Raw genomic sequence first — 144,179 nt, 5'->3', positions numbered from 1 at the left:
ACACCAGATACAGTTGACGTTTGTCGTAGGTCTGAACATCTGGGAGTTGGTCACAGCTACACAAGAGAGTGAGGGGACTTGATTCTGAGTTGTAAGGTCACAGCAGCTCTCTGGAGCTGACCTTGGAGAGAGAGGGTGTGGCCTAATTGGGGGGACAGAGGGAGCGGAAGCTAGAAGCTCTGTGATCTAACAGTCTGTACGACCTCAGAGCTGCCTGTCCTAGCGTGTTGCCCTCCTTTAAAGCAGGAACTACCACGAATAAGAATTTAAAAGAGTAGGCCCCGGGTGGAGCTCCGGGTGTCTAATTAACGAGAAAGAGGAGGATTTATATGAGGGAGAATTGTTGAAACCAAGGTTGGACAAAGCATAGGGACAAATAACCAAACGAATGGAAACACATGAACTATGAACAGTTGGGGCCCCCAACTGGATCAGGCCCTCTGAATGGGTGAGACAGTTGATTGGCTTGATCTGTTTGGGAGGCATCCAGGCAGTGGGACCAGGTTCTGTGCTCATTGCATGAGAAAGCTGTTTGAAACCTGGGCCTTATGCAGGGTCGCTTGGCTCGGCCTGGGAGGAGGGGACTGGACCTGCCTGGACTGAGTCTACCAGGTTGATCTCAGTCCTGGGGGAGGCTTTGCCCTGGAGGAGATGGGAATGGGAGGTGTGCTGGGGGGAAGGGGAGGGAGGCAGGAGGGGGGAGAACAAGGGAATCCGTGGCTGATATGTAGAACTGAATTGTACTGTAAAATAAAATAAAATTAAAAAAAAAAAACACTACAGGAAAAAAAAAGAATTTAAAAGAGGGATTTCTTCTCTGGAGACTTCTACTTCATATCCTTACTCCTCTCCCTGGCCCTTGGCCAGGGAATAGGTCAATTTTCTCCAGACCTTCTGCTTCCAGCTTCCAGGGAGGATGACCTGTGTTCAATGTCTCTCCTTCTATTACCAATTTCCTGATTTGTAGAGGCTTCCCCCAACTGAAACATCTGCTCCTGGAGACAGGAAGTACACAAAACGTAACCAGCTCCTGAGGATGCTCCTGAAACAAGGTTCACAAGTATGTCCTCAGAGGAGACTCTGGTGGAGTCCCTGCAAGCTGTGGAGACAGCTGCAGGGATGCAGGGATTCTGAGTCACCACCAGGCTGGGGTGGACTTCTCAGTGGTGCTGAGCATGCTTTAAGTTACTCATGCTTCTGTAACCCCAGTAACCTCACTGGTTCACTTAGCTACACTCTTGGGGAATTATTTCCTTAATCTGTTGTTGGTACTCTGTCTTCGGGAAAATATACTTTTGTTTCTCCAGAGAAAGTCACACAGTGTTGTTCCAAACTGTTCATCCCTCAGCCTTCGAAGGTCAATTCAAGAACAATTGAGTATATCAAACTGTGTTGTGGAATATTTGTTTACAGTGTAAAGATGTGTCTCTGTTTAAGGCGCCTACTGAATGGTTTAATAAAGAGCTAAGTGGCCAATTACTAAGCTGGAGAAATAGGCAGGAATTCTAGGCAGAGAGAGGAAACTTGTGACGAATCTAGGCATGGGAGAGACACCAGGCAGATGTGGAACTATTTGGACACACAGAATGGAAGAGAGATAAAAGTCACATGATAGAATGTAGATTAATAAAAACATGGGGCCGGGTGGTGGTGGCGCACACCTTTAATCTAAGCACTTGGGAGGCAGAGGCAGATGGAGCTCTGTGAGTTTGAGGCCAGCCTGGTCTACAAAGCAAGTTCCAGGACAGCCAGGACAGCTACACAGAGAAACCCTATCTCAAAAAAAACAAAAATAAATACATAAATAAAAATATGTGTTAAATTAAGTTATAAGAGTTAGTTGAAAATAAGCCTGAGCTAAAGGCTGAGCTTTCATAATCAATACTAAGTCTGTGTCATTTAGAAGTCTGAACTGAGGGTGTCCAGACACTGTTGGCTTCTGCAGGCTGGATCTGCCTCTGAGACAGATGAGGAGCAAGAATCTCTGCAGTGAAAAGCAAGGATGTTACTCTGTTTATTTCTGCCCCAGTGCATTCCTGGGGCATTTTAAGGGCTTTCTGCTTGGTTATTCAGTTTTCTGGGAATATATATATTTTAAGACAGTGTCTCACTTATGTAGCTCTGACTGTCCTGGAACTCATTATGTAGACCAGGCTGGCCTTCAGCCCCTATAGATCCCCTCCTGCCTCTGCTTCCTAAGTGCTGGGATTAAAGGTATGCTCCACTATGCCTGGCTTTCCTGGGAATGTTTTAGCAAACACAAAAGGAGTAAATTGAAAGCAAATGACATTGTGCTGGACACAGAGACCGTGGTCACTGGGAACAGGTGGTTTTGTGGTCTGTGTCAGTGAAAGAAGGCACTGGACTCTCATGAACTGAGAATCTGCCCCCAGCGTGGGGCTTTTTAAAGATGTCCTTAGTTAGCTTCACAAAAAGGGTCTGATAATTTATAGGTTAACATTTTCTTCTAATGTGGATAGCATTTTCCTCATTTAGAGTTAATTAGGTTAAGCATGCATGGGGAGCGAGGGAGAAAGGCTGTTAGCAATGTTCTAAGTGATTAGTCATTTAGATCAAGTAAAGAAGCTCTAAAAGATGGAGCACTGGCTCCCTGCTCGAGTCTACCATCAAAGACCCGGTGCTTATTAAAGCACCAAGGAGAAGATGCAGAATGTGCCAGCTTCAGGCCGGATGGGAGCTGTGTGCCGTGCGGCACCAATGGCGCCAAGACACACGACTGCTCGAGGAGATGGCTCAGCGTGTAAGAATGCCTGCCACATAAGCATCAAGCCCTGGGTTTGAATCCCCAGTGCTTGTGTGAAAACCGGGCCACGGCCATATGTGTCTGTAAGCCTAGCACCGTGGAAGGAGAAGACAAAAGAATTTCTGGCTGTCAGCCTACCTCCAAGTCCAGTGGGAGACCCTGTCTCGAGGGGATACAGCAAAGAGTGATAGCGGAGGACACCCAGTGTCTGCCTCTGATCATGGGTGTGCATTGGGATGTGCCCCATCTCACACACACACACACACACACACACACACACACACACACACACCACTACCACATACAAATGGCTGAAGGCTGAATAAACTGGATTTCTAGTATCTTGGGAACCAGTGTTGGGCTTCAGTCACAGAGTCATACCAAATTGCTGAGGCAAAGGGATAAAATGGTTAAGTGCCAAGTTTTTTTCTGCATTAAGGCTCAGTTTGCTTGTGTGTTAAGTAAGAATAGTAATGGCACCTACACCTTGGTCTTGTCTATACTAAATGTCTTAGTCAATTTTCCATTGCTGTGATAAGACATGATAACCAAGGCAGCTTAAAGAAGAAAGAATTTACTTGGGGTAAACTTACAGTTTCAGAGGGTTGGTTCATGGCAACAGGCAGGCATGGAACTGGAGTTGTAGCTAAGAACTTACATCTTATCCATGAGTAGGAGGCAGGGGTGGGGAGAGGGAAAAGTTGGGGGCCAGGGGAGACAAAAGCTAACTGCTACCTGGGAATGGCATGAAACCTCAAAGTCTGCTCCCAGAGATACAGCTCCTCCAACAAGGTCACACCTCCTCATCCTTCCCAAACAGTTCCACCAACTAGGGCCAAGTATTCAAACATCCGAACCTATGGAGGCCATTCTCATTCAAAATACTACAGTTTGCATTTTATGTTGTAACTAATGGGCACTGATAGGGGTTATTGGTTTTTTTTTTTTTAATTAAGATATTTATTTACTCTCTCTGTGTGTGTGTGTGTGTGTGTGTGTGTGTGTGTGTGTGTTCCTGTGTGTACATGCATGCTTGTGTGGGTACAAGTTCGTTTTTGTTGTAAGCTCATGCATGAGGTGGACAACTTAGCTGTTGTGTTTCAGTTACCACCCACCTTGTCTTTTTGAGATGGGCTCTCTCTTCCAGCATGGAGTTCAATAAGCAGGTGAGACTAGCTAGCCAATGAGGCCCAGGGATTTGCCTTCCTTTACCTCGACAGCACTGGGTTTACAAACTAACGCGTGGCACTACACCCGGCTGTTTCATTTTGTTTTGTTTTTTTCCTTACGTAGGCTCTGATGATAGAACCCAGGTCCTCACACTTGCAAGACAAACATTTTACCAACTAAGCCATCTTGCCCGCCCCATAAATTCTTATGTGTGTTATTTTCTCTGAAACCAATCTAGTTGGAATGGTTTCAATTATTGCTTTCTTTGCAATCATTTTTGTAGTGCTGGGAATTGAATGTGGGGCCTTGCATGTCCTCAGGAAGCACTCTACTACTAAGCTACATCCTCAGCCTCTCCAATCATTTTTAGCCAACAAAATATAAGCAACAGTTTAAAGAAGATGCTGTGTTTCCATTGAGGTATACTGGCGTTAGGCTGAAGGACCTTCCTCCTCTATACACAGGCAGGCAGTTGCAGTATCAAAGGAAACGGGGATGCCTAGGTAAGTGCTGCTTTTATCCTTCCTGTTTGTGTAGCCTGAGGCATGTTCTCAGACTCTCTAGATCTCTGTTTCACTCTCCAGAAAACAGTGACTGTCTTCATAAAGGAAGTAAAATAACTTAAAAGATAAAACGGTGTGTTAAGTCTGGCAAAAGTTTCAGTCAGCAAATTGTTTACTTTGCCAGCTTGAGGATCAGAGTTCAATCCCCAAAATGCATGTTAAAAAAAAAAAAAGCCAGGCATAGCAGAGGCTGCTTCCCATCCTACCACTGAAGAAGCCGAAACAGGCAGATCCCTGTGACTGACTGGACTGCCAGCCTGGCTCACTCTATAAGTTCCAGGCCAGGAAGAGATGGTCTCAAACAAAACAACATCAATCAAACCCCAAAACTAAGGTGGACAGCACCTGAGTAATGACAGCCAAGATTGTCCTCTGGCCTCCAGATGCATGGACACACATGTGTTAGCATGCTCTCACCTGCACACACACACACACACACACACACACACACACACACACACGAGAGAGAGAGAGAGAGAGAGAGAGAGAGAGAGAGAAGAGAGACAGAGAGACAGAGACAGAGACAGAGAGACAGAGACAGAGAGAGACAGAGAGAGAGACAGAGAGACAGAAAGACAGAGCTATAGGTCCCAATCAGTGGACAGGGAATTCATTTTCAAGACAAACAATTCACTAGTGTAAAGTGGCCTCTCATGCGATTGATAATGATCGAGGCATGTAATAACCAGTGTGTCCACTGAGAGATGAATGGATAGAGAAGGTGTGGTATACATACATGATGGGCTATCTTTCAGGCAATGAAAGAATGAAATCCTGTCTTTTACAGTAACATAGATAAGAATGAAAGACACTATGGTAAGCAGAACAAGCCAGAGGCACAGGAACTTCATGCCCACCTGTAGGAAAGTCTGTATCAGGGAGGAATGGAGAAAGTGGTTGACAAAGCCTGGGAGGTGGTGCCTGGGTGAGGGTAGATAACCTGGGAAATTGGTTCTAGATCAGTTCCAGGGTTCTAGAGTACAATAAGGTATCTTAGTCTCCTATAATTTTTTTCTCCCTTCCTCTCTTCCTTTCTTTCTCCTTTTCTTTTCTTTTTCAAGGTGTTATGTATCTCAGGCTAGCCCTGAGCTTGCTATGTAGCTGAGGATAACCTTGAACTCCTGATCTATCTACCTCTACCTCTACAACTTGGAATTACATGTGTCAGTAAGTACACTGTGTGTGTGTGTGTGTGTGTGTGTGTGTGTGTGTGTGTGTGTGTGGTATTGGAAACTGAACCATACCTTCTGGCCCTTCATTAATTTCTGATTATTTACAAATGATTACAACAGTCGGAAGGTTGCAAACATAGAAATATTGCTTGAGGAAACAGAAATCCTGCTTACCTGGTTTGCTCATTATAGACTATAAACCTGTAGAAAAATATAGCACTCTAGCCCATAATTGTGTATAAGAGTTATGTGTGAATCTAACAAATATGTAAAAGCCTTTTGTGCTTATTTGTTTGTTTGTTCAAGCATCTATGTGGTGGTGTGTGTGCCATGGCATTCAAAGACAACTTTTGGAAACTGGTTTTTTTTTTTTTCATTCTACTTTGTGTATCTTGGAGATTGAACTCAGGTCAACAGGCTTGCAGGAAGAGCCATTTACCCATTGAGCCATCTTGCCAGCCCATAAAACTTATTTTTTTGAAAGGACTGAGACTATCTGTGGCTGGCTTCTTGGCTCTTCATCCTGTGTCAGCTTCCTGGTGACAAAAACGAGTCTCATTTGGGGAAGAGAATTGACCTCGGATCTGGAAGCTTGGCAGACTGAATGCAAGTCCCACGCTCCTCTTCGCTAGCTGGGAAGCCAGAGCAAGTTCCTTAGCTTTTGCTTCCTCAGCCCGTTCCCCTTTACAGTGGCTGACCCAGCCCACTTCCAAAGCTGGCTAGAGGGCACGAGAAGGGTCACCCTGGCACAGAGGTGGTGTGGAACAGTGTCCTCACAGAAAAATGAAGACCTTTCAAGGCACCCCCTTCACTCCATAAATTGTCCAATGGGCTCCTGGGAATGCTCCACAGAAATTTACCTTCATCTCTCTCTCTCTCTCTCAACTACACCTCCCACCCCCCTACCCCCCAACCCTCCCACCTCCCCATATCCCCACCACCACCTCCACCTTGACCACCTTTAGCTTTAGCTCAACTTTCTCCATTTCCCTGGGGGCTAAGCCTTGCACAATACCAAGGCACTCCAAGAGGAGAGGCCCAGGTATACCAGTGCCCAGCCCTGGCTGGTGGGGACAATGCCTTCTTGATCCTTAGTCCTACCCTGCCCTTCCAGGCAGCTGACCTGATAAGGAACAGGTGACACTTTAATTGTTTTTCCTGCCCATTGTTTTAATTCAATTCTAACTGAAAGTCAGAAGGGAAATGCCTTTGATGGGCTTTTGCTGTTGCTATTCTTTTTTGTTGTTGTTTGTTTTCTAGCTCAATATCCTCATGGAGTTTACCCCAAGATTTTCTCTCTTGGTGATAGCTTACTCTGGCCAGGGTAGTCGGGGTATGTTTATTCGTAACACCTCAGACAACCCCCCTCTGTACTCTTCTGCAAGCAGGCATGCTCCTGCATTGCTGCTGGCTGAGAAGTACTCAACTGTGAATGCCTCACTATCTGTCACTTTGCTCATTAGGCGAGTGAGAAAATGTATCTACAGTCCTGTCTCGTGGTCCTCATTAGCTCAAAGGCACATTTTCACTCTCTGTATTTGTTTTAAAGATGAATGCATACGAGATGGTATTCGGTCAGAATTCCTCAGTATCATTTGAAGAAGCAAAAGCCTGGATAATCTTATTATCTTCCCAATAATTGTGTTGTTCAGACGGTCGAGGAAGGGTAATTGCCCCGACTATATTTCCAGTCAGGGTAGGTGTGGAGTTAGTGATAGCAAAGACTCAAGTCCTCAGCATAGAGAGCAGACGGTGGTACTTTCAGAAAGATTGTAAACAGGGCCAGCGAAATGGCTGACCAAGTTACCATAGGAGCTTGACTACCTGGGTTCAATCCCCAGGAGCCAAATAAAGGGGAAGAGAGTGCTGACTCTCAGAAGTTGTCCTCTGACCTTCTTTCACACATGTGCCTGTATGCGCACACTGCCACCACCAAAACAGTAATAATGAAGAAAATAAAATAATGAAAGAGAGATGTAATAAATACATACCCCAGTAAACAAACGAATTTTACCCCAAGACCCATGTTTTATTTGCATCCAACATGCTCTCCCCTGTCAGTAGAAAATACAATAATATTAATCCATTTTCACCTTTGCAACAAAAGCAACTCTAATTCCACCTGGAGATTTAGCAAAAGGTTAGGCTACCTTAGGTGGAGAAAGGGATGAGCAATTGGGTGGATTCGTGGGAGTGTATTAAGTTGTGCTTTTTGTAGAGTGGTCTTTATAGGTATTCTATTTATTTATCAAGATGCTAAAACAGAGCTGAAATGACCCAGTATCATCTGAGAATCTGACACGCCCGTTTGCCTTTCTGATGGAAATGTGTCAGCTCGTTTCCTGTTGGCTGCGCTTGACTTGGGGTGTTTAGGATCCATTTTTGTTCCGTCACAATGATATGGTTCCAGCTTTATTAGCATCTGCGTGGAGTCCCAGCCATGGATACTCTGTGGCTGATGATTTGAGTAAAGAGCATCCATCCCATGGGACTAAAAGAAGACAAATACTATATGCTCTACCTAAGCATCAAGCAACTAACACAAGCTGGAAAAATGGTTCAGCGTTAAGAATACAACGTTGTTCTTCCGGAGGATCTGAGTTCAGAGCCACACTGATGGCTCACACCTCCAGCTCTAGAGTATCTGACGCCCTCTTCTGGCCTCTGTGGGCACTGCAGTCATGTTCGCATACCCATATTAGACAATCATGCACACACTAAATATGAATAAAAATAAATCTTTAAAAGAAAAAAAAAAAACTCCTCACACACACACGCAGCCTCTTAGGTTCAGCATTAACCCCCTGCATGCGTTCACACATGTAGCTTCCCACACCAGAACAAACAGACAACTAGAATGGGGGATATGCCCAGTGTGTCACTGTGTTCTCAGATCTGAGTCTGGAAACGTAAGAAGTGTGAAGAAAGAGCCTTCTCTTTTATTTTTAAAAGCTTGATTCTTTGGGTAACAATGCCAGCTGAAATGCTCAGGTTTTCATCTCCCTCAACCATTTTCTTCATTCAGAGAAATGAGAATGCGCATAGCCCATTCAAGGGAACTATAATGCATTATTATAATGGGGCCTGGCCCGAGTAGCTAATCACTTTTTATTAACACTTTTTGGCCCAGGGAGTTGGGATTTCTCCAAGCTGACTGTCAGGGTAGGAATCCTGGGAGTCCCTATAAGTAATTAGCATTACAAGATCTTGACTCCTGGGGTGATTCAAATTAATACAAAATAAAAGTGCAAATTTCCAAATAGACTTGAAAGCCAGATCTATTATTAAATGTGTGTTATTAAAATATTTTACAGCTAGTATGAAGGGAGTCCGAAGCAGAAGTTTTCCTTAAATATCTGCACGACTCATCTTGGATTCTTTAAAATTAAATGACAGAAGCCTACAGTGAAGGATCAAAAGAATTTTCTGTACAATTGAGTTACGCCTTGGCAGCGAAGTTCTCCTCAAACCAAATCCCTACAAAGCAATATTAGTTTCATGGTCACAGTCGCCTTTGGACTTTTCCTGATACACTTGGCAGCTCTCTTCAGAGCACCAAAGAACCGCTGGCAACATCAATCACTCATTTCATAAGCAGGAGCTAAGCGACGACAGGAGGGCGCTTGGCACAATACCACCCCTCCACCGCGGAACCCCTCCCAGGCAGGAAGAAAAAGACACAGATACTCACCCACGGTATGGCATAGAGACATTAGAGGGTATCCGTCTTCGGATAAGGTCCCACTAATGTGTAAATAACCTGTTTTCTCTAACCATGTCTTTAGCAGGCTAAGTGGCTAATTGTTATTGATCAGCTCTGCCCACTGTTCCAATATCAGTCATTATTGAAAATAATCTCAGCACCCTTCATTAAGCATGCATCTGTTTCCATGGGAATGCGTTTGAAACACAGAGAGCGACTTGAGCGTTATTGGTTTCACTGTAGTGCCGGCACCGAGGGCCGTGGTTGCCTAATCTGTCATATTTAATCAACTTTCATCTCTTAACACTGACTGCAGTTATCAATGAGGTAAGGATTAATATTCTGGGCGAAGCAGATGATAAATCATTTGTATATAATTAGTGTACAGCAAGGTTACAGCTGACATGAATTTTTATCTTAATTATGAGAGAAATTTGTTCCATTAATTTAATTTAGTTTGCATGAGTGGCTAGACACCTAACAAAGTTAATCTTACACCTGTCAGTACAACATTAAGGAGAAAGCCTCGAACGGAGGCTCTCTCCTCTCACATCCTCCTGCGGATAAGGATAATGTCGTTGGTCCTGGTGTGGAAACAGATGATCATAGATGGAAGACGTCGAGTGGGCTCTTCTTAAAGATGTCACAGGGGATTTACGGAGGAATAGTAAAGCAACCGGAGTCATGCTGCTCCGCGTGCTTTGGATGCTATCGTCCTTTTGCAAAATTGCCTTGCTCCTGCCTTGTAAATCAGGTGTGTGTGTGTGTGTGTGTGTGTGTGTGTGTGTGTGTGTGCGTGTGTGCTGTGGATGTGTCTGATATGTATATATACCCATCGAATGTGTCTGAAATGTGTATATACCCACTGCAGAGTTCTAGGACAAATGCAGCTTTGTCTCATGACAAGCTATCACGTTTATATCAAATGCAATGAATTAAGAAATATATGTTTGGGGCCTGCAAGGGAGCTCACTAGGTAAAAGCTTCATGCCTCAGTTTGATTCCCGGAACACACATGATGGGAGAAGAGATCCAACTCCTTTATCCCCTGACTTCCACTTGTGTACTGTCACATACACACACACACACACACACACACACACACACACACACACACACACACATTAATTAGCTAATTAATTTAAAAATGTAATTTTTAAAAGGAAGTAAGTGTTTGTCTAGGTTGTCCAAATGCTTCTTGTTTATGGTATAATTGAATAGCATTTCGTGACTACTTGATCTACCGCACAAACACCTCTGCTGGCATCTTAAAGGCACCAGACCCAAGCTGCCCCCATTCAAACCCTGTACCACCTACCAGATGAATGGCTGCATCTGATCAATCATGGTTTATTGACAGATTAGGGGAGGCTCTTTATGAAATGAAGATTTTTAAATAGAGAAGAAGACTCAGTGGTTTAATTAAGCCAGCTTCCTTTTAAAATCTACCTTTGGGATAGTATTGTGTCCTGATGTCAAGCCTTGCATAAGGAGCCATCTTTAAAGAAAGAAGAGCAAAGAGCTCAGTGAGTAGCAAAGGCGCAGCATGAACCCCCAAATAAACAGGATGTTCTGCAGAGGGCTAAGCCCACAGAAGTTGAAATAGAATTGAAACTAGCCTCACCAGGGCTATTTTTACCCATGTGTGTGTTTATAATACACTGTCCAGCTTGAAAAGGCACAGACTTCTGCATTTAGGAAACCCCAAACAAGCTCTCCACTACACTACTAATTACACAGTAAGTCAGATTAATGCATTGTGATACTAGTCCACAATTATCACTTGGAGCTAGGGTCAAGAAGTGTAGAGTTGGTTATTCACAAGAAATGACTGATTTAAAAACAAAGGGCGCTAATGGAATCCAATAGCGCTTTTCATTCATTCTGCTTGGCATCTCTATTACCTGAGATGATTCACAGTCCATTATGGGAGCGTCCATGCTAATAGAACGTCTATCTTCTGTAATACAGACACATCACAGCGCTAACTGGGAATGTGTCACAATGAATTTCATCTAGATTTCACTTCATCTCTTCATGGACTGTAAAATTTGCTCTTGCACAATGCCTAAATTTACTGTGGGTAATTGAGAGAGATCTATAGAAGCAGCCGCCCTCGGTTTAAAAAAAAAAAAAGCGGTTTTCCAAAGATCTATTGTAAATTGTGTAGCTTTGCCTCAGCTGGGGAAAGATTACAAGGAGCCCAGTCTTGCCTTTACTAATGAGATGTTTTGCCGAGTTCAAAAGAGAGATCGGGGATGGGGGGGCATGCTTAAGGAGATTCTACCACGTGGAGAAGGAAGAACAGGCAGGAGCCCATCCTTCATTTCAGGGGCAAGCTTTTGCAAAAGGAACAAAAATAAGTTTGGACACAGGCTTCATTACCTTCCACAGGGAGTATAAATCAGGGCCACGATAGACATAATATTTTCCAAATCTGCCTGCATTTCCTTGGCAGAAAACGAATACCTCATGCATGACCCAGGCTTCCAGTGGCAGGCGTCCCTCCTCACACAGCTGAGGTGGACCCGGCTCTCCTTTGCCAAGCCTTCTGCTTCACAGGTTGTTAATCTTAACTAAAATATTTGGTATTAAGCTATCTGCATGAATTGTTGATAAAGAATTAAGATAACATTCGAGCTATTAAATATACTATGTGCTCATATTCTTTTCCGTGGATATTCAGGTTACTGCCCATAAACTACGCTCACTAGCCTTTTCTTTCTTTTATCCTCCCTTCAATCCATTTCCCTTTATTTTATTTTATTTTTTTTAGTTATTCCCATCAAAAGCTAAACAGAATGTCTGGGTGCCGTTAACAATCATATAAGACTTAATATTTGTTAGCCAATTAGAATGGTGATATATTCTATAGCTTTTTCTTCCCAAGCCAGGGACTGAATAATAGCATTATGCTTCACTGGCGGTGAAGTGAGCTGAGCCTTTACATTAGGGGAAAATCAGAATGGGATGACTGTGCTTCATTACTGAAATAGGTAGCTGATGAACTGAGAAAGACAAAGGGCATTGTTCAATGAAATGTCATTATTAGAGGTGCTCATGTTTAACAAATGTACTGTAAGTTAATTCAGTCGTGTTTTCTGTAAAGTTCGCCACAGAACATCCATGGCTTGTTTTTACCATCCCAGCATACCTAACACTTCTTTAAAAATAGCTTTATGGAAACAATGTCAACTCCCAATCACTGGTGTGTGTACTAGGAATTGGGGGATGACTATACCAAGCTCAGAACTACTTTCTATGCTCAGCATTAGTATTATTATGTATGTGTGTGTGATTGTATGTTGTATGGGTTTGCTTGTGTGTGCCATATATGTTTGTGAAGGTGGTTTTCTCCTGCCACCTTTTCCCATTGACTCATTTGGCTGACTTCAGTATTGTTTTTTACAGATTCATTTTATTTGTGTGTGTGTGTGTGTGTGTGTGTGTTCACCACCGCACTGTATGAAGGTCAGAGGACAGCTTTTTGGAATCGGTTTTCTCTTTCCACCTTGTTTTGAGGCAGGGTCTCTCTGGTCCCTGCTGCTGTGTTGCGTATCTGTGATTCTCCTGTCTCTGCCACCCAAGGAATGCTAAGACTACAGATGTTGGCCACCCATGAGTTCCGAGGATCAGACCCAGGTCATCAGGCTTGAAGTCTAGTGAGAATGAGCCATCTCCAAAGCCCCAAGCCCAATATGTATGCCAGTGTCTGTGAAAACCCTAGCCGGATGCAATTTGGTTTATGTTCCCAGATTTACATGCACTTTGCTAGGCCATTGGTAATGTAGGGGAGGGGAAGGGAGGGGAGGGGAGGGGAGAGGAGAATAAACACAATCGTTTTGCAGAAGACTTGTGAAAAACATTTCAGGATTAAGGAGTGGTGGTGGTATGGAGCGGGGGTGAAACCTTGTTGGTATCTGTGCAAAACTGTTTGCTTGACTCTAGAGGTGATAAAAATAATTTATGAGGCTCTGCATTTTTAGCAAGAGGAAATGACCTCAGCTTTTGGCAACGCGCTGCAGTTAGTGAAGCCACTCTCTACGACTTTTATGGATTTCCTTGAGCTCCATATTCTGTGACCTGGATTTCAGATTTATCGGCAGATACATAAGCCACATTAAGCAATATAAAATGCAATGGATGCATCAAATATCTCAGCAGGGACCCACTGACAGTGGGCGAGAGGCTGCCTCTTGGAAGAAGTCACTGAATTGGATAGCTGTTTATGCATTGGTCTAAGCAGGCTCTGCATTTTGTTTTAAATAAAGATATTTGTTCAAAACAAAAGAGGCTCCAGCTGTACTCATAATCTATTGGGTGGCAGGAAGGGAGAGGATAGCCAACTTTAAAAATCTAATCAAAACCTCAAGATTTGAGTGTGAGCATGTTTTGGCTTCCAGTATTGAGGAGGCAGGCTTCTCAGTAGGAGACAGAAGAGCCCTGCATATTGTGTTTGCTTCTAAAGCAAGACAATAGAGCAGCATTTTGATGAGGATGATGTGGTCTGCCTGGTTTGTGGTGACTCTTGACTGCTTTGGTCAGTACCGGGGAGGAGACGAGTGCCCTTCTCTAAGCACTAGACACAGATGAAATAAGTTTTGGAACCCCACACTCCGTGCCTAGTATCACAAAATACAAGGCCTAGCAGGGATGGGAGTGTGATAAGATAGCTCAGTGGTTAAAGAGTCTGCTTTGCAAGCAAAGGGCCTGAGTTTGATTCTCAGAACCCTCATTTAAAAAAGGCTGGGCACGGTGGTCATAACATGCTTATAATCTCAGTGCTGGGGAGGCAGACATGGGTGAACTGTGCAAGCTTAACCTAATGTCTAGTTCCAGGCCGACAAGAGACCCTGTCCCCTAAAACAAGATGGATGGTGCCTAAGAAATGATACTCGAGGCTGGCCTCTGGCTTCCATGTACATATACATGCTCATGCATGAAACACACATGCATGCCTTGCAAGCACATAAAAAGAAAGGACCTACTATGGAAAACTGAGCAGGAGGGTGCTCTGGTGGCCATCTAGCTTGGCCAGCTGGGTCACTGTAGGCAGCCTGTACTGCCAGTGGATTTGTGGCATCTTTTCCAGCAGAGAAGTCCCTGAGTTCTTGAAACTGTGGGACCAAATACCTTCTATTAGAGAAATAAATGACAGAGTGGGATGCAGGAGATGCCTTGGACAACTTGGGGGACCCTAACCCAGGGTTAACCCCAAACAGAAAAGAATGGACTTGTGGTTTCGGGGGGAACTTAAAACTTGCCCTTTTGTGGCTGTTAATGGTTCCTTTGTAAAGGCTGTCCCCAGAGACCCCTATTAACACATGTTCCCCAAGAAACCATCTGGGTCCGTGCCATCCCTCTTCTATCCCTCCATTCTCTGCAAGCTGAATGTTGTTTGAATCACTTGACATGAACCCTAGGAACAGTTAGGGACGATTCAGGCTCAGACTCTAGAATCAGATGTCCTCACTCTAAGTCCTGATTCTGCCACTATTATCTGTGTGACCTTGGGCAAGTCTCTGACCTCCCCGAGCTTCAGTTTCCCTGTTCAATAATTCAAGGATGACAGTGATTCCATTCATCTACTAGACAATCATTATAACGAAATAAAAGTCAACTTGTGGAGCATTTCATGCAAACTGCTTCACAGGGTGAAATCTTCCATCCATATACTTTAGGAAGGATTAGTACCATTTGGGTTCATGTATAATGGTATCACCTCAGTTGCAAGAGCATAATTCACTGAAGGCAGAGTCACAGGAGTGAATGTCCTGTGTGTTCCCTGCAGTGTTTAACACATTAACTTTTTTTTTTTTTTCAAAACAAGCATTAAGCTAGAAAGATAACTCAGTAAAATGCTTGCCTTGCAAGCACGAGGTCCTGACTTCAAGCCTCAGAACCTACTTTTTTAAAAGCTGGCTTGTAGGCATTGGGGTATTAGTTCATTGGGTGGGTAAAGTACTTGCCACGTAAGCATGGGGACCTGAATTCCGATCCCCAGTAACTGTGTGTGTGTGGGAGAGGGGTGGGGAAGGCCGGTACAGCAGCATTCCTTTAATCCCAGGGCTGAGAGACAGGGATGGGGATCCTAGGAGCTTCCTGGCCAGCCAGTCTAGCCCAGGGAATTCTGGGTTCAGTGAAAGGCTGTGTATCAAAAGATAAGGTAGAGACTGAGAAAGCACCAGATGTTGACCTCTGGCCTCCACAGGCGCTCAGACTAGCGCACATATCTGCACACAGTAGGAGCGACAGTGCAGCACTAGTATGATCATTTCACCACTGAAGTGCTGGCCTGGAGAGCAGCGGGACCTACTTAGATCCCAGGAATCCGTGCAAAACAAAACAGGCAAAACCCACCCACCAACCAAACAAACATGGTGGTGTGCACGCGTAATCCCGCCAGTGGGTAGGCAAAGATGGGCAGATCCCTGGGGCTCTCTGGCCAGCCAGCCAAGCCAACTTGGAGAGCTCCAGAGCAATGAGAGACCCTGCCTCAAAATAACGAGGTGAACGGTGTCTAAAGAACAACAAATGAGGCTGTCCTCTGCCTTCTGCATGCACACACACACACACACACACACACACACACATACACACACACACACACAACACAGGTCATATTTATTGAGACTGTACCATCCAGGATAGAGACAAGAAGTGCTAAATAATGGAGGTGATAGATATGCACAGTAACTAACAGATGAGGTCTCGTTGCTTGGGAATGATAGCCATGCTTTAGACTCCTCTATCTCAGCAGGAAGCCAGATGAGGGAATTCATACTGGCAAGGGCGGGACAAGGTCTGAGAAGAAAAATGGGATTGGGAGAGGCAGCCAATATCAGCTCTAAAATCCCAGTTGGAAGTGTCACTGTAGACTGCGGCTTGGCCTGGGACCAGGGGAAAAACATGTGGTCTGAGCCCAATGGGCTGGGGACCACAGGGTCAGGAAGGACATGGGTTTATGAATGTCTTTGTCAGATCGAAAGGTTCTGATCTCTCCAAGCAACCATTTCTAGGTCTGTGTGCTCTTCCAGAGGCGGATCACCTTGGACTGTAGTTATGCACATCGTTTCCCGAGATGCCAGATAGAAGGCTTGGGAATGATAAAGCAGGAGGCTAAGAAAGCTCATTCGCCTAGGGTAGAGGAGTCCAGATCTCTGCCAGCTAATTTAACAAGAGACCCGAGGCAAGAACCACCTCTAATAATTCAAAACTAAAATTAGACATTCATTTGGAAAAAAAAAAATCAGGTAACCGAAACAAAAAAGGAGGGGAACTTTGTTTATTTAAATTATGAGGCTAATTGCCTCAACTCTCCAATTCCCCTCAGTGGGGTAGACTTGGCTTGAGTCTATCAGTATCCATGGTGACTCATCTAATAAGTAAACTACATTAGCCCTGCTACTAGCGGAGAGAAAGGGAGGGGTCTTGAAATGTATCTGTGTGGCTTCCTTCCAGAGCAAGACATTTCATTATGTCCCGAGGACATGAGGCAGTTCAAAGAGGATTGAAATATGGAATGAGGAGGAGGAGGAGGAGTTTGGGATTATATACTTGCTTTTTAGTTTTATTTTTATATATGAGAATCAGACGCTTGAGATGGGAACTCGAGGGAGCGGCTTTATTCTTCTGGGCTAGGGTTTTGTTTTGATTTGTTCAATGGTTGATATCTTTCCAAAAAGTTCCCCCACAAAAGCGGGCTTTCGTGTTTCCTCTTATATACATAATTTCAAGTCCATGTGGCAGGCTGTCTTTTAAGACAATACCCACACGTGATTCCATGGCTAGAAGGAAATGGCAGGACGAATCTGTGCTAGTACCCAAACAATGTAAATCGGTAATAAAAATCACCCCCAAACAGGCGCTGTGGGGTTCCTGTAACGACAGAAAACTCACTTGCTCTGCATCCATTTACTTTTAAAAATCGCTTCACGATGAGGAGCATGTCAACTGTTCTAATTATTGCAGCAAATAATGAATCATTTCCTTAACAATCACTTATTAATTAGCCATCATAACACTGTTGTGAGTTAGGTGGAAAGACAAGGATTCAATATTCGGTTATTAACACCTAATTAAAATATTCATTGTTTCCCATATGTTGTTTATAGCTTGGCTTCCACACACTTGACAGGATTCACTAACAGGGAACAGCGTCTTCCATTTGCTTAGCTACGTCGCCATCTGTCGTTCGGAAGGAGAATATGTCTTTTTGTTCCCTCTCCCATGCACAACAATAACCTCTTGCTTTAGGGAGAGTTTTAAGCTTGACCAACAGTGTTCTCCTTCTGAAAATGTTTTTCTTCATTTTTTTTCTTGTGTTGTCACTGACTAAATAAGATATTCTGGTAATTTCTGAAGTTCTTCTTAATTTTATTTACTTATTCATTTGCACGCACGCACGCACGCACGCACGCAGTGCACAAACACACAGAGACAGACAGACAGACAGACAGACAGACACACACACGCCTTGCAGAAGTCAGTTCTCTCCTGCCACTGTAAGAGTCTCAGGAGAGTCCCAGTGAGGGCCCAGCATTAATGGTGGAGCTGAGACCAGGGGCCTCGAACCCGAGCAGTGATTCTTTGCGATGAACGCCTGCATGTGAAGATGTGTGGATAAAGGGGTTTACTGTGTGACTCACTGTGTCACACTGCAGCTTCCACGACGAGATTTCCCCTATCTCCCCTTTTTTTCTCTCAAATTTTATTTTGTTTTATTCTGGGTGGGATTGGGAGGCATGATGTGAAAGATACAAAGAATAAATAAAAAGAAAGCTTTTTTTTTTTTTTTTTAAAGAGTTCCAGGAATCAAATTCCAGTTACCAAGGTTGGCAGCAAGTGCCTTTTCCCCGAGCCTTCTTGACCAGCCCATACTCGGCTAATGTCAATGGCAACTTGTAACTAGGAAATGAAGTGGACCCAGCACTGAAATGATGCTGGAATACAACAGTCCATCCATGACTGAGAATTTGCTCTTCGGTCACTGTCCTTCCCTGGAGATGCTCCAGTTGTGTGTGTAAAACCGTGTAGTGTTTGCACATAACCTGCATATATCCTTCTGGATACCTCAAGTCATCTTGTGAACTGGGGATGTGCCTCCGTTTGTAGGGTGATTTCCCAGCATGCACAAAGCCCTGGATTTTGTCATCAGCACCACATAGGCCAGCTGTGATGATCTGGGATCCCAGTACTTGGGAGACAGAGGCATGAAAAGCAGGAGTTCAAGCTCATTCTCAGCTGCATAGGGAGTTCTAACCCAGCCTGAGTTACATGAGAAAATGTCTCAAAAAATCAACAATGATAACAAAAAAAACAAAAAACAAAACAAACAAACAAAAAAACTGACTGGGAGCTGGAAAAATGGCAGTTAATAGTGTTTGCTGAAAACCTAATCCTCATGCCTAGAACCCGCATTTTTTTTAAAGCCAGCCAACAAGGCACATGCTTATAATTCCAGTGGTGGAGAAACAGAGACAGATGGATTCCTGGTCCACCAGCACAGCCTGCTTAGGGAGTTCCACGCCAGTGAGAGGCTGTTTTAGAAAACAAGGTTGGTGACACCCCCTAAAGTTGTACTCTGACCTCTACATACATGCACAAATGTTCATCAGCACACATGTGCACACAAATACATAAACACACCTTCAGAAGCAGGAAAAGTATGGGTGAATTAGCCCATATGTGAGGTCATAACTGAGGGGAATTTGAGGTTGGAGGGTCCAAGTCATTTGTAGATTTACACTGTCCTCACTCACATACCTAGAAGTTAATATCAGAGGGCCAAGTACCACGCATGGTAGAGACACAACCGCAATGCTCCTCTAACAAACTGAGAAGCAAGACATCAGTAAAATAAGTCACTGATGGAGGGTGGGTTACACAATGCAAAATAAAAATGTGGGGCCTTTGCTTTAAAAACAGACCTAAGGTTAAAGCTCCAACAAACAAATAAACAAATGAACAAACAAACAAACAAAACTTTCAGGGCAGGATAGATGGTTCAGTGGGTAAAGAGCTCGCTGAAGAAGCAGATGGACCGAGGCTCCGGTACTCAGAACTCACATGAAGCCAGGCGTGGTCACAGAGCCATCTGTAAGTCCAGCACTCCTGTGTTGACATTGGAGACAGAGGTGGGAGATTCCCTGTAAGCTTGTGGGCCAGATAGACTGATGAATACAGTAAGGAGGTGAGGAGATGAAGAGAACAGGCTGATGGATACGGTAAGGAGGTGAGGGGATCAGACTGATGGATACGGGAAGGAGGTGAGGGGAACAGACTGATGGATACAGTAAGGAGATGAGAGGAATAGACTGACATGCAGTAAAGAGATGAGGCACCTTTCCCCTCTGGGATGATGAGACAAAGATAGTAAAGCCTCACCTACTTAGACATCTGGTAGACAGATACTGTCTGAGAACCAGGTAAATGTGGAAGGAAGCAGACCATGAGATGCATAGGAAAGCACACCCTGAGAGAAGTAGTTGGGGGCATCTGGTGATGTCTTCAGTTCAAACAAATAAGATACTGAATCTCCCTTTGTTTTTTTTTCTCCTTTGACTGTGTGCATGTGTGTTTGCAAGTGTATGCAGGTGCACGTGAGTGTGCATGCTTGTGGAGACCAGGGGACAACCTTAGGTATTGCTCCCCAGGAGCTATCTACCCTGTCTTTCTTTGAGACAGGGCCTCTCACTGGTCTGGAATTTACTAAGTGGACTGGCTAGGCAGGTTGGCCAGTAAGCCAACTTGCTTTCCTCTCTCTAGCAACAGGACCATAATAAGCATGAGCTACAGCACCCCATTATTTTACATGGGATCTAGGGATAGAACTTGGGTCTTTATGCTTGCAAGGAAAGGACCTCACTGACCGAGCCATCTTCCCGGCCCCACTTTTATTTCTTAAACAAACTTAAACCTGTTTTCTGGTCTTTGAGACAACAATTGATTGACAGAGAAGTGGATTTGGGAAGCATCTCATTAACATGTCCCCTGAAGGCCTGATGAATGTACAGAGAGGTCCAAAGAGAAAACTCTAGGGAATTTCAATTAAGGGCAGAGTAAAGAAAGCAGAGCAGTTTCAGGGAGTGGTGAGGGAGGTCTATTGCAGATAGTATTTACCAAGAGGGAGGAGGAGCAGGCCAAAGACACCTGACAAAAGTCTGCTGACCTAAAAAATAGGAGGCTGGTGTAGCTTGAAGCCAGGACTTTGTTGAACGTAGGAAACCAAGGCATGGTCAGTGGATTGCAGAATACACACACACACACACACACACACACACACACACACACACACAATACCCACAGGCATGCATGCATACATGCATGCACACACATATGCAAGTCTTTATTTATTTAAAGTCTTTATTTAAAATGTTGTGCTGAATGTACATATTGACCCCTACTTCCTCCTGAAACACAATTGAAACATGAAGAAAAGAACTTTTGAAAATTTAGCATAACGCCATCTATGAAAGGATAAGGACCAGGGTTTGGATCCCCAGCAGCCACATGAATTCTGGGTGGCTATGGTGGCTTGCCTATACCCCCAGCATGTGGGAGGCAAAGACAGGGGATCCCTGGAGCAAGATGGCTAGCTTATTCTAGCTAAATCTGTCAGTTGTGGGTTAAAGTAGAGATCCTGCCTCAATATATAAGGTAGAGAACCACTGAAAGTCAACCTCTGGCCTCTGTATATAGGTGCACATATGTGCTCCCACATACACACATGTGCCCACACACACCACACACAAAAATATTTTAACATGCAGGGACAATGAGAAGGAGAGAGGGGCATCATGGGTAAAAATAAGAGAGAGGAGCATCACGGGTAAACATATGGAAAAATTCCACGTGTGTGGAGGCAGGCACACAAAGGAGAAGAGGCAGGCACCACAGAGCCAATTGGAGCCATAGTGAGAGGTATTTGTCTCGTGGAATCCTTACACCCTCAGGGCCAAGGCATGGGTAGCTAGAGAAGAAGGTTCAAGGTAGAAAATAAGGAGATGGTTTGCAAGACTCTGCTGCAACAACTGGGTTCCCTCTAAATCGCCTGTCCTTAGAAGGGGTCACTGACCTCCTATTCTGGCAAGAATCCCGGGAATCCTGGGAATCATTCTCTAGAGACAGTAGGCAGACAGGACCAGGCAGGCACCTTACTGAAAAGCTAGCCATCGGGCTCATGGGTTACCGGTGCTCCAAAAGGAAGGACTAGTGGAGCAGGGTCCTAGGGCAGCTAGCTGTGCACGGCTTTCTACCAGGGGACCAGGGTTCAGCTCCACACGACCCAAGCAAGACGTGGAAAGAGCTTTTCTGCCGAAGGGATGTCCCTGTGTCAGCTTGAGTGGCAAGAGCTTTACTGAATGTGGACTCCAGTGCAAACTCTTTCCCTGTGTGCATCCGGCTCAAGTACGAAGAGGAATCTACATGTTCTTTAGGAAGCAGGAAAGAAAAATGGCCTCGTTCTGCTCTCTTTGGGTTTAGGAAGCTAGGCCCTTCTGAAGCTCTCTACTCACTGTTGCTAATGGCTCTCTCTCCCTTGTGGTGGAGGGCGGGCCTGGAAAGTCCCCATCCCCCATTACCCCATCGGGTCACCAGTACCCTGCTATCCTCCTTTCCTCTCCTCCTACCTTCTTCTGTGTTTATCCCTTTCCCTAAGAGTCACTTCTGCCCCGTTCCCCTAGTCAGATCACTTGTACCCTGCTATTCCCCTTCCTGTTGCCCCACAAGCCCCTGTCCTGACCATGGTCCCATTTTACTTCCCTGGCTTCTGAAGTTACTCCAGGCTATGGACGCACATCGGAAGATTTGGAGCAAGGAGCCTCTGAGGAGAGAGAATGTATGTTTGTCTTTCTGCCCAGCTCCCCTTTTCATTTATTTCGAAGGTAATGTCTAGCTAAGTCACTAGGGCAGGATTTGAACTCTGTCTGTAGCCCAGAAAGACCTGGAACTTGCAGTGGTCTCCTGCATAGCTGTGGTGACAACCGTGTGCAGACAGGCCGGGCGAGGGACCGTGTTTCTGAAACACGCAGCAAGATGCCTCCTTCCGCTCCAGGTTATAGCTACGGCAGTGAAGAAGAGAGCCTAACCCTCAGCGACAAACTGGCCAGAGCTCTTCCGACGGAGAGACGGAGCTCAAGGCCATGCAGAAGTGTAGGCTTGCCACCTTCCTCCATTTTTCAACCAGACATGCTGAGTTAGATTTACTCATCACATGCTGGTTACACTTGGGGTCTGAGACCACTCTCGTGTTTGTAGGCTCCCTGGAAGGACTCACAGGACTTAGAGCACATTTGCTTGAACAGTGAAACTCAACCATGACAACGTCACCTGTGGAGTTGAGGGGCTGGGTGGGGCTTAGAAAACGAAGTGCACAGAGCATAGTGGCAGGAGGAATAAGACTCTGTAAAAAGAGGAAAATAAAATAGCAAGTGTAGCTCCATTTTATTTATTCATATCCCCCGCAAATGAATTAAAATTAAGGCGATTACTACTGGACACACAATGCCAGAAACCACTCACTGGCTGTCAAGGGTGCAGTTTTGAAAAACACCTTAGCTTGCTAAGATTGTTCACCTTGCAAAATGACTTCTGCACCCAGACAAATGTGGGGGTGTCACAAATTATCATCTCTCACTCCGAGGATCATCTGGTCGCCACGCCTTTTGGCTCCTCCTTCCTGAGAAGCCTTGCAACCGAGAACTCTGACTCTTGACTCCTCGCCTCTCGTGAGGCTGCTTCCACTGACTCTTCCTTGCAGTGGTCTGAACAGAAATAAAAAAACCCAGAAACCTTTAAAACCTGCTTTTTAACCCCTTGCAGAAACGACCCTCAGATCTCTCCCTTTGGCTGTGGCAATGGCTTCGTCAGACTGGTCATTCCAGCACGGGAAGGCAGAGAGAGGCAGGAGCTCTCCAGAGTTCACTGTGCAGTCAGCCTTGCCTATTTGGCAAGTTCTAGGCCAATGAAAGATCCCGTCTCAAAAACAAGCAAACAAAAACCCAAACCAAAGCAAGGCTACTGCCTAAAGAGCAGCACCCGAGACTGTCCTCTGGCCTCCACATGCATGTACACACGCGTGACCATGTGCACCTGTAGAGAAACTGCTGTCAAGGTAACTAGGCTACCTATCGCCACTGACATGCAAAATGTGTTTCATATGTGAAGTCCAAAAATCATGTTATTTGATGTCGTTTGTTGTGAACACATTGAGAAAAATAGACGGCAGTGAACTCTGCTGTGTCGGGAGTATTTTTGGTATTCCACCCAAGCTTTGCGTTTTCTTTGCAATTTTCAACATGCACAGCCTTGCACCCTTTTTCAGAGGCTCTGGTATTACCCAGAAGCAATTACGAAGGGGAAAAAAAACTGAAATTACCTTTCGTCATCCTATCTATTCAGGGTCTTGGAAAAGCAGACTGACAACGACTGGCAATGATTTGCAATCCACTTTCAGTTAATTTCAGCCTAAATTGAGCTCGAAGACTGCTGACAAATAAACTATATTATTCATCTGAAAACACTCTGCTCAAGGCTCCAGATCTCCAGTCTATTTCATTAGTGATTGCCATCAAACTGAGTTGGAAATTGATGTATGCAATAGTTTTCCCTCCATAATAATTAATTAGGAAAATAATACTTTGGTGGAGCTTTGAAAAGGAGCTGTTTCTATGGCCCTTTGATAAAATGGAAAACTTTAAAAATAATTATGAGCCTGTTTTCCTAGGGGAATAGCTATGCATTGCTTTGCATTTTCCTAGTTTTGAAAGACACCAGACTTAACTGTGACTAAGGATAGCTCCTTGAATCTCAATTCTCTTCATCTAACAGTGTTTCCACCCTTTGCTCTGTGTGTGTGTATGAGTGTACATGAATGTGATATATGTATATAGAGTGTGTGCACATCTGTGCACATTCCCATGTGGAAGTCAGAAGAAGGTATCAGGTGTCCTCCCCTACCACTCTGCCTTGAGGCAGGGTCTCTTACTGAACCTGGGGCCAGACCAGCATCCAGCAAACCCCATCAGTCCTCATGTCTCCAGCCCTCACAACACTGGGGTAACAGATGTGCATGGCCATGCTCAACCTCTTTTTTTTTATTATTATTATTGTTGTTCTGTCTCTGAACTGCTTGAATAGAGAATCATTTTTTACATTATATTTTAATTAACTCTTTGAGAATTGCACTCATTAAATTTTGATCATATTCACCTCCCACTTCCTTCTCCCCTACCAACTCCTCTAACACTCCCCCAACTTCATGTTCTCTTGTTATTAAATAATACACCAAGTCCAGTTTGTGCTAGTCATACACACATGGGTGTGGAGCATGCCTAACTCCCCAGGGCCTACACTTTTAAAATGAAACCTGGCTCTCCCTTTCCTAGTAGGCATCAGCTGTCAATAGCTTCTCAGCTAGGTGTGGAAGTTCACAAGCCTCTTCCCCCTCCATGAATGCCTGACTTTTTATGAGGGTGTTAGAGAATTCAGACTTTGCTCCTCACACTTGTGTAGCAAGTGCTCATACCCACTGAGCCATCTCCAGCCCCTCATCTAACAATGTTTGAGTAGTACTACATGCTCGGGCACTGTGTGCCCCATCTATGAGGGTTACAGAATGGGGACATTCTTCATATACCTGGGCAGGAAGGTGGGTGTCCTATTAACTGTCTTAATAAATGCAACAACTGATGTAACTGATACATGTTTTTTGTAGTCATAGTAGCTTTGGGGACTCATTCTTGCTCAAATTACTCAGAAATGCCTCACAGGTAAAGGTGGTATGAGAACTGGTCCAAAGACCATGGGTTCAACATCAGTTGGCTGAGATGAAGGTCTATGGGCAAGATAGAATGTGGGAATTCTAGGCAGAGGAAAGAATATAAATTATTATTAGCTAATAATAATATTATTATTATTAGCTGGGGACAGTCTAAGTGAATTTGAGAAGTTGCAAGAAGTCTGTAGTGGCTGGATGGGGGACAGGCACTCCAGTTGTGGAGGTGGTGTTAATATTTCGTGGTTGCTGAGAGAGGGAAGAGCAAGCCTTTTCTTCAGTGGAGTATCTTCTGGTAAAATGTCCATGATTCAGTAAATAACCTCACATGCAAACACATCCAAGCAATCCTGATTAAACTCAGTGTGTTATATTTTTAAAAATGAAAGTAGAAGGATGTATGGGGAAGAAAGTTCTAGAGAGAGTGGGAAGGGGAATAAGAGATGAGAATGGGGTGTGATTCTGTTCAAAATATATTATATGAATGCATGAAATTGTCAAATGTGGTGATGCAATTTTACGAAAATATCTTTTCCATTTCAAAGACACCGAACTTTTGCTGGCTTTCACAACTGAATTAATAATGCACCTTGAATTCACTTAAAACTTACCTGCTATTCTACTGTGGAATCAGTCTGTTTAAAACTTGCCTTTAAAAGAATAATGTAACACCAACTTTACTGGCCTTGGATTTCCCAGATAGTCAGCTGTCTTAACTAGGATTTTTTGTTGCTGTGAAGAGACACCACAACCACAGCAACTCTTAAAAATAAAAACATTTAATGGAGGTGGCTCACTTAGAGTTTCAGAGGTTCAGTCCATTATCATCAGGATGGAGAGCATGGCGGCGTGCAGGCAGATGTGATGCTGGAGCTGAGAGTCCTACATCTTGACTCAGAGGCAACAGGAAGTCAACTGACTGTCACACTAAAGGAAGTGTGAGCAAAAGAGACCTCAAAGCCCGCCCCCACAGTGACACACTTCCTCCAACAAGGCCACACCTCCTAATAGTGCCACTCCCTTTGGGGGCCATTTTCTTTCAAGCCACCACATCAGCTTTAGAGCATCAGCTAACGCACAGTTTTAATGGTAAGTTATTTACTCATTCGTGCATCTGACTCAGAGTGATGTATGTGTGTATGTTGTGGCAGTCGTTTGCTGAAAACAGCCAACAGGCTGGAAACAACCTTATACAACAAATATCTGCCACGTATGTTGGGAGCAACAAACAGATACCGTTTGTTTACAGTACTGTGTGTTTGAGGTCAGTTGGAGTCAGAAACCTAATCCCCTCTGAAACTCTGTTTAAAGATTTCTGTAAAGTTTCTTCCATGACATGCTTTCTGTGCTGTTCAATAAGTACGGAGCAAAGCCCTTTGTTAGAGACAGAGAAACAGACAGCATCTACACAGGACAGACAGACACATAGAACAGAATACAGACAGGCCAATAGCCACGAACTACAGATGAATGGAAGACATGGAGAAGAAGGAAAAGTGGAGATTTCAAATTTGGACTCATTCTTGGTCAAATTGATGCAAGAAGAAACCCGTGACTCCATTCCTCAATGCGACACCGACACACTTTGGTGTCTCTGAGGTCATCTGTAATGCATTTAACTGATGCATCCAAAGAATAAAACAAAGAAATTGAAACCTATGGTGAGTTTCGGAGGTTAGGAGAGAAAGGCGTGCTTGTACTAGACCGGAAAACTTGAAGCCTACAGACAACTAAAAATAAATGGGCTGCAAGCCAAGGAGGTGTGTTGTTCAGATGATAAATCTCGAAGCAGGGTATTGTGAGGAGAGGTAACTATGGAGCAGTATTGTAAACATCCTGGTGAAAAGCAATAAAAAAAAAAAAAAGGTTGTAGGAGATGAAAACAGGGATGTAAGAAGGAACAGAACCCGAGATGGCTGTGTTCAGCCCTCAAGAGAAGTCAGCGTGTGATAACAACAGGAAGCTGGAAGGATATCATGAGTGTTAAAGTCATGGAGGTTATGAGCAAGAACAGTGAAATAAACACAATGGATCAAGTTCAAATGTCCTGAAAGAAGGTCGAGGTATCCGAGAAGGTGATCATCTGTTTATCACCTTGGAGGAAACAATTTGTTTCATCTTTGGGTTGGGGATGTAGCTCAATTGGTAGAGTACTTGTTTATTAAGCACGAAGTCCTGGGTTCCATCCCAGTAGCAGATAAACAGAGTGATGGTATACACCTATTATGGTGTTTTGAATGACAGTACCCCCCATGAGTTCACATAGTTGGTCTTCAGTTGGTATTCGGGAGGGATTAGGAGGTGTGGCCTTGTTGGAGGAGGTGTGTCATTGGGGGCAGGCTTCGAGGTTTCAAAAGACTCAGGTCATTCCCAGTTCTTCTCTCTCTCTCTCTCTCTCTCTCTCTCTCTCTCTCTCTCTCTCTCTCTCTCTCTCTCTCTCTGTGTGTGTGTGTGTGTGTGTGTGTGATGTATGTGCAAATATATGTGCAGGGGCATACACTTGTGTTGAGGCCGAGGAGGACATCAGATATCCTGTGCTATCACGCTCTGTCTGATTCCCTTGAGATCATGTCTTTCATTGAACATGGAGCTAGATTGGCAGCCAGCAAGGCCCAGTGATCCTCCTGCCTCCACCCCTCACAGTGTAGGGCTGAGGGCTGTTATAGGAAGGCTATTGGCCACACCAGCTTTTTACATAGGTACTTGGTAGTTGAAATCAGGTTTTCGTGCTTGCACAAGAAGTACTCCTACTCACCAGGCCATCTCTTCAGCTCCCCCGACATGTGTAGACATGTTGTTCTGTAGTTTCATGTTCATGCATTACTTTTGAGAGATCACTCTCTCCTGATTACCATCATTGTTTTGTTGTGTGACCATCTACTTCTCTCTGCAAAAATGTGAGCATCTTTTTGTCTTCACACCAGTGTGCATTGCGTGTTAAGCATGTTCTTTCACTACCCCATCACCTGACCTTTCCATGTGGTTCATCCCAGCCTCAAACTCCATGTGTAATGAAGGCTGACCTTGAATTCCCAATCCTCCTGCCTCCACTTCCTAAGTGTTGGGATTACAGGCCTGGGCCACTGCACCCAGCGTCTCAGATCTTTTGGAATATCATAACATCATGTTTTGACGTGTATTTTTTTATCCCTCCTACTTGGCATTTGAAGATTCTTTTTAAAAAGTACTCCCTTTTTTAAAAATCTCCCTACTGTCTTCTCTAAGGATGTCTGACCTCCTGGACATTTCCATGGCCTTATTTCCCAACTCTTCCATTTAATTAAAAAATATCAGATATCATTTCATTAATTTCTGAGACTCTTTTAAATTATTTAATTAGTAATATATCTATAATTGATGGCTATCTATAATTATGTAATTATAGCATAATAAATAAGCTTTTAAGTAAGGTTTTCTTTTCTTTTCTGTTTTGAGACACAGTCTCACTAGCCCTGAATTTGTGGTACTCCGGGTTCTGCCTTCCAGCCTCTGGAATGACAGGCATGTGGCACCACATGAGGCTCAAATGAAGTTTTAATAAACTTGGAATCTGGGTTGAGGTTCAGCATCTAGAAAGTCATAGCCCTACATTCCAAAAGAAGGTACTAGAAATCCATGTAGAATTTGCATACTCTGCATTCACAGCAAAATAAGACCTTCAGTTTTAGCCTATAGCCCTCCTCTAGCCCATATATTAAGAAAAATAAATCAGTTAGTTAAAAGCCTAGAGACTCAGAGTGAGTCAGGATGCTTTTTCATTTAAAAGTCTATTATACTATAATTAGCTAATTATAGACATTCTAATTATAGATATATTACCAGGTAAAGAACTTAAAAGGGGGTCAGAAATTAATAAATGATAGCTGAAATTGGATGTGCGTGTTCTTGTGTATGGACACGTGTGTGCAGGTGTGTGTATATATGGCTGTGTATGTACATGGTGTACATGTATGTGGAAGGCAGGGGTTGATGTTGAGTGCCTTCATCAATCACTTTCCACCTTACTTTTTGAGACAGGATCTCTTACTGAAGTTGGAGCTCACTGATGGGGCCAGACTGGACAGCCAGGAAGCCCTAAGGATCTCTCTGCCTCTGCCCCCTCAGTGACAAGAGTGCAGACATGCACCACATACCTGGCTTTTTACAGGGATGCTGGGCATCCATACTCAGGTCATCCAAATTCATTTGCCTAAGCACCACTTTACTGACTCAGCCATCTGCCCAGACTATGACTTTAAATTCAGTAGAAGAGATGGAAAATAGACTCACTGAAACATCCAGGAGTTACGTGTGGGACCGTGAATCTTAAAGCAGATGCTTCCTCTACTCAAGCAAGGTTAAGCTTCCCATCATCCCTCAAGACACTTAGATATCTGGCAAGGGCAGAGATCAACATCTCAGTCCCCAACCCCTGCTTTGCAGTGACTCTAGGCAGTGTGGGGACAAGGTGTTCCAGGGAGGACTAGACTTCTGTCCTTCAAAGTTAGGGCATCAATTGGAGCAGAGAGAAGAAGTCCTTCTGTGGGAAATAAAATCTGATGGCTCATTTTCAAAAGTTCCTCGAGCTGGCGTAGGTCCAAACACAGATAAGCAGAAAGGACTGCTAGAGCCTGCCAGTCTAGCTCTTCCCTCGCCCGCCCAAACTCTGCCAAGCCACACCTCCAAAAATGTACAGTAGAAAATCACTAACAGCCAAGCTTGCATACCAACCTGAAGACATGACAAGGTCATGTATTTGATAAGCTTTAAAACAAACGGAATGTAAGATGCCGAGATGAACCCATGCGTGGTTTTCGTTGAGAAAAAGACAAGCCTAAGCAGCAAAGGGAAAGAGAAGTGCTAGATGCTGTGTTAGATGGTTATGATTACTTAGCCACTGAGGATAGGCAGGAAAGGTTAGCTGCGCTCAGGCTGGGCTGTTCCCGGAGCTCCATAAGCGCACCTGCCACAGCTAGGCACAAGCCTGGTTTTGCAAGGTCTTACAATGCACTATCTCACTTTGGCTACTCTGAGTCTCCAGTGCTCTTATTATGAAGTGAGGGGCTTTGTTTCTCACACTTCCAGTCACCCCAGGGTCCCTAGGGATGGCTGTGTAGGACTAAGAAAGGACTGAAGTGGGAACAGTCTCAACTGTTATCATGGAGCTGGTCAGGAAGCCTGAGTTTTCCAAGAACTGAGTGAGGAACCTGCAGAGTAAAAAGCCTAAGGAGAACCCCACCTAAGCGTCCTGGCGTTGCAAGCAGAGCCGCTGGGAGAAAGACAGCGGCGCCATGAGTCAGCGGCATCGTGGGTTATGAGAGGGTGGGTAAGAAGCTGGAACACCTGCATCAGACTGGCGGCTGCTGGAAAACCTGCTACAAGGATGCATCAACACGCAGCTGTTAGCTTTTCTTCCAAAATCTTTACTCCACCCGATCATAACTGAAGTGGGCTGTAGGAACATCAGCTAGTGATTTAGAGAAAAATAGGATGTGGGAAGAAAAGGAATAGACCATATACCTCCACTTCCACTGGGTAGAATTCAAGGTCAATCTCCGCTAGACAAGGAGAAAGTGTGGATCGGATGCTAAAGGGTCCTCTCCTCTCCTGCCCTCTGCTCCTCTCTCCTCCCCCTCTCCTCTCTCCTCCTCTCTTCCCCTCCCCTCTCCTCTCTTTCTCTTCCCTCTCCTCCCTAACCCTCCCCTCTTCCTTCCTCCCTTCCCTTCCCCTCCCCCCCCTCCCCCTCCCCTCTTCTCCCCTCTCCTCCCCTCCCCTCCCCCTCCTCTCCTTTTCTCTCTTTTCTCATAGCTGAGGTCTGAGCCAGGTGTTTCTAGGTTCTTGACCTCTTGCACAAAGAACTGAAAATCATGGCTCATAGAGATTTACAAAAGAAGCAAGATGATTCTATCTGGATCTAAGCAATAGTACATATTAAAGAGGGATACTCTGTCAAGATTGAGAGTGGGCTACATTATTCAGGATACTCAAGGGCCCCAATTATCCAGGACTTCTTTTATGGGAATCAAGAGAAGGAAGAGTTGATTACTAAGGGTCTAAGTTTGAATTGTTCTCTATTTTTATTGATAGATATTTTATTGATAGATTGGGTCATATAATTACTTCTCTACTGCACATATCCCTTCCCACAACTTATCTGACTTTAATCATATTCTCACAAAAGTATGCATAGGCATAAGGTGGTAAATAGGGGATTATCCCTAAAAGACTAGGAGAGGACATAGTTTTTCTTACTGAGCATAAACCCAAAACCAGTTTAGGCTAGATTGGTTATTCTTCACACTCGGATATATTGGGAATAAGCTTGAATAGAAACTGTCTAAATTTGATTGTTACAGAGTCTGAGAAGACATACCATTGTTCAAAGAAGGGAGTGCATGTAGCCCAGTGAAGGTGGGGAGTTAAGGGGGTCCTGAGTTTTCTGGGTGCCTTGTTTGGAGAGGGGCGTGTGTGCACAGTGTGTGCAGGTGGCGGAGGTAGGTTGCCCAATGCAATATGACAAAAAGAGGTGTGCATAACTGAAGACAAATCGGGGCTGTATTTGTTGGGGTTCCTATTGCTATCATACAACACAATGACCACAAACGACTTGGAGAGGAAGGGTTTATTTTGGTTATAGTTCCACATCACAGTCCACTTCTAAGGGAAATCAAGGCAGGAAGTCAAGACAGGAGCTAAAGCAGAGAAACCACAGAAGAATGCTTCTTACTGGGCTTGCTCCTCATGGCGTGCTCAACCTGCTTTTTTTTATACCACCCAGGACCACCAGCCCAGGGTTGGCAGCATACCTGTGTAATGGGTCCGTCCACACCAGTCATCAGTCACGAAAATGCACCACAGTCTTGACCGCAGGTCAATCTGGTGGGGGCATTTTCTAATCTGAGGTTCCCTCTTCCAAAATGACTTAGCCTGCATCAAGTGTGTCTATCTAGCCAGCACAAGGATGCACAGCTCACCTGTATACTATGCTTACCTTCCTCCTCGCCTCCCCTTCCCTTCTGTTTCTTTCCTCTTTTTTCTCTCCTTTCCCTTCCCCCCTCCCTCCTTCCCTCCTTCCTTTCCTTCTTCTCTCTCTTTGTTCTTTTGTTTTGAGGCAGGGTCTCATGGAGCCAGGGATAACCCTGAGCTTCTGCTCCTCCTTCCTGTACTCCCTGAGGACAGCATCATGGGAGTGTACCAGGACACCTAGTGTTACTCGGTGCTGGCAGTGGCACACAGGCCCTTCTTGTTTGCTGGACCAACACTCTTCCGACTAATCTCCATCTCCAGCCTGAGAGGATCACAGCCTTAAAGGTTCCAGTCCATGCAGTAGATTAGCCCCACTGCTTCTGGGCCTGTGGTAAAGCGGCACATCACGGCAGGAGCACATGGCAGATGGTACCGTTTATCTCAAAGTCAAAACACAAAGGATACAGAGACCAGGGCCCCCTGATCCTTCAAGAAAACACCTCCAATGATCTAAAACCTTTCCATAGTCCCACTTTGTTGGGTTTGTTTGTTTGTTTGTTTGTTTTGATTTGTTTTTAAGCTGGGGGTCTCACTGTATAGCCCTGGCTGGCCTGGAACTCTTTGTTTAGACCAGGCTGGCCTTGAACTCACAGAGATCCACCTGTTTCGGTCTCCTAAGTGCTGAGGTTAAAGGCGGGTGCCACCTCATATGGGGCTAGGCACCACTTCCTAACAGTTCACACCACTCTGCAATACTACAACGCGGGGGATCAGACCTTCAACGCATGGGCCTGTGTGGGGACATTCCAGACCCAGACTACATCAGTTTCTATTTTAGACGACAAGTCCATGCACTGCCTGGTTTTTTGTTTATTTGGTTTTTGGTTTTGTTTTATTCTCAGATTGTTTGTTTTTATTGTTGGTTTTGCATCAAGCCTTCCAATCCCAAGAAAAGATCAGTCTGTCCTAATGATATTTGAGGCAGGAGATCAATACTAGGATAGTCGTAAATTTCCGGTTAAATACTGGGGGGAATTTCACTGACAGAAAACTAGTTATGTCTGTCTTCTGTTAACTTCCTAGGATTTCTCTGAGGGAACTGATGAGCCATCCGCCACCTGGTGGCCATTCTGATGTACACATTGTGCTAATGAGGCCACTCTCTGCTGCTTTTCTGTCCATCATGCACCAGAGGTGACTTCCAGGAAGACTCTAGCTCTGCAGATAAATAAGATGCACAAAGACTCTTTTCCTTCCTCAAGAAGCTAACAAATTCACGGGGTGTGTGTGGATGCTTTGTGTTTGAGAGAGATTTCTAAGTATTAAGGCTTTCTTGTTTCTTTGGGAAAAAAAAATTGAGAAAAGCAACTTAACGGGGAGAAGGTTTATTCTGGTCACAGTTTCCAGCAGAGGAAATCATGTGGCGGCCGTGTGAGGCAGCTGGTCGTGTTGTGTCTGCAGTCAGGACGCAGAGAGGGGTGATGAACGGTGCTTCTCAACCCCTTTCTCTTTCTTTCAGTCCGGGACCCCAGCCCAAGGAAAGTGCAACCTTCATTCAATTTGGGTCTTCCCTCCTGGGTTTGGTCTTCTGGAAACACCTTTATAGACACATCAGAGGTGTGTTGCCTAGGTGATCCTATGTCCTAACAGGTTGACAATTAAGATTAACCATCACAGCCTTGGAGGCCTGTGTTTATGTTTTCAATTTCCCCCTCTCAATTGGCTTATTCCCTGGGTTATGATAAAGAAAACTGAATGTTTCAATAAGAATGACCCCATAGACTTCTACTTGAATGCTTATGGAGTGGCATTAAAAGGTGTGGCCTTGTTGGAGGAATTGCGTCACCTGGGGTGGGCTTTGGGGTTTCCAATGACTAAGCCAGGCCCAGTGTCTCTCTCTTCCTGCTGCCTGAGGATCCAGAAGTAGAACTCTCAACTCCTTCTCCAGCACCATGTCTGCCTGTCATGGTATCTCTTCATGGTATAGCAATAGAAATCCCAACTAAGACAGAGACCTAATCTTTGCATCCTTTAGCTTTACATTTTATTTGTTTATTGTGTGTGTGCCTGGGAATGCCCATGGAGGTCAGAGGACAACTTGTAGAATACAGTTCTCTCCTGCCACCATGTTGGCCCTGGATGTTGACTTGGGGCTTGGTGGCATTTGCCTTTTGCCACTGAGCCAAAATGGCTCTTCGATGACTCTCTAGGCACTTCAGTAGAATCCAAACTCCCTTCCTCTGGCATCCCATGACCTTGTGGCTCCTCTTTGTCTCCTGTTCATAAGCCCTTCCCAGTCTGTCCATCCACTGTCCCATAGCCAGAAGTGCTCCCCCCACCATGTGTAACCCTCATTAACCCTCAGTTTTTTTTTATTTCCATTTATTTAGTGTGTGGGTGTGGTGTCACACATGCTATGGTGTGTGTATGTATGTGGAGTCCAGGAACAACTTGTACTAGTCAGTTCTCTTTTTCTACTATGTGTGGCCTGGAGAGGGAGCACAGGCTGTCCGGTTTGGTGGAAGGACCTTCACCTGCTGAGCCATCTCTAGCCTTCAGGTCTTAAGCATTGAGTCCTTAGAGAAACTTTCACTGACTGCTCACTTCTCCTTTCCCTTTTCCTCCCATCTTCCAACATACCACAGTGGCACTGATTGTAGTATGCAACTGTGCTGTTTCCCACAAGACTACTGTCTGTCCATTCTACAGCTCTATGGTAGTCCTTCCTGTATCCAGTGTTCATCCAGGGGAACATCTGGGAGCTTATGACATTTGAGAGGATAATTCTTTCTTATGCAGTGTATTAGGTCATTTGGTGGTAATTTATTACATTATAATGTATTTTCACTTATTTTGCATGTGAGTACGTGTGAAACATGTTCTATGCTGAGCATATGGAAGTCATAGGACAGTTTGTGAGAATCAGTTTTTTACTACCATATGAGGCCTGGGGATTTAACTCATGCCATAAGGCTTGGCAGCAAGAAGGCTCATCAGCAAATGCCTTTATTCACTGAGTAGTCTTGCTGGCCCTTGTGCCATGATAATTAAACTTTATCTAATGTCCTGATTTCAGTGCTAATGACAAACACTGGCATCCACTCACAGGCCTGGTGCTTGACTGAGCTTCTTTCTTGGGTCTTCTCAATTCTCTTCCATCTGATGTTCAATTGAAGTCCCAAGCTGAAGGAGCAATGGCTGCCTGGGCACATTCCTGTGGTTGATAGCACACTTGTACACGGTGAGGAAATGTACAGTGGTTCCTAATGCTTAGCCCAGACCTGTAAAAATCTCATCTCTGCCCACATTTTTTTCCTGTTTAAAGAAAGTCTTATGACCTGATGTCAAGGTCAGAAGCTTGAGATCTATAGCATCCGAGTGTGAAATGCTGGTAATATTGAGATGTTAGTGCTCACATCATCCTAGAATCTCTGTGTTGGAATGCTAGCTCCTCTTGAAAAAAAAAAAAAAAAACAAGTAAACATGGTCCCTGTGAGTCACCTAGGGAGGTATAAAAATCCACTCACAGGTTGTGGAGGTGGCTCAGTTGCTAAACCGCTTGCCATGGAAGCATGGGGACCAGAGTTCAGCCCTCGGCACCCATGTGTACAAGATGGGTGCCGTGGAGTGCACTTGTTATCACAGGTCTCGGGAGGTGGAGACAGGGGTATCCCTGGGCCTCGTATTATTAGGAGGCATGGCCCTTTGGCAGCAATTAGGAATCTACCCTCATAAATGACACTGAAGATGCCCCTTATCCTTGCCACCATGTAAGTGACAGTGAAAAGATACTATCTGTGAGGAATGTGCTAACTCTGTCATTGTCTAGGTCTTAGACTTCTCAGTTTCTAGAACTGTCCAAAAGCAATGGAAGAAAAAGTGTGTGTGTGTGTGTGTGTGTGTGTGTGTGTGTGTGTGTGTACCTGCAGGAGCCATAAAAGGGTATGTGATCCCCTTCAACTGGAATTGTAGGTCGTGTAACCTGTCTGACATGGGTGCTCAGAACCAAGCTCATGTACTCTACAAGCTCTCTTGACCACTGAGTCATTTCTCCAATCCCAGCAATGGATTTCACAGTTTGTAAACCGCTTAACCTTTGGCATTTTGTTACAGCAGGCCCGAGGGACTAAGTCATTGTGCACCCTGGTTAATTTTTACTGTCAACTTGACACATCTAGAGTCACCGAGGAATAGAGTCTTGATTGAGGAATTGCCTCAATCACACTGGCCCGTGTGCATGTCTTTGGGGCACTGCCTGGTTTGTTAGTTGGAGCAGGAGGGCCGAGCCCACTGTGGGCAGAACCATCCCTAAGGCAGGTAGTCTTAAGCTATGTAAGCAAACATGAGCATGAGCCCATGAGTGGACAAAGAGCAAGCCAACGAGCAGCATCCGTCCACAGGTCATGTCTCCAGTCTCCTGCCTAAGTTCCTGTCCTGACTTCCCTCAGCAATGGACTGTAAGCCAAGCAAAGTCCTTCCCTCCTCTAAGTTGCTTTTTTTCTGATAGTTTTATCACAGCAAATTAGAACCCAGCAAAAACTCCAACTCCCCCTTGAGTGCCGGCTGAGTCACTGTAGCCACTGACGGGACACTTGGTGAGCCATGAACTTTGCCAACTCACCTTCCTGAACTGTTAGGGAAATTCAATGTCCAGTGCTGGCCTGCTTCAACAGCATTAAACAGTGTTTCTTCCATGCAGGAAGGATACTTCATTTTGACTTTCTAAATGAAGCTGAAATTTTCTTATCTGTTTAGTGACAATTTCCTTGAGGAATTCTCTATTCAAGTCTCACATTCATGTTTCTATTCAATTTTCTTTCCTTGTTTGTAAGTCTTCTTGTCACAAGCAATGAACATCCCTCCACTGGCTTGTCTTTTAAGTGTTTAAATGTGTTCTTTTTTTTTGAAAGGCACACATTGTTAATATTTATAGAGCCTCCCATCTCACCCTCTTCTTTCATTCCTTAAGTACACATTTTCACTGACAGCAGGATTCTCCACAAATGAAAATACCATATTTAGCCAGTCCTTTATTAAAGGTGGGTTTTTTTTTCCAGAAGTCATAAATGCAACAGGGAGTGGGGAGATGTTTCTACCAGTAAAGCACCTGTGGAGTAAGCAAGATGACCTGAGTCCAGATCACTGTAGCCACAAAACAGTTGGGTACAGTGGTATGAGTGGTATGAGACTGTAACCCAAAAGCCACAGGTACCAAGACAGATGCATCTCTGGAGCTCATTGGGCTGCCAGCTAGTCAAGTAAATGAGCTCCATATTCAGTGAGAAACCCTTCTCAAAAGCAAAAGATGGAGAGTATCTGTGGTCATAAGAGCAGGAAAGCAGGCCATGCACCTTGCCAGGGTAGCACAGTAGGGCCAACCCTGTTAGCAGAGGTGTGGGTGAGCCAGCCCCAAAGTTGTGAGTATGGGAGAACTGTCCCCATTATTCATCTGTCTTCTGGCAGCATGGGCAGGGGAGAGTTGCCCTCTGCTGCCCTCCTTTCCCATCAACACTGGAGGCAGATGGGAGAGCTGGCCTTGAGGTCCCAAGAGCAGGAGAGCTGTCCTTGTTCCCCACCAGCTACAACACTTGGGAGAGCAGGCCCTGCACCTCACCTGAGTAACACAGTAGAGCTAACCTTCTTGGCAGAGATGTGGGTGAGCCAGCCCCAAAGTTGTAAGTGTGGGAGAGCTGTCCCACTACTCATCTGTCATGAGGCAGTGTGCGAGTGTGAGAGATGCCCCCCTTGCCCCTCACCCCTTACCACCTGCAATAGATGAGAGAAGCTGATCCTCCCCCTTACCAGATGCAACACTCATGAAATGGCCCTGCCCCTCCCCTAGGCAGCACAGCAGAGCTAGCCTGGTGGTCTGAGGTGAGGATGACCCAGCCCCAACGTTATGAGCAAAGGAGAGCTGTCCCCATTGCTCATCAGACATGTGGTAGCATGGGCAGAGGAGAGGTGCCCTCCCCACCCCCACCCCTGCCCATCAGTGCCTGAGACAGGTGGAGAGGCTGGCCCTCTGATCATAAGAGCAGGAGGGCTGTCCCTATCCCTCACCGCTGCAGTGCTCAGGAGAGTGGCCCCTGTACCTCACTTGGGCAACACAGTACAGTTGGCCCTAATGGTGTAGGTGTGGGAGAGCCGACCCTGAGGGCCTGAAAGCAGGAGAACTGGCCCCGCCCCTCACTCATTGCTGAAAGGGGTGAATTAGACTGGGCAATGCTGGAGAGCTCCCCCCTGGTGGTGAGGACAGGGGAGAACTGGTGGGCTGACCAACCCTGCAGCTGCCCAGTTCCAGAACCAGGGGTTATGACATGGCCCACCCCAACATCCACCCCATCTATGATCTGCTGGAGCATGTGAAAGGACCTGGCCTGCAGATCCAAAGCTGCAGGATCTCCACAACACAGGGCAACAACAGGATATCCAAGAAGAGTCCCAGTGAGGGGGCCAGCATCAATGTGTAGTGTGGGAGTCTGTGGGAGTACAGCTCCCACCTCTTGAAAGGTTCTTGTGAGGGACGTGAGAGGAATGAGGAAGTATTAGATAGAAAGAGACATAAGAAAGACAGAGGCACAGGGTAGCTTTAGGAGGGCTCTGAGTCAATACTCTGTTGCCTCAAGGTTAATTCCAAATGGCTTTTTGTACAATGCTAAGGGGTGAGGCAAAAGACCTCCCCCTTTCAAGGTCAAAGCACATCGTACAGCCAAGTGTAGACCCTTCCAATCACCTGGTAACCACGCCTGTGGCCAAATCATCCCATTATGCAGCTCTGCTGGGTAGAGCAAGCTCAGGTTCTCTAACCTTGAGTAATTTGGGCCCCCACAGTGTAGCAGAAACGAGAGACCTCAAACCAGACCAATGACTCTTTGCAGTGAACACTTGCAAGTAAAGATGTATGGAGAAAGGGGTTGGCTGTGTGACTCACTGTGTCACGCTGCAGCTTTTATGATTTTTAAAGTTTTCCCTTTTTCTTCCTTTTGTCTCTTAAATTTTGTTTTATGGGGGGGAGGTGCAGGAGTGGCGGGAGGACGTGAAGGGATGGAGAAATGAATGGGACCAAGATAGATGATGTAAACGACACATAGAATAAATAAATAAACAAATAAGTAAGTAAATAAATAAATAAATAAATAAGAAATTCTTTTAAAAAAAGAAAAGGAAAGAAAGAAAGCCGGGCGTTGGTGGCTTACACCTTTAATCCCAGCATTCAGGAGGCAAAACCAGGCGGATCTCTGTGAATTCGAGGCCAGCCTGGTCTACAGAGCGAGATCCAGGACAGGCACCCAAACTACACAGAGAAACCCTGTCTCAAAAAACCAAAAAGAGAGAAAATAAAAGAAAGAAAAGAAATCCTACCCTCAGGCCCCACAACTGAGGTCCCCAGTCCCAGGGACTCACACTGTAGCTCACCTTGCCTTGGGGCCACACCAAGGATCACTACACTCCAGGCCCTGCTGATGAAGACCTTGCTGGTCAGCTTTATGCAACAACAAGCAAGGAGAGAGCTCTGAGGAGGGATCTGCAGGGAACAGGGAAGGGTACATCATACACCTGAAGTGCCCCTTTTCTGAGATGCTCTTTCTGGGGCCTCCTATGACACCTTCTTGGGCTTTAAGCCTTCCCTGAAATAACATGGGAGAGCTTCATCTTGGCATTTTCCTGCACAAGTGACTCTGTCTTGGACTGTTCCCTGGCCCATTACAGTAGGGTTTTTTTTCCCTAATAGCATTTACTTCTACCAGACATTATCTTATTAATTTACATGCTTAATTTCCTTTGGTAATTATCTTGTCTAGTTTGTTGGCTATAATAACTCCAGCACCAAGAAGAACTTCCAGCACAAACTCTTGTCAAATTGGCCATTCCCTGGAATCACCTGTGAAGACTTAAAAATCCATTTGCAGGCTGGGGAAGTCACCGGCAGTTGGCTAAGTGCCAGCTGCATAAACATGAGGACCTAGTCCAGTCCCCATCAGCCACATAAAAAGTAGGTTCATTAGCATGCATTTAAACAGCTCCAGCTGTTGGCAGCTGGAGACAAGTGTGGATCCCTGGAGTTCACTGACCAGTCAGCCTAAGGGACCAGTTCCAAGCCATGAGAGACTCTGTCTCAAGAATCAAGGGGCTGGCTCCTAAGGAGTAAGACCCTAGGTTGACTCCTGGTCTCCACACATACTTACACACTTATACATACACATGCACCTATGCACACACATGCAGTTATGCACACACTTGCACCTGAACTTATACAAACTTTTGTGCAAGCACACATGCACGTAGTGGGAATTTGCTCTGCCCATGATCTTGGGCTATCTGGCTTGATAGAGGTGGTGCTTCTTATCCGCCTACGTGACCACTTAAAAGGGAGGAGAAAAGGGGTCTCGGTCTCTTGGGTGGTGAAGACCAGATCATGTGATCAGTCCCCAGCTTTCCAAGGACTCTGCAACTGGATTTACCTTATCCTGTATCAGTGAGTCAGTTTTCCCCATAGAAGTCTTAATAAATTTATACATATATATAGACCACTGAGGCTCTCATTACAAGTGACACCCCACATGACCTGAACCTGGCATCCATTTGCTCTGCCATCATAGAAAATGCCAATAAAATGTTAAGTATCATTTTCTTCAGGAGACAGAGAATGTTGAAGCATTTTCATTAGGGGAAGAGAATACAGCCAATACTCCCAAGCATGCTTATTCACTGCTGTGGAACTGGGTCCTTGTCAAATCACTTTTTTTTTTTTTTTTTTGGTTTTTCGAGACAGGGTTTCTCTGTGTAGCTTTGCTACCTTTCCTGGAACTCACTTGGTAGCCCAGGCTGGCCTCGAACTCGCAGAGAGATCCGCCTGGCTCTGCCTCCCGAGTGCTGGGATTAAAGGCGTGCGCCACCACCGCCCGGCTGTCAAATCACTTTTAATGATGTTGATAGAGTATGGTTCTGAAAATTATTGGAATCCATCAATACAACTATCCTTTGTTTAGAGAATTGCTAAAGGAACTCGTGTGTGTGTGTGTGTGTGTGTGTGTGTGTGTGTGTGTGTGTGTGTTGGGTTATTTTATTTTCAGTTCAGAGGACATAGGGTTTAAATCAGTGGTTCTCAACCTGTGGATCATGACCCTTTGGGGTTGCATATCAGATATCCTGCATATAATATATTTACATTATAATTAATAATGTAAATATCTGTAAAAAAATTACAACTAGACATAGCAATGAAATAATTTCTTGGTTGGGGGTCACCACAACATGAAGAACTGCATTAAAGAGTTCCAGCATTGGGAAGGTTGAGAACCACTTGTTGAAATCCTCCTGTCGCGTACTATAATGTCTCTACCTTTTTATTGTAGAAATGTCACATGCTGCCAACCTTAGTATCACGGGCCTATAATTCTAGCTACACAGGAGTCGGGTGCAGGAGAGTTACAAGTTCAGGGCCAGCTTGAGCTATAGAGTGAATTCAAAACTATCCTGGGCAACTTAGTGATTTTCTATCTCAGAGTAAAGAGTGAAAAGAGGGTTGCGGGAGGTAGTTCAGTGGTAGAGTGCTTGTCCAGCTTGTGCAATGCGCTAGAGTCAATCCTTAAGAGAAAAAAACAAGTCATGCTAAATATAGAATGCATATTGCACAACTGTAAGACTTTTACCATTAAGGATAGCATACAGTTAAGAACTTTCAGGAAGAAGAGACGGGAGTGACAGCCAGTGGGTAAAGTGCTTGCCTTGCAAGCATGAGAACCGAGTTTGATCCCCAGAAGCCACATTTTAAAAAAGAAGGAGGAGGAGGAGCAGCAGCAGCCTGGAGAGATGGCTGAGTGGTTAAGAGGACTTGGTGTTCTTCCAGAGGACCCATTCTGTTTCCAGAACCCATGTGAAGAGGCTCATAATTGCCTGCAGCTCCTCTTCCGGCCTATCTGTACACCCACACACATGTGGTAGATACACACACACACACACACACACACACACACACACACACACACACTGTCACAGTTTACTTTCTATTTACTGTGATAAACACAATGGCCAAAATCACTCTGAGGAGAAGAAGGTTTATTTCATCTTAGAGCTTACAGTCCACTGGGAAGGGAAATCAGGGCAGGAACTCAAAGCAGGAAACAGGAGGAACTGAAGCAAGGCCATAGAGAAGAGATTGATTTCTTATACTTTCCCAGAACTACAGGGCCAGGGTTGGCACTATTCAAAGTAGGCTGGGTCCTTCCACATCAATTATTGTTCAAGAAATGCCCCATAGACTTGCCTACAGGCCAGGCTAGTGGAAGTGTTTTTTTTTTTTCAACTAAAGTTCTCTCCTCCCAGATATTTTTACTTGTGTCAAGATGATGAAAGAAAGAAAGAAAGAAAGAAGGAAAGAACGAAAGAAAGAGGAAAAGAAAAAACTAAGCAATGCACATAAATGACAATAAATAACTAAAACAATAAACTAAATGTTAGAAAATTGGGCATGGTGACACATGCTTACAATCCCAGCACTGGGGAAGTGGAGACAGACAATCCCTGCAGTGCTCTGGTCACTCAGCCCAGCCAGATGAGTTCTAGGCCAATGAGAGACCCCGTCTCAAAAGAGCAAGGTGAAAGGTGCCCGAGGAAAGACACCTAGCTGATCTCTGGCCTCCACATATATGTACATTCACCTGAACATACATTCTCTCTCTCTCTCTCTCTCTCTCTCTCTCTCTCTCTCTCTCTCTCTCTCTCTCTCTCTCTCTCTCTCTCTCTCTCTCTCTCTCTCTCTCTCCCCCCCCATTCCCCTTGTCCAGGAGGATTGGAAGAAGTTTGGAAAAAAAATGAAAGGACGATGGAGACCTTATAAAAATCTTTGCCCAGGATAAGAGTGATCATAATCTTCAAATAGCCTACTAGGAAGTATTGGGAGGTAGCTGGTGTCAGAGGAGGTGGATAATGTTGTATTTACCTGACAGAGTCTTCGTAAATCCCCCCCCCCTTTTTTTTTTTTTTTTTTTTTTTTTTTTTTTTTTTTTTTTTTTTTGGTTTTTCGAGACAGGGTTTCTCTGTGTAGCTTTGCACCTTTTCCTGGAACTCACTTGGTAGTCCAGGCTGGCCTCGAACTCACAGAGATCCACCTGGCTCTGCCTCCCGAGTGCTGGGATTAAAGGCGTGCACCGCCACTGCCCGGCCAATCTTTCCCCCTCTTAAATATGTGCTGTTCAAAGCTTCTTGACTGCTATCATGCTTTGCTGATGGAAGAGACAGGTATAGACACAGAGAGACAGACAAACACACAGAAAGGATGGACACTGCTAACCCAGCTTTGTTGCTGCCACCTTACAGGGACAGTTAAATGACAAAGTTAGCTACTCGTGTTTATTTTTGACACTACAAAGGGTGGCTGGCGAGATGGCTGCCAGTAGTTAGCACAGCACGACCACCTGTAACTCTAGCTCCAAGCAAGGGCTTTGGTACCCTCTTCTGGCTTCCAAGAGCATGCATGTGTGCAAAGCCAGACTCAGACACATGCACATTTTATGTTCTTTTTAAGACATTGTGAAGGCATTTACAACAGGGGACTCATGTCATAGTGCCCCTGCATCCTGTTCTTGAGGCCCGTGACCTGGGCTACTTAACAAGCAGGTGTTTAAGTTCAGCTGCCCCGAGGCAGCAGTCCATATTTGACCCCAGTGGTTAAAGTCTCCTCCCAGTACAAGCCATGTCAGTGAAGGACAGTGTTAAGGTTATAAAAATAAGATCTTTTGAGAGTTAAGAACGGGCACTTTACAAATGAGTTTTAATGTGCGAGAATAAGATCTGCAACCCAGGGGGATTCTCTTCTCAACACTTTGCATGTTCAGGTTTCTCCCATTACTGGGGGACTCAAGAAGCATCCTCCCTGTTTGCTTTCACATTTTTTTCTGGAATTCACTGCTTAGGCCAGGCTGGTGGGTCAGAAAGTCCCCGGCATCCATCCGCCTGTCTTGCCTCCTCAGCAGGGGAATACAAGCACACCACCACTTCTAGCTTTAACCTCTAGATTCTGGGGATCATTCTCAGACCTTCATGCTTGCAAAGCAATCACTTTACAGACTGGGCTCTGTCTCCAGTCAGCTCATGAAGTTCTTAAGGCTCTTCCTACCTCTGTGTGCCCTGGGTCCAGAGAAGCCACTGTTCTGTTTGGATAAACCCCAAAGTACAAAGTGTGAAGTTCTCCAAGGACACATATTTACTTAATGTCAGTTCTTAAGACTTCAGGGATATGAGCTGTATTCGTCAGTGTTTTGCAGAGTAACAACTTATAGAATGAATCTCTGTCTGAATGACTTACAGGCTGCAGTCCAGCTAATCCAACAAAGTCCAAGAATCCAGTAGTTGCTCAGTCCACAAGGCTGGATGTCTCAGCTGGTCTTCAGTATGTGCTGGAGTACCAAAGCATGCTCTAATGTCGGTGAAAGAACGTGTGTGCTAGCAAGGCAAGGGCAAGCAGGCAAAGAGCAAAAGCTTCTTCTTCTACATCCTTCCAGAAGGTATGGCCCAGATTAAAGGCATGTCTTCCTGCCTCAAGACCCAGGTCAAAGGCATCCTGCCTCAAAGGTCTGGACTAGAAGTGGATTCACCTACTTCACACCAATCAAATGGTCTCCTACAGGTGGGCCCTCCATTTCTGGATTGTAGTTCATTCCAGATGTGGTCAAGCTGACAACCAAGAACAGTCATCACAGAAGCTGGAGAGATAGCTTAGTGGCTACGAGCTCTTACTGCTCTTGCAGGAGACCTAGGTTTGATTCCCAGCAGCCACAGGGTAGCTCACAACTATCGGTAACCCATGTTCCAGGGGTTCTCATACCCTTGGACTTCTGCAAATACCAGGAATGCACAAGGTGTGCAGGCAGAACAGCCATACACCTGAAATAAAATAAGTAAACCTAAAGAAATATTGAAGCATCCGAGATATAAAGAGGAAGAGAAGCAAACACAAAACCCCTTTAATCACAAGGAGCACACGCTTTTACAGTCCTCTCCCCTCACACCCCTGTAAAAACCTCTCCTACAGCAAACAAGTTCAAGACACTTCTGCCTCCATCTCTTAAAACAAGAAAATAAGCTGGGAAGCCGTTATGGAGCGGTGCTGGGCTGGTGGGAAAAGGGACAACTCTTTTACATAGCTGCCATCCTCCGGGACAGACAAGGGGTACATTACCAAAGTGATGCAGCAGCTAATATCCCGTGAGCACGGGACTCTGAATCCTGCAAAGTACTTCCTCCAGAAAGACTCAGGACCTCGGGATGGGATGGCGTGGGGGATTATTATCCCAAACAAAGTTTCCTGGAATTAAGATGCAGAGGAAGGGAGGCAACAGACCTAAATAATCTCTTTTAGGGGACTCTGTCCCAGGGTCTGTATATTGATAACATGCACAAGAGCGTTTTAAACATGGCTGGAACTGGGCCTCAGCTACATAAAGCAAGTGCATCTGGGCGGTTGCTGACTCGGGAGCCGGGAGCTTCCAAAGCAAGGCTTGGAGAGACCCGAACTAGAGCATCAGAACTTGCCAGAAAGGAAAGGAAGGGGAGGGGAGGGAGGGGAGGGGAGGGGAGGGGAGAGGAGGGGAGGGGATCTTAGAAAACCTCAAGATATGGGAAATACCTTTTAAGCTCTTTGGAGGCCAAGAAACTAGAGAAGGGTCCTTGAGAGGGGATGGGAACAGTTACAGAACACAGTAACCCTGGAAAGGAGGAATCCCGGAGGTGGAAGGATAGAAGGGGATGGGTCAATGATATGGACGTTCAAGTCAAACTAGGGATTATGAAAATGCCTTAAGGAAATCTGCGACTTTGTAAACTGACTTTTAAATAAAATAGAATTGGGCCTGGTGACCTATACCTATAATCTCATTATGTGGGGTGTGGAAGCAGGAGGATCTTAAGGTCATCCTTAGCTATACAGCAAATGCTAAGCCAGGCTGGCTAAGGCACTGTCTCAAGAAAATGAAAGAAGAAAAGAAAAAAAATTAGAATATTTTTAAGGAAAAAAATTAGAAAAGAAAAAAAAATTGAGAAAGAAAAAGTAGCCTGGGCGGACTCCTGAGCTCAGTACCGCCCCTGAGGGGAGGACCGGTTACTCAGGGCCCCGCCCCGCCCAGCGGCTCCTTCTGCCCTTGCGCAGGCGCAGTGGTACAGCGCTTCCGCCCTAGTGCGCATGCTCCGCGGGGCCACGGTTCTCCGACCGGCTGGGGTAGTGTCAGCTCCAGTGAAGGAAGTTTCCGCTTTGCACCCCACCCCGGACCACAGTTCTCTTGTAGGACCGGCTTCCCTCCGGCTCCACATCAGCGCATCCGGATCATGGGGTTACCCAAGGGGCCGGAGGGCCAGGGGCTCCCCGAGGTGAGGACCTCTGTCCCTGACACCCTGGGGTTGCTGGAGAGAGAGGGCCGAGCCCGGGGCGGCGGGCAGGGACCGGCTTGGGAGGCGGCGGGGACACTGTGTGGGTTGCTCAGACGTGTCTGCCCCGAGGCGGGCCCTGGGTACCCTGGAGGGACAGCTGACTGGTCCCCCGGCGTGCAAGGGCGCAGCGTGTTGCTGGGTGCAAACTTAAAGGTCCCTGGGTCCTCTGGGTTCAGGGGGGAAGAGCCAGATCCCTGCCCAGATGCAGCCTCCCACATCACGAGGTCCCCGGGAGTCCCTGTCTCGGGCTGTCTGGGAGTCCCTCACGTTGCGAGCCAGATTGGCTCCCCGAGGCCAAGACTGCTGCGCTCAGGAGTCTCAGCAGTCACGAGACGTTCAGTGGGACTGTCCTGTCCCCGGCTGTGCGGAGGGCGGTGACCTTGGGACACAAGTCTCCTCCTGCTGGGGTCCAGGTGGCCAGCCTCTCATTCCCTTTTGTCGACAAGGAATGCCACCTTCCCAGCTTGTAGACCCCCCGCGCCCCGGGAGGATGGAGGAAGTTTGGGAGCCGTGCGCACATCGGGGTGGTGGCAGAGTTGAGGACACCCTCTCCTGTGGTGCCCTGTGCCTGGACAGGAAGACTGAGGCTTGTACTAAAGAGGGACGACCTCTCTATGTGTGGCGTGGTTGTAGTCAAGCACTCAGTACTCCTTCGATCCTAGGGACAGGATTTCCACGCTTGCTCGGAATGAAAGCTCAACTTTCCTCTTGGGGCCACCGTTAGAGCTTGGCTACCGGATTTCCAGTTGCTTTACTCAAAGCCCAGAGCTCAATGAAGAGTCCCAGTTTCCAGAGAGAAATAGGGAACACCCCTGCTGCACCCGGGCCCCTTTCTAAGGTTGGGTTTGGCAGAAGTGTGCCTGGTTCTCTGACACTGTGCCTAGTACCCATGATATTCGCCTGCACCGATCTTGCCTCCCTGTGCCCCTCACAAATCCTTCTGTTTCAATTCATCCTACTCATTACAGAGTCACTGTGTTCTGTGCTCAGGTCAGGATATAGTAGTGGAAGGGCTGACGTGATCATCAGTTGTCACAAACCCTGCGTTAGGTAAAATTTCATGTTGTGTGTTGTTCTGATTTTACGGGGGATTGTGAAAAGTGGGATCTGCACTGTAATATTTCAAGTTTTCTTGGTCACTTGATCTCTCTCTCTCTTTCTCTCTCTTTCTCTCTCTCTCTCTCTCTCTCTCTCTCTCTCTCTCTCTCTCTCTCTCTGTGTGTGTGTGTGTGTGTTGGAATGCATATGTGAACATGTGTGTGGAGGGCAGGATACAGCCTCCCTTGTCATCCTCAAGAACACTGAAAACCTCCTTTGACACAGAGAAACAGAGTCTCATTGGCCTGGAGCTCACCAGATAGGCTAGATTGATTGGCCAGTGAGTCCCAGGGATCCTTCAGTCCCTGGGATTACAAGTGCACACCACCATGTCTGGCATGTTTATGTGGGTTCTGGGGTTTGAACTCAGATCCTCATGTGGGTGAGGCAAGCACTTTACCAACTGAGTTATTATTCTAGCACTAAGGCCTGGGCCTTCTGCTATAGAGTCCTGTCCAGGCTTCCAGTTCTACCTTAAATCCCTCAAATTAGTGGGTGTTTTTCTAAAACTAGTAAGCAAACCACTTTTATGAGTTTACTTGACTCTTCATGGACCGCAGGAGGCTGGGCCTGGCTTGTTGCTCTTTTCTAGTCTGGTCTACATAGAGAGTTCCAGACTCACCAGGGTGGCATTCATAGTAAGCCCCTGTCTCGAAAAAGAAAAAGCAAAACACAGGGAAAACAAAACAATGCCTGTATTATACAGTGTGTACATAGGTATACATTTAAGAAAAAAAAAATGGCCTTGTGTCCTAAAAACTATAGCACAAGGAAAAATTTTAAAAGATCCAAATAATGAGGGTTCATGGTAGAGTGCTTGCTTAGCATGCTTGAGCCCTGAGTTATAATCCCAGCAAAGCAAAAATTAGGTGGTGGTGCATGCCTGTATCTCAGCACTGGGTGGTGGTGCATGCCTGTATCTCAGCACTGGATGGTGGTGCATGCCTGTATCTCAGCACTGGGTGGTGGAGCATGCCTGTATCTCAGCACTGGATGGTGGTGCATGCCTGTATCTCAGCACTGGGTGGTGGAGCATGCCTGTATCTCAGCACTGGGTGGTGGTGTATGCCTGTATCTCAGCACTGGGTGGTGGAGCATGCCTGTATCTCAGCACTGGGTGGTGGAGCATGCCTGTGATCTCAGCTGTGGATGGTGGAGCATGCCTGTATCTCAGCAATGGGTGGTGGTGCATGCCTGTGATCTCAGCACTGGGTGGTGGTGCATGCCTGTATCTCAGCACTGGGTGGTGGAGCATGACTGTATCTCGCACTGGTGATGAGCATGCTGTATCTCAGCACTGGGTGGTGGAGCATGCCTGTATCTCAGCACTGGGTGGTGGTGCATGCCTGTATCTCAGCACTGGGTGGTGGTGCATGCCTGTCAGCACTGGGTGGTGGAGCATGCCTGTGATCTCAGCACTGGATGGTGGTGCATGCCTGTATCTCAGCACTGGATGGTGGTGCATGCCTGTATTTCAGAACTGGGGAGGGAAGAGAATCAGAAATTCAGTGTCATTGTCCTCAACTGTATGGCAAGTTCAAGGCCACCTCAGGTACATGAGACCCTGTCTTAAAAGATAAAACAACATTCCCATCACCTGGCTCTCACTAATCCAGTTAATTGATGCCATTCAGTTTTTAAGCCCTTTTGTGTATATATGAAAGAAAGAATGATAGCTCGACCCTTCTTCTAGCTTCTGTGAGCCATAGTTGGAGCAGGACAGTTGGGAGTTTATTTAGCCTGGTTTAAGGGCTCACAGTGCTCATTCATCTTCTTCAGTGCTCTGGTTATAGATCCATTTATTTTTACTTATGTATATGTCTGTGTGCCTTCCTGTGCAAGTGAATTTGGGAACCTATAAAGGCCAGAGGAGGGTATCAGATACCCTGGAGATGAGTTCAGGTGGTTATGAGCTGCCTGGTGTGGGCTAGAGGAACTGAACATGGGTCCTCTAGAAGAGCAGTATGTTCCCTTAACCACTGACCTATCTCTGTGGCTATCCGTGTTCTGGGTTTAGTAACCGGATGCATTAGCCAGTGTGGTGGTTGTTTATGTCTTCAAGAAACGATGGTCTTTTGTTTTCTGTGTATCGGCCCATGACCCCATCCCATTTTGTTTCAGTGCTAATGGGTAAAGTGAATTTGGAATCTAATATGCCCACTCAGTGTCTTGTGCCAAAACCTAGCTCACTGGTTCTCTTGCAGAAAATACAGTTCTACATTCTGGGGAGAGTGGACAGAGGCCTCAGCCATCCCCTTGGGTAGGCAGCCTGCGGGAGTGCTGTACACATGAGTTGAGGTGGGAGATGGTCCTTCTGGGAGGTAGTGTCCTCTTCTTGGCAGTATCTTCATGACACGTGATGGCTGACTACTTGAGGGATCCCTATTTTATTTGTGTGTGTGTGTGTGGGTGTGTGTGTGTGTGTGTATGTGGTATCTACACATGTCTGTGCACGTATGTATGGATGTCCACATGTGTGTGAGTGCATGTGTATGTGCGGATGTGTAACTACATGTAGAGGCCTGAGGCTGACATCAGGCTTCTTCCTCCATCAGTCTCTACCTTATTCATTGAGGCAAGGCCTCCCCGTTGAACCCAGAGCTCACCAGTTGGGCTAGGCTGGGTACTAATAGCTAGTTGTGGTCTTTGCAGTCCTTCTAAGTGTGGAACCACTTAGAAGGTGGGTCACCGTGCCTGCCCAGCCTTTGCCTGCCTTCTGAGGAGCTGAACTCCGGCCCTTGTGCTAATGTGGCGAGTGCTCCTTCTGCTGAGCCACCTTAGGGATTCGGCCGCCGTCACCACTCTTGGCAATGTGTCTGTGGCACTGGAAGGATCGATCTCGTTTCCATCGAGATGGCCTTTACCAGTCACACATCCCTTTTGTTCTAGGTGGAAACGAGAGAAGATGAAGAACAAAATGTCAAGTTGACTGAGATTCTGGAGCTCCTGGTCGCAGCCGGGTATTTCAGAGCAAGAATCAAAGGCTTGTCTCCCTTTGACAAGGTAAGAGAAAGCCTTGCTGACCAGGAGGCTATTCCTCAGAGGACAGCATGGTTAACCAAGGAAGTGGAGGGTGAAGTGATTGTGTTTTTACTTCCTCTGTACCCGTGACTCCATTCCTTCCAAGCCAGACTCCTCATGGATGTACTCAGACTTCCTGTTCAAAGAGAATTATAAGTCAGTAGATGCAATGGGATCCTTTTTCTGTACACAGTGTTTTAGGAAACGTAAAAATCAAAAGAACTATTTCCTCAGGCTGAGGGGATGGCTCAGTCAGTCAGTAAAATGCTTGCTGGGAAAGCGTGGGGACCTGACTTGGATCCCCAGAACCCATGTTTTTTTTTTTTTTTTTTTTTTTTTTTTTTTTTTTTTTTTTTTTAAAGCCAGGCATGGTGGCATGCTTGTAATCCCAGTCCTGGGGAAGTGGAGATAGGCAGGTCCCTGGGGCTCCCTGGCCTAGTCGGCTGAGCCAAACTGATGAGTTCTAGGACAGTGAGAGACCCTGTCTCAACTAGTGGACCTGCGGCCTCTATATGTGTCATGTATGTGTTTATGTACACATGCACACATGAACACTGCTCACACCCAAGGAACTTTCTCTTTTGACGAGCATGCAGTTTGGGTGGGAATATAAAGTATACGTAGACAATAAACCCGAGTTCATACTTATCCTGAACCACACACTTAGAAACAATGGCAGCTATTCTGTAGATGGCAGCTGCTATGTTTACAGGAGGGAGCTTCACCATGGGGTGGAATCTTAAAGATTTACTTTATTTTCAATTGAGTGCACATGTGTGTTAGTGTGTACAGGTGCCTGTGGAGGCTGGAAGAGGGCACTGGATCTTCTGGAACTGGAGTTACAGTGTGGGTGTTGGGAACCAAACTCAAGTTCTCTGCAAGAGCAGCAGGCACTGTTAACCACTGAGCCGTCTCTCTAGCCCTGGGATGGTGTTTTTTAAATTAAGAGAACTGTGAATAGTTATCATGCATAGGACATAGTACGAGGTGTTGAGGACACGGTGATAAACAATAGCCCTTCGTTCAAAGATCTCCACTGCTACAAGTGAACTGATCGGCAGGGGATACCAAGTAGATTGTGCTCCTCAAGCATCTGGGACCAATGGCAAGGCAGGCCAGGAAACCTTTGGAAATAGAGCTGCATGCTCCTGCTCCGGGGTGTTGCCCTCCTCCTGTTTGCAGCAGAACCCACAAGGGATGTTTTGTAAGAAGCATGTCCAGACCTCTTCTGTTGCATTTCTGCTTAGTCAGGTCTGCGCTGGGGACCTGGAAATGTGTATTTTATTGTACATCTCAGCTTTAAATAAGGAGCCAGAGAATGTCAGCCTTGCTGCCCATGTGGCCAGTCGGTAAAACACTTAATCCCTCTGTCTGGCACTCAGAAGCTGGGCTAAGAAATCTCCCCTTGGTGTGCAAGTGTGAGGATCTGAGTTCAGTCTCCAGAACACATGTCAAAAGCTAGCCGTGGTGATGGGCAGGTGTACTCCCAGCACCTGGGAGATGGGGGATCCCAGGACTCCCTGGCTATGTGAGCTCCAGGTTCAGTGAGACCCCGTCTCCAAAACTTCAGGCATAGAACAACAGAGGACATCTGGTGTCTCTCTGACCTCTATATGCCCATGAACAGGTGAATAGACACATACACACACACATACACACACACACACACACACACACACACAAAACCTATCACATACAAACAGGTGAACAGACATACACACACACACACAAACACACCTAACACACACAAACACACCTAACACACACACACACACAGAAATCTCTGATCACATAATGTGTGGCCCTTCCCTTGGAAGAGGATGAGGATCAGTGAGTGAAAAGACCATTTCATGATGACAGTCAGCTTCTCAGTGACACTGGCAGCACTTGGAGTGCTCAGTAACCACACAGGGCCAGCAGCTTCTGTAGCACACGGTGTAGGGATGGACATTGCCACCACGGCAGAAGCGTTTACAGAAGTGCTGGTTGGTGAATGGTGGGTCAGGAGACTCATGCCCTCTAGAGATTTATTATTTGGCGGGCTGTGGAGGTAGCTGTCAGTGAAGTGTTATATATGCATGACGACCTAAGTTCAACCCCCAGAATCCACATAAAAATCTGGGTGTGGTGGGCACCTGTCATCCCAGCACTGGAGACATGGAGACAGGGCTCCCTGGCCAGCCAGCCTAATCAAATTAGCCAGTTCCAGGCTGGTGAGAGACTCTGTCTCGATAAACAAGGTTTACAGCATCTGAGGATCGATACCAGTGTTTGGTGTCTGACCTCCACATGCACGCACACACACATGAACACATGTGCATGCACACCAGATATTTACAGTTTTGTGTCCTTACTGAGTCTGTGTGAACTGTCCTGGAATTCAGTTCCCACCCTGCACTTCTCTTCTTGAGGGGTTCGTGAGAAACAGCATTCTCCTTTCTTGCAGGTAGTAGGAGGGATGACGTGGTGTATCACCACTTGCAACTTTGATGTGGATGTGGACTTGCTCTTTCAGGAAAACTCTACGATCGGTCAAAAAATGTAAGTTCCCAGCGTTTGCCATAGAAAGATCTAATGAGAGGGAGGAGGGGCCTTATGGTGGAGGTGGCGTGTACATGTTTATATGCACACTCTTTTTCATTTCTTGTGCTATAAAGCTCTATTTAATCTGGTGTGTGTGTGTGTGTTGTGTGTGTGTGTGTGTGTAAGCAAGCGAGGGGATGAGCTCTGGTTCCTCAAGCACTATCTACCTTTTTAAAAACAGGCTCTCTCGCTGGCTTGGAACTTGCCAAGTAGGCTGGGTTGACAGGCCAGTGTGTCTGTCCCAAGGGACTGCTGTCTACCCTCTCCAGTGCTGGGATTACAGTGTATCACCATGCCTGACTTCCTTTCCCCCTGGGTTTTAGGGTTAAACTCAGGTCCTGGGGCTCTCAAGACATTCCCTTCATTTACTCTCTGAGTCATCTCCCCAGCCCAAGCTTCAGTTTTCTAACCCACTAGCATTGTGGTTTCTCCTGGTTTCTAAGTATGCAGAGTAGACATTTTAACATCTCTATTTGACCTTCCACCTCCAGCTACCACCCTAACATTACCTTCAAAATGATAAGGGCATAATGTTTATGATAATATAAATTTTTAATGTTATCATAATTAATTTTCTATGATTTATATGCATGTAGATTCTTACATGTATAATCATTTTTATAGTAATTATTAGATACAGGAATGAAATTAGAAAAAAAAAAAAAAGAAAATGCAGTCTTCTTGACCTAATAGCACTTAAAGGTTTGTGTGTATATAAGTTTGCATGTGTGCGTGTGTGCATGCTCTGTGTGTGTGTGTGTGTGTGTGTGTGTGTGTGTGTGTGTAGATCAGAAGATAACTTGAGGGAGTCAGTTTCTCCTCCCACCATTTAGGTCCCAGGGATTGAACTCAGGTTGTCAGGCCTACTGGCAAGTTTCTTAACTCACTGGCCACCTTGCCAGTGTGAATGGTACTGTTTAAAGGAGAAACCTGAAAGAGCCTCTTCGTTAATCCTGTCAATAGATATTCATCAAGTCCGTATGAATATGTCTGCGGGTCAGACATTATTCTTTGGGAACACTAAGGAGACGTGCCTCTTCAAAGGCCAAAGGTTGGCTGTGTGCTGTGGAAGTCTCAGCCTCTAGATGTGAAGCGACCAAATGGTCCTTTTGCAAGCTACAGCTTTGGGGCCCACTAGAGGGCGCAGCACCCCTCCCGCTGAAGAAGATGCTACTAAAGAACAGCACAGCACGATGGTGTGCTGATCATAAAGACCCACACTGAGCCGGGACCCAGAACCAGCAGAGCTGCTGGTCTCCATTGGCTCAGTGTAGAGTCTGGGTAGGTGATCCCCAGCACCACAGGCAATAGAGCGTGGTGGCACACGCCTGTAACCAGCACCAGCACCCAGGTGGAGGCAGGAGCATCAGCCTTGTCTGCTTAGCAAGTTTGAGGCCAGCCTGGACTGTATTAGATTTTGCCTTTAAAAAGAAAATGAAGGAAGGAAGGGAGGGAGGGAGGAAAGAAGGAAGGGAGAGGAATAACAAATGATGAGAAGAAGCAGTTTTGAGACCTTACTGTTATGCCCAGATCGAGGGGACCCGCCAAAAGACCACTATAGAGACTGAACCCCATGTGTAAAAGTCAAGAGCCTTTATTTCAAGCTCGGAGTGTGGACTCTGTCTGATGCAGCAGTGAGAGCAGAGAGCCCCGAGCCTGGGCAGGGTGGGGTTTTTATCATAGCAGAGGTTGGGGTGAGGGGATTTCCGGGGTTCAGGACCCTGATTGGCTGACATTTGTCTAGGGGTATAGGAATGTTTGGGATGTCAGGTACTTCCCCTTAGATGTTGGTCCATCCCTGGGTGGGGTCAGCTCATAGCTTCTCCTGGATCCCAGTGTTGCCTGCCAGTAAGCCTGTCACAGAAGCTGTGTCTGGTCCTCTTAAGCCTGCCATGGCACTTGTGTGGTCAAGCTGTTTTAGGGCCCCCCCCACACACACATACTTACATGCATGCAGCTGAATTACGCTTATCCTGTGCCGAGGTTTCTTCAGAGGACTGCCTAAACTTCAGAGATGTCTTTACAGCTACTCAGTGTGTCACTCTGGTTGTTTTTTTTTCTGGACAGAGCTCTTTCAGAAAAGATTGTCTCGGTTCTGCCAAGGATGAAGTGCCCCCATCAGCTGGAGCCCCACCAGATCCAGGGCATGGACTTTATTCACATATTCCCTGTTGTGCAGGTGAGGCCTTCTCTGTGGATTCCTGTCTTCGGAACTAAGAGTTTCCGGAGCACAGCTGGCAGCCCAGCCTGGACCCCGGGTGCAGTGAGTGTGGGACGCATGTGGTGTGGCACAGTTGACTGGGATTCTGGTCATCATCCTTAAAAGGCAGCTGGTGTGCCATGGACCACAGTTCCACACTGGCCTCTGCTACAGTCTCTGAATGCTCCCATCAGATGCTTTTCTATTTCTTTTCAGCTGTGTGTGTGTGTGTATGTGTGTGTGTGTGTGTGTGTGGTCAGTGCACATATGTTAGTGCATCAGTGTGGAATTACACATGTGTGGGGGCATACAAGTGTGTGTAAGTGTCCGTGTGTGTGCATGCACATGAGTGTATGCAGATGAGCCAGTGGACAGTGTTGGGCATTGATCATTAGGTATCTGCTTGCCAAGTAGACTAGACCAGCTGACTAAGGCATGTCTTTTTCTCCCACCCTGGATCCGAGTCTGTGAAAGTAGATCCTCTGTGGGAGTGCTAGGGGAGTCATGGTAGAAAGTGACTGTTTAGGAGGTTCCCTCCACTATCTCTGACAGTGGGAACTCTTGAACAGGTTCTCTGAGAGGCTCCTGGGATGCAGCCTTCTTTACCTTCTCTAGCGGAGCACACTCTCTGTGGTCCATCAAAGAGCATGTCCTCAGATGGAATAGAAACAGGCATGAAAGGTCAGGATCGGGGTCCAGTGATCCACCCACCAGGAGGTAGAGATGAACTGACATGAGCACTCCATGGTCAGTTCAGTTTTTGTTTGTTTGTTTGGTTGGTTGGTTTTTTGGATTTTTGAGACAGGGCTTCTCTGCATAACCTGGAACTCACTCTGTAGACCAGGCTGGCCTCGAACTCACAGAGATCCACCTGCCTCTGCCTCCGGAGTGCTGGGATTAAAGGCGTGCACCACCACACCTGGCTACATGGTTAGCTTTCATCTTCAATCTGACACAGCCTAGAACCACGGTGGAGGGGGTGGAGGGGACTGGAACGTGTAGATCAGCTTGGCCCGTGGGTTGTCTGCGAGGACTGTCTCGATTGCCATAACTGGTATGGGAAAACCCAGCCTGAAGCGAGCACCATCCATCCCTGGTTTGGCTCCCCGGACTCTGTGAACATAGAGAAAGCCAGCTGAACAGGAGGTGGGCGTGCATTCCTCTCTGCTCTTGACCGTGGACAGGAGAGTGACTGTCTGCAGCTCCTGACTGGACTTCCTCACAGCGACGGACTTGTCGCCTGTAACTGTGAGGTGAAGTAGATGTTTCCCCTCCTGCTTTGTTTTTGTAGGGATTTTCCAGCGCAGCAACAGAGAGGAAAGTAGGGCAGACAGCATGTGACCCGGGCCACGGTCCTCGGTGGGAGTAGAGGAGGCTCCAGTTCTTCCTGCCCTGCTTAGGATTTCAGGTGCTCACGGCAGAAACGTGTTCTTCCCAGGTTGTACATGGTGCAGGAGCGTGTCCCGTGGTATATGTAGTGTGTTGTTTTCATGAAGCCAACCTAGTTTGGGCACCTGCTTCCTAATCACGTCCTTTACTAGTGCTGGCTGCCTTCTAAACACGCAGAATTTGAGTTATTGGAATGACTCTGGGATAAAACACTTGTGCGACGCTGAAGGCCTGAATTTGATTCCCAGAACCCACATAAAGATGAAGAAGAGAAATGACTCCACAAAGTTGTTCTCCGACCTCCACATCTGAGCCATGGCATATCTGTGTGCACCCTGCATGCAAGTAATAAAAACAAACAAAAAAAAACCTATAGAATTTCCCCCATTCCTACAGGATTACCTTGTTATGGGCCATATATCTAGGTGTCCAGGCAACTCGACCTGGCCAGGTCATATGCTACGAGCTTGGTAAACCCCGCTACCCCAGATTGCTTTGAGGATGTAGGAGTGCTCTTTGAGGAGGGACTGCCTACGCTGACAAATGGTTCTCTCTTCCAGCGTGCTCTTGAATGATGGGAAGGATGAATGAAGAGCAGGAAGGAGAAGTAGAGGCTCTGTGTGTGCACTGTCCACAGGTGTGTGTGTGTGTGTGTGTGTGTGTGTGTGTGTGTGTGTGTGTGTGTGTACTGTCCACAAGTTGTGTGTGTGTGTTGTGTGTGTGTGTGTGTGTGCACTGTCCACAGGGTGTGTGTGTGGTGGTGTGTGTGTGTGTGTGTGTGTGTGTGTGTGCACTGTCCACAGGGTGTGTGTGTGTGCACTGTCCAGAGGTGTGTGTGTGTGTGTGTGTGTGTGTGTGTGTGTGTGTGTGTATTGTGCATATTTATGTTTGTGCATGTGTTGTGTGACAAAACTTTCCCCGGGGGAGATGCACACATGTGCACTCACCTCACACTCCTCGCTTTCTCCTCAGTGGCTGGTGAAGCGAGCTATAGAAACAAAGGAGGAAATGGGTGACTACATCCGTTCCTATTCTATATCCCAGTTCCAGAAGACCTACAGCCTCCCGGAGGTCAGTACCATGCACCACTTCCTCCCTCCTTCTTCCTTTCTTCCTTTCTTCCTTTCTTCCTTTCTTCCTTTCTTCCTTTCTTCCTTTCTTCCTTCTTCTTTCTTCCTTTCTTCCTTTCTTCCTTTCTTTCTTTCTTTCTCTCTCTCTCTCTCTCTCTCTCTCTCTCTCTCTCTCTCTCTCTTTCTCTCTTTCTCTCTGTCTCTCTCTCCTTCTCTCCTTCTCTCTCTTTTATCTAATTTGTATTGTGTGTGTGTGTGTTTGTGTGTTTACATGAGTGCAAGCGCCTGAGGGAGCCGAAGAAGGCGTGTTCCCTGCAGCCAGAGCTCTAGTAGGTTGTGAGCCACCTGACTTGCACGCTAGGCAGCCGACTGTGTCCTCGAGGAGCAGTGAGAGCTCGTAACCACTGAGCCACTCTCCGGCTTGCTGGGTTTTTTTCTCCTTTTTAATCTTGAATTTCATACCTGTATAAGTAGATACGATCATCTGCTTCCAGCGCCTTCCTACCCGCCCTGGGCGGTCTCTAGCACGTGCCCTCCCACACCCGTGCCTCCTCCTCCCTTACTTTCCATCTCCCACTGGTTCAGTTAGTGCTGCCTGCTGGGACGTTGGCTGGTCTTAGGCAGTAGTCACAGGTGCAGCGGTCACAGGTGCAGTGAGCTCACGGTGCAGCGGTCACAGGTGCAGCGGTCACAGGTGCAGTGAGCTCGTGGGTGCAGTGGTCACAGGTGCAGTGAGCTCATGGGTGCAGCGGTCACAGGTGCAGCGGTCGCAGGTGCAGTGGTCACAGGTGCAGTGAGCTCACAGGTGCAGTGAGCTCACAGGTGCACGTCACAGTGCAGCTCACAGGTGCAGTGGTCACAGGTGCAGCGGTCACAGGTGCAGTGGTCACAGGTGCAGTGAGCTCACAGGTGCAGTGGTCACAGTGGGGGGGGGTCACAGGTGCAGTGAGCTCGGGTGCAGTGGTCACAGTGCAGTGGTCACAGGTGCAGTGCAGAGTGCAGTGAGCTCACGGTGCAGTGGTCACAGGCAGTGGGCAGTGCAGGGTCACAGTGCAGTGGTCACAGGTGCAGTGGTCACAGGATGCCAGTGCAGTGTCACAGGTGCAGCGGTCACAGGTGCAGTGAGCTCACAGGTGCAGTGGTCACAGGTGCAGTGGTCACAGGTGCAGTGGTCACAGGTGCAGTGAGCTCACGGGTGCAGTGGTCACAGGTGCAGTGGTCACAGGTGCAGTGAGCTCAGGGGTGCAGTGGTCACAGGTGCAGTGAGCTCACAGGTGCAGCGGTCACAGGTGCAGTGGTCACAGGTGCAGTGAGCTCACGGGTGCAGTGAGCTCATGGGTGCAGTGGTCACAGGTGCAGTGGTCACAGGTGCAGTGAGCTCACGGTGCAGTGGTCACAGGTGCAGTGGTCACAGGTGCAGTGGTCACGGGTGCAGTGAGCTCATGGGTGCAGTGGTCACAGGTGTAGTGAGCTCACGGGTACAGCAGCCATGTCCTGTGTTTCACGGCTCCCCTCCCATCCTCCAGCGTACACTCTCTCTGTGTTGTCCCCGAGCCGTGCAGCAGCTAACACGCATGTCTCCTTTAGGGCTGAGCACTCAACAGGCACGTACCTTCGTCAGCCTGGCCGGTCAAAATTCTCGATATTAACCGCCCACTACAGAGGAAGCGCCTCCAGCCCGGTTGTGTGTGCTCTTCCCTCCTTGTTCCCTGCTGGTGTGAGTGTGCACTGAGAGAGCCCTGAGATGAGGTGCACGTAGGTTCTCCTGCACCCCACCCTCCACCTGGCACCTCTGGACAGCCTCGTGCTTCGTTCCAGCTGCTCCTTAGACGGCATTGAGGATAAGTCTCTACAGTTCTGTTGTTCTCTTCTCAAGTTCAGTATTTGACTCAGAACCGCTTTGACGAAGTTGCAAAAGCTTGCGTGTATTACATGCATGGTCATGTGTGTGGGTGTATGTGTGTAGAGACCACAGATTGACATGGAGTACCTCCCTCAGTCACTCTCCATCCCTCCTTTTTTCTGTTTTCTTTTCTCTCATTATTGAAAAGGTCTCCCCTGAACCTCGAGCTCACCGACTCATCTAGACTGACTGATCCTCCCAGGGCCGGGCTTACAAATATGTGCCACGTTGCCTGGCTTATTTTTACGTGGGTCCTGGGGTGTGTCCAATTCAGGGCTTTGTGCCTGTGGGACGCATGCTCTACCAATCTAGCCACCTCCTTGGCCCACGGTTCTATTTTTGTAAAAAGCTTTTTAGGAGACTACTTGTGTGGCACATTTCCTGTAGGCACAGTTTATGATGATTTCGACAGTAAGAATACTATACTCAGCACCATCAAATGCTCTGGCACATCGTTGCCTTCCATCTGCATGCTCACAAATGCTCTGTCAGGTAGGTGCAGCTGCCGTTTTGGAATTTTTTTGTTTGTTTGTTTGTTTTTTTTTTTTTTTTTTTTTTTTTTTTTGCTTTTTCAAGACAGGGTTTCTCTGTATAGCTTTGCGCCTTTCTTGGAACTCGCTTTGGAGACCAGACTGGCCTCAAACTCACGAATCGCCTGACTCTGCCTCCGATGCTGGATTAAAGGCGTGCGCCACCACGCCCGCCTGCAGCTGCCGTTTTGCAGATGGAAGAACTGAGGCTTGGAGTTTAGGTTCCTACTGGACCATTCAGTGCTTTGGAGGACTGGGCATGCAGGGGTTTGTTTGAATCACTGCTCTCCATGGCCTCTCTTTTCTCTTACTTGCTGTAAGGCCCTGTCAGTGTTATCTGCAGAGGCCCTAGCTTTTTCCCATGGGAGATATATTCCAATGTATAAGAAACTTGAGAGCTGGGGAGATAGCTCCTGAATTTAATTCCTGAATCGACATTTTAAAAGCTAGGTTGTAGTACCAGCCCTGGGGAGGTGGAGACAGGCAGGTGTCCCTAGGGTTCCCAGGCTACCCAGCTTAGCTTATTTGGCCAGCTTCAAGACAGTGAGAGACTCTCTCCAAACAAATGCAGTGTGGACAGCACCAGAGGAAGAACAGCTTTGCTTGTCTTCTCCCCTCCACATGCGTGCACACACACATATGTACCTGCGCATGCATGACACAAACGCAGATTTGTACTAATTCATGCACAGCAGTGCTGAGCAATTGTTTGCTAAGGGAGCTTTGTATGTCCAGCTGAGTTTAGTCCTCAGTAGAACGGGTTGAATTCCTGTGTTTTGTCTTGCAGGATGATGACTTCATAAAGAGAAAGGACAAGGCCATCAAGACGGTTGTCGACCTCTCTGTAAGTCCCCTTGCCCGTGTGCTTCTGTCCCAGCATGGCATGGCCTTCAGACAGCCCCTGTAGAAGTCACATGTCACCCAGGAGCTGGCAGCAAAGGGTGTGTGTTAGTATCCCTGCCTGCTTCACACACTCGGCACCAGGACACAAACACCCACCGGCATGCCCCAAGTCCTTACGTGCAGTTTTAAGGGAATTAAAAGATTAGAACGCAAAGCTCCCCTTCCTCCACCAGTGGCAGGAGTAGCAACAGCGCTTGAGAAGGGACGATGAACTGGAGACGGTGAATGGAACTCGCTGCCCCGCCCCCGTCCCGTGATGGCTTTGGGAAGACAAAGTAGCTTTGAGCTTACGCGGGAAAGTCACCATACGTGGTGCATTTTGATCACTGGAGTCTTACACATGATCCACGTCCCCGGTGGGGGTGGGGAGCCTTGTTAAGATGCTCTGAGCCTGAGCTGGGAGACGGAAGCCTCTGGCCTTGAGCTGAAGAGAATAGAGCCTCTGTGCCCAGTGCCCAGTTCTCTCCTTTAGAAGCAGCACACAGTGTACTGTGCATCTGGTTTGTGACTTCATTGTGTCGTAACACGTCTATTTGATCTCATTTGCAAGGCTTTGACGGTAGCTAAGAGGATGAGCTCAGGTGTTAGTCCTCACCTTTCACCTTGTTTAAGAAAGTACTTTTGATGTTTCTTGGCTGTGTACAGCAGGCCTGAGAGTTTCTGGTGATTTTCCTGTCTTCACTGTCTATCCCGGTGGAAGAGCTAAGATTAAAGATTTTCAAATTAAGCTGGGTGGTGGTGGCGCACGCCTTTAGTCCCAGCACTCGGGAGGCAGAGGCAGGTGGATCTCTGTGAGCTTGAGGCCAGCCTGGTCTACAAAGCAAGTTCCAGCACAGCCAGGTCTGTTGCACAGAGAAACCCTGTCTCAGAAGAAAAAAAAAAGATTCTCAAATGATGCATCTGTTCTTTTCACAGCTTCTGGGGATGTGAACTTGGGTCCTTATGTTCCCGTGACAGGTGCTTTATCCACTGATCCCTTCCCCAGCCGAGCTACTTTTTTGGTGTTTAATTAGTGCTTAATATTAGTTAATAATAAGCAACCCTGGCTGGGTAGTAGTAGTATATACCTTTAATCCCAGCACTTGGCAGGCAGAGGCAGGAGGTTCTTTTGAGGCCAGCCTGGTCTACAGAGTGAGTTCCAAGACAGCCAGAGCTATTACACAGAGAAACCCTGTCTTGAAAAACCAATTATAATAATAATAACCCCAAGTCACCCAGCTTAAATATGAAATGTGTATTTAATGCAGATGACCAGGTTGCACTGTAAAATTAGAAGTTGAGTTTGTCTGGCTTTGTGAGCTTGCTAGGGAATCTTTTCAGAAAAATAATTCTGGACTTAAGTTGGTGTCGTCCCAAAACGATGACACTGAAAACAACAACACGTCACTTGGTGGTCAGAGACGTGAAGACCTCAGGTGACCCCCACAGCCTGCTCCACTGCGTCCTCCTTGTTTTCAGTCTCCATGCCGTTGTGGAAAGTGGTAGAAAACCTTTAAAGGTTTGTTTTTGAGACAAAGTTTTGCCATGGACCCCATTGACTTCCTCGAAATTACGTTAGTCCTCCTGCCTCAACCTCCCAAGTGCCAGGATTGCAGGTGTGCACCGCCACACCCAGCTTAGTCACACAGTTTGGTGCAGACTCATGCAGCCTGGAGGTGGTACCTGTGCTGGATCCATGAGAAGAAGGCAGGGCCCACAGGAGAGCTCTGCTCATAGAAACCGACACGGGGCGAGGTGGGGTCTGTGTCTGGAGAAGCATGCACAGATGAGTACTGTCTGTCTGTCAGTCTCAGCATCTCCGTCACTTAGTATCCAGGGGCTTTGATTTATTTGTCTGTCTGTCTCAGCATCTCCGTCACTTAGTATCCAGGGGCTTTGATCTGTTTGCTGTTTCATTAATGTGAAAAATTAGAAGAAGAGTGGTTATAAGTTATAGCTGTTTGCTTTTGGGGTAGGGTTTGAGCACGTTGTGGTGTCCTGTGGGGTGGAAAGCGGTTTACTTGCAGCTTCTAGACTGAAGAGTGTCTGTTAGAGATGCTGCAGTGGCCGCTTTGTGTCAACTTGACCCAATCTAGAATCACCTAGGAGGACAGTCTCCATGAGGGACTGTCTAGAACAGGCTGGCCTATGGGGGAATTGTCTTCACTGTTCATCGATGTGGGAAGACCCAGCCCACCATGGGCATCGGCATCCTATAGATGGGTTTCTGGACCGTGGAAGAGTGGAGACTTGAGCCGAGCACCAGCAAGCAAGCGAGGTGCATCACGCATTTCTCTCTGCTCTGACAGTGGATGTGGCCAGCTGTCCTCTACCTGCCTTGATTTCCCCGCGGTGGTGGACCGTAACCTAGAGTTATGAGCTCCATAGTCCCTCCCTTCCCTAAGCTGCTTCTTGTCAGAGTTTCCTATCACTGCAGCAGGAAACTGGGAGAGCCGTGCTAGGCTGTGAGGATGAGGGAGTTAAGGTCAGCGGAGACAGCTTCCTCTTGAGCAGGGCGTCTCGTGACCTGCTGGAGTCGTCGAGTGTAGAGCGCAGGATTGGTAGTGGCGCTTTACGTCTCTGGATTCAATAAAGAAGTTGTCCCTGGCGGTTGTCAGGGCAGCGATCAGAGGTCTGACACTTCGGGGGCCGGTGCTGTGTTCCCTGCCCTGCCATTCCGGATGCGGGCTCAGGGGTGTCACGGTGACAGATGAGAGCAGCCGTAACCGTGCCTGCGAGGAAAGCTGCCGTCCGGCACACAGGAGTTCTCTGTTTTAAGGGTCACCTTAACTTTTCGATGCCATTTACATGTCCTTATCACGTGCCAAGGCAAAATGTCAGAGCCCGCCAGGAGAGATGATCAGAGTGAGGCAGGAAAAGTATCTGAAGAGTCCCCATTCAGTGTCACCCCGTCCCTGTCACTTAGTGCCTTGTTAGCTACAGACCAGTGAGGTGGCTCTGTGATGAGGACGCTTACTAAGGCTGACAGCCCGAGTTTGATTCCCATGCCCTGGATCCCTGGTGGAAGGAGAGAACCGACTCCCACAGGTGGTCCTCTGACCTCTACATACATGTGCACCGTGGCACACGTGTGCGCCCTCCCCCCCACCCCCGCTGTGCACATAAGATAAATAGTGTAATAAAAATGTAAACTCTGCATATTTTGTCTATAAACAAAACAAGGGTGGTGGGCAGTGTGTACGGAGTAGCCAGTGCTGGGCCGTCATGTGCTTAGAGCAAAACAGTGTGGCTGGGGAGATGGCTCCCTAGAGCCCACATGAGACAGCCAGGCACGGGGACATGAGCTTGACATCCAGCTGGCAGGAGATAGGACAGGAGGGTCCCCGGAGCATGCTGGCAGACAACCTCGCCGAATAAGTGAGTTTGGTAAAAGTGAGAGACCCTGTCTCATAAGGCCTCCCACTAGTGCATGTGTCTGCATGTAGCTGTATGCAGGCATGTGCACACACACTAAGTAAGCAAATGAATAAATAAAAGGTAATTTAACACAAGGTAGAAAGTGACTGAGGAGCACTCCCAGGGCTGCCCTGTAGCCTCCACAGTTATGTGTGCCCCCAAACAAACACATGTACAAAAGGAAAAAATAGCAAGTTGATTCTGTATAAACTTTTAAAAACGTTTTGGTTTCTTTATTGTGTATGTATACATGTGTGGGTACCCACATACTATGGGGTACTCTTTCTTCCGTGTGGGTTTAATCGGGGATTAATCCGCAGTCATGCGGCTCAGTGGTTAAGGACTCTTTCTTACCCACTAGCCATGTGGCTGGCCCTGTATAACTTTTAAAAAGTCAACATCGTCATATGTCAAACAGTATCGTTTGTTACTCTCGTACTTGAAGTTGACACAATCATGTTAACGGTGAATGAGACACGGCCTGTCCTGTAAAATCTGCTGGTTCCCCCTCCTTTTATGGCGAAAAAGAACTAGCTGAGACCTGTTGAAGGGAGCTGGCTTTCTCGCCATCACAGAGGCAGTTAGTGGCAGAGATGGGGGAAGATGCCTGTCGCTCTGAAGACTGATTTAGCAGTAGCTCTTTACAGTTGGCTTGTAACAGCAGCTGGCATTAGGTCTTTATTGCTCAATCAAATCGTACCTCAGCTACAGATTGTACAAGGAATCTTGTGAGAGGACCAGCTAGGGAGGCGGCCCTTGGTCCATACATGCTAGAGTGACTAGAACATGCAAGTTAGTAGAAGAGCCTTGAGATCAGAAGCCAAGGTATCTGGGGCCTCCTGCTATCCTAGGCTAACGCTGCACTAATCCTAATGTTATTGTAGGCTAATGCTCTCTTAGGCTAAAGCCATCCTAGGCCCCATGCTATCCTAGGTTAATATAATCCTAACGGTGTCCTAGGAGAATACTATCCTGGGCCCAATAACTATCCGAGGATCTTAGACAGATTATTTCATTTGTTGGGGTTTGATTTGTTTTGTTTTTTACTGAGACTGGCTCTCATGTACCCCACAACTGCCCCTGACATCACTATGTGACTGAGGATGACATTGAACTTCTTCTGATCCACTTCCTCTGCCTCAGGAGCGCTCAGTTATAGGCATGTTATACCACACCCCGTTTATGCAGTTCTGAGGATGGAACCCAGGGCCTCACGAAGGCCTGGCAAGCACTCTGTCAAGTGAGCTGCATCCCCAGCCCCTGTTCCTTTAACGGTACATTGAAAATAATGCTGTATGCTCTGCCTCTGCCTCAGTGGCGTCACAGTGCCCAAGGTAAGATGCATATGAAGCTACATCCTTCAGGTGTGCACAGAGCCAGTCACTCTGCAGATCAAGCAGTCCCCTTGGCTCTGGGTTTCCCCATGCTATTGTTTTGAAGTCTTTTTTCTTTTTTTAAGAAGAATCCAATTTCCTGTCTTGAGTCATGGGCTCTCTCAATGGTAACTGAGGAGAATAGCAGTTCATCTCAATTATGCAGCGCTATTATAACGGGAGAGCTTGGTGGAAATTAAATTACATGCAGTCACAGTGTCAGAGGTTCATTCTGGTTTCATTTCTGTGTGAGTCTGGTTTGTGTTATTTATAGCTGGCTATTTGTGTAGACGCTGGGATGAACTAGGGGATATTCGGGGCAGAACTTGATGAGAACAGCCCTCAAGCATCATGCTGGATAATTTCTGCAAAAAATCTGGGCTGGGCCGGTGAGATGGCTTGGTGGCTAAGGGGACTTTGGTGCCAAACCCGCGTTCCATCCCTAGAGAAAGAACCGACTCCCACAGGCTGACCTCTGACCTCTGCATGCACAAACGTGAGCACACATACAATGAATACATGATTTAACAACTGAGATTATGTGTGTGTCACAGATACTTGAAACTTTTCATAAAGAAAAGTAAACTAAGGCCCAGTAAGCTAGATTCTCCCCAGGGAACAGTTTTCACTAGCGTAAACCGCTACTTTAAAGGGGCTGTCGAAGTGCTGACCGTGGGGTTGGCTGGGGGCAAACATGTACGGGCGCAGTGTCCCTCGGTCGAAGTGCTGACCGTGGGGTCGGCTGGGGGCAAGCATGTACGGGCGCAGTGTCCCTCGGCCCACATACAGAGCCCTAAGTAGGTTTTCCTGAGAGATTACTGACTGCCGTCTTAGCAGTCAGGAAGGTCATACACTAGAGGTAAAATGACAAATCAGGCCACCAGAAGGAGTGGTTATTGAACATGTTCTGTTCATGTTCACACATCATGCCACACCTTTTGTTCAAGATAGATAGATGTCATATATATGTGCACATGTACATACATGTGCACATTCAACCAGAAGGTATGCCATATAAAATAGATCTATATTTATTGTATTATATGGTTATAACTAAAACAACTCTAGCCAGGCATGAACCTGTAGTCCCATCTGCTCTGGAGGCTGAAGCAAGAGAATTTCTTAAGACAAGGAGTTCGAGGCCAGCCCTTGTCATAAAAGAGGGGAAGAAAAATCTAGTAATTTTTAAAGTCAGCAAAAAGGTACAAGCATTTTAGTTTTCTTAAGCTTTTGTTATTTAAGTTTAAGAGCACTTTTATTTACAGGTGTGGCCCTCTGGAGAGTTTGTTACTGTGACAAATTCCCCAACAGAAAGTAACTTAGACAAAAAAGGGTTTATTTTGGTTTTAGAGCTTCAGAGGGATGGAGGCCATCATGGTGGGGAAGTCACATTTCATCCACACACAGGAAGCAGAGAGAGAACAGGAAGTAGGCCAAGCTCCAAGCCACCCCAGTCACATACTTCTTCCATCAAGGCTGCGCCTCCTGAAGGCCCCATAGTTTTCCCAAACAGCACAGCTGGGACCAAGGGTTCAAACCCTCAAGCCTGTGGGGACAGTTTACACTCACACCACAACAACCATCTTGCTTTTCTGGTGCTAGATTCTGAAAGAGTTGAGTTCTCCTCCGCTGTGTAGAGACCCTTTGGAAGATTGGTTGGCGTGCATGTCTGATAGTATTCTGGATTGTGGCTGGGGTTGTGGGGAGGTCGGCCATTTAACGACTGTTCGCTTGAAAAGCCGTGTTCAGAAGACCAGAGGAGACACGAGCCCTTCTGTATTTCAAAACAAGGCAGTATCATAAAGATACTGCTCTTCTAATGTCATCTAGAGATGTGGTGTGATTCTAATAAAACAGAGGAACTTAACAAGCTGGAGCTACGATAAGAATAGGCAGGAATTTGGATAACGGAACAGTGAAGGCAGGAAGCTTGATGGTAAAACAAGAGGCATTGAGGAGATGCGTCTGTGAGTCCGGTGCTGTGTGTGAGGGGCTCCGTAGAGCTGAAGTCTAGACTCCAGTGGATAGTGCTGGGATCTTTCTTCTCTATTCAAAAAATATATGGCTTCCTTCCATTTACTGTGCCAAAAATGTTTTTAAGGCTAAACATAAACTATGATATGAACGTACTTGGTGAAGATAACATAATGAGGTGCTTTGCTTCTGTGATTGCGGTTTTTATTGTTCCTTGTTTAGAAGCAAGCTACATGCTATCGTTTCCTCTCTGTTGTCTCAATAAAAGCCCCAACAAAAGGCCAGACGGAGTTGATTTGAGGCCACCCTTCCAGCTGGGAGTCCATCATCATCGGGGGTCAAGGCAGGAACTTGAAACAGCTGGGCACATCCACAGTCAGAGCAGAGAGAATGAGTGCATGCGTGCTTAGTCCTCAGCCAGCCTTCTCTGCAGCAGACAGTGCTTAGCTGGACTGAGGATTCAAAAAATATTCCTCCTGGTCGTGACCACAGGCTGAACTGATCCAGACAATTCTTTATGAGAGTCCCTTCCCAGGTTATTCTAGATTGTGTTGCATTGACAATTAAAACTAACAGTCACAGTATAAAATGTGGAATTAAGGAAACACTGTTAAGTGACCTTAGCTCTGTCCCTCAGCACCCGAGTACAAAAGCCATATGTGGCAACACATGAGTCAGTAACAGTACTCTGGAACAGGAGGCAGGAACATCAGAAGTTCAAGGCCATCCTCAGCTACATAAGAAAGAAAGAAAGTGGAGGAAGGAGAGAAAGAAAGAGAAAAACGCCAGGGCAAAGGCCAGTCTTGTCAGTGAGCTTCTGCCCTGGCTGCCTTCCTCAGCACGTGAGGCTCGTGGTTGTCGGGGTGGAGGCAGCTCCAGCATGGCCTCTCACCTGAGTGTTCCTAAACCTGTGCTCTGGTTTCTTTTCTGTTACTGTGATAAAACACCCTGACAAGGAAACTAATCAGGAGAGAAAGGGTTTGCTTGGCTTGAACTTCCGGTCATGGTCCATTACTGTGGGGCACTCAAGGCAGGAACTGAAGGCAGCCAGTGACGTCACAGTCGAGCAGAATGAATGCACACAGGTCCAGTGCTCAGCCTGCTTTCTCTTCTCTTATGCAGCCCAGGGCCCAGCCTCAGGGAGTGGTGCCCCCCACTTTCAGGCTCAGTCTTCCCACGTGGTTTAAGGCAATCAAGACAGTCCCCCACAGACATGCTCACAGGCCAGCCTGACCCAGACAGGGCGAGTCCAGGTTGTGTCAAGTTGACAATTCGATCTCTCACACCTAGACTCTGTGTCTGTGGCCCCTGATGTGAGCTAACCAGGTGCCCCCATTCTGGAGGAAAGGTCTACTCCCCCAGCTGGCTGGAGGCACCCAGCCACAGTCCAGGGGAGCCTCTCAAGCTCCAGGCCTTGCCTTTCTTGTCCCTTCAGGACACTTACAAGCCCCGTCGCAAGTACAGACGGCAGCAGGGAGCGGAAGAGCTGCTGGACGAGGAGTCCCGCGTCCACTCCACGCTTTTGGAATATGGCAGGTACGTAGTGGGTGCTGGTCAGCACCTGTTTCCTACACCAGTTCAAAGAAAAGCTCGGGCTGGAGCGGCCGCTTAGTCAAGAGTGCTTGCCTTGCAGCATGAGGAACTGAGTCCAATTCCCAGAACCACAGAAAAAGCCCGGAGTGGAGGCACACGCTTGTTACCCCAGCGCTGGGGTGGTGGAGACAGGGAGATCCTGGGGCTCCCTTGCCAGCCAGCCTAAAGTAAACCTACTGGGTGAGCTCCAAGCCGATGGGAGACCCTGCCTTGAAAACCAAGGTGGACCGTGTCCTGAGGAACAAGGTTGTTCTCTGGCTTCCATCTCCCTGTACTGACGAACAAACAAAAGAAACATTAGAGTATTTGTGTCTGCTTACTAACCCTCTCCCATCCCCAGGATGCTTTTCTTTTCCTAATAAACTATCTCTGGTTCAGACAGGAGGGAAGGACAGACGGAATGCATGCTGTTAGTTTGAGCGTTCGGGAGGCAGAGGCAGGCAGATCTCAGTGAGTTTGAGGCCAGCCTGGTCTACAGAGTGAGTTCCAGGCTAGCCAAGGCCACACAGTGAGACCCTGTATACACACACACACACACACACACACACACACACACACACACACACACACACACGCGCGCCTACCTGATTGCAGCTATGACTTCCAGGTCAGAGTTTGTGTTCTGTGCCCAGCCTATATAGCTCTCTGGAAATGTGGGTGCTGCTGCTCATGGGCTCTGACCTCCTTGGGGAATTGGTGGTTCGGAGGCCAGGGCTTGAGTGCATTTCCTGACCCTCCTTTGAAACAGAGTCCACAGAGAACCTGTGCCCATCTCACCGGGCCCTACTCTAATCTGTTGGTTTGGGGCAAAGATTGCTCTAACTAGAAAAATGGAAACCTAATAGTAAGCTTTATTACTTCTTAAAATTATTTTGTCCTTAAGAAAGGGTTTGACTTTTATAGCCTTATGTCTTTTAAAAACATGCAAGGACAGGCTCCTCTTTGAATGCTTTTCTCAACACTGGATGTTAACCTTCCCTATGTCCTACATTCTCTACCCAGGGTGACCGATCCCTTGATGTGAGTATGTATCTTGTGCTTCCTGCCTTTGTGTGAGGTGAATGTCCCTGCTCTTGTGTGTGTGACACTAACTCTTTGTCACTGCATCTCCCTGACCGTCTCACGGTGCCTTCCTCTGGGAAACAGTGGTAAACCAGAAGAAATTAGGCTGAACTATTCTAGCTTTTCAAGGAAAGACAGTTATTATTATTATTATCATTATCATTATTATTATTATTGTGTGTGTATAGGTCAGATGACCACTTACAGGAATCAGTTCTCTCCTTCCACCTTTATGTGGGCTGTAGGAATCGAACTCGGGTCTTCAGGCTTGATGACAAGCGCCTTTATCCACTGAGCCATCTCACCTGCCTCTCATGGTGTGTCATTGTGTGGCTTTGTTTATTTGCTTATTTTGAGGTGATAGTCTGAGGTCAAGTCTCTTTCTTTCCCAAGTTGAAACTAGTGTGTTTCAGAAGCCACCAAGTTCAATCTGGTCCAAGCCCAGTGTGGTGGCCTTCCTCCCAGCTCATCACTTGCTGCTGAGAATTGAATGTTTTCTCATCCAGAGATCATTCAGACCAGGGACATAATTTTGAGAGGAGGCAGGGACTGTACACAATAAAAATGCATGGCCCCTTGTTAAAAATGATTAACAAAGCCGTGTGGTGGTGGCGCACTTTAATCCCAGCACTCGGGAAGCAGAGCCAGGCGGATCTCTGTGAGTTTGAGGCCAACCTGGGCTACCAAGTGAGTCCCAGGAAAGGCACAAAGCTACACAGAGAAACCCTGTCTCGAAAAACCAAAAAAAAAAAAAAAAAAAAAAAGATTAACAAAGGCTTGGAGAGATGGCTCATTTGGTAAAGTGCTCTCTTTACCACCTTGAGGACTACAGTTCAGTCCCCAGAGCCCACAGTAAAAAGCTGCACATGGTAGCATCACTTGTGGTTTCAAGGCTAGAAAGGCAAAGGCAGAAACATCCCTTGGGGTCACTGTAGCCAGCCTAATCTAATGGGGGAGTCCAGGCCAGTGACAGAGCCTGTCTTCAAAGTGAGGTGGTCTCTCTCCCTCTGTCTCTCTGTGTTTCTGTCTCTGTCTCTGTCTCTGTCTCTCTCTCTCAAATAATAAAGGAATGTAATGAAACTCTGATGGAGCCTGTCTGTATGGAGAGTAGATGAGAGCTTCCAGGAGCTGAGCCATGGAATTGAGTCACCCAGATTTAGTTGTTGACATGAAAAAACAGCTTTTACCTCACAGGGAATAAAAGATAAGTTTTTTTTTTTTTTTTTTTTTAGAGCCAAATGTGAGTGACTATGGTTTGAATCACAGATTTAAGTTACCCCAAATTCCCTGCTCCAATATGGAAGAAGTCTCATGAAGCTTTTATAGTAATAAAACAAAGAAAGTCATAAATCAAGGCACATTATATACATACATATATACATATATATACATACACACACGCACACACACACACACACACACACACACACATATATATACATTGGTGGAAACATTAGGTAGGCACAGGGATTATAGATACTTGGAGAACTCATAGCTGTAGGCCTTGGATGTTACCTGGTGACTTAGCCTTATGGTTGGTGAAAAATTAGTTTGTTGTTTGTTTTTTTTTAAGTAGTTTATCTTTAATTCAAATATAAGTTACCAAGGCCCAGGAACATGCATTCAGGGTATCCAAAATAGCCTATTTCTACATTGAAATATTTCCCTAAAACTCTACAGAACAAAAGGCTTTTTTTTTTTTTTTTTTTTTTTTTTTTTTAAACTAACCAAAGAGATGTGTGCCATGGGGCGGGATGCTCTCTGGTGACATTCTTAGCTGTTGAGTTGGTGGAAGCTAAAGACATTCGAAAAGTTTGTATCAGATTAGAAGTGAGCAGTGGATGACTACCAGGAGGGTTAAGGCTAGCCCTCAAACATTCCAACCCTCCACAACCCTGAAGTTGTAGTCTTTCTGCCTTTTTTAACTCTGAAGTAGCTTTTTCCAGTTAACTTGGCAGTTCTGATTAGGCCGCAGAGATTGCCATGATGTCCTTTATAGGTGGTGTGCAGACCCAAAGTTCAGCCTTAGATTAAATCTGCTATGCTTTGGCACACTGCCCAGCAATGTCCTTTTTGATCTTTTCCAGTTCTGTGGGAGCCTATTGCAAAGTTAGGCAATGCTATGACATCTTTCTGCATTTTCTTTCATTTGTGTTTTTTCATTTTTTCATAACAAATGTTAGAACTTCAAACTGTAAAAGCAGCAGCATCCTCCAGGATAAGACTGCTGACTTGTGCTCAGGTCTTGGCTCTGGGGATGCACTGTGCACATGGAAGCTTTGCTGACATAATTTAGAGCAGAGAGCAGGTGAAGGGAGAGAACTGGTCAGACTGTGTAATGCTTTGTGCGGACAGTAGATGGAGCAAGAGCTGCTTGTATGAGGCTGAGCAGGGCCTTGGAGGAGGAGGAAGATGTGAGGAAGTGGTGGGGAGGCTGCCTAGGAGACCTGCATCTTGCTAAAGTGAGATGGGACAGGATGATGGAGGAGCAAGAGAGGTGAGGCCACAGACCCTGGACCAGTGAGGGGTGAGGCTGCAGACCCTAGACAGTGAGGGGGGAGACCTCAGACCCTGGACCAGTGAGGGGTGGGGCTGCAGACCCTAGACAGTGAGGGGGGAGGCCACAGACCTATACCAGTGAGAGGGGAGGCCTTAGACCCTAGACAGTGAGGGGGGAGACCTCAGGCCCTGGACCAGTGAGGGGTGGAGCTGCAGACCCTAGACAGTGAGGGATGAGCCTGCAGACACTGGACAATGAAGGGAGAAGCTGTAGACACTGGACAATGAGGGCTGTAGACACTGGACAGTGAGGGCTGCAGACACTGCACAGTGAGTGGGGAGGCCACAGACCCTGGACAGTGAGGGCTGCAGACACTGGACAGTAAAGGGGGAGGCTACAGACACTGGACAGTGAGGGATGAGGCTGCAGACCCTGGACAGCGAGAGCTGCAGACCCTGGACAGTAAGGGCTGCAGACACTGGACAGTGAGGGAGAGGCTGCAGACACTGGACAGTAAGGGCTGCAGACCCTGGACAGTGAGGGAGAGGCTGCAGACCCTGGACAGTGAGGGAGAGGCCGCAGACCCTGGACAGTGAGGGAGAGGCCACAGACACTGGACAGTGAGGGGAAAGGCCACAGACACTGGACAGTGAGGGCTGCAGACACTGGACAGTGAGGGAGAGGCTGTAGACACTGGACAGTGAGGGGAAAAACCACAGACACTGGACAGAGAGGAAGAAGCTGAAGACACTGGGCAGTGAGGGAGAAGCTGCAGACACTGGGCAGTGAGGGCAGTACACTGATCCCACAGGCCAGGCGAGTCCTGAGCAGGGGCAGAGCAAAACCTTAATGTTTTGTCTTAATGCTTGCATGCGACTTTATTTCTTTCCAAACTAAAATCTGGGAGGCTAGATGTTTGCATTGTGCCTTTTGTTTTTGGTTGAGTGTTTTTCTGTATTGTTGTATTTGCTTTAAAAAATAAAAAGCATAATTTTTGTTTGTTTTAAGCTAAAAACTAAACTAATTTAAGTTGAGATGCCTCGGTGCACCTTTTAATTTTAAGGTTTCGTGAAGTGAGGGCACATTACTGACCTTGTGTTTGGGTTGTGTTTGAAAATAAAACACGGCATGGCTGGAAGTCATCAAAGTAATACTGGAGTCTGATCCGGCTTTCGGAAATACATTGTTTACACAGATGTTTTAAGGTTTTTAGCTTACAGTGTGGTTACATTCTGAGATGCAGTTCCCGATTCAAAGAGCAATGAGTGCTCTTGGAGGATGCTCTGAACTCACTGTCTTAGTATTCCCTTTAACAGCATTCGTACAGCAGGTGAGATGACGGGCCACTTTCAGATCTGGGAGATTCTGTTTCTGGGTAAGGCATTTGAAATAGTTTCTCCCAGCACTATATAGCCCAAGTCCTCTGTGATGCTTTTCAGAGGAGAATCCAAGCAAGACCTGGGGAGATGGCTCAGTGGGTACAATGCTCGCCACAAAGCCTGAGGGCCTGCGCTCGGTCCCTGGTACCCATGTGAAAGCCAACTGCGAGGGTATGTGCCTGTAACCCCGGTGCTGGGCAGGCAGAGACAAGAGAGCCCAGGGTCTCACCAGCTAGCCATTCGAGCTAAATCGGCAAGCTCCAAGTTCATCGAGAGATCCTGCCTCAGAAAAAGATGGAAACTGGCCGAGGGAGGAGACATCCGATGTTGCTTACCAGGCCTCTGTATGCATATGTGTGTCAAAAATACACTTGTTGGAATCTATTGTGATTTTTGGATAGTAATTAAACTCTTTCTCATGACTTACAGGAGATACGGATTTAGTCGCCAGAGCAAAACAGAGAAGGTAAGAAAGACCTGGAGTAGGGGGTTGGGGGTGAGAGCAGATATGGGCTGGGTAGCAGGGGTGCTGCCCATCAAGCACCAGGTTCTGGGCTACCAGGGCCCTGGGAATGTACCAGCCGCCTCTGTCCCCCGCTTGTCCGTCTTGGTGTTTCTAGCCTACCAACAGAAGCTTATCCCAGAGCTGCAGACCAAGTCCAGCAGGTAGACGTGACCTGGCGTGAGGCAGGCCTCACCAGCCCACGCCTGCCCGGCCTGCTCTGGAGGCTGGGACTTGACCTGACGCCCTTAGGTTATCCGTTTCTCGTTCACACGGGCCCCAGATCCGTTTTCGTTCACAGGCTACCTCTCTGCAGGCTTGTCTCACCTCTGCTGAGTCTCCAGCTCTGGTGCTCAGCTGTTTCCTCATCTTCCCGTGTAGGCCGAGGACAAGAAAACAACGCTTGCCGCCGGGCTATCGGCCACAGAGAAGACGGATGCTCACGAGGAAGATGAGCTTCGAGCGGCTGAGGAGGTGCGTGCCCTGCAGCGGCCCTCTGAGATCCCAGTTTGGGTCACTGGAGGGGAGATTTAGCTCCCATTCACAGCTCTTGCTCTCAAGCCACCTCCCACCCCTCCCAGTTGCCTTTGTGAGAGGTGGTGAGGCTCACCACTGAGCCACATTAAAGCAGCAGCTCAGAGATTTCACCAGAGACCCGGGCAGGCACTTACATGGTCACAACCACTCACCACTGTCCTCTTCTTCTTTCAGCAACGAATTCAGTCCCTGATGACCAAGATGACTGCCATGGCAAACGAGGAGGTGAGGGCTGGGGGGCTGGGGGGGAGGTGTAGAGGCAACACAGAGGGGAGACGCGGCCCCACCCCACTCTGTTCTAGGGGCCTGGGGCAGGGAAACACCATCTTCAGAGCCCTCAGTCTTCAGAAGTCCTGAGAGCCCTGCTTCATTTGCAGGAAGGTTTTTATAATGTCTAGCATTGTCCAGGGCCTTCTAAGAGGGAGAGTTTAAGGAAACTGTTGGGATGATATATCCCGCAGGGGTGGCTTACTGGCCTCTAAGGAAGAACAAGGGTCAGCCCTGCTTCTCTGTAACCATGGGAACCCGTCTTCTTCTGAAACCAGCTATGTAGGAGATGAAATCCCAAGTTGCCCATGAGCCCTCTCACAGCTCAAGGCCTTCCTGAAGGATTAGCTATGTCCTTCGATGGAATCGTTTCTTTGAAGACCAGGAAAGACCTGTGGGAATAAAGAGATACTTTAGGATCTATGGTTCCTTTTCTACTGCTCATGTATGAGTTCCAGGCCTGGACATGGGGATGGAGAAGATGGAATCCTAGGGCTATGCAGGGCCTGAAGGGAAGCTAGTCCAAGTGACCAGTGCCTGAGAGGAAATTAGCAGGAGTACTCAAGGCCGGGGGCGGTTAGGAGGGATACCCAGGTCCTGAGAGGAAGTTAGCGGGAGTACCCAAGGCCCGGGGCAGTTAGGAGGGATATCCAGGGCCTGAGGGGAAGTTAGCGGGGGTACCCAAGGCCCGGGGTAGTTAGGAGGGATATCCAGGGCCTGAGGGGAAGTTAGCGGGGGTACCCAAGGCCCGGGGCAGTTAGGAGGGATACCCAAGGCCTGAGAGGAAGTTGGCAGGGGTATCCAAGACCTAAGTAAGCGCAAGCTAGCATAGCTACTGAGTGAATCAGGAGATAGAGGGGTGGCTCCAGGGGTCCCCAGGGGCCAAGGAAACCAACAGTCAGCTGTGTGATGCAGGAGATAGAGGGGTGGCTCTGACTTCTGTTCCTAAGTCTTGTAGATGAGTCACCGGTCAGAGCCAAGTCACTTTCCTGGGGCATTGCTGTGTATTTTGTAATCATATTCAGTCCTGTGTGAGCAAGTGTCCCTGAGAATATGCCTCATCTGATTTCAGAGCCGCCTCACTGCCAGCTCCGTGGGCCAGATCGTGGGTCTCTGCTCTGCTGAGATCAAGCAGATTGTGTCTGAGTATGCAGGGAAGGTAGGTTGCTGCCTGCCAGAGCCTGGGCCTCAGGTCACACCCACAGCCTTGCCCTCCTGTGTTCTAGCTCCTTCCCTGTGTAATCATGGAGTCTCATTGGAATTCACCAACCACATTTGTCAGAAGCGCCAACACCAGGCTTGACCATGCACAGCCATCTGCGTTTGCCCGTGAGCTAAATTCATTTTGTTCTGAGGCGCCCATTTTTTTCTATAAATATTAAGGGAAAAGCTCTGTCTTGAAATAGCAGCCACATCTAATATGTCGCCATCTGCAGACCAGGCAGTCATCTGTCCTTTCCTGTCACACAGGCTTGGTTGGGCAAGTGGGCTGCGGAATGGTGCTTTTGCCATTTAGGAGATAAACTCTATAACTCACCCAAGCCCAAGGCAAAAGTTTTTGCTTGACTTTATTAAAAAGTGTGTAGAATGAACAAAAGCCTCAGTCATATTTCAATGTTCCTTTTCTTCTGTTCTAAGAAGAGGCAGAGGGACCTTAAATATTTCAGAGATGCAGTGACGAACCATTTTTAAGTAGTTTTCATTATTATTTATTATTAATATGTTTGTATAGGGAGGCAGTTGGTCACAGCATACATGTCTGGGCCAGAGGACAACTTTGTGCCCTAGATTTTCTCCTTCTACCTTGATTGGGCTCCAGGCTTGAACCCAGGAGGTCTGCCTCATGCAGCAAGCACCTTTACCCATGGAGCCAACTGGCCAGCCTCGTTAAGAGTCATTTTGCACATAACTGAGTCTGGTGTGGCTGAGCCATGGCCTGTGAGATCTGATTTATAAGGCTGACTCCATTGTCTCGTTTCCTGTTGCTGTGATAAAATACCCGACAAGAGCAACTCCCAGGAGAAAAGGCTCATTTGGCTCCCAGTTGGGGGTTACAGTCCACATTGCAGGGAGGTCTAGTCGGGAGGGGTGTGAAGCAGCTGGTCACAACCACAGTCAAGAGCAGACCGCAGTCAACTACTGTGTGCATGCGTGTTCAGCTGGCTCTCCTTTTCCTCCTGCCCAGGGCCCAGCCCATGCAATGCTGCCTACTCTGCCCATTCAATTGCCCCCACCTAAAAATTCCCTCACAGTCATGCCCCCAGGCCAAGCTAATCTAGACAGTTTCTCTGAGACTCCCTTCTGAGGTGAGTCTAGACTGTGTCAGATGGGTCTGGTCTCCTCATTCTTCCCTCAGCTCTGCTCCGAGTGTCATGTGTGCTGGAGCAGCTAGTTCTGATCTTCTTGTCTCAGGTGCCTTGGGAACAGGATAGTTCCACTCTGCCCTCTGCACTTGAACCTTCTGTAGTGACTGTGAAGGTCACTGTGTGCTTAGGGAAGCGGTCTCCCTTAGTACCTGAGGGTGGATCTCCAAGCAATGGTGCTTCAGAGCAGGACAGTGACTAGATAGTGTGTCTAGGCTGGGGTGTCTTGTTTTCCCATCATCCCCGTGTTATGCTTCTGAATGTGGATTTTCTTATCCAGCTCTCAAGGACTCCAAAGGTCTTGTCTGATCAGAGTGTCATCCGAGATTGATTCAGGAAAGATTCTGTTTGCTGTAAAGGTTCAATAAACTCAAAGATTGCAGTACATAGTCGTGGAAAGAGGAATGAAAGTCACTGCCCCAGAAGTGTCCTGGTCTCTTGTCCGCCGGTCTCCTGAGGGCAGGGCTGTGAGTCTCTTACAGTCCTAGATTGCCGGGAATGGGCCTTATCAGCTTTTTAACAGGGAGGAAAACTAGATATGTTTCCACTCCGTGTGTATGTGTGTGTGTGTGTGTGCGCGCGCGCGCGCGCGCGCGCGCGCGCGCGCGTATGTAGAGGTCAAATGACAACCTTGGGTCATTACCTTCTATGTTGTTTGAAGTAAGTCTCTCTTGTTTTGCTCTGTGCTGGCTTGTACAGGCTTGCTGGTCCATTTGCTTTTAGAAAATTCTGTTTCCGCCTGTAGGGGTGCTAAACCATCTCCCAAGCATCCAAAATATTTTTTTTTTCAACTTTAAAAGAACATTTAATTCTTTCTCTTTGTACATCATATTAACTTGTGTGCTTGTGTATGCTTAGGGAAGAAGGGGTGTGTGCATGCCATGGCTTACTTGTGGAGGTCAAGGGCAACTCTCCGGACTTGGGTCTCTCCTCCCACCATGCGGGTCCTAGGATTGAACTCATGTCAGGCACGGTGACAAATGCCTTTACTCCAGGAGCATCTCTCTGGCCCAGGATGATCGGATTCTTCCAAGCTGCCCTCTTGTGTATGGCCTCCCTCTGTCTTCACACCTCCTTGTACCTGTCTGTCGGTGTCAGTGTGGACCACATTCTATTATCTAGACACCTCACTGCAGTCCTGGTGCTGGGTAAATAAGTACATAACATTATATCCAGTTTGCAGATGAAGAAAGTGTGGGTTCCAGAGGCTCAGGCCTTTCTGCATTCCTGTGCCGGTCCAGTGCATCCCTGGTTCACATGCAGGATCACCTGTGCAGGTCCAGTGCATCCCTGGTTCACATGCAGGATCACCTGTGCAGGTCCAGTGCATCCCTGGTTCACATGCAGGATCACCTGTGCAGGTCCAGTGCATCCCTGGTTCACATGCAGGATCACCTGTGCAGGTCCAGTGCATCCCTGGTTCAAATGCAGGATCACCTGTGCAGGTCCAGTGCATCCCTGGTTCAAATGCAGGATCACCTGCCTGTAGAGCAGTGGCTCTCGACTCCCAGTGCTGTGATCTTTAATGCAGTTCCTCATGTTGTGCTGACCCCAACCATAACATTGCTCTCATGGCTTCTTTATAGCTGTAACTTTGTTACTATTATGAATCATCACGTAAATGTTTTTAGAGATAGAGCTTTGCCAAAGGGGTGGCGGCCCACAGGTTGAGAGCCACTACGTTAGAACCTATCTATTTAGCCCTCTGGAAGGTCACTGGGGAGAAGTGGAACTGTGTGCCATCCATAGCTCTGCCTCCTGAGCCTGCAGTGACCATAGGCCTCCTCAAGCAAGCTTACCATTCCACCAGCTGCCTTGTGTGCTGTACTGGGGAGGGATGAGTGTGCTAGGGATGGACCACAGGAGTAAGGAGCCTGGTACAGCCTGAGGCTCACACAGCACCTCAGCAAGGCTGCCGCACACTGGGATTTATTATTATTATTATTATTATTATTATTATTATTATTATTATTATTATTTGTGTGTGAGTGTGTGTGTGTGTGTATGTGTGTATGTGGGGGTGGGGCACTTGTGCATGTTCTGTATGTAAAGCCAGAGGACAACTTTGTGGAGTTGGTCTTCTTTTTCTACCTTTAACTGGGTTATGGGGATCAAACACAGGTCAGTGGGCTTGTACGGCAAGGGTGTTTTACCACTGAGCCATCATGTTGGCCCATGGAAGTTTCTTTGAGGTATCCAGTAATTGTTCCTGTCACTACAGAACATATTATGACATTCTCATATAGCTCTTTTTAAAGTATAGCTTCTCAGTGCCAAAAAGATGGCTTATCCAATAAAGGTACTTGCCACCAAGTCTGGTAACCATGGTGGAAGGAGAAGGCCGGCTCCCACAAGTTGTCTTCTGATCTCCATGCATGTGTATACTCGCACCCACAAATTAACAACAGTTCTGAAATAAAATTGCAGCGTCCCAGCCTGGGTGCTGCCACCCTCGTCATCTCGTTGCCATGGGGACATGTGTTTTAGGTCCTCGGGAGCCTTATTTATAGAAGGCATTCTTTTCCTAATTGGTCTTGGAAGGCCCACCGCTCCTGACCTTTTGGTTCTGAGGACTGCACTCTGGCAGCTGGTCAGAACCTCACCTCTGTCTCGAGAGCACCTTTGTCTCAGCAGATAATTGGACCTGGGGCTAGTCCAAGGGTACCCACGCAAATACAAAGGAAGGAAGCCTTCCTCTGGAGGATGTGGTTGCTATAGCAGCTCAGCACAGGCCTGTAGACATGAAACACACGCACACACGCGCACACAACACACACACACACACACACACACACACACACGCACGCACATGCACACACACACACAATGTTTTTTATAGTTTCATAAAAGACATTATACTTGCATTTTTGACAATATCATACATGTATATAATGTATCTTGCTCATTTTCACCCCAACTACCCCCTCCCCCATCCCTCACTGAACCCTTCTTCCCAACAAACCCTCCTATTTTCATCTTTTGTGTTTTGCTTGTGTGTGTGTTTTGCATGTGTGTGTGTGTGTGTGTGTGTGTGTGTGTGTGTGTGTGTCCATCCGTGTGTCCGTGTCCCTCCTGCTGAGTTTGACTAAGGCTGCTTGGATAAGCACAGATGAGACTGTTGACTGTTGCATGGGCAGAACTTTCCAGTGGCCTCACAACTGAAGAAAGTGACTGTCCCTCCCCCAGCCACCATCAACTGCTGAGAGCTCCCCGGGTCTCCAGGTGAAGCCTCACGAACTCCTCTCCCACCCAGGATGGAAAGTTGGCTGGCTTGATCTTATGAGGCTCTCATGCAGATGACCACAGCCGTCTATGAGTTCATCAATGTTTTAGCCACGTCGTGTCTGTGAGACTGATTCATGGCACCCCTTACCATCCTCGGCTTTTCCATTCTTCCTGTTCCTGTCCACCTGCCTTCTGTGCCCCTCAGAGGGAGTGATGGAGATGTCCCGTTTCAGGCTGTGCACTCGACAGTCACTTATGTTCAGCACTTTGCCCAGTTCACATGACAGTGTGAACCGATGGGAAAAGAATGCCTCTTCATTTCTGTCATCCACGTGCCTGGCCAGAGTGAGTGACAGCTACTCTGCCGCCAGAGCATGCCAGAGAGAGCCGTGTGTTGCCCGGCTCCCCTCTGGGGGTCCTGGGGACTCAGCACTTGTCACGGCCCTTTGCCCGTGCTTACCACTTTCTTTCTCAAGGTCTTCGCCTCGGAGCCTGACCACAGACTGTTTTAGTCATACCATCTCTCCTCATATCTGTGTATTAAATCCTGGGCTAGTCATCTCTGTTTGACAGGCTCGGCTCATTTATTCTCCCCTCAGGCCATTCGTTGTATCCAAGTTGGGATTCTGTGGTTGGCAGTGCTTCCGTGGGCTGGGGATGGTGATTCCCACAGGAGCAGGCTGCTGTCATTAAGTTAGCCCATGGTGCCTAGCACCCAGAGGTCCTCGGGACATTTATGTACTAAGTCTGATAGGATGGAGCCAGGAGAAAAAGTTAATACTTATCTGCCTACTTGTGGCTCCTGTCTTCATGTTATTTAACTGCCCTGGATTTGCCACTTGACCACTGTTTTTAGGTTGTGTATAAAAGCTTCTCAAAGCAGTTATAAAGACAACTAGGGGCCTTTTGGAGATGGCTCAGTCGCACAAACATAAGAACCTGAGAACGCATAAAAAGATGGTCATGGTGGGCACATTTGTAATCGCAACGCTGGAGAAGAGAGACTGGAGGATTTCTGGGGCTCGTGGCCAGTCTACCCAATCAGTGAGCTCCAGGTTCCAGTGAGAGACCCTGTCTCAAAGACAAGAGTGAACAGCTCCTGAATGATACTCAAAGTTGATCTATGGCCTCCATACACGTGCATACATGTTCACGCGCGTGTACACACACACACTCACACATACACACATGCATGCACATGCACACACGCGTGCGCGCACACACACACACACACACACACACACACACGTCACACACAATGTTAAGAAGAAGCAGAATGTAGACCAGGAAGAGTGGATGGTCACATTCCATGGGAGTACCTCAGAAGTCACTTGCACACTATTGTATGTCCAGAGGACAGCAGGCAAGGCACTGAAAGACACTGACATACTGACATCCTATAGAATTGTAGGTGCTCCTGCATACATTGAACTGTCGGGGTGTGTGTGTGTGTGTGTGTGTGTGTGTGTGTGTGTGTGTGTGTGTGTGTGTGTTTCAGTGTTAACAGGCCTGGTTCTCTTGTCTGTTCCTGCTGGTTTAGGTTCACGGTGCTCTGACTTCTCAGAGTGCTTGTGAGGAGTTTTTAAATTACATTTACATGTTGGGGTGGGTGCACACATCATAGTGAACACACATGGGCATACACACTCACGTGGAGATCAGTAGGACAACTTGCAGGAGTCTGGTCTCTCCTCGCATCCTTGGGTCCCAGGGATTGATGAACTCAGGTTGCCAGGTTGGTGACAGGCGTCTTTACCCACTCAGCCATCTCTCCAGCCTGCTCGTGAGTTTGACTGGATTCACCATATTTTACTGAAAGTTGTCTGTGGAAATTCCTGGAGCCTGAGGGTTGCAGCTCTGTTCTTCCAGGGATGATCTAGTGTTGCTTCTCAGGTACTGGGGGACACCTCAGCGCTGGTCCATTTTAGGGTCCTGACTGGCAGGTGTTTTCTGTTTGGTTTTGTGTTTTGAGACGGGGTCTCATGGAGCATAGGCTGGCTTCAACTCTGTCTGAGGGTGGTTTTGAACTCCTGATCTTCCTGCCTACTTCTCCCATGTGCTGGAATTGCAGGCATGCACCACCACATGTGGCTCCTGGCTGGCAGTTATGTAGGCATGCCGGGAGCATTGTGGGTTTAGATGGCAGAACTCCGTGAAGCTGGTCCGTCTTTACAGTATTTCATTGCATACCTTTTCCTCTGATACCAATCCAAGGCTCGTGTGGGGCCTTTATTAATCAACTGTAAAATCAAAGCTAGACATTACAAGGTTTTGGAAACATACCCTCAGGGAAGTAAGCCACCTTCAGTGAGGCATGCGCCTTCTAGAATACCACATTCACTTACGTTTGGGCCGCCCAGAATTCCATAGTGTTCTTCCTCGCTCATAGCTTTGTTTCAGGGGGGGGAACTGAGCTGTGCTTTGTCATCTGTTTGCTTGATTTCAACTGGAGGCTCCCAAGATGCCGGAAACTGAAGTTCCCTAGATCACTGTGGAGGACTTAGATCCCCGTGTGAGGTGGGTGCACGGGGCCCTGCTTTCTCATCTCAGAGACTGTATTGTGATAGGAAGAGGGGACTAATGAGGGGGAGCTTCCTGAACTAGAAGGAAGTTAGAGCTGGGGACGTCACACGGTGGTAGAGCGCTTCCCTAGCCTGCACAGCACCCCGGGTTTTATCTCTAGCACTGGAAAAGAGAAAACAGGCGTGAAGGTTAATACATGGGTAACCCGCAGGGCTCATTCAATTCTGAAAGGGTATCGTTTTAGGTATAGTAATCATTTCTTATTTCTCTGGGGTATTTAACATTTTAAACTAAACTAATGCCATCAAGTGACATTTAGAGCCATCTCCCCCAAGAGCGGGTATCATTTCTATCTGTCACATTAGAAAACATGAGTTCTCCAGCAGAGTCTCTTAATCCACACTGGGGTGTTCCAGGCACGTTCTTAATCTGCAATTGTTGAACAAAGTGAGATCCGCGCATCAACCCTTGCTCCTCGGTGGACACAAGGGTGTGTTTGTCAGTGGCTGGCCTTTTTTGACAGACGTTGTATTTTGTAAATAGACTGTTAAGATGCTTGGGATTTAAACTCTTTCCCGTTGAGGGTTGGATGTAAGGCCCTGTTCTGTCTTCTCCATCTGACCAACTTTATACTCCTGTTAAAAGTGCATCTTTGCCCTCATCACCTGTTATCTGACTGTGACTGTCCATCAGCCAACGTCAGACGGGCCAGGCTGTTCCAAAGACCTGTTTCTGCCTTCAGTCTGGGTTTTCCTGGCTGTTGGGAAGATAATTTGGAAGAAATAAAAATTTTAGGTTGTTTAATGAAAAGTATGCCTGGAAAGCAGTCAGACTTCCATTGGCTAGTTAGGAACTGTCTTCACTATAACCCCAGAATAAACTGCTTTCTCCCAAAGCTTCCCAGCTGAACAAACAGCTTCCTGAAGCACATGTCTAGACTCAAAGGCTAGTGTAGTAGACCTCGCACATATGTGATTTGTCATTTTACCTACACTAGAGAAATGTATCAATATGGAGTTAATTAATATGAATTAATACTTTATAAGTGGAAATATAAGAAACTTCAAGGGCTAGAGAGATGGCTCAGTGGGTAAGGTGCTTACCATGTAAGCATAAGGACCCGAGTTCAGATCCCACCATCCATTTAAAAAGTGCGATGTGGCTGCACACATCCATAATCCCATCATGGGAAGATGGAGACTGGAAGACCTCTGGGGCTACCGGCCAACCCAGCTAGCCAAATCAGGGACCTCCAAGTTCAGTGAGAGACCCTGTCTCCAAAGATAAGGGGGAGAATGATTGAAGACTCCCCAAACCAACCCCTAGTTTTCATATACATATATGTACACACATGCATGTGATCCTCATGCACAGGTGCACATATCCACACAAACATGAACAAGAGAGAAAGAGAGAGAGAGAGAGATCTAGCACCTGCAGTTTCTTAAATCTTCATCTATAAAGTATTAATTCATATTGATTGACTTAGGATTCTGAGGACCAGCTCCATGTTGATACATTTCTCTAAGTAAAATGACAAATACATGTATGTGCAGGTCCACTACACTAGCCTTTGAATCTAGACAGGGTGCTTCAGGAAGCTGTCCAGCTGGAAAGCTGTGTGTGTGTGTGTGTGTGTGTGTGTGTGTGTGTGTGTGTGTGTGTGTTGTATTCTCTAGAGAGGCTTACAGGCTGTGGTCTGGCTAGTCCAACAATGGCAATCTTTCAATGGAAAGTCCAAGAATCCAATATTGTTCAGTCCACAGGGCTGAATATCTCAGCTGTTCTTCAACATACATCAGAATCCCCCAAAAGTAGGCTCTAATGCCAGTGAAGGAATGCCTCAGCAACAAGATAGATTAACTCGCCAGCAAGAGGGAAGATAGCAGGCAAAAGCTTTCTTCTTCTGTGTCCTTTATATAGGCTGCCACCAGAAGGTGTGGCCTCAAATGATACCATCAAGAAGAAGCGGGTGTGCCCAGCTGCTTGGGTTTTACTTAATTCCAGATGTAATCAAGTTGGGCTACATAATGTTCCAAAGATGACCTGGGTTAGAGAGTGAGACTTTGTGTTACACATGTGTGCTTGCACACACACGGACACATACACGAGAGGAGGAGGGAGAGAGGGACGGAAAGAAAGGGGTGGCTCAGCTGGTGGAATGCTTGCCTAGCATGAATAAAGCTTGTGCTTGATCTCCAGCAGTATATATACCAAGCATGGGAGTGAACTCCTGTAACCCCAGCACTTGAGAGGTGGAGGCAGGAGGTCATCCTCTGCTGCAAAGCCAGTTCTAGGGCAGCCTGGGCAAGCATAGAGCTATGCTGTATCTGAAATGTTCTCAAGCTATGCCTGTGGTACCTTGGAGGGCAGTGTCAGGTACTGGGTTGTATATTAAAATCTCATTTGGAAATGAAGTGCAAGCTACAAACAGGTCCAAATTAATACTATGGTTGAGGATGGATCAGTCAAAGTAGGTAAGTTACAGTGAGTTCATAGTGACTCTGACTTTGAAGTGATTTGCAAAGGGAGATCTTCCCTCCTGACTGCCCTTGTAGCTGAAGTTTTCTTGGTTCTGCCTGGCTCCTGCAGCCCTGTGACCCTTGGACCCAAGTAAACACACAGAGGCTTATTTATATTAATTAAAACTGCTCTGCCATTAACTCAGGCTAACTATTGACTAGCTCTTACACTTAAATTAACCCATAATTCTTATTTATGTTTAGCCATGTGGCTTGGTACCTTTTCTCAGTTCTGCCTTCACACCTTGCTTCCTCTGTGTCTGGCTGGTGACTCCTGACCCAGCCTTCCTGTTCCCAGAATTCTCCTCTCTGCTTATCCAGCCCATACTATACTTCCTGTCTGGCTACTGGCCAATCAGCATTTTATTTATCAACCAATCAGAGCAACACATTCACAGCATACAGAAAGACATCTCCAGCATGCCCCTTTTCTTCTGTCCTGAAGTAGTTTTTAGAGTTTATCCTTTCCTGGGATAAAGGTTGTACTTCAATGCATATAAAATTAATCTTAAAAAGTCAACTCAGTTTCCAGAAATCTAACAAGTCTTCATTCTTACTCTGTTACCAATAAGTTACCCTTGGACAAAAGCAGTTCAGGGGAAGGAGGTTTACTCTGGCCCACAGTTCAAGGACACGGTCTGTCGCGATGGCAGGAGAGTCGGATCGACAGAGTCGGCAGAGGGCCATGGACGCCTGAGCTCTGCTGGCTTTCCCCTTTTTATCCTCTAAGACCAAGCCCAAGTGATGGCACCTCCTACTTTAGTGTGGGTCTTATTACCATTTAACCCAGCCAGCAGTGTGCCTCACAGTGTGCCTGGAGGCTTGCCTCGTAGGTGGCTCCAGAGTTGTCAGCTTGACAGTTGACCCTGACTGTCACACAGGGGCCTGATAGTGGGCGTTTTCTGAAGTCCTGGCTTGTGATAGCTAGTGTTTAGTTTTCTGTTCCTTTTTTTAAATTGTGTGTGAGTGTGCATGCACACACGTGTACATACAGGTGCTCTTGGAGGATAGAGCCATCAGATCTTCTGCAGTAAGGTGGACGGTGGTTGTGGGCTGCCGGACACAACTGTGTGATGGAAACTGAACTCTGGTCCTCTGTGGAAACAATATCCACTCGTAACTGCCGCGCTGTCTCTCTAGCCCCAAGGGTTCTCTGTTGCCTTTCTGGCTTTTGGCCCACAGTATACAGAACGTTACTGCTGGCTCTTCACTGCGCTGGTAGCCAGCCCCCTGTTCCCCAATTCCAAAATCATCAAAAGCAGCAAAACAAATCAACAAAAACCTTCGTGGTCTGTCAACGGCAGTGTAAATAATTCAGGGAAAGCTTAGCCGGGTAAGTCGTGCTGATTCCTGTGCAGATTCTCCTCCTTTGCTGTCTCTTTTTCCCGGCGCAGCACTGTCCAGACTTCCCATGAGCACTGATGAAACATGCGGGGACAGTGAGTTGCCCCAAAGGTACCTACATTTAGGCTGGAAATACATGATTAGCTTGGGCTTTCGATGCTCAGTAAAGCTACTGGAATGATTGCTATTACATCAAGGTAAACCCTTCTGTTTCTTCTCCCCGGACTTCCCCCAAGGTTCCTTTTAAAGAAAGATTGATGAGTGAGTTTGCCTACATATATGTATCGATACCACATGTTGTATGTGCCTGGTAACCGTAGAGGCCAGAAGAGGGCATCAAATCCTCTGGAACAGGCATTATAAACAGTTGTTAGCCACCATCTAGGTCTAAGACCTGAACTAGGGTCCTGTGCAGTAGCCATAAGTGCTCTTAATGGCTGGGCCATCTCTCCAGGCTCCTCCACTCCCTACCAGGCTTATTAGGACAAAAGTTTCTATTAGTTTTCTATAACAAGTTGCTTCCTTCCTTTAAAAAAGTTACATTTATTTATCTGTGGGCCTGGCAGGAGTGGCGGAGTGGCGAGCATCCATGTAAGTCAAGGATAACTTTTGGGAGCAGGTTCTCTTCCTCCCCTGTGATGGGCCTGGGGGTTGGTGGCAAGCACCTTTACCACCCAGCCGTCTGTCTCTCCATCCCTTGCTTCGTCTTTGCGTCATTCCTTAGTAATCATCGTTACCTCTTCTAGAAATTGTCGGTCATTTACCCTGTGACCCTACCCAGAAATCTCTCCTCTACTTGCCTCCAGTTCTTACAGTCCCTGGGTCTGTTTGGCCTTCTCCATCCCCCTTCTCACTTGTCCGTTTTCAGAGGTTTACTCCATGACCTCTCTTGGCCCCTTTTTCCTTCTTGAACCCGTCTTTTTTTTTTTTAAGACAGAAGAACGGAAGTAGGAGATAGTTGAGAAAGTGGTCTGTGGAGGGGGAGAGGGGGTGGGCTGGCTGCTCATTATGCACGATCGGAGATGACTAGACTTTGCAGCTGTGTATTTATAAAACTTTAATGAAAGTGCTTCAGTTTATAGCTTATTTCATATTTTATTACATTAGTCTGTGTGTGTGTGTGTGTGTGTGTGTGTGTGTGTGTTTACACACTTACCACTGCACACATGTGGAGATCAGAGGGACAGCCTGTAGCTTTGGGAGTCTTCTGCCTAAGTTCCGGGGATCTAACTCATCAGGCGTGGTGGCAAGTGCTTTTGCCCACTAGCCGTCTTGCCGTCTCCTGTTTGTACCTCTTCGTGATTCCAGATGGTCGCATAAGAAACCACTAAGACATCCTGAATCCCCCACCAAGACCCCCACAGGCCCTGTTGCCTGGGTGATTTCAGCACAACCTTAGCTGGGCAGCCTGTGCCCATGCCGCCCCTGCTCCAAAGCAGACTGCTGACCAGGGCCTCAGTCATCATGTCAGACTTTCCCTGTGTAGATTTTGGTACTGAGTAAGACATTGTAAATGCCCTGGCTGGGTGAGCCTGGCTGCCCAGAACTGCCTTGCTTACGCTGAGGAGGGCTGGACCACCTGAAAAGAGCTGAGTTCATTACCTGCTTTGGGTCTTCCCACAGCAATCTGAGCTGTCCGCTGAAGAAAGTCCAGAAAAATTAGGAACCTCCCAGCTGCATCAGCGGAAGGTCATTTCCTTGAATAAGCAGATTCTGCAGAAGACCAAACAGCTACAAGAGGTGAGTGTTTTTATAATTGCACTCGGCTAATGAAACTTCTTGCAAGAGGGGAGAAGTTGGGAAGATGAATGACTGAAGAGCCTCGTGGTGGACTGCTTAAAGGGGGCTCTAGCGCAGGCATGCTGCAGCCTTCATCCAGGCTAGCTGCATGAGTTTTTGTAAGCAAAGTGTAGGTGGATAATGTGTGCAGGTATGTGGGGGTACTTGTGTGCAAGTGTGCATACGTGTGCCTGATGGGCATGTAGGAGCCAGAGGCTGTTGTTGGGTGCTTTTCTTACTCACTGTCCACTTAGTTTACTGAGGTAAGGTCTCTCAACCAGTTTGACTTGTCTAGGGAGCTAAGTTGCCAGGGATATCCCTTGTCTCTGCCTCCTAAGCACTGGAGTTGGAGGCAAGCTGCCACTCATCTAGATTTTCACATGGATTCTGCAGATCTAGTCTTCAGTCTTCAGGCGTGCGTGCGTGCGTGCGTGCGTGCGTGCATGTAAAATATACAGGACCAGAATGGTGTTTCTTCATAAATACATAGTGCTGTGTGTGCTAAGTGACAGCTGAGCTATAGGGGTGAATGAAGACCGGGTGAGGACCCTGTCTGCAAGGACCCTAAGGTGTAATGGAGACCTGCAGTAAGTGAAATATCCATCACACTCACTGTTTAGTTACCAGTGTGATGAGGGCTTCAATGGGGAAGTCTGGGGAGCTGGCTGAGTCTGGAAAGATGAATGGGCAGTGACTGAATGGGGGCATAGAGATGCCTAGAGGTGTTGAGGAGCCAGGTGGAGACTTACAGAGCAACATAAGCAAAGATGAAGGGAGGAAGAGTTGGCCAGCTCCTTCCTGTCTGATGGTTGAGGCGTCTTGAGTGAGGTGTGCAGTGGGCAGGCTGATGACAGAGCACTTTCCTGGTCCATGTTAGGTCTGTGGCAGCCACAGAGGGTCGCAGCAAGGCAGTGACATGCTGCTGCCTGTCATTGTGTATGATGTGGGATGTGGGCAGGAAGGATCAGAGAGCCCCAGACTTTAGGAGGCAGGTATGGTAGGTCCTGGTGACGGCAGGGAGTGGGAGAAATAAACCATTGTTTCCCATTTATTTCTGAAGGCAAGGCACATATGTCATGGAAGTCAGTAGACAATTTGCTGGGGTTACTTCTTCCATTCTACCAAATGGGTCCTGGGGATGAAACATGGGTTAACTCCCTAGCACCAGAATAAGTAAATATAGAACTGTTTAAAAACAAATAAAAATGAAAGTCCTGCAGTTTAATCAGTTTCAGCCTTTCTGGGCTTCTTCCTCCTCATTGTGAAAGAGGGAACCCATCGATGTCTGGACCGAGAAAAGGAGTCCATTCAAGCAAATGTCCTCTTTCTCACTCACAGCTGCAAGGGAATCATACCAGCCTCCAAGCCAAGTACAGTGACATGAAGAAGACACTGGCGGAGGTAAGCGGGTCTGCCCCTCCTTTCCTGTGACCTCGGGGCGCACAGTCACCTCTCCCAGGTCACATGGGTGAAGCAGCGCCATGAAACCTCCCTTCTCTGAGGACAGAGCCTTCCCTCCACGCCGGCTGACGAGAGCCCCATTCCCCCAGCAGCACTGGTCAGACATGACCGCGCTGGGCCCTCTCAGGACGCAGACCTAAGCTTCCTGTCTTCGAAGCCTGCCCTTCCAGGGTCGACTAATGTGATGAAATAGACTGCTTTCTCCATGAAGTGAAGCCGGCGTGGAAGGTGGCGGACAGGTGGAGACAGCCGTGGAGCCACCCCAGGAAAGCCAGGACGCTAACTGGCTGCGGCATCAGTGGCACAGGCCACCAGCTCTAATCTGTCCGTATCGCAATCCGTCCAGTCACAATTCTGATTCCCTGGCTGGAAGCCCAGTGCCTTTTCCATGAGCACTGTCTTTCCAGGTCCCTATGGGAACTCTCTGGATCCAAAGTATCTATTGCTCTATAGCTGTTTCTTTAGTCTGGCTGCATTTAGAAGCTGACACACCATTTTTTTTTTCCTGTCTTCGGGTGTTTGAGGACTCTTGGTTATATGCTCATCTGGTTTAAGGTTTCCTCTCACCATCTCTCAATACTGTGTGCGCGCTACAGCTCCTTGACTTGTTACTGTGGCAAAAGCCCTGACAAGAAGCAGCTTAAAGAGGGAGGGCTCTAGCGTGGCTCACAGTTGAAGGATGCCATCCTTCACGGTGGAGGAGGCAGCTGGAACTTGAAGCAGATGCTCACAGCACGCCCAGTCCAGAAGCAGAGCCATGAACACTGGTGCTCATCTCATGGCCTCCTCTCTCTGCAGCGTAGGACACCAGTCCCGGGGATGGATGGTGTCTCCCACTTGTAGGGTGGGCCTCCCCAGTCAGTGAACCTAGTGAAGAGAAATCACAGGCTGGCCCAGAGGCTGGCCTAACCGGGCTGGTCCCTCAGACACGCCCAGAGCTCGTCTCACGGGTGATTCTAGGTCCTGTCGAGTTGACAGTATTAACTGCCGCGGCAGCTGGCTTCCACTGTTCCTCTGGGAGGGCGCTGCCTTCTGTGTGGTAAATCAGCCGATGGCAGCAGATGCCCAGAGCTGAGGAACTTCCCGGTCTCTTTGCTGTGGCCAGCCATCTGGAGCCCTCAGGTGCTTTCCTGTGTGACAGAGTCGGGCTCCATTGCTCTGTCGGCCTCGCTCTTCTGATACAGGCCTCAGCCCTACAAGCCAATCTCCCCACCTACGCTGGCTAGTTCTCCATAGCTGTCTGCCATCTGTTCCCATCTGCCAGCCCTCGGTCTTGTCCCATGAGTTAGCCTACTTTCCTGGTCCGGCGTCATAGCCTGGGTTAGTTCAAGACTGGAGGTGAGAAGGTTTCATGTGACACCTGGCTGTACTGCCACTTTCGACTAGGAACTTTGGAAACTTGTTTTTTTTTTTTTTTTTTTTTTTTTTTTAATGGGGTACATATTCACATGGTTCAAAAATTTACAAAACCAAAAAGTAAACTCCTGTAACCCACCATCTGTCCGCCCATTCCAGGGTGGTGAGTACAGCCAGGACCTTTTCAGTCTTTTAAGGACTGTGCTATGATTCCATAGCAATTATATCCTATATACTGGTACATATTTCCTCTAAGAAATGTCTATATGTATTTATTTAGTGTGTGTATGGGGCTGGGCCGTTAAGCACACCACAGTGCCTGTGTGGGGGTCGGAGGGCAACTTGTGGAAGTTGGTTCTCTTCCACCATGCGGATTCCAGGGACTGAACTCAGATTATCAGGCGTGGAGGCAAGTGCCATAGTGAGCCATCTCATGAGCCCACATGTACATATTTCTTTCTATGCTTTGGGAGTTTGCCGTGTTCGTGATTTTAGACCTTATTTTCTAGATCATTGTAAAAGATGTACTTAAAACAAACAGTAGATGGGGTGGGGAGAGGACTCGGTGGGTGACGTGCTTGCGGCATGAGCGTGAGACCCCGTGTTCAGAACCTGATCATCCACGTAAGAGCCTGGCGTAGTGGTGGTACTTGTAACCCCAGCACTGGGACACCAAGACAGGGGGATCCCTGTGGCTCACTGGCCAAGTAGGCCAGCAACACCTTGACTTTCAATTTCAGTGACAAATCAGGTCTCAAAAAATAAAGTTGGAGAAGCAAAAATTGAGGGAGACTTCTGGACTCCACCTGCACTTCACACACTAGCAAGTGCACACTCACATAACAGACGGGAAAGGATATCGCTGTGCATTAAAATCTGCAGGTTCTTAAAGATGCTTTCATTTGCTACATCCAAAGAAGGTAGAACCATTGGCCTTAGTTAGGGTTTCTATTGCCGCAACGAAATACCATAACCAAAATGCAAGTTGGGGAGGAAAGGGTTTATTTGGTTTACACTTCCATATTCTTGTTCATCACTAAAGGAAGTCAGGACAGGCATTCAAACAGGGTAGGATCCTGGAGGCAGGAGCTGATCCATAGGCCATGGAGGGGTGCTGCTTACTGCCTTGCTTCCCATGGCTTGCTCAGCCTGCTTTCTTGTAGAACCCAGAACCAGCAGCAGCCCAGGGAGGCCCCACCCACCATGGGCTGGGCCCTTCCCCATTGATCACTGAGAACATGCCTTACAGCTGGATCTCATGCAGGCATTTTCTAAATTGAGGCCTCTCAGATGACTCTAGTATGTGTCAAGTTGACACAAAGCCAGAAATAACACCGTTCAAGAGGCTGGGAAGATTTAGCCCTGCTGTGACAGTGGTATTCTGATAGTTCCTCTCTTGCTTTCCCTCCCTCCCTGTCTCTCTTTCTCTCTGTCACTTTTTACCGCCGCCCTCTTTCCTACCCCAAGGCATTGCTCTCAGCATTGCCTGGGCTTCCCCGCCTCTTTCTGCGGCACTCTGAAGTCATCGTCCGCGTTTCCACGGCCAGTGCACCATTGAGCAGGTTCTGACCTCCCTGCCGCCTCTCCCCCTCCATCCCATCTGTCTGGCACACCTCTTTTCTCAGTGTACAACCAAAGCCAATGGGCTTGGTCATCTATCCCAAATGAGGCAGCAATTGGGGGGGGGGCACACCTTTCTGTTTGCCTTTCAGTCTCTGTAGCCAGTGACGCCTCTGCTCTGTCTTGCAGCTGAAGAATCATGGTGAGAAACTAGACAAAGAACAGGCAGCCCTGGAGAAATTAGAAGCCAAGGCTGACCCGAGGTAAGGGGTTTCGGCATGTGCTATTATCCCTTTGAGGAAACTGGCCACAGTGTCTGCGGCTTGATTTGTCTGATCAAGGGACAGACCAGCCGGAGGTGATAGGCTGGGGCTCCATTTCCATTCAGATATTGTCACATGAGCATCTGGAAGGGACCAGCAGTCCCCCTGATGCTCACTGAGATTCTTGGACCGCACTGGGTCACCCACCTTCCTGTCAGCTCTTCCTGTGACCCGAGCCGTGATGTGCTGGTTTGAAAAACCATGAACCAGGGCTGCGGGCATAGAGGGTAAAGTGCTTGCTTTTTAAGCATGAGAACCTAAGTCTGATGTCCTAGGTCCAACCTGAAAAGGCTGGGCATGGTGTAATCCACATGCTTGTAATCCTAGAGCCAGGGAGGCGGAGACACGGCCCCTGGCACTTGCTAGCCAGCCAGGCTGAACTGCTTGGCAGGTCTCGGGCCAGTGAGAGCTTGTCTCAAAACACAGGGAGGAACAAGCTGCTGAGATAGCTGTGTGGGGTCAAGTGCCGACTATGAAGCCAGATGACCCGAGTTCAGTTCCGGGAACCCAGGCAGGAGGAGGAGAGAACTGACTCCCACAGGCTGTCTGTCCTCTGACCTCCACGTGCTGCACAAGTACACTCACTCACACATACTAAGTGAATAAATAAATGTAATGAAACCCTGTTTTAACTGAGAGAAAATAGGGGCCAGCACCTGACGAACAACGTTTGAGACTGCCCTCTAGCCTCCACATGGGTGTGAACACAAATGCACGCACGCGCACGCACACACACACACACACACACACACACACACACACACACACAGTTACTGATATTGTTTACCCTGAGCGCCACTGAGTAAATGATAAATGAATACCACTGAAGCTCATGATGTTTCCAAAGTTGACCTTCACATTCTAGAATCCTGTCCTGGGTGGTTTTTTTGTCTCCTCGTGGACTTGAAGGTCCAAATGCATAATCAGGAATGGAAATGACAACAGTTTGTGGCACTCTCATTACACCCGTGGGGAAAACAAAGGGGATTAAGCAGGAGCTCCTTGTATTCTGGGTGTGGCTTTACCCTTGGTTTGTAAAATGAAATGGTAATGGCCTGCCCTGGGCCGTTGGTCTTTCCTCCTCAGCATTCTGCAGAGCCTGAGAGCACTGGTAGCCATGAATGAAAACCTGAAAAGCCAGGAGCAGGAGTTTAAAGCACACTGCCGGGTAAGTGCTGTGGCGTTGTTGGACAGGCAGGAGCTCGCTGGGGTCCTGGTCACCCCCACCCACTCCCACCCCCACCCCCCACCCCGTGCTGCTGGGCCTGCTAGCCCGTGCAGTGCGGTGTAAGAAGCTGGCTCAGGCTGAGTAAGTGCCTTCTGCTCCCGCAAGCCTGGGAGAGCTCTTTCCCAGGAAGGGACGAGCTTGCCGGTGGGCGCAGAGCACCTGGTTCCCTGGAGGCTTTTGTCCCGGCACAAACCAGTGAAAGTAAAGATGAAACGTCTCCATTGAATAGTTAAACCGGGCAGGCAAGGTGGCTCAGCGGATGACGGACGGTGCTTGCCACCAAGCCCGACAGCCTGAGCTCAGTCCCTGGGGCGCGCGTGGTGGAAAGAAACAGAAAATGACTCCGTAGGTTGTCCCTGACCGCTACACGTATGCCGTGGTGCACATAGGAGCATGAGCGCACACATGCAAATACACACCGGACGCGTGCGTGTGCCCGCACACATGCACAGATGGAAAAACAAACCACGTGGGAAGACGTTAACGGTTACCTCCGGTTGGTAGCTTACCTGAGCTCTGTAAAGGTTCATTCAACTTCCTTTTCCAGGAGGAGATGGCTCGGCTGCAGCAGGAAATTGAGACCCTGAAAGCTGAGAGAACACCGGGCGAGAAGGTAAAGGCTTCAGTTAGTCCCGATGCCATCAGCTGCTTTCCGGCTGGTATGTGGACAGATTGCATCGGCTCAGGCCGTGACTCTTCCTAGGGAGATGTGAAGAAGCTTCCATTCGCTCCAGACAGGAAGGGCACTGACGGGCAAAAGGAAGCCTTCTAAGTCCAGTTTGGTGAACCCAAAGTACGATTATTAGGGTTGGTTACAGGGTTTGGGTGTCACAGGGGCTCCACAAGGGGAGTCCCTGGCAACTTGAGGCCAGCAGCACCTCAGAGAGACCCGCAGCTTACCTTTCACATCTTGAGGAGGGGAAGGCTCTCATGAGCCTCTCTGTCCTACATGACGGGCTGTTAAAAGGCCTGATGGTGTGAGGGTCTTCTGCTGCCCATCCCAGCTACTGTGTTTAAAGATGGCAGCAGCTACACCCAGCCTGGACTACACAGCCACACTCTTGGCACCAACCATTAATCATGTTCCACTTTCTTGAGCCGGGCCTGTAATGCGCACTTCCCAGGGTTGGTGAGGTGGCTCGCTGGGTGAGAACACTTCCCAACATGCACACGGTGACTCGCAGCCTTCTGTATTCCAGTTCTAGGGGATCTGACGATCGCTTCCAGCCCCCGTGGTACTGGGTGGTGCACGGGCATACAGTGCAGGCGAAACACTCATGAACATAAAATAAAAATAATTATTTCCTTAAACAAAAAGGCCAAACATGGCTGCAAGAGCCTATAACCCCATCACTGGTAGGTAAAGGCAGGAGGATTGCTGGGGCTTTCTGAGCACCAGCCTACGTCTGCGTTCAGGGAATAAGGCAGAGACATAGAGCAGAACACTGGGCACCGTCCTCCAGCCTCTGCACATGAGTGTACCTTGACACACACCGCACTGTGCACACAAGTGTACCTTGACACACCCTGCACTCTGCACACGAGTGTACCTTAACATACACCGCACTCTGCACACGAGTGCACCTTGACATACACCGCACTGTGCACACAAGTGTACCTTGACACACCCCGCACTCTGCACACAAGTGTACCTTAACATACACCGCACTCTGCACACGAGTGCACCTTGACACACACCGCACTGTGCACACAAGTGTACCTTGACACACCTCACTCCACCCACATTGTATTTCTCAACTTTCTCCTGTGCTTTTCTTGGATCGTTTTTGTTTTTGTTTTTGTTTTTGTTTTTGTTTTTTTAAAAACAGGGTTTCTCTGTGTAACAGTCCTGGCCGTCCTGGGACTCGCTCTGTAGAACAGGCTGGCCCTGAACTCAGAGATCCACCTGTCTCTGCCTCCCAAGCGCTGGGATTAAAGGCATAGACCATCATGCCTGGTGATTTTCTTGAATCTTATCCAAGTGATTCCTTCTAGATTTGGAAGAAGCAGCCACAGGCCCAAAACTCTGACCCCTCCCTCCATAGGAAATGTCTGAGCTGTTTCCCACTTAGCCTGTCTTTTTAAGTTTTTTCCACTATAACCTGAGTAGCTGGGATTACAGGCCTGAGTCACCAGACCCTGTGGATCTCTTGGATTTTGTTTTCCCTTACCACACTTCATTCAAAGCTTGCCTCCTCCCCAGATGTGGGTGGTCATGGCCGTGGAGCCCACTCACTGAGCCTGCCCTGCACTTGCAGCAGGGGGATGGGCAGGTCCCAGCTCCCAGCACTGATGTTCTCCAGGTACCCCACCACTATACCCAGCACTCTCCCGTGGACACGAAGCTGGCCGTGGGAACTGCTGCCCCTAGCCAGAGAGAGCCAGGCCTCAGAGCTGCTGGGTCATCTCAGTCTGAGATGCCTCCCTTCTGTGAGGGAGAGGAGGACTGCAGCCCAGGCTGCCCTCGGGCGGGCACTTCTCCAGCACTGAGCCTTTGAGGCATCTTCACTTCCCCTGGCCTCTGAATCAGCAGCGATCACGTGATCACGTTTGTCTCATCACTTCCTACCAAAGGCGTTCTTCTATTGAGAATGAACTGCAAGGGGGCCGGAGCCGCCTCAGAGGGGAAACTGCCTGCTGTGCAAGCGCAGAGACCTGAGCTTGGATCCCAGCCCCCATGCAGAAGCCAGGCAGTGAGGAGACGGTGACGGAGGTGGTCACAGAAGGAAGCTCACTGGCCAGGCAGTCTAGCCAGACTGGCTGAGTTCCAGGTTCAGTGAAGTGCTCACCATCAAGACTGATGAGCTCACTTTGATCCCTGGGTCCCACATAGTAGAAGGAAAGAACAGCAAGGTGTACACACACACACACACACACACACACACACACACACACACAGACACACTCGCGCTAGCACGTGAATATACACACATGTGATAGATAAATAAATGTAACTTTTTTTTTTAATAAATAAGGTGGAGAGTGGTAGAGCAAGACACCAACATTCACATACACACACTCAAAAGAGCTGTGGAGACTGTACCTGGCAAACTTGGAAGAACAGTCTAAAATCTGGGTTTCTCGCACCATCTGGCCACTCTTCAGAAAAACGAGGTCCATTTCAGCCCTATAGTTGCTCCTCTGGGCTCATGTCCGTGAAGCCTAGACACTCAGCTTCTGTCTGCGCCCCTTCCTGAGCAAAGGTGCTGACCCTGTTCTCATCCTTTCAGACTCTCTCCGATGGAGAGCCACAGGGTGCCCTGACCTCCACCATGACTCACAACGTAAGTATCGCCTCACCCTTGGGACCAGCATCGTCCCGAGAGAACCTGGCAGCCTCCTTTCCATTCTCCCTGCACAGTCTTCCCGGCCTCCTGTCCAGTCTGTACAGCCACCTCCTCTCTGCTGCCTTCTGGGGACATGGTGCCATCTTATTAGACCTTTCATTCCTTAGATGGAAGAGGCCTGTGTCAGCCCCGTGAGCTCTGAGGCCCGAGAGTGGTGCCGGGGGGACCCCTCCTCAGCTGCATGACAGCAGGCCACTGCTCTAGTTGACAAACCGTGTCAGGCCTGTCCATCTTGCAGCTCAACACAGTTATCAACTCACTTACAATATTGTACGTGAACGTTGTAAGTGACGACTTCGTGTCACGTGTATTGTAAATGAGTGCACATGACTGTATTCCAGCCCACCTCTGTCTACAGAAATAGACAGAAAGTCAGACATGACTCAAAGGTATAGGCTTTCCGAGGCATGCTCTAGTTTGCTGAACCTCGTTATGAGTTAAAACAATACTCGTCACACGTAAAGAGAGAGGAAGAGGGACCTCCAAGCAGGGCCATTAGGGTGGCTCTTCATAACACGTTAGGAGACTGGACATGGGACTCCTGTGGTATGTTAGATGTCACCTGTAGCTGAGCCCTGTCCAAGAAACTGCGCATGTGCCATGTGTGTTCATGTGCATGCATGCCCCTTCCGTAATTTTCTCTGAGACAACAGACTGTCCAGCTGCTTTCCCATGTCTAGGTTCAATGAAGAGCCACACCTACGGCATTAGCTCTGTCCCAAAAGAACTTTCTATAATGATGAAAATGTTTGCATAAGCATCTTCCCACGTGCATAGTGCATGGCTATGGAAACCGGGGGACTGATTTTTTTTTTTCTTACTTTAATTGATGCGGGTTTGAATAGACAGGTAGGGTTAGTGGTTGTCATTTTGGATACTTCAGGTCCAGGCAGAAACATAAACAGAAAAGCAGTGTTAGTTGAAAACAGGGAGACGTAGAACAAAGACTCTTAAGGTAGTGTGTTGGCTCTCTTTTGTTGTCGAGTGTTCCAGGTTCTGGGGTGGGGGGCTTCAGGAGCCCATAGGAGGCACTCAGTTAAGAACATTGATCGGAGCCGGGCGGTAGTGGCGCACGCCTTTAATCCCAGCACTCGGGAGGCAGAGGCAGGCGGATCTCTGTGAGTTCGAGGCCAGCCTGGTCTCCAAAGCGAGTTCCAGGAAAGGCGCAAAGCTACACAGAGAAACCCTGTCTCGAAAAAACCAAAAAAAAAAAAAAAAAGAACATTGATTGGACTTAGGGGCTGGTGAGTCAAGTACTTGCCTTATAAGCCTGATGACCTGAGTTCAATCCCCAGAACCCACATAAGGTGGAAGGGGAGAACCAGCCCCCCAAAGCTGCCCTCTGACCTCCACAATCCACAGTTCAGTAATAATAAATACATTTTTTTTAAGAAAGAACATTGGCTTCAGCCAGGATGCTGACAGAAGAAGAGGTTCAAGGATACAGCGTGGAAGTGTCTCGTGGGTGGGAGGTGCTAAACTTGGCCATCTGAGAGAAGGAACTCGAGGCTCAAGCTGAGAGGATATGGTTAGATGTACTCGACTTCCAAAGACTCCGTCAGGGAGTGGAAGTTCCATTCTAGATAACCGTGGCCTGTTCTCACTCTTAGGAGGACCTGGACAGACGGTACACCATGGAAAAAGAGAAGCTGTACAAGATCCGCTTACTTCAGGTGGGTGTCCACAAGGCCAGTGGTGGCCAGATGTGCCTGGCTGGAATGAATGTCCTGGGACTGGACGGGGAGGGGTCGAGGTGTAGAGCGGCTGTGCTCACCGCTTCCTTTGTCGGCAGCCATGTGTGTGTGTGACAGCATCACAGATGTCTGCTCCCTTCAGCATTGCTATTGGAGCTGAACTTCACCCTGCCTGCAGAGTAGGTGTGATTAGCCTCGGGTTCTGTATGGAAAAAAGTAGGTTCAGGGCGCTAGGGAGACGGCTAAGAAGTTAAGAGCACTTACTGTTCTTGCACAGGACCCTAGTTCTGTTCCTAGAACTCACATGAGTTGCCTTCCAACCGCCTGTAACTCCAGCTCCAGGGGATCTGACCTACTTTTCTGAACTCCACAGGTACCTACACTCATGGGCACATACCCCCACGCAAACACATACAAGTCCACATCACTAAAAAGTGAAATAAGTTTAGGGGGCGCCGAAGAGATGGCTCCGCAGTTAAGAGCACTGGCTGCACTTTCGAATGACCCAGGTTCAATTCCCAGCACCCACATGGCTGCTACAACTGTCTTTTACTCCGATGATTCCGGGGAATCCAGCACCCTCTTCTGACTTCCAAGGACACTGACTTTCATAGTATATAGGCATACATACACATACAGGCAAAACACCCACACTCATAAAATTATATATATAAATATATATATATATATATATTAAACTTTTTTAAAAAAATGCTTTAAGTAGGCTTTTTCTCCAAAGGCAAAGCCTCGCACAGATCCCCAAGGCAGGAATCAAGTTCATGTCTCCTTAGTAACTGGAGATCAGAGAGAGTGGTGTCACATCTGGAGCAGAGAGGTTGTAGAGCCAGCTGCAAACCTAGCCACAGTCGACACTGTATTCCTAAATGTATTATTATATTGCCAATGTCTGGCTCATGGGGAGTCAAAGCCACAAATGGCCCTCGGCCTTGTGTTCCGCGTTAGTTTGGGACACTTTCCTTGCCTTTAGAAGGGAAAATCCAAGCTTTGGCATGTATGGCCAGGGGGCTTCAGGGGCCTGTGAGGGGTTATTCCCATCTTCCTGGCTCTTAACTATTCTGTGAGGTATGTGGTTAAATTCAGAGGAGTCAAGTATGTCCTTGATACAAGAGCACTATTCTAATTTTTATTTTAGTGTTTTGAGAGGGAGTCTTATAGCTCAACCTGCCTCAAACTCTATGTGTAGCCACAGCTGGCCTTGAACTTCTGATAATCCTGCCTCCATCTCCCAAGTGCTGGGATTATAGATATGCACCACCATGCGTGACTACCTTTCAAATATTTAAAGACGGCTTCTCAGCCTTCAGCAAGACCAAGAGCAAATATTTAAAGATACATAAAATTAATACAATCTGGGCCCTGCTGCTGTTTGGAGACCCTGACTGGCTACTTACTCAGCCATGCATCAGGACCCAGGAACAAGAATGGGAATGGTCTGCCTTATGGGAACTGGTTATTTGATGACCAAGAGCCACCCGTATGTGCCAAAGAACAAGGCTGTTTATGTGGGCAATGCCACTTAAACCACTGCTAAAGCGAGGCTGCGGCGGAACTAGAAGAGGGCATCAGAGAAGCCAGTAGGTTGCCGGGGGCCTGGCCTGGGTAGAGGCAGCAGGATCTGGGAATGGAGCTGGCAGGGGAAAGTGACTGGAATTTAGTGATGACTGGATGAGATGGGGCTCAAGGGTGACGCTCAAGTGTCTGACCCAAAGGTGTGTGTACATGTGGAAATCATTGGGAAACGGGCATCAAAGAGGAGGGACTCAAGTGGCAGTGTGAAGAAAAGTGTTAGTAGACTCCCAGCTGGGTGGGGAGTGGGGTGTGCTGGAAGTCAGCTCAGTTTAAAAAGTACTTGCCTTACGTAGTTTAAAAAATGTGTGAAGACCAGGGATCAGACCTTTGGAAGCCATGTAAATTCAGGTGGACATAGTGGCCCACCTGAAATAACACCTCAGAGGGACACAGATTCCCCAGAGCAAGCTGGCTAGCAAGACTGGTCCTGTCTGAGCTCTGGGTGTGATCGAGACACGCTGCCTCCATGAATAAGGTGGAAGAATGACAGGGTGATTCCTGCCATTGACTCTAGGTCTTAATGTGCACATGTACGTATGTGTGGATGCTCGCTAAGGCTGTGGACATGTGGGCAAGACCCAGGACCAAACCCTAGTGAGCAGGTAAAGCAAGAACAAGAGAGAGGGGCGTGAGAAGAGCCAAGCGCTGCTCACAGAGGCTGAGCGGACAGCGTGGGTTGCCATGTCCAACTTCGATATGATAGCTTTTGCTTCATCTTACTATATTTTATTTAGTTATATTTGTTGTTTTCTGTTCTTTTCTAATGAGACACAGAAAGGGAGTAGATCTGGAGGAGAGGGGAGATGGAGAGGAACTGGGAAGAGCAGAGGAAGGAAATTATAATCAGGATATATTATATGAGAAAAATCTATTTTTTTATTTAAGAAATTTTTTATTCATTTTACATACCAACCACAGATATCCCTCTCTCATCCCTCCTCCTGCTCCCCCCAGCCTCCTTCCCCGACCCACCCCCTTTCCCCTCCTCAAAAGGGTAGGGGCTCCCATGGGGAGTCAGCAGAGCCTGGTACATTCAGTTGAGGCAGGACCAATACCACCCCCCACACCCTACCCCACCCCGCATCAAGGCTGAACAAGGCTTCCCACCATAGATAATGGGTTCCAGAAAACCAGTTCATGCACCAGGGATAGACCCTGATCCCATTGCCAGGGACCCCTCAAAAAGACCAACTACACAACTGTCTCCCATATGCAGGGGGTCTAGTCCAGTCCCATGCAGGCTCCACAGCTGCTGGTCTAAAGTCCGTGAGTTCCTCTGAGCTTGGTTCAGGGGTCTCTGAAGATTTCATGATCTTGACCACCCCTTCCCCCCACCCATGCCTCATATAATCTCTCTTCCCTCTCTTTGACTGGACTCCTGGAGCCTGGCCTGGTGCTTGGCTGTGGATCTCTCCATCTGCTTCCATCAGTTACTGGATGAAGGCTCTATGATGACAGTTAGGGTATTCACCAATCTGATCACCAGGGTAGGCCAGTTCAGGCACCCTCTCCACTATTGCTAATAGTCTAAGCTAGGGTCGTTCTTGTGGATTCCTGGGAATTTCCCTAGCACCAGGTTTCTCCCTAACCCCATAATGTCTCCTTCTATCAAGATCTCTCTTTCATTGCTCTCCCACTGTGTCCCTCCCCCAGCTCAACCATCCTGTTCCCTCAAGTTCTCATCCCCCATCCCCTGTCCTCTATCCCCCCCCCCCCCGCCATCCCCAGTTTACTCATGGAGATCTCATCTGTTTCCCCTTCCCAGGGTGATCTATGTGTCCCTCTTAGGGTCCTCCTTATTTCCTGGCTTCTCTGGAGCTGTGGGTTGTAGTCTGATTATCCTTTGCTTTACATCTAATATCCACTTATGAGTGAGTACATACCATGTTTGTTCTTCTGAGTCTGGGTTACCTCACTCAGGATGATATTTTCTAGTTCCATCCATTTGCCTGCAGATTTCATGATGTCATCGTTTTTTTACAGCTGAGTAACACTCCATTGTGTATACATGCCACATTTTCTTTATCCAAGGATGTATTTTCAATAAAAGAGAAAAAAGAAAATATATATATTTGAAGTAGTTGAGGACTGGAGGAGCTAGAAGCTCAGACTCCTCCATTCAGCATGCCCCAGAAAACTTCTGAGGTAACACTGGAGTCATGTGAGACTTCTCTCCTCTCCTAATCACTGCAGTTAGGGAACCCGGGACAGATCAAAGTAATGATCCCGCCAGAGTCCCCTTGGTGAAGCAGTGAGTCTTTATTGAGATCACTTACAGGGCTGATGGTGAGGGATGACAAGGAGCAGGGATGACTCACCAAAATCCCTCCCTCACACGAGTGACAGCAGCTGCAACCCGGAAGCCCCTGCACCATTTTCAGGCAGTGAGACGACAGGTGGGCCTCTCCTTGACACCTTTCCTGGGCATCGTGGCTGGTCCGTCTCCTCTGTCAGCGGTTATTTGATGCCTCCTTGGGGAGGAGTCTAGTGAACCTTGTAAATGTCAGCTTCCTCGGAGTGTGGAGTTTGTTTACTTCCTGAGTTTCCTGAGCCCCCTACCCCAAGAAATGTTCCAACTGGGAGGAAGTCCCACTATCACATTCGTCAAGGGGAGAGAAGGCCCAGGAGCTGTGGCTTGAAGGCAGGAGGCACTAAGCACGCCTGGCTGCCAGGGTGATAGAAAAAGGCAGGAGGCTGGTGGCGGAACGGTGGTGTCGCTCAGGAAAAGACTTCTTTAAAGCGAAGGACTTGAGCAGATTTAAATGTTGAACAGCTAGCGCAGCCACAGACACCCACACACATGCAGAGCATTCTAGAAATAAGGGCACAGTAAAAAGGTGGCATGTGTGCTGGTGTGGGATGCTCCTAGGGTAAAGGTGCTTGCCGCTTGCCACCAAGCTTGATGAAGTGTGTGCTGTGTATGGGTGCAGGGATGGGTTCATTTCCTCTGCCTAGTAAAGAGTTAGAGAGAAATGTTACTAGAAGTCTTGGGGAGTCCAACAGAGCTGTCATACAATGCTAGGGAAATCGGGGTTCTTGGTTCATTAATAAAAGAAGTAAGAACACACTCAAACAGAAGATCAAGGGCAGTTTATTAATTAGAGTTTAAAAGGCAAACCCCAGGGCAGGCAGGCTGTGAATCTCAGAGCTGCGTGGAGGGAGAATGAAGGCGAGCGTGGAGGTCAGTCACGCAGTAGGGGCGGGAGCTTTAGAAAAAGGAAAAGGCCAGCCGCATTTGTTAGCCGCTTTAAAGGGATAGTTAGGCTCTTGCCAGGGTTAGAAAGGCAAGGACAGAGAAAAGAGAATAGTTCCGTCCTTCTGCATCTGGACTCAGAGAGGCAGGCAGGCAGGCAGAGCCAGCCAAGCTTGATGGTGGGTCATAGGGACTGAATGGAAAATTAGCCTATCATAGGGGTATTCTGGCCTGGTCCCTGCCCTGTCCCACTGGACTAACTCTTAAGGGAGGAGACAAGGGCATGTCTCCACCTAGAGGTAGATTCCATCCTTTACAACCTGAGTTCAGTCCCCAGAACCCGTGGTGGAAGGAGAGAACTTCCACAAATTGTCCCCCTGAATTCCACCCATACCGTGGCACATGCACAATAAACAAACACGTAATTTTTAAAGATTTTGAAGATTCAATGGCTATACCCTGACGTTCCTGGGGAGAAGCAGCACATAGCACTGGCCTGCACCCCTCTGCCCAAAGCTGCTAGACTGGACTTAAGATTTGGTTACAAGAGTGGGCTTCCTGCCTAGAGGCTGTGTTTCCTTGGAAATTAGAGCTCCATCCCTGCTGCTGGGACAATCGGGCTAGAGGATTGGTGGAGCCGGAACAGAGGAACGAAGGCCCAGGGGAAGGGCGGTGCTCAGCCCAGGTCCTGAGATTCAGACATGAGCTATGTGGGAGCTAAGTGACTTGCTTCTGTGACATGGTCTTAAGCAACTCTCTGCTGTCTCCTGTACACCTGACCAGACAGTCTCCCTGTCCAAAGGGTTTGAGGAGTCAGTTATGGGCTTCCAGGTAGACTGAGGAATTTGAAATGCATTTTAGAGCAGCAGTCTGTCATCTGGGACTCTCCTTTCACTTCCTGTTCTCAGGTCAGTCACCCTGAGTCTTTCTGTGGTTCTGGTTAGCAACTTCTGCACTTGTCAAAAAGGTAAAGCCAATCACAATCCCACATGAGGATCCCAAGCCAGTAACCAAATGTGTGTCTTTGTGGCTGGCTCAGCATGTGGGGTGCAAACAAATACAGAAATTCTTTACTGAGTGTTCTCTCCCCCTGTCTCTTTACATTTAGGCACGAAGAAATCGAGAAATAGCCATTTTGCATCGCAAGATTGACGAAGTGCCCAGTCGAGCCGAGCTGATACAGTATCAGAAGCGATTTATTGAGCTCTACCGTCAGAGTAGGTGCATTGATCAAACACAGACTGTTGGGCCCCAGGAAGGATGAGAAGCCAGGGGCTCCATCCATTTTAGTATGGTGCAGCATTGGCCAGAGCACAGTCTGTAAATTCCACCCTGAAAAGGACCTTGCTTCATCATCAGGCCTGCTGAACAGGTCCAGGAGCTGACTTGTAGCCTGACTGTCCACTCCGTAGATGGGTTCATGATCTTGAGAGCCAGCTTGCCATGGTTAGCTACATGCAGGTTAGCTACCTGAGCCCCCTCTTCTTTCTGGTTTCTTATGAAGCATCCCCATCCCAGCATCTCCAGATGGACCTCAGTCATGGTGCATGGAGTCTCACTGGAGCATCATATTCTCTTTAGAGCTTTAGAGCATCATATTCTCCTCATTATCCAGGACCAGTCTCCCCTCAGCTGACCCAGTGACTATATTATGTTAGGCTCAAAGCCACTCCCAGGGTCTGAGGGAGATGGTTCAGGTAATAAAGTGCTTGCCTTACAAGCATGCAAGCATGAGGACCTGAGTTTGATCTCCGTCCTGAAAAGTATGTTGTTGTTTAAAAAAAAAAAAAAAGTCTGGCGAGATGGCTCAGGGGTTTAGTGCACTTGTTTTTGCAGAGGACCTAGGTTAAATTCCTAGCACACATGTGACAGCTCACAGATATCCATAACTCCAACTCCAGTTCCAGGAGATCCAGCACCCTCCATGGTCACCAGGCACACACATGTGCACATACATGCATGCAGACCATGCATCCATACACACATTTTTTTAAAAGTCAGGCGTGATGGTACACACACTGGGGAGGTGGAGACAGGTGGACGGACCCCTGAGGCTCACTGAACAGCCGGCCCGGCTTAGTTCGTGAGCTCCAGGTTCAGTGAGAGATCTTATCTCAAAAATAAGGTGAAGAGGGATTGAGGAAGATACCCAGTGTCAACCTCCGGCCTCCGCATGCCCATGTAGGCAGGTACAAACACGTATGCGCAGAGACAAAAGCTTGCGTGACGGTTAAGTGTGCACAAGGCCCTGCAGGGCACACGCTGCACGGGTTGGGAGGGATGCTCTGCCAGCTGCCGCCCTTACACTGGGATGCTGATCTCTTGGGCAGTTTCTGCGGTACACAAGGAAACCAAGCAGTTCTTCACTTTGTACAACACCCTGGACGACAGAAAAGTTTATTTGGAAAAGGAGGTATGAGCCTTTGATTATTTGTTTCTTTTCTTACTACATTTTAAAATGTATTGCAGGGTTTGGGGGCTGCGTATGTGGAGGTCAGAGGGCAGCTTGTGGCAGTCGGTTCTCTCCTTACACCACGTGGGCTCCAGGACTAGAACTCGGGTCTTTAGGGTTGGCAGCAGGCACCTTTACACTAAGCCATCGCGCTGGCCTTAGTAAGAGCCTGTATGGGAAGAAAATAACTTACATGAGCCACTGAGAGTGTAGTAGCTCCAGAAGATTCAGGTGAGCCTCGAGCCTGCGATGGAGGCGTTTAGTAGAGAGAGGCGTCCCGGGCCAAGCATCCAGGTTTGCCACTGCAAAGCAGGAGACTGCCTGGGAGTTCACTGCAATGAATCGAAGCTGGTGTTCACCTGCTCTGTAGTATCATGTGAGAAACACCTTCATGAAGGGCTGGGAAGATGGCTTAACCCATGAAGTACTTGCCTTCCAAACATGAGGTTCTGAGTTCAGCCCCCAGAACCCACATTTAAAAAAATAAAAGCAGGCATGGTCATATGCTTATAATCCCAGCCCTGGGGAAACCGGGACAGATAGATCACTGGGAATCACTGCCCTGTCCCTGTCCTAGCCTTCTTGATAAACTTCAGGCCAGTGAGAGACCCTGTCTTAAAAAGCAAGGTGGATAGCATCATGGGAAGTGGCAGATGAGGGCGTCTTCTAGCCTCCACAGGCAAGGGTACATGCAAACACAAAAACGCATGAGAAAAAAAAAAAAAAAAAACCCACACTCTTTCCTAAGTATTAGGTGTAAGAATGTCATTCCTATGTTGTGTGTTGTGAGTCCAAAGTTCAGGTATGGTTACTGCTTAGGGATGAGCCAACAGATCAGCCAGGGAGACACCAGACAGCCCTTCCCGGCAGATGAGGGGTCCAGAGGTGAGGGCAGAGACAGTTTCCATGGGAACAGGACCATGAAGGATGTGTTTTATCAGAAGCTCTCAGGACCATTTAGCAGCTGGCCATGTTGGTTGACTTGTGGGAGTGGGGTAGTGGAAGACAATGGGCAGTGTCTTCTCTTTCTCAGCTGACCCACCCCGGGCTGATAGCCTCAAAACAAAGAGGATGTTAGGGAAGACAAAAAATGGTCTGTGCTGGCAGTTTGTCCAAAGAGTCCTGCCACTAGAGTCCTCTCAGCTGGCAACCGGGTCCTTTCAAGAGCTGTCCGTCCTTCCACATTCTCAAGATCATGCGTTCTGGGGGAAAGTTGTCTTCAGGTAGATAGTGGTCGATTCCCGGAGGAAAACTCCTCAGGCAAGACACGTTGCTCTTTCTTTTCTTCTTTCACGTGTTACTTCGGCCCACTTACCAGCTCTTTATTCTTTCAGTGGCGTTATCCCAGCCCAGGCAAGCTTTCCAGCAACGACTGAGGTGGTGTGGGAACTACCGCCCTTTACTTACACGATTCTTTTTCACTCCCCCAGATTAGCCTGCTTAACTCGATTCACGAGAACTTCTCCCAGTAAGTACCGCGTGCTCTCTCCCCTGGCTGCCCTCCCGATCCTGCTGTGGTGCATGAATGGCCTGGTGCTGGGATGTGAACCTCTCACTTTCCTGCTCCACTCAGGGCAGACGGGCTTTAAGGGAAGGTTCTGCAAACTGTAATGCTGGGTAAAGAGCCTGCCTTACACAAGGACCCGAGTTCCATCCCAGAACCCCCAGATGGAAAATCGAATCTTTGTCATGACTGTAATCCCAGAGCAGAGGGGGCGGAGGCAGGCAATTCCTGGGATCCAGTTTCCAGCCGGCCTAGCCTTTTTGGTGAATTCCAGGCCAGTGAGACAGCTTGCTTCAAAAACCAAGGTAGACAGACACCGAGGATGGATGCCTGAAGGCGTATTCTGTAGGTTAGCATACATCCTCTGAACTGGGGGTGTAGCTCGGTAGAGGAATGCTTGTGTAGAGCGTGAAGACCTGGGCTCAGTTCCCAGCACTGCATAAGCTGGGACTTCTTAGGACACATCTGTAATCCTAGCGCATGGGAGGGAAGATAGAATCGAGTTCAAGGTCATTCTTGACTACAAAGTGTGTTCAAGGCCAACCTAGGCTACATGAGATTTTTGTCTCAAAAAATAAAATAAAACATGTGTAGCAAAGACATCTCTGTAAATCGTATAGCAAGACCATCAGGTCACATCAGCTCTGGAGTGTATCCACGGTGAGCTAGCCTACCTACCTTCCTGGTAGCCCAAGGTTTGCTCCCAGAATAGCATGCTTCCCTTTTCTAGCACAAGCCTCTGTGGGCCCCTGGCAGGAGACCAGAAACATTTTAAGACAAAGTTCTTCTAGAATCAGGGGTGTCTATGTCTTTTCTAATTTAAACACAGCGGGACTAAGGCATTCTTCATCAGGCCTGCACCTGAATTGGATCCTCAGCGCCCATGGCATGTCAGGGAAGGAGTCTTGAAGGGAAAAAAGGCAGCAGCCATAGTTTCCTGGGAGGTGCAGGTGTGGCCTTCTCAGGGTCCCGTTGCCCTTCTCAGACTATAGTACTGTCTCCCTGATGACCGTGACAGTTCTGCTCTGTCAGCCCACTCACTCTCTGGGAGAATCTCCTGTTCTGTGAGCACTGATGTTCTGAGCCTCCTGGTTCCCATCCCTCTGTAGGGCTGGATATGAGTGGAAGGTGTAGCAGGCACACCAGGAAATCTGCCCCCCACCTGCTGCCTCCAGCATGGTTTTAGGCTCCCCGGCTCAGATCTAGGAATACTCAGAGCATGTCCTCTAGTTCCAGATGACATCTCCCTGTCCTCAATTCTTAAAAAACAAAACAAATTAATTTCTTAAGCAGTACATGCCATAATTCATGGCAGATGGCATTTTTATTATTTTTATTCACATTTTATGTTGAGAAAGTGCATATTGGCTAAAAGTTGAAAGGAAGAAGCTGAAAAGTCCTAGGAAAGGGAGCCCCCCAAAGTTGCCTGTGTGCATACTGCTGCTGAAAGAGGTACACATACCTGTCTGTGTAGACTAAAGAAGTAGCATATTCTCACCTGCATAGTTTTCCTCGGAATCCACCTCTGTCTAGTTAAAGAAAGTTGTTCCTTCTGCAGCCCATTGCCACAGGAACATAGGGAGAATGGGAAAGAAGATTCACATTCGGTTATTAGATCAGAGGTTTGGAATACTGACTGCGTGCTATTCTTGGTGGCCCTCTGGGTCCGCTGGCCCTGCAAAGACCTAGGTGACTGTTGGGCACACTCTAGGTTCAGGGCTGACTCCTTGGTGCCCCCCACCCCTTTCTAACAGTCCCATGTGCTGGACCTACCTCTGCTGATTTCTCTTTCAGAGCCATGGCCTCCCCTGCTTCCCGGGACCAGTTTTTAAGGCAGATGGAACAAATCGTCGAAGGCATTAAACAAAACAGGATGAAGGTCAGCTAGCTCATTCTACAGCACCGCAGCCTCTGTGGTGGTGAGGAGGTCCAGGCATAGGCTTTCCATCCTGACTGCACCCTTCCACATTGCCTCCCAGCAGACATGAGACTGGGGGAGGGGGGGGGACCTCCACGCTATTAACCATAGCTTCCAGGCACTGAGCACTCCTGTGTCCAGGCACTGTGCCACTCCCCCGTAGACTGTATTAAATAAGTGATCCTGCCCCCTCCCTGCCCTGCTTTACAGAAAAAGAGCTGTCCTTCCCTAGCAATCTCCTCTTGTCCATCCACCTCCTCCCTGGTCATTTATCTCATGACATTTCACGCCTAAACTGACTCCTTCCACATAAAGGAAGCAGGGTGTGATAGCATGTGCTTATGATTCTGATGCTGGGGAGAGCGATGGAGGACCCCTGGGGCTCACGGGCCAGCCCTCCTAGCCTCCTAGCCAGTCCTAGGCCAGGCAGAGACCTGTCTCAAAAACAAGGTGAGGGATTACAGCCGAGTTTGTCCTCTGGCCTATGCACACACGCGCATGCACGTAGACACTTGCACAGATACACACACATGCATGCACACACACCATCGCTGCTACGTGCAGGCAGCACCTGCTCTGTACATGACGTCTTCCTGCCCTCACCTCCTGGCTGGCTGATGTTCTACATTTAGCTTCAGAAAACACGGCACACGGCACACGCCGCTCCTGGTTCTGCTGAGTGGTCCCTCCTCAGAGCATTCCCCCACCCCCAGTCTTCTGCATCACAGAGTCCCTCCCATGCCCTCACCATCTCTCCCCATTCCGTTTTCCTCAGCACTGATGCTGCCGAGAACTGTAACGTGCATTCGTTTGTCAGATGCTTGGTTGCTCGGTTTGGTTTGGCACGGTACCAGTTGCCAGGATGTGCTCAGTGAGAACAAAGACTTTGCTGTTCAGTGCTAACTTTAGGCCCTCTGTAGGTGTTCTATTACTATTTACCAAGTGAATAAAGGACCTGAATTTAGTCCCTAGAACCCTGAGAAAATGTCAAGTGCAGTGGTGTTAATGTATACTTGTATTCCCGGAGCTAGGGACCAGAGGACTAGAGCGTCCCTGGGGTTTGATGGAGTACTTGGCAAGTTTCAGGCCAGTGATGGTCCCTGTCTCTAAAACAAGGTGGGGACAACTAGGTGGCTCACTGGGTACAGGCATGTGATAGAAGGAGAGACAAGTTGTCCTCCAACCTCCGATTGCAACCTACCCCAGCTTTTGGCTACTTTAGAGAATCCCTTTGAAGTCAGCATCTAGTGTCTGTATAAGATCAGAATCCTGGGAACAACCTATAACATAGTCAAGGCAATTGTGGATAGCTTATCCTATGATGCAGTTATGATATGTGAAGGGGTGATGGGCTATTTTATTATAAATACGCAATTATATATATATATATAATATATATCAGGGTTACTCACCCACAACACAGCCGACATTCTGGGCCAGATAATCCTTTTCCTTATCACCATCCCGAACCTGTAGGGTAGTGAGCAGGTCCTCCTTGCTAGTGATGCCAGCAGCTCCTTCCTCACAGTTGTGACACTCACTCACTCGGAACCTCTTGCAGACACTCAGAAATACGCTCTAAAAAGTAGTCCCCAGTCGAGAATACCCCCCAAAACACACGCTGTTCACCTAACATTCCATGGCGATTGAGCTTCCGACTAGATTATAGAGCCTGCAGATGGTATCATTCAGGAAAACAGGCCAACCTGAGAAACGATGTTTAGAGGGAGGGCCTGGAAGCAGCAGCTGCGGATGCCAATCAGGGCTGCCTGTTGTAGTCGCTGTCAGAATGCCTGTTCATTCATCCGCCGAAATGTTTCCAACAGATGGAAAAGAAGAAGCAGGAGAACAAGATGAGAAGGGACCAGTTGAACGATCAGTACCTGGAGCTTCTGGAAAAGCAGCGGCTCTACTTCAAGACTGTGAAAGAGTTCAAAGAGGTGAGAGGGCTTGGGCCAGATGGGGGGGGGTAGCCAAAATCAGGTGCTCGTTTACCTCACCTCAAGACACATCCTTAAAGACCAGAACTGCGAGCTGGCAAGACCTGGGCTTTGTCAGTGAGGCACTCGGTGTGAAAGAAGGAGTACTCGGGTTCGATCCCCAGAACTCACAAGACAAGTGTGGTGCCCACTTGTAATCCCAGTGCTGAGGGAGAGCAGGCAGGAGCACCACTGGGCCACCCAGCCACCCAGCCCAGCCTTCTCCGTGAGTTCCAGGCCGGGGAGACACCCTGCCTCAGAAAAGTAAGGTAGGGCCAGCAAGACGCCTCGTGGGTAAAGGTGTCAGGCTTGGTGACTTGGCCTCAGTAGCCAGTACCCACACGGTGGAAGGAGAGAACCAACCACGCGAGTCGCCCTGTGATCTCCGTGGCCGGCACACACAGACACACAAAACAAACAAATAGAAAATATAACTTTAGAAAGAAGGTAGACAATGCCTAAAGAGCAGCAGCTGAGCCTGACCTCTGCCCTCCATAGGCACGCGTACACACACGTGTGCAAGCACACACACACACATGCACACATGAACAAAATGAAAAGCAAACGTCCCATGCCGACGATGCTGTTTATTTTTAAAGGTTATTCTGTCTCCTCTTCCGCCTTACTCTTCTCTACCTGGCCGACCCCCTGTTTTATGAGTTAACTGTGGCAGCTGAATGCCTGTCTAAGGCAAAGCAACAACTCTCATCCTTTCAAATGTCCTCCGAGCTCTGACTGTGCCTCTGGCATAAACCAGGTTGTAAACCAGGCCTGCTCTCTGCCCTCATGGAGCTTCACTGTGCTGAAGGAGACAGATGAGATGCTAAGAAACAGACGGACAGAAGCCACAGTGAACCAGAAATAATAACAGTAATAGTTGCAGACTTCACCATGCAGAGAGACAGATGCAGATCTGCAGCCAAGGTGGAGTCTACAGGCTGAGCAGGGCTCTGCTCTGGGGAGAGCAAGAGCATGTCAGGGAGCAACCAAGGTCCTGAGGCTCTGGAAGAGCCCAGCACCTGATGTGGAGTACATATGTGATGCACATGTGTGTGCCTGTGCATGCCCATGCATGTCTGTGCAGAGACCAGAGGAGGATATCGGATGTCTATAAGTCTTCTGTTGTATTCTCTTGAGACAAAGTCTCTCACTGGTCCAGAGCTAGACTGGCAGCCAGAAAGTCTCACCAATCCTCGGTCTCCATACCCACAGCACCAAGGTTGCAGGCATGCGCACAGTCATGCCCATCTTTTGTGCAGGTGATGGGGATTCAGACTCAGGTCCTCATTCTTGCTCATCATGCATGCTTCCCACTGAGCCATCTCCCCAGCCCCTCAGCTCCCTTTTGCTTAGAGACGTGAGAAAGCTTTGGGAAGGGCCTGGGATTGTTGGGGGTTTGCTAAGCGAGGGGTCTTGAGCTGTCAGGTGAACCGCTCTAGAATTTGCCAGAGGAAGAAAATACAGAAAGGTAACTGGTATCTCAGGGCACTGGACACTATTGGCAGGGGATGGGGGCAATGACGTTCCTCGGTGGCTGCACTCACAGTGTTTAGTCATGAACCTTATGCCCTCATTATTGGAGAAGAAAGCACCCTTCATAAACGCCTCTCATTGCGCCTTCTGCGCACTTATTTCTTAAGGCTGAGAGTGCCCGGCATCTTCGCTGATAGAACCTCTCACTGTTCACCTGCTGTGTGCGCACTAAGGATATCTTGCTCCCTTCTTGGGGAACAGTCTCCAAGCCTCCTTCTCTCCTCTTACCTCCCCAAGCAGACTGGATAAGTGTCTCCTTTCTGCTTCTGTCCCCTTGGAGATTTTTAGAAAGTTCTATCTGTAGGATGGTCGTACCTGGTCTCCTGTCTTCAGCCCAGAGGTTTCATCACATCTGTCTTGACACAGCTCAGTAGGTCACCAAGGAGTGTCCTGCCAGGAGACTGACTGACTGACTTGTCAGAAAATGGCTACTAAGGGGCAACAGATGTAGGTAGAGTGCTTGCCTGGCAGTCCAGAACACCGGATTTGATCTCCAGCACACCTGTCATTCTAGTGCTCAGGAGGTGGAGGCAGGGGCATCAGAGACTCAAGGTCATTTTTGGCTTTGTAGCCAGTTCAAGACCAACCTGGGCTATGTGAGTCTCTGTCTCTAAGGGGGTGGGGGGGAGTGAAGCAGGCAGTTACCAAGACTGAGTAGAAGGTTGGGGCATCTTTGGAAACCCCACGTGAGTACCAGTGACTAACAGTCATTGCTTCTCTCTGACTGCTCTTCCAGGAGGGCCGGAAGAATGAACTCTTGCTGTCCAAGATCAAAGCCAAGGCCTCCTGAACATCCATCTCCACCTCTGTATGTTGGCGATATTTTTAATGGCATGTATAGACTACAGGATCCTGAAACGGTTCTGAAAGTGATGGTGGAAAGATGCGGGAAGACTCATTTCTACTCTCCGGATGGATGTTTTCTTTCTCCTATTTGTTTCTTTTCATCTCTCCTGGCTGCAGCTGGTGGACTCAGAGTTTCAACACCATGGCTTGGATGACGCCTAGAACCCTGTGAAGAAATGTGGGCGATGCTCATTCACTCTGCCCGCCCAACTTTTTCCTCCAGTAACACTGCATTTATGAAGGTACCTAGATTTGTACGGACCCTGAGAATAAAGAGCATTTATTAGTTGAGCACCTGCTGAAAAATGAGCCCTGAGATAAATGTAGCAGAATACAGAACATTGTCCCTTCTCCTCTGGCATCTGGCAGGGGCCAGAGAGCAGATACAACCCACTTGACCCCTGAAGTTTGTCCCTAGCAATGTCTCAGAAGGCTGCTGAGGGAGCAGCCAGCCCAGTCCTGTGGCTGGCGTTGGCCGTGCACCTACCATTGTGCCTTCTGTTCTGGCTTCTCACAGTGCGTGTGGACTATGGGCGGGGCCTGCATGCGGAGCAATTAGCCCACAGGTGTAGAGACGGAAGAGGTGAGGTTCCGGTTTTCTAGTGTTCACCTGTCTGTGTTGGGAAGACTGATACAAAGTGACCCTTCATCTGGAGCCATGCTTCTCGGTGTTTCCTTTGGCATGGCTGTGGGTGTGTCCAGCCCTCAGGCTACATGTGGTCCAGGATAGCTGTCAGGGTGGCTCAGTGTCATCCCTTTAACCCTGCACACCACCCAGGTTCACTTCATGGAAATACTGCAAATGCACCTTCCATTGAGGACACTTCAGTAAGAATTGAAGCTTCCCATATCCGGCCGGGCCTTGTTTGAGGTGTATCCCATGTTCCTGCACTGCAGATGTCAGGGTCTAAGTGAAGATTAAGATGTGTATTCTGTTCGGTACTATCAGAGCAGACCTGGGGAAAGACAGCAGGCTCTGAGCATGGAGGAAAAGCAGGTTTTAGGGACGTGAGGACTCCATGGAGGAAACAGTACTTGGACTAGATCTGCAAGGAAGAGGATGTTAGCTGAGATGGGAGGAAGGGCCTTTAATACCCCCCAAAGCCTTGGTTTTAGGCCCTGGAAAATGAGCAGACCAAAGCAATTGCAGAGTACTCTCCTCAGCAATCAGGAACCTAGCAACTGGGTCATGCTCAGTTAACCCCAGTGTAAGGCTTGTGCTTCATCCTGCATAAAGTTAACCTGAACGGCAGATTGGGACCATTTGACAGAAGCATAAATATGTGAGGCAGGTGGAGCATTGGGCAGAAGCACCATTCACTGTTTGTTTCCTGATGTATGTGATTAAGAGGCATGAGTCATACAGACTTAGAGGGACGAGGTGCTGGGGCCCAGTTGGTGAGCGCTTGCCTAGGTTCCATCCCTAACATCACACAAGTCAGACATGGTAGGGCACATTTGTGATGTGCTCTCAGGACATAGAGTCAGGAGGATCAGGAAATCAAGGTCATCCTAGGCTAAACAGCAAACTGGAAACCAGCCTGGGCTACACAAGACTGTCTCCCACCCCAAAAGAAAAGCCCAGGCAGGCTTAATAGCATCATCAGTTCCTGAACCAGGGTCACTGAGCTGCAGTGAGCTGGGTAGGAACAGCAGCAGCTAAAGCATCACTCCCCTGTGCCAGCACACTTCCTAGTGAGCCCTGTGCCCACCTCTACCTGCACTGGGACCTGCATGGTCACGAGAGCATTGTGAAAAGTCTCGGCTAAAGTAAACACTTGTAAAATAATAATGAAGTTAATAAAAATAAAGTAGGATTTTGAGGAAGGAGACAGCATTTTGACCTTGTTAGAACTATCCCAATTAATAAAAATAAAGTAGGATTTTGAGGAAGGAGACAGCATTTTGACCTTGTTAGAACTATCCCAATTAATAAAAATAAAGTAGGACTTTGAGGAAGGAGACAGCATTTTGACCTTGTTATAACTATTCCAATTCAGAGGAGAGGATCACTAGTCTGTAGACATGTTCAACCACAGGGTCCCTGTAGCCAAGCATCGCTGTGAATGTGGCCCAACACAAAATTGTAAAGTAATTTAAAACATTGAGGTTCTTTTCCCTCTGTGCTTTTTTTTTTTTTTTTAACTCCATTATACTGTGTACTCTGTATAAACTTCGGAGATGACAATATCATGTTATCATATCAAAAGGTTGGTCACTCCTGGTGGAGAGAAATTGGTAGATATCTTGTCCCATTTTTTAATCCACAAGGCTTAACACAGATGATGGGAGGTTCGTGTGACTAGCTCTATAGTACCGGGTATGAAGTCCCTCCTGAGGAACAGGCCACAGATCTAAACAAAGGACAGTTGGTTACCCCATAACAGCCATGCCAGTGTTTTGCCAATGCTCACATCTTGCCTGGCTGGTTGGTATCTTAGTTGCAAGTTCATAGCTGGCTAAGACTGTTGATGACGCCCTCCTCCCCAGCTGCCTGTGGAGCAACATCTGCCACCATGAAAGCTAGCCAGCAGGGAGGAAGCTTCTAGCTCGGATCTATCTCGATTGCTCTGTGACTTTCATTCAAAGTATGTGGTACCTGAAGCAGTAGTGTCTTTCCATCTAGTTCTGCTGACCAACCATGAGCATGGCTGGCCTGTACTGTTTTGGAGCCTCCTGGGTTGGCTGGGTTGGTTGAATACTCTGAATTAGGCTTCAGAAGCCAGCACTGAGAATCCTACACGTGCTTCTGACATGCTGGTGATTCCAGCATGAAATAGGCTGAGGAGATTCCCTGAGGGCCCTGGTCATTTCAGAATCCATCTGGAGACTGGTGAAAGGGCGGGGCCTGCCCAGGCAGTGTCTTCTGTGCCCAGACATGGGATAGCATTGTGTTCTAAGCCTCCTGGCTTTTACCAGAGTTATAAGACAGTGGAGAAACATTTGTAAGTGACTTTTTTTTTCCCAGTGTGCACTTTAAGAGAAACCAGATTCAGAGCAGGGAGCTTATTGACAGGACTGGCACCCAGTGCCATGCTTTCTCGGTCTCTAGGTGAGAAGCTGCCTTCACTCCCATTTCCTTCTCCTAGAATACCTGGGGGTACTCTGGTTACCATCAGGCTCAGAGCAGCGTGCAGTCGTGATCTGGGTGAGAATAAAGTGATGGTGAGATGTCTGGGAGGCTGTGGGGACATTCTGTTGTTCTCCCATGTTCAGTATTTAGTCAGCCAGCAGCACGTGGGCAGCACATAGTACCATAGGACAGCTGCCAGCCTGTCTCCAAGGGCTGGTGTTTTCCTACTGGAGCAGAGCCCATGTCGGGCTTAAATAGTGAAGACACAGACTGGTGGTGGAACCAAACCAGCATTTGGTCACCAGGCAGGGCTCTTCCTCTCCACACTGTCCCTGGAGACCTCTCAAAACCTTGAAGAAAACATGGGACAGGCCCTCCAGCAGCCCTCTTACTACCTCACAAAGTGCCATTCCCATGGACTGTCACTTGGGCAGACTCTCAGCTTGTCTATCCTGAGTAAAGCAGACACTACCTGAAGGGGTGTCTGGGACACCCAGCCCGGCCTGCAGCCTGTACCTTCTACATTTCTCCCGCCTCCGCGGTTCTATCCTGCCTGCTCTCCAGGCCATGGAAGGTCAGTTTAAGGGGACTGGATATCCTAGCAATAACTTCTAGCAGTGACTTTGACTTGTGAAGGTTCAGGTGGTTGAATTGGAATATGCTCTGAGAAACACTGGAAGGAGATGGTTATGATGTAGTCATTGCCGGGGTTGGTCACCAAGAAAAAGAACACCTTAATGCAGAGCCGTACAAGGAAGAGTAACATGGGTGCTACTGTCTGTTCTTGCAGCTGGGCATGGCCAGAGGAAGAGCCTTAGGAGATGCGCCTTAGAGTCCGCCATGCTCTCTCTTCTAGCAGCAGGGGGCAGTAGGCCAAAGTTGTCCATAAAATGTCATGGAGAGCTGGGGAGACGGCTTAGCAGTGAAGTGCTTGCCTTGCAAGCAGGAGGACCTGAGTCAGCGTCCCCAGCATCCACATAAAAAGGCAAGCACAGCCATGTGCTCTTGTATTCCCAGCACTAGACAGGCAGAGACAGAATGATCTCTGGGCCTCACTGACCAGCCAGACTAGCTCAATTGGTAAGCTTCAGAGTCAGTGAGAAAACCTGTCTCATAAAATAAGGTGGAAAGCAATCCGAAGGCAACTGAGTTGACCTCTGGCCTTCACTTGCACAGGCATATACATGCACATGCACACACACCCCATACACATATAGGAACATGCACATACAAAAAAAAGTAATGCATGTTTCTATCTTCTTAGAATAAATATGATGTATGAGATCATGATCAGGGTTTTAGTACCTCATCTGCAGTGTGTTTGACACCATGGGGAATTTCTTCTTCTGTATCCTCATCAGCCTGTATTAGTTTCCTAGATGGACCAAGTTCACCCTCTGTGGGTATTTTCCTCATATGTCCTCTGACTAGGCTCTGTCCTCTCCCTGGCTTGGTGTAGTGGCTTCCCATGATCATCTGTGTGGTCCCTTTTACATTGGCCTCCTGATCCCCAGTCCACCCACCACATCTGTTGTCCCAATGACACACATTGATGCTTAAGGTCCCCAGTCCTTTTCAAGATCTACACCTTCCCTCTTAGGAATGTGTAAGGGCAGCAAAAACAGGAACCTTGACTACCTCGTTGTGGTTCCTCAAATGGTCAGAACACCCCACTTGGTTAAGTCAGCTCCCCAGATTGTATCTTTACATCCTGTAGTAGCAAAATATAGACTTAACCTAATCCTTGCTCAGGTTGAAACAGGCTGGCAGTTCTAGTCAGCAACATTAGAGAAGTTCTCTAAGATGTGTGTTCTTTAGTCACTAACCTTGAAGGTTGGAATGGAAAAAAGAGTTTTCCAGAAGTTTCCAACCTTTAACCAAGATCACCTTTTGGAGATGTCCAGTATTGTGGCAGAGAGGGCACATTGATGTCAGATAGGATCATGAGTATATGTTCTTCAAACGTGGCAGATGCATCTTAGCCACATGAATCCAAGAAAAGGGGAGGTGCTGTACACCTGTGGGCAGCAGCCCAGTGATGGCAGAGCTGAAAACCTGCAGCCTCCTCCTCAGAGGACAACCGAATATGTATATCACAAATCCAAGCGGACCGCCTTTTGAACCAGCAGTGCCATGTCTAGGAACTTTTCTCGTGTACAGAAACTTTTATTAAAGCAACGTTTGTAATAACAAAGAGTTAGAAACTATCATTAATTCAGAACAGGGGTGAAAAATCATGGCCCATCTCCACAACGGGGCTTTTTGCAGATAATTAAAGTAGACCTGCGATGTGTATCGCCAGGGAATGTTCACAGATCTTGGAGCCACATGGCTAAGTGGGGGAAGGAGACATGTACGAACATGCATGGAATGCTAGTGTTTGAGGGAATGTTCACAGATCTTGGAGCCACATGGCTAAGTGGGGGAAGGAGACATGTACGAACATGCATGGAATGCTAGTGTTTGGAATAGAGATAAATACATGTGTTGTAGGTGTGTGTATGCATATGTGTGTGTGTGCATATACTCACACATATGCTTGTGATGCGTCTGCTTGCCTGTGCCCAGTGTCTCTCAGAAGTGGCACAGTAGCCTGGCAACCTCGGTTGCCTCCTGGAAGAGGGTGGGAATGACTTTTCACCACTTGTCTTTTGTATTCTGGAATTTTGTACCATGTACATGCATTATCTACTCAAAAATAAATAGTTTTTGAAGTTTAATTTGGTTTCATTTAAAAAAATCATGGGATAAGATTCCACTTTCATTAATCTGCTTGCTTACTTACTCTCTTTCCTTCCTTCCTTCGTTCCTTCGTTCCTTCCTTCTTTCCTTCCTTCCTTCCTTCCTTCCTGCTTTCAGGGGTGGGGGTGGACAAATGGTGTTGAGACGGGGGTCTCAAGTATCCCAGACTGGCCTCAAACTCTGTATAGCATCAGTGAGCTTGAGCTTCCACTGGTCTCCACCTCCCAGTGCTGGGATTACAGATTTGTGTCTCCACAGACAGTTTATGCAGAACTGAGATTGAATTCAGGGCGTCTTGCATGAGTTGAACATTCTACCAACTGAGCTACACCACCCCTCCCCCATCAATATGTTTGCTTTGGGTTTGGTTCCCTCCACACACCCCCAGACAGGGTTTCTCGGTGTAGCCTGGCTGTCCTGGAACTCACTCTGTAGACCAGGCTGACCTCAAACTCAAAGATCCACCTGCTTCTGCCTCCTGAGTGCTAGGATTAAAGGTGTGCACCAACTTATCCAGCTAATTTGTTTTCTTGACAAACACAAAGCACTGAAGTCTGGCAATGTGATGCTGTTCTTGGATGTCAACTTGACCACATCTAGAATTAACTAAAACCCAAATGATTGAGCATATCTGTGAGGGACTTTTCCTTAATGAAATCAGTTGCAGTGGAAAGACCCACTACTAAGGCAGATCTTTGAGGTGGGAAGATCTACCTTTAATCTGGACCACACTTTCTGCTGACAGCCTAGATAAGGGACACAGAAGAAGGAAGCATGCCCCTCCCCTTTGCCTGCTTACTGTCACTGTCCAGTCCATTCCTCCATTGGCATTAGAGGCCACTTCTTTGGGATTCTGGCGTAGACTGAAGACCAGCTGAGATATCTAGCCTCATGAACTAAACAACTACTAGATTCTTGGACCTTCATTGGTATACAACTATTGTTGAACTAGCTGGACCACAGCCTGTAAGTTATTCTAATCTTTGAGTGTGTGTGTGTGTGTGTTTGTGTGTGTGTGTGTGTGTGTGTGTGTGTGTGTGTGTGTGTGTGTGTGTTAGATTCATGCTATAAGCTCTGCTCTAGAGAACCCTCACCAAAACAGGCAGCTAGACTCATTTGTTTGGGTCTTAGACGCTAGGCCACTATGAAGGGTTGGCCTTGTCTGGTGGAAGAGCTTCGGGGGACTGGGGAGGCTGGCTCTGCTCTTGTGTGTATGTTTAACAGGGACAGGGGGTGAGCTGAGCAGCTCTAGGGTTGCCTGTCTCTCATGAGACTCACATTATAACCTGCCTGCTGACACTTGAAGTTCAAAAGATAGGGCCGGTACCTCTGAACAATTAACATCCTCCAGCAGCCATGCCTAGTTCACCGGGAGCCTTCTGTGGGTGCTCTTTTCACCCCCTTTTCCTTACCAACTCTGCTTGTTAGTTTTATTGTCCAACTGGACACAAACCTAGAGTCATCTGGAAAGAGGGAGTTTAGATGAAGAATTGCCTCAGGCTGGCCTGTGTCCATGTCTGTAAGAGATGGTCTTGATGGATGATGGACCATCCCTAGGCAAGTGGCCCTCATCCACGTATAAAACTAGCTGAACACATGCCAGAGAGGACCCAGTAGGCAATGTTCCTCTGCGATTTCCGCTTCAGCTCCCTGCCCCGCCTTCCCTCCCTCAAGTGAAGCCTGTTTCCTGGAAGCAGAAGCAGAAGCAAACCCTGTGTTCCCCAGGTTGCTTTTGCTCCTGGTGTTTATCACAGCAACAGAAGGCTGATGAGAAGAGCAGCTGAACTCCGCTGGGTCCGATTCCCGTGCATTAGTTATTTTCCTTGTGGCTGGGAGGAAATCTCTGACAAGAACAGCTTAAAGCCGGGCGGTATTAGCACACACCTTTAATCCCAGCACTCAGGAGGCAGAAGCAGGCAGATCTCTGTGAGTTCCAGGCCAGCCTGGTCTACAAAGCGAGTTCTAGGAAAGGCTCCAAAGCTACACAGAGAAACCCTGTCTCGAAAAACCAAAAAAAAAAAAAAAAAAAAAAACAGCTTAAGGAGGGAAGAGCTTATTTGGGCTCACAGTTCAAGGGATGCAGTCCATCCTTGAAAGTGTCTGGTCACATTGTCCCCACCATCAGGAAGCAGAAAGAGAATGCTGGTGCTCAGTGTTCTCGTGTTCTCTTTTTTCATTCAGTCTGAGATCCCAGTCCACAATGCCATCCATACTCAGGGTGGGTTTTCCCGCCTCCGTTAACCTAATCTAGAAACTCCCTCACATAAAATTCCTCGCGTTTTATTTCCATGGCAATTCTGAATCTCATCAAGCGACAATCAACATTAACCATAAAATCCCTGGGGAAGGAACCATGACTCCTCTTAAGTATTATTTAAGTGGGGGAGGGGCACACAACACATGTTAATGCAGGTGCCGGTGAAGGCCGGAAAAGGACATCAGATAATTCTGGGAGCTGGAGTTACAGGCATTTGTCAGCCTCCTGACATGCATGCTAGAAACGGAACTCAGGTCCTCTCCAAGAGCGGCAGTCCCTCTTAACCCCTGACCATCTCTAGCCCACTACTACTGTTCTAAAGCAGGGAAATCCTCTACTTGCTCGGTTGATTTTTGAACAGATGTCCAAGCCAATTGTGATGCTTTGAGAAACCCTGCTAGCACACCACCGGCAAAGACAGGACCCCTGGCCACATCAGCAAGAGAAGCACCAAGAGCTCCTGCTTACCTACCCTTCCTGTTCTTTCAAACAGTAGGAGAAAAGACAGAGTTTGAGTAGCATCAGCCATTCTGAGAACGAGCAAAGACACCTTGATACTGAGCTTGGCCAAGTTTTTAAAAGAAAAAAAAAATGGAAAACTGGAATTCCCAGAGGCGTGGCAAGCTTCTGAACCAAACGGGGGAACCATTTGCCTCGATGTCCTGCTCAGTGAGGATCTTCACTGTTCACATTCAAAGGTGTCAAGCACTGGCACACTAATGGTCAGACAGGAGCCTGTCTTCCCACAGGGACTGGAGTGGGGAGAAGGCACGCGAGCACGTGACCGCATCCGCTGCTTCAACATGCTGGTTAAAACGAGGAAGGACTGGGAGGACTGGCTTTGGTGGTGGCTGCATTGTTACACTGAAGAGCTAGGGGAGGCCTCAGCCACCGACCAGGGACAGTCGCATGGGGACCTGGTGACAATTCCAAGCAGAGGGAATAGCGAGTAAAAAGACTGACCAAGCGCATGCCCTGGTGAGTTTGAGGACCTGTGTGGAGAGCCATTGGAGGGTTTTGAGAGGGAGGCAACTTGAATGGGCTCCCTCTGGGGACAGACGACTGCAGGAAGGTGGGGGCAGATGCAGGGCTCCAAAGATCACTACAATAACAGTGGATGTGACGGAGACAAAAGTTTCTGAAGGCTTCCCCAGGCGTGTGTGTGTGTGTGTGTGTGTGTGTGTGTGTGTGTGTGTGTGTGTGTATTTGAGACAAGGTCTTATGTAGCCCAGGCTTGAACTTTGTCTCAGGTAGGGTGAAGAGACACCATGGTCACGGCAACTCTTATAACAGAAAAAGTTTAAAGGGATGGCTTACAGTTTCAGAGCTTCAGTCCATTATCATCATGGTGGGACATGGCAGCATGCAGCAGACATGCAAGCAGACATGCATGGTGCTGGAGCTGAGAGTGCTACATCTTGATCAGCAAGCAACAGGAAGTGAACTGTCTCACTGGTGTGGCTTGAGCATGGAAGAGACCTCAAAGCCCACCCCACAGTGCCACACTTCCTCCAACAAGGCCACACCTCCTAACAGTGCCACTCCCTTAGGGGGCCATTTTCTTTCAAACCACCACAAACTTCCTGTGTAGTTGACGATGACTTGAACTCCTGATCTGCCTGCCTCCATCTAAGTGGGATCACCAGGCATGTTGCACTATACTTGTTTCATGTGGTGGTGGGTATCAAACCCAGGACCTTGTGCATGATAGAAAAGCACTCTACCAACTGAGCTACATTCCCAGTCCCCACTCTTTCTATGTTATTCTTGGACTTTCTTCCGTGTTTGCTAACTTGTTTCCTTCATCTTTGTGTGTGTGATGTGTGTGGAAGAGTAGGTGAGCACTTGCCACTGAGCATGTGGAGGTCAGAGGGCAACCTTGGGTGCTAATCCTCACCTTCGGTCTTGTTTGGGGCCAAGGCTCTTGCTCACTGTCTCATACCTCAGGCTAGCTGACCTGAAAACTTCCAGGGATCCCCCTGTGTCTGCCCCCAGTCACCATAGGAACACTGGGATCACAGACACACACTTCTATGTTCAGCTTCATTTGGGTTCTGGCAATTCGGACTCATGTCCTCAGGCTGGGCGGTGGTGGAGCACGCCTTTAATCCCAGCACTCAAGAGACAGAGGCAGGCGTATCTCTGTGAGTTCGAGGTTGGCCTGGACTACAGAGTGAGTTCCAGGACAGGTGCAAAGCTACACAGAGAAACCCTGTCTCAAAAAAAACAAAAAAACAAAAAACAAAACAACAACAACAAAAAAGACATGGACTCATGTCCTCAGGATTTCACAGTAAGCATTTTGCCTCCTGAGCCATGTCCCCAGCTCGGTTTTTCTTTACTCCTGATATACACTTCTCTGTCCCCACTTTGGGCTCCTGCCCCTGGGGTATCAGCACACTTAATGTGAGTTTGGGGGCTTCAGCATGTTCGCCCTCTTGCCCTCTCTTGAGAACACACCCTGCCCACACCAAGGGAGCTAAGAAGACACCAAGAGCTCGAAAGACCCACCCAGACCACAGACATCTGAACAAGGTGATAACGGTTTGTTCTATGGGCCACCCAGGTCTTTGTAGCTGCACAGCTGACTATGGCGCTCAGTGTCTTTCAGCCAAAAGGATCTGTATGATACAGAGGCTTTGTGGGTGTGGACTGTGAGTCCACAGTGAACATCACACTCCCAATCTTGGAGTAGGCACCATAAATAAATTGATAGTGTGCCAAGAAAGAAGCACCTCAGAGGTATTTTTATTGCTTACACACACACACACACACACACACACACACACACACACACACGCATGCATGCACAGGCACACAGATGCACAGACACACAGGCATACACACACAAACCACAAACATACACACAGGCACATGCACACTCGTGTATGCATAGACACACACAAGCACATAGACACGCAGTCACACACATGCACACACATCCTCACTCATACACACACACACACACACACACACACACACACACACACACACACACACACGTGTATGCCTGCAGGCATACATACATCAGCAAACTTCTCACAGTTGTCCTTCCTGTGGATAGAAGACAACCAGGCCACGTGAGGAGCTTCATGGATCATCCCCAGAAATGCCCATTTAACTGGTCTAAAGAATAAAGTAAGGAGCTGGAGAGATGGCTCAGCAGTTAAAAGTACTTGTTGCAGAGGACCAGAGTTCAGTTCCCAGCATCCACACAGGGCAGCTTAGAACTGCCCATAACTCCAGCTCCAGGGGATCTGACACCTTCTGGTCCCTGCAGATACCGGCATATACACACACATACACTCAGTAAAAATAAAAATAACTCTTAAAAAAACAAAACTTTGAAGAGTAATGTAAGCACCCAGGAGTATCTCATATGGACTAATTAAAAAAGCAAACAAACAAACAAACAAACAAAAAATCTGGACATGATAATATGCACACCTTTAATCCCAGCACTCAGGAGGCAGAGGCAGGTGGATCTCTGTGAGTTAGAGGCCAGTCTGGGCTACAGAGTGAGTCCCAGCCCAGTCAGAGCTACATAGGAGGCCCTATCCCAAAATAACAACAACAAAAACAAAACAGAAAAACCACTGAGACACCACAACACTAGACCACCAGGCCTCTATGAGAGTCTGGGTTGGTTCGTGTGAATTACTGAACACGTTTCTATCTTTAAATTGTATGTATCATTTATTTTGTGTACACATGGGGGAGCGGGCTGCCAGCATGTATGTGGAGGTCGGACGGGTCTCGGGGCTCAAAAGCAGGTCACCAGGCTTGGTGGCAGGTGCCTTTATCCACTGAGCTGTCTTGAAGACACCTGCATGGAACACTTTTTAACAAGGCTTCAGGTGAGGTGCGTGTTCCCAAACTAAGAATCATTGTCTTGTTGAGGGTGTGTAGGAAGCTAATAAAGGTAAACTCCTTTGGTGGATAAAGAAAGGGTAAAGGAGAAGCTATGTCAGGGAGACAGTCTCAGGAAAACCCTGAGAGACCCCGCCCCCCCGAGGAACAGAGTATTAAATAAAACAAAAGCAAATCAGCTTTGTCACGTGCCAAGTCTAATGATTTATCAGTAATACCTAAACTACATCCTGTAAGGGTTTGGCGGGGTTTGTGTCCCACATGTGCAGGCATGTACCACAGTCCACTAGTAATGTCTGTCATGTCCTTCTGTAGAAGGCGTGAGTGTGTCTGCCAGACAGTTGCCACCCTTCATGAGAACTCTTCCAGGCCCAATGGTAGGACTTCCAAAATGTCATTGGCGTGAGGTGGAGAGAACGTCCCCGGCTCTGATGAAACAGGAATTGCAAATCCCCTTGCTCTTCCTGGTCTTCCCTTCCATCTCCCAGCCCTTCTTATCTCTGCTTAGTGAAGAGGCTCTTGAAGGCATTGTTGTAGTTCTTATTAAAAGCTGTGTAAATCAAGGGGTTGAAGAAGGAATTGGAATACCCGAGCCACAGGAATATGCTTTTCCAGATGGGTGGCAGGCTACAGGCACAGAACGGGCTGATGAGCTCCGTCAGGAAGAACGGGATCCAACACAGCGCAAAGACGCCGATCAAGATCCCCACCATCACGGCCGCTCGCTTCTCCTTCTGCTCCCGCCATGAGTCTCCGCTTGTCTGGAAGGTCACTGTGGCCCTGCACCGTGCCGTGAATACCATCTCGGCCTCCTGAGGTGCCTCCTTTGCCTTGGAACAAAGGAAATATGGAATTAGAGTAACAGAACCAGGGGAAAAGCTGAACAGGAAAAAAATGTTAGCTATTCTCAGCTCTGTCACTGAAGTGAGGTCACAAGGCTCAGATGCCATTTCCAAGGCAGAAACTGGTGACTACAGAGACTCACAGCTGAGAGGAATAGGGTACCCACAAACAAGCGCAGAGGGGCAAAAAATTGTAAATATGACTGACAGGGTGCCGGAAGTTCAGCACTGACATATCTGAGTTCTAAACAGACAAGAATGTGTTTGCTATACAAGATGAGGACCTGAGTTCAATCCCCAGAACCTATCTTAAAAATGCCAGACATGGTGGCATATGCTGGGGAAGTGGAGACGGAGGATGGCTGGGGCTCACTGACCATCCAGTCCAGCCAAAGTGGTGAGCACCAGAGTCAGTGAGAGACCCTGTTACAAAATAACAAGGTGAAGAGGGCTAGGGAGATGGCTCAGCAGTTCAGACCCCTAGTTGTACATTGTCATGAGGACTGTAGTTTGGATCCCAATATCCTTTGTATGCCTACAGCCTCAGATCTGGAAGTGGGGATAGGGGAGGCAGAAGGATTGTCGAGCTTTCTGACTTGCAAAAATATGAGCCCTGGGTTCAGGGAGAGACCCTGCCTCAAAGCAATAGGCAGAGAGTGATAGAGGAGGACACTTGATGTCCTCATCTTGCTTCTTCACACAGCCATAGGTATACATACTCTCACAGAGACACATACACAAACACATGCATTTTAAGAAACACGGTGGAAAGTAACTAAGGAAGATACCTAACATCAACCTTTGGCCTCCGCACATACATCAGCACACACACTAACACAAACGCCACAGGAGAACTCACTCAGGAAAGGAAGTGGGCAGTGAAAGTATACACTTCAAAAAGTTTGTAACTTCAGAAATCCTGCCCTGTCCTTTAAGCAAATAGTGTGTGGGGATCGTTTTGTGATTACTGCAGGTGACAGGGAGATCTGTTTTGAAACCCATCAGATCATTTTATTGTTCTGAACAAGGCTTAGCATCAAGAGAAATTAGTTAACCAAATTCTAATCTACCTTGGAGAAGGTAAACATTAAAGTCAAACACCCTTTAACCTTCCGGTCCCACCTGAGGATGAGATAAGCAAGCATGTGTCCAGGGCACTGGCCCTCAATGAGTCTAATGGGGATCTGGAGACTGAACTCAGATCCTTGTGCTTGCAAGTTGTCCCAGTTTGCTTTTGAATAAAACATTCTTCCCAAAAGCAACTTGAGGAGGAAAAGATGTGTTCAGCTTACACTTCCAGGCTAAGTGTCAGTCCTTAGGAAAGTCAGGGTGGGAACACAACAGGAAGTGAAATAGAACCATGGAAGAATGAGGTTTACTGATACAGCCCAGGCCCACTTGCCTAAGGACAGTGTTGCTCACAGTGGTCTGGAACCTCCAACCTCCAATGCCAATCACCCATAGAGACAGTCTCTCACAGGAATGAGCTCAGACCAACAAGACTAAAGCATTTCTTTATATGAGGTTCCATCTTCTCAGGTGACTCTAGGTTTGTGCCCAGTTGACACAAAAAGTAACCAGCACATAACAGCAAACACTTTTCCCACCTAGCCATCCCCCCAGCCCTGGATGATCCTTTCAATGAGCACGGGATCTGTAGTGATGTCGCCTTTTGCATTTCTGATACTCATTACTGACATTTTTCCTTAGCCTGTCTTGAGTTTTACTTTTTAATTAATCACTTTAAAGAACCAGCTTTTGGATTCATTGATTTTCTCCACTGATTTCCAGTTCTCATCAATCTTTTTTACCTTTTTTTTTTTCATTTCTATTCTGACTCTTGAGGGTTTATTCTTCCCATTTTGCTTCCTAAGGTAGAAATTTACATAAGCAGTACTGAAGGTGAACCTTGAAGGATTAGCATTACTCAACTTTAGGACAAACTAAGGGAGCTGGATCTGTGGCTCGGTGCTTAAGAGAGCTTGATGCTCTTCTAGATGACTAGAGTTCAGATACCAGTACCCATATCACAGCTCACAGTTACCTGTAACTCCATTTACAGGGGATCTGATGCCCTCTCTGGCCTCTGTGCATATCTGCACACACCTGCATGCATATACTCACACAGAGACACATCATACATATAAATAAAAATAAATCTTTCTAAAAACATACTACAGGGTTGAGCCATGGTGGAGCACGCCTTTAATCCTAATACTCAGGAGGCAGAGGCGGGTGGATCTCTGTGAGTTCGAGGCCAGCCTAGTCTATAGAGTGAGTTCCAGGACAGGCTCCAAAGCTACACAGAAAAACCCTGTCTCGAAAAACCAAAAAAGAAAACATACTACAGTCAGGCAGTGGTAACACATGCCTTTAATCCCAGCATTTGGGAGGCAGAAGCAGGCAGTCTCTGAGTTCAAAGGTAGCCAGGTCTACAGAGTGAATTCTAGGACAGCCAGGGCTGCTGTGGAATAATCCTCCTGTACACTGTATGAATATATGTCACTGTGATTGGTTTAATAAACAAGCTGACAAACCAATACCTAAACAGTATAAAGTTAGGTGGGAAAGCCAAACTGAGAGTGATGGGATGAGGAAGGGTGGAGTCAGAGGAGTTGCCAGCCTGATATACAAAATGGGATGGAAGTAAAAGCCACGAGCCTCAGGGCAGCACATAGATTAATAAAAACAGGTTAAGTTTTAAGAGCTAGTTAGTAACAAGCCTGAGCTATTGGCTGAGCATTTATAAGTAATCTTAAGTCTCCATGTTGGTTATTGGAGAGCAGCTATGGCACAGGAGAACTCTACCTACACAGGGCGATACAGAGAAGCCCTGTCTCAAAAAATCCAAAACAAAATAAAACAAAAACTGTAACAACAAACAAGTACTCTACAGTTTTAGTAATCAAGAGTATGTTGTGTTGGCAAAAGAACATATAAATACAGTGGATCAATGGAACATGGAGAGCTCAATAGTAAATGTTGTTGGTTGTTTTTTTATTCTAGCTCCATGTTGGAACACCACAGTGTAGTTGGCTGTTTCTGCTCTTTTGGAGGAACCACCACCCAGCTCTCAAGTAATTCATATAAGGAGGTTTATTCTTAATTATAAATGTCCTGCCTTAGCTTGGCTTGTTTCTTGCCAGCTAATAATGGCTTGTTTCTTAACCTAAATTATCCTGTCTACCTTTTTCTTGTGGGCTTTTACCTTTTCTTACTTCTGTATACCTTACTTTCACTTTTACTCTGTGGCTGGCTAGGTAGCTGGCCCCTAGCATTCTCCTCCTTGTTCTCTTGCTCTTTCTTCCTTTTCTCCCCATATTTCTCCTTTCTATTTATTCTCTTTGCCTGCCAGTCCCGCCTATCCTTTCTCCTGCCTTGCTATTGGCCATTCAGTTCTTTATTAGACCATCAGGTGTTTTGGACAAACAAAGTAACACAGCTTCACAGAACAACATAAGGGAATGCACACATCTTTGCATCATTAAAGCAAATGTTCCAGGGCATAAACAAATGTAACGCATCTTAAAATAATATACTACAACAAATAAACCTACCGGGCGTTGGTGGCGCACGCCTTTAATCCCAGCACTCGGGAGGCAGAGCCAGGCGGATCTCTGTGAGTTCGAGGCCAGCCTGGGCTACCAAGTGAGCTCCAGGAAAGGCTCAAAGCTACACAGAGAAACCCTGTCTCGAAAAACCAAAAAAAAAAAAAAAAAAAAAAAAAAAAGAGTAGAGAAAGTGAGCTAAACAGTAGTAAGCATGCATTCATTCATTTCTCTCTGCTCTTGGGTGTGGATGTGATGTGATCAGCTTTAAGTTTCTGTTGTCTTGATCTCCCCACTATCATGGACTGGATCCCAGAATTAAGTCTAAAATAAGCCCTTTATCCCTAAGTTGTTTTTATCAGGGTATTTTATCAAAGGAATAGAAATGAAGTTAGGGCATATAGTCAGCCGATCTTTGGCAAGGAAGCAAAAGTAATAAAATGGATAAAAAGTGTTTTCAACAATTGAGGGTGCAACAGCTAAACATCCACTTAGACTTTACACATGCACAAAACATACTACAAATCATATCACAGGGTGAATATGAATCCCTAGGAAATACTGTAGGAGAAAATCCAGATAAGTTTGGATTCATGATGCCTTTTGAGGCACAATACCACAAGTACAATCATTAAGGAAAGAATCAACATGCTACATATCAATAAGTTAAAATTCTTTGCTCTCTGGAAACCATTGTCAAGAGGATGAAAAATCAATCCACAGTCTGAGGGGAAATAATTCCAAGAAAACAAACAACAACAACAAAAAGTCAGCAAGTTAAGTATCCTTACCTAAAATATAAAGATTCTTAAAAGTCAAGAACATGAACTGGGCCAAGGAGAGGGTTCAAGGTGTCAAGTGCTTGCCCTACATGTATAGACCCAAGGGCACATTCCCCAGAACCCACACACATGCCAGCCAGCATGGAGACCTGCCTGTAATCCCAGCTCAGGTCAGAAATGGACAGAACCCCTGGGCAAGCTGGCTAGTAAGATCGGCTGAGGGCTGGAGAGATGTCTCAGTGGTTAAGAGCACTTACTCCTCTTCCAGAAAACCTGGGTTTGATTTCCATCACCAACATCAGGGGGTTCACTGTAACTCCAGTTCCAGAGGATCTGTTATCCTCTTCTGGCTTCTTTGGGCACTGTGTACACATGTGTATATTCAACACACACACACACACACACACACACACACACACACACACACACACTTTAACATAATAATAATAAAAAAAATGAGTGCGCCGGGCGGTGGTGGCGCACGCCTTTAATCCCAGCACTCGGGAGGCAGAGCCAGGCGGATCTCTGTGAGTTCGAGGCCAGCCTGATCTCCAAAGTGAGTTCCAGGAAAAGGCACAAAGCTACACAGAGAAACCCTGTCTCGAAAAACAAAAAAAAAAAAAAAAAAAAAAAAAAACAAAAAAAAAAGAGCCAAAAAGCAAGCTCTGCATTCATTGAGAGACTCTGTCTCCATATAGAAGGGGAAGAAGGATCAAGAAAAATACCCAATGTCAACCTCAGGCCTCTACACATGTGTCTAGACACACATTTGTGACCCACACATGCAAACATACACACACACACACACACACACACACACATACACATACATGCAAAAAGGGAATGTAAAGCAACCTATTTAAAATAGGCAAAAAAAAAAAAAACTTTAACAGACACATCACTAATAACTTCATAGTTCTACATCTCTTGGGCTGGCAACATGGCACACTGGGTAAAGATAATCGATGCCTGAGGATCTGAATTTGATGCCCAAGGCCCACAAGGCAGTAAGTGAGAGCAGATTATAGAAAGTTCTGCTCTGGCCTACACATATGCATACCAAAGATAGATAGATAGATAGATAGATAGATAGATAGATAGATAGATGATAGATAGATGGATAGATGGATAGATGGATAGATGGATAGATGGATAGATGATGGATAGATGGATAGATAGATAGATAGATAGATAGATAGATAGATAGACAGACAGCAGACAGATAGATGTATTTTAAAGGTTTTAGAAGATATACGTCATAAAAACATGAAAATATGCTCCACTTGATGTCATCAGGTAAGTTGACATCAAAACATCGATGAGATGTCACTAAACCGCTGTTAAAATGGCGTGAGAGTGTGGCTAGCACAGCGCAGCTGGTGGAGTGCCTGCCTAGTGTGCACTAGTCCTTTGTCCCCTCCCAGCAGCACATAACCCAGGCATGCAGCACACACCTGTGACCCCGGCACTCAGCAGATGGAGGCTGAAGGACCGGTTATCCTCAGCTACGCAGTGAGTCTGAGGTCTGCCTGGGATACTTGAGACCCAGATTCAAGAAGTAAAATAATGGAGCACCAGATAAGGGGACCATCTCACCCCTTATCCAAGAGGCCTCTTTTTGCTGCAGCAGGAGGCCATTACTGAAAAGCCACAACTAGTCAAAATGCAAATAACTGACCACAGGACACTAGTTGATAGATCTACAACACAACACAACTCCTGCACCTCACTAAGGCTTGGAGAACATGGACAGAAAAAGGGTGGAAAGATTGTAAGAGCCAGAGGACCAGGAAATCTGCTGTGAGACTGTGCCTTCTGGCTATGACAGGGAAGCTCTACCCATAAAAACGTCAACGTGACTGACTGTCTAAACAAGACCTGAACAATTCCAACAACTGTTGATATGCCAATATGGACTGATGCAATCCCACAGGGCCCCATTCCTCGATGAAGAGCTGCAAGCAATTAACAATGCTGAGAGAGGAAGTAGTCTTAGCCAGGAATGAGCCTCTGATTGGTTATCCAGTACCAAGTGGTCAGCCCTAGAAACTTACATACAGTCAACACAGTTTATATGTAAATGTTTGGGGTGCTTTCGTTGTTGTTTTGTTTTCTGAGACAGGGTTTCTCTGTGTAACAGCTATCCTGGTACTCGCTGTGTAGACCAGGCTGGCCTCGAACTCACAGAGATCCACCTGTCTCTGCTTCCTGTTGTAAATGTAACAACAGTTTTAAAGAAAAAGAAGGCCCTGTGAATTTGGGAAGGGAGAGACATGGGAAAGTAGGAGAGAGGAAACGGGGGGGGGGGGGGGGGGGGGATATAATTAAATAAACCATGTGTGGAGGCTCTCACCCCTTTTGATGAAAAACAAAGCTACTCTTAAAAAGGTTTATCAATTTAAACAAATAAAACCTGCCATGGATTTTTTTTTTTGCTGGCCTGGCCTCAAACTCATTATTTATCTGAAGATGACCTTGAACTTCTGATCCTCCTGCCTCCACCTCCTTCTGGCATTACAGGCATGCACCATCATGCCCAGTTTATGAGGTGCTGGGGACCACACCCGGGACTTCATGAATACCTGGCAAGCCCTCTGCCAACTGAGGCCCATCCCTAGCCTTAGTACTACATGACTAAGGTAACACAAGGCTATTCTAGGCTTGCCAGGCACCTCTCTGTTTTTAGTCAAGAAACCCATCAAAAATCCTTGAAAAAATATATTGAAAATACAGGATAAGGTAAGATCTAAAGAGTCTTCGGAAGAGAGAATAAAGGTCCCCACAAGGCCAGATGACAAGAACAGAAGCTTTTGGGTCAGACCCATGGTTGAAACTGAGCAAGCCTGTCTGCCTCTCCAAGCCTGATTGCCCATCTGGTAAGCAGGCTGATGAGTCTCTGCTGCTCCACCGAGGCTTCAAGGAAGATCATCATTGGATACACATTCCATGCCCAGAACGGCCCCTGCCACATGCGTCCACCTCTTCCATATTCATGTGGAGACTAGGACTGGAATTGGAGCCACCAATGGAGCAGACACAGCCCTGGCCCTTACAGAGTCTGCTCTAGAGAGACAGTCTGTCCACATTAACATTGCAACGCATTGTATAATTGCTATAGTAAATGGATTCCTTAGAAGTGATGTAACAATTCTGCTTTGCCTAGATTAAAAAAAAGAACTCCAAATACCTCTGTATCATAAATTAGTTACTAGACTGGGGAGACGACTCAATGGGTGAAGCATTTGCCACACAACTGTAAGGACCAGAGTTCAGATTCCTAGCACCCATGTCAATGCTGGTCAGGCATGACAGCTCACCTGTAATCCCAGCAAGGGAAATGGAAACGGTATCCCTTGAGCAAGCTGGCTAGCTAGACTGAATAAAGCAGCAAGCTCTGGGTTCAAATGAGAGACCCTGCCTCACTTACCCTGGCATAAGGTAGACAACAATCAATCAAGACACCCAGCATCAACCTCTGGCTTCCACATTCACAAGCACACACATGCCTATGCACCCACACTTGAAAACTAGCATGTACACACCCATATACAGATAAAATAATAATAATTAGCTGCCATTTCTGCACATTCTCTCTCTCACACACATATATACATACACCACACACACACACACACACACACAGAGAGAGAGAGAGAGAGAGAGAGAGAGAGAGAGAGAGAGAGAGAGAGAGAGAGAGAGAGAGAGAGAGAGAGAGAGAGAGAGAGTTCTGTTCACTTCTTAGGTTACTAGCCTCCAAAGAACGCTCCGATCATCCTCTGAACTCACTCATGACTCCCTGTACTAAGACCTCATTTTCTGCTTTTATAACAATTTGGGTGATTATGTGAGTGATGTCTGAATCTCAAATAGAGGAAGGACCTATATCTTCTTAGTACAGGAACTACCTAGCATCAGCACCTGCTTCCTGGCAGTACCCAGAAAATAGCCACTTAACCAGTGGCTTAGTGTTACAACACAATGGCTCCCATCTGCCTCTCTCTTCCTTCTTAGAAGATGTCAAAGAATAACTGTTTCCAGCTGTTTTCCAAGATCCACCTAGAAGCAACCATCAGGACCACTGGGGATCGAGGGCACTGGACTCTGTTCTCAGCCCATCTTGCTTGTCCATCCCCTCTCACTTTAGCACTGCCAAAAATAAGCCCTAGGGAGGGTTTCCAGATGCCCTGGCTCTGCAGTCAGAATTCTGTTCAGGACTGCATTTAGGTTCTGTCTCCTGCCCTCTCTTTCCAAGAGCCCTACCTCTGTTTGTTTGGGAATATCACTAAATCAGTCTAAACATAGATGCGTGGAAATCTGGGCAAAAGAAAAGCCTTTTCCTTTGACAGTGTACACCCCAGCATCCTCTCCACCTGTCACCCGAGGAGAGACTATGAAGAGGCAAATACTTGCGGCAGTAAAACAGTCTCTGGAGGGTTAGGGTGATAGTTCACGTTGCACAGTTCTTGCCTTGCAAGTGAGAGAACCTGAGTTCAAGTCCCCACCAAATCCATGTCTTAAAAGAAAAGGAAAGAGGGCAGAGGAAGGGAGGGAGGGGGGAAGGAAGGAAGAAAGGAAGGAAGAGAGGGAATGAGGGAGGGAGGGAGGAAGGACCCAAAGTGATGGCTTGTACTTACAATTCCAGTGATGAGGAGGAGGCAGGTGGATCCAAAGAGACCTGGGCAGGGCCTAAAAACACCCCTCCCTGTCCTCACACAGAAGTCTCTCTCCCCTGGGGTAGCTACAGGTGTATTCTGAAGAGGGAGCTGAGAACTGCCCCATCAATAATGAGCTGTTCCAACTTTTCCAGTGTCCAGCTCGGAGGGCAGAGGACAAAATTACAAGCAAGACTAAAACAAAAACCAGGCAACTAGGGGAGACAGACTGGCCCATTGTGTAGCACAGACCAGCATCACGTACCACAGAAGGTCTAAGGGATAAACAGCTGTATCCTGAAATCATTCCAGGAATTCTTAGCCATCTCTTTGGAGAGGGAGTATCATCCACAGAGCACAAGAGGAAGAAAACGACTGCTCTGTCCCCTTCCCCTCCCACCCAGGAAGTGCTTACTAGTGGGTACCTTCCCAGCCATCTCTCTGCCCATCTAAAGGACCTCCAGTCACTACAGTCTGTCCACTGAAGAATAGAAAGTGTAAGAAATGGATGGGATAAGTTAAGTCCAAAGAGATTGGGAGGGAAGGGAGTAGAAAAGGCAAGTCTACTGATGAAATCATTCATTTCAAATAGACCCACTCCACAGGGGAAGCAGTGGGCTGAGTCCACCCGTGCACTGTCAGCACGTGTGCTCAGAAGCTCTGTGTTCACAGCTTTCCAGCCTGAGCATGACACCCACCACACAGAGGGAGACTGGGAGGGAAGGGAACTGCCGGGCGGGAGCAACCTCCAAGAAAATATAAAGGTCTCAGTTTGTAGCTCAGTGGTAAAGTTTGGATAGCATACAGGAGGCCTTAGGTTCAGTGGTAAATACTGAAAGAATGGGGTGGGGGGAGGGGGAGGGGGAGGAAGAGAGAGGGAGAAAGGGAGAGAGAGTATGAGTCAATTGCACAAAATAATTCATTTTCCCTTTTCCAGTTCAAAATGTGATGTCCGCTGGAAAACAGGAAGACAAAGCAGGGCATGGTGGTGCACATCTGTAATCCAGGGCATGGTGGTGCACATCTGTAATCCCAGGGCATGGTGGTGCACATCTGTAACCCCAGGGCATGGTGGTGCAGACAGGTGGATCCCTGGGGTTTAGCTGTCCAGCCAGTCTAGGCTACTTGGTGAACACCAAGGCAATGAGAGACCCTGGCTGAAAAAAAAAATGTGGACCCCAAGGGAAAACAACCGAGGTTATTCTCTGGCTCTCATACACAAGTGCATCCACACATACTCAACGTGCAGACAGGAAAATGGAAAGGCGCTGTGGAGAGCACTAACTTCTTGAACTAACCGCCACTGACTCATCCTCCCATCAATCCTGTGTGACCTTTACAGGACCAGACGGTCTGCTGCAAAAACCAGAAATCCAGTATGTAGCCAAATCTACAACTTCTTAAACATCAGCATGACGCCACCAGCAGGAAGTTTCATTTCTGACCTCCAGGGGGGTCATCATCCACATGCAGGCAGGCTGAAAATGGTACATGAAATGACCTTCCAGCTACATCTTGTTTTTTGAGTGGGGTTTCCCACTGGCCTGAAGTTAACCAAGCAGGCTAGACTGGCCAGCCAGTGGGTCCCAGGGATCCACCCATCCCCACCTCCCTACCTCTGGGATTACAAGTGTGCACAATCACTCTCTGCTATGTGTCGCGATTCTGGGGGGTCAAACACGGGTCTTATGCTTCCAACGAAAGAAGTTTATCAACTGAACCATCTCCCTAACCTCTGAAGTAGCTATTTCTAACCAAAGATGCCAGGCCAAGCTTGGAACACCCGGGGCTTCATCTGTCTGCCACAGACAAATGCCAAGTTTGAAAAACTACATCCCCAAACATCACCCGCCATAAACAGAGGGTGATTATCATGTCTGACAACTCAAAAAAAGGAAATTTTCTCAACGGCCTCTCATGTGTAGAAGCAACTGTGCAAATAAGGACATTCTCTTGTAAAAATAAAAGCCGAGCACAGTTGGCTTGACACAAATAAGCCATCCTGTCAGTGCAGTGAAATACACACACAAAAAAAATATACAGGTCGACCAAAGTCTTGGGTAAGGTACACTTGTCCTCATTTTTTTTCTTTTTCTTTTTCTTTTCTTTCTTTCTTTTTTTTGTTTTGTTTTGTTTTGTTTTGTTTTTTGTTTTTCGAGACAGGGTTTCTCTATGTAGCTTTGTGCCTTTCCTGGAACTCACTTGGTAGACCAGGCTGGCCTCGAACTCACAGAGATCCGCCTGCCTCTGCCTCCCAAGTGCTGGGATTAAAGGTGTGCGCCACCACCGCCCTGATCTTGTCCTCATTCTTACGTTTAGGTGGATCTTGTTTTGCTGCTGAGTTTGATTGCTATGCACGGGCTAAGGATGCACCGGGATTAGCGCTTAGAAAGGGAGATGTAAGCAAGTACGTTAATTGAGGTTAGGTAACATTTATGTTTTCAGCTTTAATTTCATCTGGACTAGGGGAGGTATTGCTAGTTTGGTCAGGAAGGTACTAGGATACTGTGGATCCTGGCTTTATTTCCATTGTTGTGATAAAATACACTGACAGAAAAAAAAAAAAAAAAAAAAAAAAAAAAAAAAAAACCTCAGAGAGAAAGCCATGTGTTCGTCTTCTGATTCCGGATTCCTGTCCATCACAGTACAGAAGTGACAATGACCAATGACGGGAGCCTGAAGTCACCAGTCACATCATCTCCACAGTCCTGAGCAGAGAAATAAGGGCATGCGGGCCTGCTTGCTCGCTTTCCTCTCTTACACAGTTCAGGACCCCCTGCAGAGGGAACGGGGCCAGCGAAAGTGGGTTGGGTCTTCCCACATCAATTAACTTGATTAAGATAATCCCCCGCAGACACGCCCACTAGCCAAGCTGATATAGACTATTTCTCAATTAAGACTCTCTTGTTGGGGCTGGAGAGATGGCTCAGTGGTTAAGAGCACTGACTGCTCTTCCAGAGGTCCTGAGTTCAAATCCCAGCAACCACATGGTGGCTCATAACCACCTGCAATGAGATCTGGTGCACTCTTCTGGCCTGCAAGGACACATGCAGGCAGAACACTGCATACATAATAAGTAAATTAAAAAAAAAAAAAAGACTCTCTTGTCATGTTATCTCAAAGTTGACAGTTAAAATTAACTATCAGCTTTTGGAGGCAGGCAGATCGTTGTGAGTTCAAGGTCAGCCTGGTCTACATAGAGAGTTCCAGGACAGCCGGGGCTACATAGAGAGAACCTGTCTCAAAATGAATGAGAAAGAAAGAAAGACAGAGAGAGAGAGAGAGAGAGGAGAGAGAAGAGAGAAAGAAGGAGGGAGGAAGGAAGGAAGGAAGGAAAGAATAAACTATCTTGTGGTATTAAATATTTTTCTGACCAGATTTCTCACAAGAAGCAACTTAAAGGAGAAAGATTTTATTTTTGCTTACGGTTCTCAGACACAGTCTGTCACGGTGAGTAAGCCACGGTAGCAAGAGTAGGAGGCATCTGCTCACATTGCGTTCTCAGTCAGGACGCAGAGCATGAGAGAGCAGTAGGACTGGGATATCAAGGCTCCTTCCAGGTGACCCATTTCTTCCAGGGAGGCTCTGCCTCTTAAAGATTTCACAGCCTCCCCAAGAAGCATCCCCCGCTGGGAGCCAGGTACTCAAACACCTGAGCCTGTGGGGGACACTTCACATTCCAACCATGACAGAGATAATACTGTGCAATGTCAGCGTGGAGGAGGATTTCCCACAGGCCCTACCACTAAAGAGTGACTCAGCCCAATTCTACCTACCCCTGTCTTCTGGGGTTCTTTCTCCCCAGCACAGGCTGCTTCTGATGGGTCAGCCAGCTGCCCTTTCACCTCTTCCTATCACCTTCCTAGATGGAATGTGTCGGAAGTCAACAGCAAAAGTTTCCGATGGTGCCAAGTGGGTAGTGTGCTTGCCTGGCATGCCCAGGGTCCTCAGTGCCATCTTGATCGCCAGCAACACAACCAAACCAAAGCAAAGCAATAATAAATACATATATAAATAAACAAACAAACAAATAAATAAATAAATAAATGTTTATTCTACGAAATGAAAAGTCAAATCAAGCTTGGCAAGCCTTTCAGGCATCCATTCCACTGTGATTTTCCTAGGTGCATAACTGGATTGATGCAGCTATTAAAATTCAGCCCTGCCCTGCAGCCAAACAGAGATGCTATAATCACCCCAGGCATTTCCGAGGGACCTTTCAAAGAGCATCATTAATTTTGAATAAAGCTCTCCTTTCCAACATTTTCCAATTATAGACTTGACATTCCTGTTTTTGTGTTAAAAAAAAAAAAATTCCTCCGTCATTTAATTAAAACGAAGAAGAATCTACTTTTAAAAGCGCATGCCCTTGTCTGGTAGCCTGGTATCTGGGCCGAGTCTGTAAAAGTAAAGCAAACTACAGCAGCCTTTCCTATGTCGTGCTCTCTTTAATTTTTTGACTCCTTTCTTGGTCCACACATTGTGTTTGTGTGTATGTGCACATGGGTATATCTGTGTGTGTGTGGAGTCCAGAGTTCTCTGACATGAGGTGTTTTCCTCAACTGTTGTCCATTATACTGTTTTTGAGACAAAGTCTCTTCTTTGAGCCCACAGCTCCACTGATTCAGCTAAACTGCTGGGGCTGTTAATACTTCATTTCCTCGGCCAGTTCTGCCACCCACCATGAGCCAGGACTATGCAGACATTTTTTCATTCTTCAGTTCGTGAGACCCTCACCGGGGGCCTTATACAGTAGGACCTAAGGCTGGGATGTGGCTCTGTAGGTAGAACACTTGCCCAACATGCACAAAGCTGTGGGCTTCATTCCCAGAACTATATAAACCAGGCATAGTGGTGCTTGCCTCTAATTCCAGCTCTTGGGAAGTGAGAGGAGAAAGATCAGAAGTTCAAGGTCATCCTCAGCTGCTCAGGAAGTTCCAGGTCAATTTGCAATACCTGAGCTCCTACCTTCAAAAAATTAAACTAAATGAAAAGTAATAACTAACTTGTTTAAAGATGAGAAAAATGAGGCACAAGGGTATTAAACAATGGATGTCTGGAACTGGGACTGCAACACAGTTTCTCTCTCCAGAGGACATCCCTGGGGTTGGGATAAACAAAGGAGAGGACAATGGATTTTTTTGTTTTAAAACACACACACACACACACACACACACACACACACACACACAACACACTGTCAGGATAGTGGCCCCTAGAGTTTCAGGATATGGTCACTGGACTGTGAAGGGTCTGGAGTCAGTGGCGAAAAGAGTGGAAGCTATAGGAATTTATTTACGTATATTAAGTACATGACATCCCACCGCAGTCCAGGACAGTTGATCTAGCAGGGATCAACAAGATGGCAGCTCCAAACCTGACATGGGCAGAATAATTCCAGGATCTACGGAATGAAGAGTGCTAAGTGAATCTACACATATGTGCGTGCGTGCGTGCGTGCGTGCGTGCGTGCGTGCATGAGAGAGAGTGTGTGTGTGTGTGTAACAGTTATTCATTCGTGTGCATGTGCAGTCCACGTGGAAGTCAGAGTACAAATCACGGGGCTGGAACCCAGACTGTCAGGCTGGAAGAAAGTGCCTTTACTTAGATAAGCCAGGCTGCCTGCCTGAGCCCAGCTAATTAGATGTGACTTGATACCATCAAGAAAGGCAGGCTGCGGATGTAGCTGAGATGGTACATTGAGTCGCCTCCCATTCAGGAAACCCTGAGTTCCACCCCATCCCACCCCCATTGCATACCGGAGATGGGTGGTGCATGCTTGTAATCCTCCACTTTGGTGATGGGACCGGCGGATTAGAAATCCAAGATTATGCGGCGTGTGGCGCACGCTTTACAACTCGGAGAGAGCAGCGATCTCTGTGAGTTCGAGCAGCCTGGGCTACAAGTGAGCTCCGAAAGGCGCAAAGCTACACAGAGACCTGTCGACAAAAAAAAAAAAAAAAAAAAAAAAAAAAAAAAAAAAAAAAAAAAAATCCAAGATTATCCTTGGACTCAAAGAATAGTCTATCTGGCTTCATGAGATCTGTCTACAGACACACACACACACAACACTCAGAGACAGACACACACACAGAACACACACACACACACACACATACACGCAGAGACAGACAGACATACAACACACACAGGCAGACGACAAACAGACGAGAGACACACACACATATAGACAAGACATGAACAGACAGCACAACACCAACAATCAGAAGACAGAAGACAGACACACAGACAACCACACCACACAACTTTTGAGGTTTGGAGGCTCCAGCACTAGTCCTAATGTGCACGTGAAGAACCCATCTCCACAGGTGCCTATCCGCAGGTGGTTCACTAGAAGCATCAGCGATAAGCCACTCCATGTGCTCTCTAAAGAGCAGATGGCCATCTCCTCCCGCGTTCCATACGCGACAGTTTTTCCTCTTATGCTCCAGTATCCCAGCTCTGTCCCACTCTTCCCTTTCTCTAAATTTCATCCTTCCAGGGTCCCCCACCCCCAAATCCACAACCAGCCCCTCACTTGCAGGGTGGCAGGCAAGGGCACCACAGCCCTCCGTCTGCGGCCGAAGCGAAACTTGGCGGCTTTGTATATCTTCCAGTAGACGAAGAGCACCACGGCCAGAGCAGGTAGAAGGCTCCGCAGGTGAGAAGACGGCATAGGAGGGCTCCTGGCTCACCTGGCAACGCTGCAGCCGAGCATCATAGGCTTCGCCCCAGCCAAAGAGCAGCGGGGCGAGCGCGATGAGCGCGGACAGTGCCCAGGTGACCCGATCATGAGCGCCGAAGCGCGGCGCCGGGTGCGCAGCGTGTACTGTAGGACGCGTGATGGTCCAGTAGCGGTCCAGGGCGATGGCCGCCA

The 144,179-nt window shown here is 47.5% G+C and overlaps 1 protein-coding gene and 1 pseudogene across 2 annotated transcripts; one reads left to right on the top strand and one right to left on the bottom strand.

Moving 5' to 3' along the window:
• Positions 1 to 46,255: 46,255 nt before the first annotated feature.
• Positions 46,256 to 121,329, top strand: Ccdc93 (coiled-coil domain containing 93). 2 transcript variants are annotated; one of them, XM_028893931.2, is made up of 25 exons: positions 46,256 to 46,456; positions 50,504 to 50,617; positions 53,082 to 53,176; positions 55,286 to 55,397; positions 57,780 to 57,878; positions 61,098 to 61,154; positions 69,392 to 69,492; positions 70,552 to 70,569; positions 74,920 to 74,956; positions 75,374 to 75,466; positions 75,704 to 75,754; positions 76,869 to 76,955; positions 89,397 to 89,513; positions 90,891 to 90,953; positions 94,119 to 94,192; positions 95,339 to 95,420; positions 96,028 to 96,093; positions 98,711 to 98,764; positions 100,438 to 100,500; positions 106,413 to 106,521; positions 107,635 to 107,717; positions 109,187 to 109,224; positions 111,055 to 111,139; positions 113,005 to 113,118; positions 115,427 to 121,329. In XM_028893931.2, exons 1-25 carry the CDS (start codon positions 46,415 to 46,417, stop codon positions 115,478 to 115,480), a joined length of 1,908 nt encoding a protein of 635 aa, XP_028749764.1. In that variant the 5' UTR covers positions 46,256 to 46,414; the 3' UTR covers positions 115,481 to 121,329. The 2 variants fall into 2 exon arrangements, with proteins under 2 accessions (XP_028749764.1, XP_028749765.1); XM_028893932.2 differs by lacking the exon at positions 70,552 to 70,569.
• Positions 121,330 to 127,155: 5,826 nt separating this feature from the next.
• Positions 127,156 to 144,179, bottom strand: part of LOC114709946 — a 17,609-nt pseudogene continuing 585 nt past the window's right edge.

The sequence above is a fragment of the Peromyscus leucopus genome, chromosome 15, assembly GCF_004664715.2.
Source record: "Peromyscus leucopus breed LL Stock chromosome 15, UCI_PerLeu_2.1, whole genome shotgun sequence".
Taxonomy (NCBI): domain Eukaryota; kingdom Metazoa; phylum Chordata; class Mammalia; order Rodentia; family Cricetidae; genus Peromyscus; species Peromyscus leucopus.
Note: the sequence above shows the minus strand (reverse complement) of the source record. Positions and strands in the feature narration are given on the sequence as shown.

Bases quoted from the DNA above. Each gene is read 5' to 3' on its own strand.
- Ccdc93 (XM_028893931.2), top strand. From the start codon at position 46,415: ATGGGGTTACCCAAGGGGCCGGAGGGCCAGGGGCTCCCCGAG. The intron at 76,956-89,396 runs GTAGGTTGCTGC...GTCTTCCCACAG, and splicing joins TGTCTGAGTATGCAGGGAAG to CAATCTGAGCTGTCCGCTGA. The intron at 89,514-90,890 runs GTGAGTGTTTTT...TCTCACTCACAG, and splicing joins AGACCAAACAGCTACAAGAG to CTGCAAGGGAATCATACCAG.